Below are 144,179 nucleotides of genomic sequence, written 5' to 3' on the forward strand. Positions count from 1 at the left end.
AGGAGTAATAAGGAAACGCCTGCAGAAGACTTCATAAGACTTAAATATTTATTTAAAAGAGATAAGAGGAGCTCAAATAAGTTGACACTTTGGCGTCTTCTGCATAATTTTTTTCCTCTTTCTATATATATTTTCCTCTATCTCTCTATATACTTATTTTTGTTACAGATTTTTATGAATATATGTGTTGAAGGAGTCATAAGTGAAATGGGATGGGAGTTTTATTTTTTCAGTCTTTTTAGATGCCCACAGAGGACCATTAGTATGCTTAGTATATTATTATTAATACATTCATGCCACATGAATCTCACTTTTAAAACAAACATTTGAAGAAATCAGTAAGTATTTTTTGATATTTGTAATTTCTTAAGGAAGTGTGTGTGTGTGTTGGGGGGGATGGAGTGTGTGTCTTAATCCAGGCTGCTACATCAGATACCGTAGACTGGGTGGCAAAAACAACAAACAGTTATTTCGTGGTTCTGGAGGTTGGAAAGTCCAGGATCAAGGTGCTGGCAGATCTGATGTCTGATGAGCACCCTCCTCCTGGTTTGTCAACAGCTGACCTCTTGCTGTGTCTTTACTTGAGGGAGAGAGATTGTCTTTCTCAGTGTCTCTTACAAGGGCACCTCCCTCATGACCCTGTTAGTTACCTTCTAAAGGACTCCACCTCCGATATTATCATATCAGGAATAGAGAGCTTCAACATAGGAATTGGAAAATGCATTGTGGGGGAAGATACAAAATTCCAGTCCATAGCAATGTATGAAATAGCAAACGGTACATTTGTACATAGACATGAAAGAACTGTAGCTGCCCTTGTTCTTCTTAACTTAAATTTCCTAATATTTAAATTTCAATAGAATTAGAAAGTTAAGTTTATCTGGCATTAATTGAGTACCTGTTCCAAGAACTGTGCTAGAATTATTTGAGTGATGATATTGTTTATGCAAAATAAGGAATAATTTTACTCCTGTAAAAAAAAATCAAACCTCCTCTTCCTTTCTAAAGTTGACTTCCTGTAGTAAGTGCCCACTGTGTGATTTGAATCTTGCCGCAGTTTGGATTACCAGTGATAACTTGAAATAAATCAGTTACCTACCATGACTTAAAAAATACTTGTTAAAAAAATAACCTTTTAAAGATTATAGTGGATGTTTCACAGATTAAAGATTCAGATTAAATTGCACATTAAAAGTCTATTACAGTAGAATTGTACAATAACTGTACAGAAACAGAGATGGAATAACGAAGCATGTCTGTACTAAATAGATTAGGTCTGTAAATAGATTAATTTGTCAGTACACTATTGATGTTAAGTTCATTTTTACTTGGAAACAATTTTCAGTTGAGGGAAGCAGAGTTCATAACTGCTCTTTCCTTAAATTCATCTGTTAAGATCAATGGGACTAGTGTTTATCTCCACTCCGTGCATCAGTGATAGGTAGAGAGTCTGTTAAGCTCTGCAGAAACAGTATGAAGACTGTTTGAGGTGAATTGGCAGTTAGAACAAATTTTGGAAATAGAGAGGACGCATCCTTGCCTACAGAAAGGAATCTGTGATTTTGGGCCAGCTGGATAGATGAATCTTAACTACTTCAGTGAAGTTAGGCCCCTAGTGAATTTTTCCTTTGGGTGTGCTTTTCTGAAACTTGACTAAAAATGTCAATCATGAGGGGCTTCCCAGGTGGTGCTAGTGGTGAGGAATCCACCTGCCGATGCAGGAGACGCAAGAAATGTGGATTTGATTCCCTGGGTTGGTAGGGTCCCCTGGTGGAGGAAATGGCAACTGCAGTATTCTTAGCTGAAGAATTCCATGGATGAGAGGAGCCTGGTGGGCTACAGTCTGTGGGGGTCACAAAGAGTTAGACATGACAGCGCACACACCCATCATCTATAAAAACTGATGCTTCAAAAATAAGTCATAAGAATCCTTGAACACATTGGCAAGTAAAACTGTGTCTGAGATAGGTGACAAGATGTTTAGAATAATGACTGGTGGCAAGTCCTAAGAGTTGTAATGAACTAATCCAAACTCTGTAGATTGAAAAGATATCTTCCAGCAATTCTTAAACAATTTTAGGTCCTCTAAAGGATGTTTTCTAGCTTAGAGCCACACACTATTCTTCCATCTGGTCTAGTGAGCATCCTTCGAGGGAGTTTTGACTTCAGGCTTTTTATGGAGGTGTGTGAAGAACCTTCTGTACTCAGATGAGTTGTACTCAGAGACAGAGTTACAAAGTATGTTTTGTTAACAATATCTGGCCCAACATTGCTCACCTCACTCACTCCCCCCACCCCACTATAGCAGGAGTATGTATTTCTGTTAATGCTGTTTGGTTTTCATTGAGTCGTTGAACAAGAGTATATGCTAGAGAAGTGGGTTTAATTTCTTACAGTCGTAGTCCCTCCATCAGTACTGCCCAGTAGCACTTTGTGTGGTGATGGGAGTGTATCTCCATTGCCCAGTGTGGGAGTCCAAGTGGCTGTTGAGCATCTCTTTATTTAAAAGCTGCGTGTGGCTAGTGGTAATATGTCTATCTGTGAACAGATTAAAGTTCCAGAGCATATATTTAGTCTAATAAAACATCAGCCAATTTTGGAATCATCAGTCTACTTTGAATTCTCCCATAAACTTTGATAGATACAATCTATGTACATACAAATACTGGTGTGATTTTATTGACTAAGTTATGGTTGATGTCTTTTTCACTACTTGTATTTTTTAAAGAGATGTGTTAAGTTGCTTTGTAATTACTTCCTGAGGTGTAACTATTATCTATCCTTACATGTTAGGCCACTGTGCGTACCAAACAGTATTTGAGCTTTTAGTATTATCACCTGTGGCTTTCCGAATGAACACACTGAACTTGAAGTCTCGTGGCTGTGTGCTGAAAGAAGAGGTGTTAGGTGTGTGATACGCAAAAAAGGACATACTGAGAACTGCAGGAGCAGTGGGTAGTGGGTACCATCTAAGCCAGTGTTCCAGTGCTGGGGACTTTGGTCAGGAGCCTCCTTAGTTTGGGGGTCTCCGGAGGAAGTGCCTTCCGTGGCAGGGCTCCCGCGGTGTCCGGCAGCTCTGATCTGCACCAGCACACACTTGACATCCTGCCCGAGCAAATGTAGCTTGCAGATTGGGGCAAAAAAAAAACAAAAAAAAAACAACAGAAAACAAAGTACACCATGAGCATTATTAGCACAGCCAGTTTAAAATGATGAGGTGTTAACCACATTTGTATAAATAACAGTTTCTCTAACCCCTGAATCATTATCCTGCATCTTTAATGCAATCGGTTCATAAACAACAAAGCAGGAACACCAAATTTGTGTGGGGTCAGGACCAACTGGGGCTCTGAATGGAGAGACAGCTGAGAGTGTGTCCTTTGCGTGGGTGGCCTCGCAGCTGTTGATTCACCCCGGAGCTACTAGACAGTTGCCTCTGCGCACTCACAGAACCAGCTTCAGTCTTAGGTAAAAATGGATCCCCTCCCCTGGGATGGACATAAACAATGGGTTGACATCAGCTCTCAAAACATCAGCCAGGCAGCCAGACACAGCAGTTACCCTGAAATACTGAGTAGTACCAAGCATAACATCAGGGCTGTTTGTGCATAATATTTGTCTTTGTATTATAACACTGGGCTCTCTTAAGTGTATTGTAAATAAGCTCAAGAGTCCAGAAGGTTCAAGGTGACATTATCCTTGTTTACAAATGGTAGAAATGGTAGGAATATCTGTTGCATGACAGAACTGCCGTATTTTGGCCTTCATGAGGACTCCAAGTATACTTTTTAATGATGAATGAAGCTATATTTACATGGAATATTTTTAGAAATGCCAGTATTCATTGTTAAAAATGACAAAAGAAATCAAAACTAAGTTCAGAGTTCAGTTTGGACTCTTATTAAGCCATGTGACCTTGCAAAGATGTCAAAACTTTTTGAGGCTATTTTGTAGCTCAGGCTTCCCTGGTGGCTCAGACGGTAAAGAATCCACCTACAATGCTGGAGACCTGGGTTCAGTCCCTGGATTGAGAAGATCCCCTGGAGGAGGGGATGGCAACCCACTCTAGTAGTCTTTCCTGGAGAATCCCCATGGACAGAGGATCCGGGTGGGCTACAGTCCACGGGGTCACAAAGAGTCAGACACAACTGAGCGAATAAGCACAGCACACATGTGGCTCAGGCATAGGGATCCGTTTGTTTACATTGGAGGGATTGGAATAATGCACGCACAGCGGCTGCCTAGCACAGTGCCTGCTCCAGTAGGGAGAGTCTGAAAAAACAGTATTACGTGGTTGGAGAACTAGGTGCAGTACATGTAGATATGGTACTCATTTTTAATCTATGTAATCGTAAGTGTTCTTCTCGATAACGAGTTTCCCCCATAAAAGCTTAAAGCCTTGCAGATAGTAGATACTTGTGAACACCCAGTGATTCTACTTCTAAAAACCCTCCACAGGAAAAGATCTCAATTACAGAAAATGCTGTGTGAACAATATAATAGCATTATTTTTAACAGCAACAGATTATAGACAAGTTCAGTGAAAGGAGGACACATAAAAATGTCTATCAACTATGGTAACTTCCACGTGTGTGCTACCGTTTAACATGAAGGCTGTGAAGACTGGTGAAATCACATGTCAAGAATGCATGTAGACCAAAAATGTAAGATTACAAGCATTATGGCTAGCTTAAGTACATTTTTCAAATGCCAGAAATTCATTAGATGAATATAAGAACATAATGCATTCTCTTTTTAAGAAAATAACTTTTGACTGTCTGAAAAGACGTCTCATACTGAGTACCAAGATTCTGATGTTTAAATGAGAGCTTAGACATATTTACTGCCCACCCACTTCAGCTGTTCCAGAACCCAAACTAAATACTGTCTTAATACAACATTCTAAGGGTTGACAGTTGTTTTTGTTGCTAAGTCATGTCTGACTCTTTGCCTCCCCATGGACTAACCTGCTCCAGGCTCCTCTGTCCATGGGATTTCCCAGGCAAGAATACTGAGCGGGGTGCCATTTCCTCCTCTGGGGGATCTTCCCGATCCAGGGATCAAACCTGCGTCTCCTGCTTGGTAGGCAGATTCTTTACCACTGGAGAGATGCAACCTTTCAAATATGAGTTGGATCAGAAAAAGTGATAATAGCAAATCTTTATACAGTAATTACCATGTTCCAGATACTATGTAACATTTTCTAATACCCTTAACTCATCCGGTCTGTCTTCCTATAAACTTGTGAAGGAGGTGCTGTTGTTATCCCCAACATACAGTTAAGGAAACAGGCAGTAGCTTAAATAACTTGCCCCAGGATACAGAGCCAACTAATACAATCCGGTCCAAGTTCCAGTCATAGACGCCGTTAAACACAACAATGGTTTACTCACATTTTAGATGATATTAATGTCTTAGAGAAAATGAGATTCTAGAAATTTGTACTTTGTTCCTGGGGAAAAAAGCGTAGTACATTTTTTAGTCTCATATACTCATGACATGAACCTATGGCTAGTGGAAAATAGGGGTGGACAGCACATTTCAAAAGGCATTTTCCTGGGCGTTAAGCAGTTTAAAGATAGGCTTTATTTTGGTTGCTACAGTCAGTTTATTTACGCAACATGAAACGCTGGACTGGAAGAAACACAAGCTGGAATCAAGATTGGCTTAAAGCTCAACATTCAGAAAACGAAGATCATGGCATCCGGTCCCATCACTTCATGGGAAATAGATGGGGAAAGAGTGGAAACAGTGTCAGACTTTATTTTTCTGGGCTCCAAAATCACTACAGATGGTGACTGCAGCCATGAAATTAAAAGACGCTTACTCCTTGGGAGGAAAGTTATGACCGACCTAGATAGCATATTCAAAAGCAGAGACATTACTTTGCCAACAAAGGTCCGTCTAGTCAAGGCTATGGTTTTTCCTGTGGTCATGTATGGATGCAAGAGTTGGACTGTGAAGAAGGCTGAGCACCGAAGAATTGATGCTTTTGAACTGTGGTGTTGGAGAAGACTCTTGAGAGTCCCTTGGACTGCAAGGAGATCCAACCAGTCCATTCTGAAGGAGATCAGCCCTGGGATTTCTTTGGAAGGAATGATGCTAAAGCTGAAACTCCAGTACTTTGGCCATCTCATGCGAAGAGTTGACTCATTGGAAAAGACTCTGATGCTGGGAGGGATTGGGGGCAAGAGGAGAAGGGGACGACAGAGGATGAGATGGCTGGATGGCATCACTGACTCGATGGACGTGAGTCTGAGTGAACTCCGGGAGTTGGTGATGGACAGGGAGGCCTGGCGTGCTGTGATTCATGGGGTTGCAAAGAGTTGGATATGACTGAGCGACTGATCTGATCTGATCTGATTGGAGAATTTATTATAAGTCTTGTTTGAGTATGTCTGACAACTGAAACTTTACTATCTGATTATCTGGATGCTGCAGAAATGGAACCACCTTAACTATTGGAGTGGATTAGTTCCCTGGTCTGTAGCTCCTTTTATATTAAAATATGATATGTTGCCCATAACTCTGGTTGTTATACTTCATAATATTAGATGGCTTATGAAAGTGTAAGGGCTGACATTTTTGCTGTTAAGAATTTAGATATTCAAACTGCTTTCAGAGTAGATTTTAGGATATTATTGGCTAGGAGATAACAGGTAACTAAAACTTTATAATTTTTCCTCTAGAAAAGAAGTCAATGGAAAATATTATTGAGGTGAAGCTTAATTGCAGTTTTCTTTTTAAATTATAGCCCAATGACACTGTATGATTGTTTAATAGGCCGTGATGAAAATATCCAGGGAAATCGAGCATGTCAGTTTTCTCCACAAATAGAAAGTTGTGAGACATACCGCTTTTCTCCTCTAGGTGGCATGAGTTAGGCTCTCATTGAATTAACTGATTTTTTTTTCTTTTTTTCCCCCCAATAACAGGAGTGTTGATTCCATTTAATTGTTATAACTGGTCACATAACTAGATTGATCTTATAACAATATGTAGTTTAGTGACTGTAAGAAACTTAATTAACAAAGACTTCTTAAAAAACAAAAACTTGTTATCTCTAATAACTAGTAACTAAATCATTTTTATGTATTGCTGAAGTCTCTCTGCCTCCTAGCATGCACTCTTTTCTGGATTTATTTCTTTGGTCTTTGATAAACAGTTTGCCATTTGATAGGAACTGTAAAGATCTGCCTTTGTTCTTGGAAAGACACATAGATATAGCTGAAACAATCCAAAAAGAAACCAGAAATGTAGGTGCAGCTCCCAGGTGTCCCTGGTTTTGTTGCAGCCTTTACTGTTTACTAAACTGGAAAGATCAACATGTAAAAAGTCAGTATGACATGACCTGGAAGCGGCAAATGACACAAACATTCTGTTCTTTTTTTCTGTACACTAAAATGGGGAGAGGACACTTTATTTTTACCTTGCAGATTGTTTCTCTGTTGTTCACTTTCCAAAGTTTAAAAATGAGTTTGGCTGTACCCAGAATACAAGAAACACTTGCTAATCCCCAGTCATTTTCATCCTCATCCTCTTCTTCCTGTCCATGTGGCAAATGGGCTTTCATTGAGCTCAGAAGAATCTTGACCAGGTACCTTTCAGGGGCTTCATCTTGGGGGTGATGCACGTTTATATAAACGCTACAATCATACAATTCAGCATTTTCAAATTATAGCTCTCATAGTGATTATTAGCATCAGTAGCATAAGCAAAGAAAAAAAAGGCTTGAAAATATGCATAATACTGATATATCACTCTTGAGAAAAGGTGAAAATTTAACTGATGCATTGTTACAGGTTCAGATTTGAAGGTAGCTTCATTTTAGGGTGACAGCCTGGGACAGTCCTGGTTTCCTCCTGTTGTCCAATGTGTTGATGAAAAGCATCCTCTTCACTCTTGAAGGTTTTTGGGTTTGTGTGATGAATTATACTGTTGCCCTCGATGTAAGGACTAACCTTTTCTGAGACTTGAAACAAACATCAGGAAAAGTTTGTGGCTCTTAGTCTCCATTTTTACAAACCATTACTACCATGTGGCTTTGCTTTTTACAATATTTATTAAAATATATTTACACTGCTTTTTAAAGGACTGGTTTGATAGTCCTTTGCTAGTTCTTCCTTCTAATGTTTAAAAAAAAAACCACATCCAGGTTTTCTGTTGATGTGCAGTTGCTACTGCCTGTTGGTTCTTGTTTTATTTTCATTTTTTTAATTGCAGGATAATTGAAGCAGCAGAAAGGGAAGGCTTTGGAAACATGGTTGGTACCTTTGCTCATGGAAATTTGCCCATTCAAACTTTTCCACAATCTATGAAGCCCCCTGAAAGGATGACACATTCATTTAAAGACTGTATATGTTAAATGATAAAAATTCTACTTTATGTTGTCCTACTCATTTTAATTATGAGAATATCATTCTGTTTTTCTCTTACCCTTTGCCTTTTCTCTTCCTTCCTCATTCTTACATTTTTACTTTGTTCATACGACTCTGTCACACTTTTCCCACAGCAGCCTAATTCCAGTCTCTTGCTTTGTGAAGAGTCTGGGGACTGCTGACCTAGTGCAGTTAGTGAAGTAGGAGCGGAGATTCAGTAAAGGCAAGTGTCAAACCCTGCCCTAAAAATGAAGGAAAACTCTGCTGCTGGCTTCATTTGATCAGCATTAGGGTTTCATCAAGCACATATCCATATTTTACTATATGAGCACTGTCCCCATAACGTCCATGTATTTGTATCTATCACTCAATGCTATTCATTGATATCCGTCACCAAGTGCTATTTGAGTGGCTGAATTGCACCCGGGGTAAGAACCAGAGTAACCAGAGTCTGGCTGATTTCTGTAAGCCCTGGCATTGACAGGATACAGGCCTCTGGAGGTTTGCCCCCCTTGTTGGAAATCTCATGGAACTGAAGAAAATGTAGAGACGGAAGGGCCGCAAAGCCACCAGCAGTAATCCATCAACTAGTCACAGTTCCAGGGTGTTAAGACCAGTGTTCCCACGGTGCATCATCAAAGTGTGAGGAGTTTGTCTCTTTGAAACCTCACAACCTACTGATACGCTCTGCTTTCCCTTGTCCCTGTCTCCTGAGTTCACCCCTTTATCTTTTACCACCTCTGATCTTCTCTTTCAGCTTTTCTCCTCCCTACCAGTGTTCCTCCTTCATCCTTCCATCACTTCTTTCTTAAGATAAACCTGTAGATACAGAATGGAAATGATAATTGGATGATTTTTCATGGCGAAAAACAAAAAACTATATCATTTCATTATTTTGAGAGCAGAAACTTGGATAGACATGTATACAGAACATGAGACGAAACATGGTGTGGACCAAAAAATTGTTTTTGAATCGTGTTACCAAACATAATGGCAAACCATTCCAATATTCTTGCCTGGGAAATCCCCTGGACAGAGGACGCCTGGGAGGCTATAGTACTTGGGGTCAGTAGAGTCAGATTCTGCAGTCTGACACAACTTAGCAAGTAAACAAGACAAAACCAAAGATATAAGTTAGAACTTAAAAAGGCTTTTGGTATGTCTTCACATTAAAGAGTTATTTTTCATCTATCAAGTGTAACTATTGAGAGTATAATCAATTACATTTGCTCCATATATTTCTTTTCTGTACCTCCTGGTTTATAAGGCTTGAAACCCTTGGGGAGGCTTTCAGAATTGTTACAAATGAAGTTATTCTTCCACCAGACTTAGGAAGGACCTACTAGGTTATAAACTTTTGTCTGTGATCCTTAGGGGAAAAACTCCTCTGTAGGGGTAATTGTTTTGACATCAAGCATTTGTTTAGGATCTTGTAGGAACTGCAGGTAAGTTAAATGAATAGAGCAAAGAAGGGCTAGCAGTTGAAACAGCTGTACCCTCTACTGCTCTGATCTGGAAAACAAAGAATTCTATTTTAGGGTGTTAAATAATAAGAACTGAAACTGGGATTTGGACTTAATTGGATTTTGGTAATCACTAAGTGTTCTATTCACCATAGAAAAAGTGTATTTTCTTATCCTTTCTTCCTATAACTAGTAGGGGCAAAATATCATAACATTTAAATAACAGTGAGCTTGTGCTTATAGAAACTGCATGGAAGCATTACCACGAAGCAAATTCTTAGCAGCATCTTCCCTGGGTTTTTCATCCTATTTATATTGGGGAAAGATCTGACAAATTGAAGCTGAAAGAGGATACAAAAATGGTCGCTAACATTTAATGAACACGTATTAAGTGCCAGGTTGTGTTAGAAGCTCTCTTCGTACCGTGTGTAATTCACAATCATCTTATATTCTTGGTAGCTGTGTGTTATCCCCATTTCATAGATGAAGAAACTAACACAAGGTGTCTGAGTAACTTGTCCAGGATCATAAAGCCAGAAAGTGACAGATATTTGAATCCAAGAAAACTTGAATCTGGAACCTACCTTCTTTTTTTTTTTAACCACAATGCTCACCTGCCTCCTTGAGGGAATCAGGATGGTCTGTGGAGGTTAAATACCCATATGGCTATGGCAAAGTGGGGAGACAGCTCTTGAAGTCTTACCTGTTGCATCTTCAAGGGATTGCTCACCTGAGTGATAGAAAGGGGCTCCTCCTGCTATACTCAAGACACTGCTCAGTCACACTACAGTGACCAACCCCTCCGCTGTCCTCCCTTCTTAGGCTGTGGAAGTACTAAAAGTAGCCTCTTATGAATAGGCCAGGAGTCTAAGGAGTTGTAAAGTAAGCAATATGTGTTCAACAAACTAAATATTATGGACAAAAGTGTGTGTGTGTATGTTGGGAAGGGGGTTGTCAGAAGGATTTATGGCTTAGCTTGTTTTCCTAGCAGTGATGGAGATGGACTTCTGCTGCTTTATCCACACTGGAATCTGAATCCACTTAACCTCAGGTGTGTTTGCCTTTATATCTCAGAGGTAGTCTCCCTAATTTGAGGGGAGGCTGAACCTATGTCCTTGGCAGAGTATGGTGCCTGAGGTAACCAGCGCCTTCCAAAGCCACATCTTCACTCAGTCCCTCCTGCTTTATGTTCTGTCATTGCCCCCAGTGTAAGGATATTCAGTGTTCCTCATTTGTGTCTAGCTAGATTAGAGCAGTTCACAAACTTAACTCAAAGGGATGACAACTTGATGAAACTGCTCGCCCCACGGTAGGGCCTCTAATTTGCTTTGACTATTGGAATTGTAGCTGGTTGTCCTAACTCCTTTCAAGCTGCTTCAATTTTCAGCTGACCTAAAGAAAAGAACACACCTATGTCGATTTATACGTAATTTTCAGAATTATTCAGAGTGCGCTGGAACCATTCCTTTATGTCAGAGTTTTCCAATGTGTTTGAATAGGGAAAAATCCCATGTCCACAGGAGTTCAGAAGAGTCTCAGCCTTTAACATGGTGGGAAATATGAACCCCTGAGAGGGCAACAGTACCCAGTATCTCCTAAACTTCACTTCACCACAGAATCCTTGTTTATCAGACATGTTCTGGAACCAGTGCTTCTTAGAAATACATAGTGGGTGAGAACATGGAAATGGATTCTGTTCACAAAATCCAGCTCTGCTTCTTACTTGAAAAAGGTACTTAGCTTCTCTGTACCACAGTCTCTTCATCTGCAAAATAGAGATAATAAAAATACTTTGTGAAGATTAAATGAACATGTACATCTAAGGATCTACCGGCTTCTCTAGTGGATTAGACAGTAAAGAATCCACCTGCAATGCAGGAGACCTGTGTTCAATCCCTGGGAAGGGAAGATCCCTTGGAGAAGGGCATGACAACCCACTCCAGTATTCTTGCCTGGAGAATCCCATGGACAGAGGAGCCTGGAGGGCTGTAGTCCATGGGGTCGCAAAGAGTCGGACACGACTGAGTGACTCAGCACAGCACAGCACGTTACTAAGTGTAAAATGTGTCTGCTACTGTTACTACAGCTATTTTAACTCTCTACTTACTAATGATATAGACCCCATACACATGGAAAGTTTAAATTCCAAAAGTTAGAGAAAGTTCCTTGTGACCTTTCTGTAATAAAAGGAACATCTAAACTACAGAATGATATAGTGGCCTTGAGTCTGGGGGAAAACTCAACAGTTTGCAGTTTAAATCATCTGTCTAGTTGGTATGGCTACAGTCATGATGAAAATGTTTTTTGAGTAAAGGTAAAAGAAAAGAAAAAGGGAAAAGTGAACAGGGGCAAGCATTATTTTTATTCATCTCATTTGGACTAGGTTGAAATAGAAAATGTCAAGTTATAAGTAGTGTATAACAGCAGACATCTAACACTTAAAATCCCAGCTTCCTGGATATATGCTGTGGAAAAAAATGAAGTTGGTCACTCAGGTCTAGCTGGGGAAAAAGGTGAAGAGAAAGCCTTTGGCAGCAAATTAAGAGGATATCCATTCAAACAGCAAAATAAATGCAATTCATTCTCTGGGTGCACAAGATAAAGTTCTGTTTCAAGTGCAGAACCAGGCTGTGAACAAAAAAAACCATAATAAGCTTTAGGACAGAGGTAGCAGCGCAGGTGCTGTGGAATCTCAGAAAATGACTCCACTAAAAGACCCTGGTGCTGGGAAAGACTGAAGGCAAAAGGGGAATAAGGTGGCAGAGGATGAGAAATTAGATAGCATCACCGACTCAATGCACATGAATTTGGGCAAACTCCGGGAGATAGAGAAGGATAGGGAAGCCTGGCAGCTGCAGTCCACGGGGTCGCAGAGTGGAACATGGCTTAGTGAGTGAACAACAGCAAAGAAAGTGGAGCTTGGATGACCTATCTCAGGGGCTGGCCTGGCCCAGAGTCAACTGTTTGATGCTCATTTGCCTAAGTGTGCGGGTGTGTGTGTGTGTGTACAATATGGGAAGACTAAAGCAAGTGATCCCATCTGGGAAGCCGGGAGCAAGCCACATGAAGTAAAAATGGGAGGCTTGGTCGCCTGTCCTTCACCAGACGGGTCCAAAATGACTATATAAAGTAAATACCATAAATCACTTCTGTCAGGGCGCACACTGCACCTCCTCTCTCCCTGCCTCTCAGCCACCCTCATTTCCACACCCCCTCAACGGTTCAGGGAGAGCTCGTGGTCTAAGTAAACGAGAGGACTCCTGACTGTAATCCTAGCACGTCACTTTGTTGAAGGCAAACACGTGGTTCGGGGAGAACTTATAAATCTCTCCTCCCAGGCAGGATCGTGATGTTATCTGCTGCCAGCAGAAGGTTCGCTCTGAGGGGAGCTCCAGAAGCTCCCGAAGAGAGAGAGAGACAGAGACAGGGAGAGAGAGAGAGAGGTCAGCCAGAGAGATATAGAAGGACCGAGAGAGAGAGGCAGAAAGGAAGCGACACACCGGGAAGGGAGAGAGCGCAAGTGAAGGAGGCCCTGGGAGAGGGATGGAGAGCTAGGATAACGGTCTAGGGAGCCATTCGGGAGCAAACCGAGGGGGCTGTCCGGCTGCAGAAAGGAGAAAGCAGGAGAGGACCTTCTGCGGGCTGCCAAGTGCCTGCTGCCCTAAGCGAGAAAAGCCCACGTGGGAGAGAAACCAGGCGAGGGTGGGTCGGGGTGGGAGTCCGAGGGAACCCCTTCGCCACCCCGCTAGGAATAAAACTCCCCCGCCGGCGCGTCGCCGGGCTGCCGCTGCGGTCCGCCGGCGGCGAGAGCCACGGCGGCGGCCGCCGCTCGCCTGTTGCCGGGTTGGCGTTTGGAGCGAGAGCAGAAGGAGGAGCAGAAGGAGGGAGCTGGAGGCCGGACGCGTTCGCCAGCGGCGGCAACGTGGAGTGAGCGGGCGGGTCGGCGCGCCGGCCGGGGTGTCGGCCCCCGCGCGCAGCTCCGGGAGCAGGATCCTCGCCGCCTCCCTGCGCGGCCTCCGCGGCCCGCGCCGGACCCGGCCGAGTCCCGGGCGCCGAGCGAAGCTCTCCCGCCTCCCCGCCGCGGGCCGGGCTCGCCCCCAGCGCGCGCACCCGGGCGCGCGCGCGCCCACACTCACACCACACACACTCACACGCACACTCACACACACACTCACACACGTGTGCGCTCCTCCGCTCCGGAGCTGCTGCCGCTCCTGCTCTCAGCGCTGCAGTGGAAGGCAGGGCCGCGCCGCGCCGCTCCTTCTTGAAATATATAAATTGGAGCCGGCCGGCCTCGGCCGCCCCTCTGACAGCGCGGCCCGCGCCCCTCCCGCCGGCGCGCCCGCTGCCAGCCCCGGGACCTTTTCATCTCTTCCCTTTTGGCCGGAGGAGCCGAGTTCAGATTCGCCACTCCGCACCCGAAACTGACACACTGAACTCCGTTTCCTCCTGCTAAATTTATTTCTGCCTAATAGCCACTCGTCTCTTTTTTCCGCCCCCCCTCCCCTCCATCTCGTCGCTCCAAGAAAACTTTTGCCGACTCCCTCAAGTGCAGGTTCCCCCTGCCCGTCGTGTATTAATATTTCCACTTGGGGAACGACGTTGCCTTTTCTTTTGAAAGGAATTCAAGCAAGATACCTTTTTCTCTCGGACATTGACTCTCGATTGTTTGCAAAAGTTTCGCATTAAAAAAAAATCTACCTGATCTGTACTTTGAGAGTTGCTAGGGTTTTTTGTTTTTTTTTTTTTTTCTTACTTTTTACTTAAAAGAAAAAAAAAATTTTTTTCCACCTTTAAAAAAATGCACTACTGTGTGCTGAGCGCGTTTCTGCTCCTGCATCTGGTCACGGTCGCGCTCAGCCTGTCTACCTGCAGCACGCTCGACATGGACCAGTTCATGCGCAAGAGGATCGAGGCGATCCGCGGGCAGATCCTGAGCAAGCTGAAGCTCACCAGCCCCCCAGAAGACTACCCCGAACCCGAGGAGGTCCCCCCGGAGGTGATCTCCATCTACAACAGCACCAGGGACTTGCTCCAGGAGAAGGCGAGCCGGAGGGCGGCCGCCTGCGAGCGCGAGCGGAGCGACGAGGAATACTACGCCAAGGAGGTTTACAAAATAGACATGCCGTCCTTCTTACCCTCGGAAAGTAAGTACCGCTCTTCGCTTCCATTCCCCGGGGCTTAGCGCTGCCCGAGGCTTCCAGAACCGCAGCCACTCCAGGGATAGCCCTGCCCTCTGGGGTCCCCGGCTCGCTCCTTCCCCTTCTCCGGTCCTCCGTCCCACCCACCTCCTTGCCAGTTGTGTGCTTGAGAACATTAGGCTTTAAAACGTGGAGTTGCGACTTTATTTTCTCCATTTCTTCCTCTCCCCCACAACGCCCCCGTCCTTTATAAGGCGTTATTCTCTCTCTCTTTTTTTCCCTCTTCCCTGGAATTTTCGACTCGGCCACCGGCTAGGAGTCAGCCCTCCTCTGTCAAACTCCAGGCACTCCCCGGGGCCGAGTTAAACCGGGAAACCTCGGTGGGTTTGTTTTCTTTGCTCCGATTGGCCTGGAGCCCGCCGAACTGGGGCAGGAAGGGTTAAAAAAAAAAAAAAAAGAGTGGCTCAAAACGAGCCTCACCGGAAGGCGCCCCATTCCGTGCCGACCTATCAGCTGATTCTGCAAGCCTTCCCTATTGTCTCTAACTCCCCGAAAAATGTCAGCATCGCCAAGACGAAACCCGATCTGGCGACCCCTCCAAAAACCTACCTCCAACCCCTCAATTCGTGAATCTCTGACCTCGACGGGGTGTTTACATCCCCCCCGTCCCCGCCAAGGCGAGATCTTGTAACCACGTCCCCTTTTGATTTCACCTGGAATGGTAGAGAGGACAGCTTCGTTTCTGGCTACGTTTAAAAGAGTTTTTCCTTCATGTTTTTTTTTTTTTTTTTCCAGAATCCTCTCAAACCTGCCTTCTTAAAATCGCCGGTGTAGCAAATCCTTTTTCTTAGGCGTTTATCGTTTATCTTTCTCACTCTGGAGCCCGGTGTTCCCTGCCCTTTCATAGGCTTCCTGCAGTCACTTCGTTGCATTCCTGAATCTCAGCGTAGAAGACAGCCGATTTTTTTTTTTTTTTTTAAACTGGCTTCTCTGAGGGCAGTGTCCTCAAAACCAGCTGGCATACAGTAGCCATGGAAGTGAAATGATTTATTGTTGGAGTTCCTTGGGCGGAAGGGAAAAGGGCAGTTAGCTTAGAATGATTTCCAAGTTCTTAAAAAAAGAAAAAGCAAAGAAGCAGCATATATTGATACCTGAGAGGGTTAAATACCAGGAAGAAGAAAAAGAAAGAAAGAAAAAAAAAAGCTCCAACTTTTGCGTATTCCAAATCCCAAGAAAATACACTTTTCATTGGTTGCCCATTTCTCTCCGCCCCTTTTCATGCCCTATATACTCTCTGGCTGCCTTCACAAAGTCTCTGTGTCTTGCCTACAGAGATAATATGGCCATCTTGGTAATTTTATCGTAGAGGTTCTAATTGCAGAGAGGTGCTTTTCTTTTTGAATATTTATATTTAGTTTGACAAGTCGTAGTTCCGGGACTTGCCGTGTCTTGTATCTGATGGTCTCAGAATATCGCTGACGTATACAACCCCAGTGTTCCTGGCGACCTCTGTTTTGCTGCAGGATCATCTGTTGTCTAAGAGCAGAGCCGAGATAGGAGATCCTGGCAAGGGGGTCGAATTTATTATTGTAATTATGGCACCATTCACCACAGTGGTGATAATATACACTCCATCTTCGTGATGCGGGGCGGGGGGAGGTGGGTAAGGGGGGTGGGAAGAAGGAAAGCTTTCTATCTGGGGTGGAGCCCTGGAGATATTAGGAAAGAAAGTTCATTGTAATTTAGTCCAAAATCTTTGAGATCCAACAGGGAGTTGAGTCAGTTTGCTTTCTCTAGCACGTGCGACGTTCTACTGGAATTTGGGCAGGCAGGCAGTTATGTAGAATCAGAACAAGCCAACCCTTCAGTGTTTACCTGCAACAGCTTTAATGAACTGCTGGTATTTTCATAACACGGAGGAGGTCTGATCTTTTCCTGATATAGGTGTAGAGAGAGCAAGTTACCCAAGAGGGTTCATTCTTTCAAACCCTCTTCAATCTCAAGAATTGAGATGATCCCACTCAGGATCATAATCATCACCAAACTGGGAAAATTCTCAGATTATTAGGATTTCAGAGGTTGGCATTAAAGATGGGTGTGTGGATTCCCTTCTGTTTCCACTCCCAGCTACAAAGAAATTGAAAACCTCTGATCAGCACAGGATAAAATATACACTATCAGTTTTCCTACAAAGAATGCAGGCTTCTTAAAGTCTAAAAGAAAGTTTAGGAGCAGAAAGTCTTATTAATAGCAGATTTGATACTACTGTGCTAAGACTGTGGATAATTTTATAGAAAGTAGGTTAACTGATTTTCCAGCACTTTCTAGTTATACTGGAATATAGAGAACCCTTCCAAAAAAAAAAAAGGAAGAAAAGAAAAAAAAATCACTCCACTATATTTTTTAAAGGGCAAATTGAAAGGACAGCATTGGCTTATATACCAAGTCTCCCTCTTGAGGACTGTTCCGCCTAACTTTTAACTTGGTCCTCTCTGAAGCTGCTGTGGGGAGGGAGTGTGCCTGTCATTTCTCAAAGGAAATCCGAGGAGGGTCACGAGCCCCAGGGATGGAGGCATGGGAAAGATCACTGGTTCATTTTTTACCACCAACTTATTAGCGTTCAGGGAGTGACTTCAACTCAAATATTACAAATATGCTCTAATTATACTCAATGAGCTATATATCATTACAGATTCTTGATAGTCCTTTGCAGGACATTTTATACAGTTCAGACGAATATTTTTAGCAATGCGGAGTTTTAAAAGTAAAAATATAAGAGATATTGTATATGCCTTGAAGCATATTTTGTCTTAAATATTATCCTTGGACCAGTGTACTATATAAATACAGTAAATATGAATAGAACTGGCCAGGTGCCAATCTCCTAGGATGAATTTTAGTCAAGAAGGTATGTATGGGTTATAATACTGTGTCAACATTGGAAGAAGGGGTCTGATTAGTTTTGAATTTATTCATATTGATCTTTTCACATGCTGTTAGTTTAAGGCTCAAAGTGGAGTTATACTAAGGTTTACCCACACTTTACCCAGTGGGAATTAGCGGACTTCTCATCCTTTGACAATCCACTGGAACCTCAAGGCACATCTATTCCAAAGACACTGTACTAGGTAGGCTTTAGAAATTTAGAAAGAGTAATTCCACTTAATGGAGTAAGAATCCAAATGATTAACAATTGAAATATGTAGACACTTGGACAGTCAAAAAAGGAAAAAGGATGAGACAAAACTCTTTTTTTTTCTTTCTTTCTCCTCTCTTTCCCATGTAACAAATTTCAGGCAGGTGTCATGGTTCTTATTGTGGTGATGTTACCGCTCTTGCTATTCCCACCCTCAGGGAATGTTTGGCAATGTCTGGAGACATTTTTGGATGTCATGACTGGGGATGGAGAGGCCAGGGATTGCTGTTAACCACTCTAGAATGCACAGGACAGGTCCTCTTCCCATTCCCAACCCCCTTAAATAAAAAAAAAATTATGAAATTCCCATGTAGAGAAGCCTGGTAACCCTGGGATTTATTTGGGATTGCTAAATTCTGCAGTAGCACCACCTCCAAAGTAATAACCTAAAAACAAAACATCTTTAGGCTCAAAAGGACATTAACATGGAATAGACAAATAATCAGTAAGTTTTCTTAAGTAAGTTGGAACATGAATTTCACTCTTTTGTATGATATATAGTATATTATGATGGTCTTAAAGGGCTTCAATGAGAGGCATCAAAACTTGCCATTCATTTAGCCTGAGCAGTAGCGTCACCCCACCCATCTGTAACTTCAGTCAGCAGCAGTATGATGTTAGTCGGGACAGAGAAAAAAGAAGTGTGGGATTATCTTGGATTTTCCTTGCAAGGAAAATAAGCAGCTCATGTTCAGGAAGAGTGGAATCTCCAAGCTACGCAACGGAAGAAAGTCAATAATCATGTTGGTTTATTCTGTCATATTGAATTAGATAAATTCAACTGTACAGCTGGAGATATCATGATGAGGTTTCTTTTGTAATTGACTCACATAAATGCTAAACATTTAATACCAGGCAATCTCATTTTCTATTTCCCCTGTAAATTGCCAAGTGAAATCATGGAACATAGAATGGACACAGTAGTAGCACTATGATTTGGGGCAGGGGTGCAACTTAACACTCTATTCATGGGTATATCTTTTCTATGTATATATTGCTGGTGGTGGTGGTTTAGTCACTAAGTCGTGTCTGACTCTTGCAACCCCATGGACTGTAGCCCACCAGGCTCCTCTGTCCATGGGATTCTCCAGGCAAGAATACTGGAGTGGGTTACTATTTCCTTCTCCAATACATGGCTGGACTGTCAACCAGTGAAGGAAAACGCTAGCAATTGCTAGAATATAGTAGTATTTTTGCTGGACAGTAAGGGATTCTTTTTCTTTTATTGAACTATAGTTGATTTATAATATTGTGTTAGTTTCAGGTGTACAGCCAAGTGATAGGGATTTTGTTTTTGAAGATTCTGTGTGTGTGGATGTGTGAAAAAGAGAGACACAGAGATCAGAGACAGACTTGAACCTCTTCCCTAGACTTCCCCAATGACTGAGTTATTAATACACAGCAGACCAAGTTTTAATTCTCCCACTTGTATTGAATTGCATCATTGCTTGTACTAACTCTAGTGCCTAATTGTGGTCACATTTAACTTAGGCCACGTTCTTCTCTTCCAGGGTTTCCTCTTTTCTTTCTTTTACTTTTCACAGTCTGGGAAAAACCCTCAAAGAAATACACTGGTTATAACTGAAGCAGTTGGGCGTCTCTGTTGCCAAGGGAGGCCGCTCTCCTTTTCTGAGGAGTCCCTACCAACCGGATGGAGGCTGGGCTTTGTCAAGCTGGAGGAGTAGGTGGGGACCCGCTGACCTGGCAGAGGCTCCGGGAGCCGCCTGTGTCTCCACAGCGACCCCTGGGGTCTACTCAAGGAACTGCACTTTTTGAATGCTCTCTTCTCCCTAGTGAAAAGTTGATGTAACCCAGGCACAGCCTCTTTCATATAAAAAGATATGAAAGAATGACAGATCCTGTTTCCTAGAGGAAACTGAGATGTGAAAAAAGGGCTAATGACTCACTGTTGATCCCATATCAAATCTGGGTTAGAACAGAGGAGGTCACCGACTGCTAGGCCTTTGCCCAGAGATTACAACACACTTCAGGCTGCATTTTTCGAAGGTTAGGGAAGAAGAGTGGAGGAGACTACCCCTGAAGGAGATGTGCAAGCCGACCACCAAGGTGGGACTAGGGGATCCTTCTCCCTCCCTGGTCCCACCCACCCCTTTACAAGTTCAGTATTAAGGGGTGGGTGTGTGTGTGTGCGCGCGCGCGCTCAGTCGTGTCTGACCCTTTATAACCCCATGGATTGTAGCCCTCCAGGTTCTTCTGTCCATAGGGTTTCCCAGGCAAGAATACTGGAGTGGGTTGCCATTGCCTTCTCCAGGGGAATCTTCCGAACCCCGGAATCGAACCTTCATCTTACATGTCTCCTGCATTGGCAGGGGATTCTTGGCCACTAGCGCCCCCTGGGAAGCCCAGTATTAAGGTGAGCAGGGCGGGGAAGAGCTCTGGCTGCAGCTCCCTCAGCCCGCCTCATGGAGCACTTCCGGGACTGCTCAGCCTTCCTCATGGAGCACTTCCGATCCTGCTCAGTCCTCCTCTTGCAGCACCTCTGGTCTTGAGCGACCCTGGAGAGAGGGTGTGGGTTTCCCAAATGTGCTCATTCTCCCTGTCTGCCGAAGGGTGGGTCTACTCTGCCCATGCTGAATAGCTTGATGAAACGTGCCTCTGGCCGAGATAAACAAAAGTTTCCACTGTCATTTTGAAACCACATGGTGTGCTTTGTCTTTTACTCTTCTTTAAACAAGGATAGTTGTTGACCTAGGAATTCAGTGTCTTCCAGGTAGTTTCACTTTAATCACATGCTAGGGACTGTTTGATGGGTTTGTTTAGACTGCAGAGCTTGCTTCCATCCTGTGTTTGAGAGAAATTCGAGTCACGCTGCAACCACAAGTCGGTTTCGGTGGTTGTCACGGGTTTTGTTTCTTTTCTAACCTCCGGTAGGTTAGAACAGTTCTGTGCTGTGACCACCACCTTACTGCCAGATGGGCTTGGTGGCCTCAGCTCTTCATAAACTCTCCCCGTTGACCTTTTCCCCACAGGCTCTAGATTACCTTCCTGTTTTCTCTTCTGGAATACCTGTGTGTAGGGTGGGGAACTTCATTGACTCATGCCTCTGTTTCTTCATTTGTAAAGATGAATAAGATGCTGGCTTCCTAGGGTTGCAAAAGACTGACCATGACCTGTGTAAAGAAGTCCCAAACCCTGCCTCTGGCACTTAGTGGACCTTCCTTGCAGAGTACCTATTAATCACTGATTCCCAAAGACCGTTGATTTTAAAGTGAACCCTTTTTTTATGTGCCCTGAAGAAAGAAACATCACTGAAAATTGACTATAACATGCCACTGGTTATGAGATATAAAAAAGATATTTTAGAGGTGTTCTGATGTGATTAAAAGTAACACTCTGGGGACCACTCCCACCAGCCCAGGATGTCTCAGGACCTCCATCTCATTCATTTCTTTGTAACTTTCCCTCAGAGGATCTGTTTGCATGGCTCCCTGGGATAGGTCCTTAGGTGATTTTTGGCACCTAAGAGGGTGGGAACAGAGACTGGCAGGGCTGGTAATCTAGCAGGCCCATCATTGTCTAATCCTAATATAGGAAGGCCTTGAGAATTTTGGCTTTGTAGATAAGATCTCAGATATCTTAGATAACATCCAAGATCTTTCAGGGTCTGGTCCCTCCTCCTTGATCAGCATCCCGCCCCCAACTAAATCCTCCCATGAAAACTACACTCCAGCCAGATCACTCTCTTTGCTTTTACCCAAAGGGGCTATTTATTTTCCTGCCATTAGGCCTTTGTTTATGCTGTTTCTTCCACTTGGAGAGCCATCTTTTAACACCTTTAAGCATCCTTTGAGGTTAAATGAGTGCCATCTCCTTATGAAACCTTCTTTGATGTTCCTCGTCATATTTAATTAGCTCTTCCTCTGTATGCACTCTCACAGTACTGATACTCATCTCTATCTCAGCCTCTTTTCTTTTGCTGTAGGCAAAATCTAGCTGTGTCCTGACCTGTCTTCATCGGTTGGTGACCTACCTCAGAACAAGAACCCACTTGGACTTAGCTATGTTCTTACAGCTTATTGTTTTTGCTCAACCAATACTTAATAAATGAATGAGGGTTTCCCTTTAGAGAATAAGACTAAGTCACCAGAAGAAAGATCTATGAGTTGAAAGCATAGTTGAAAGACCAGGAGATGTGGACAGATGGAAATCTTACCTCTGTTATCAGGGAAACCATGCCTGATGGATCTTGTTCCTATGCTAAAGGCAATACCAGGCCTTTCAGAACCACCCAGTTCCTGTTTCCAATTTTGCAGATAAGAATGAAAATGCTGGTGATAATGATGATGATGAAAGCTAACCCTCAGCGGGTACACACTATGTGCCAAGCATAGTTTTAAATATTTCATATGTGTGCACATATTTCATTCTCACAAGTAACCCTGTATAGTCTGTTCAAGTATTTTCCCTGCAACATCTGAGGACATGGCTGTAACTATTTCTATCAGCGATGTCTTATTGAAAGTCAGGCTTTTAGGTATAAGTAATAGTGAGTGAAGTTGCTCAGTTGTGTCCGACTCTTTGCGACCCCATGGGCTGTAGCCTACCAGGCTCCTCTGTCCATGGGATTTTCCAGGCAATAGTCCTGGAGTGGATTGCCATTTCCTTCTCCTGGGGATCTTCCTAACACAGGGATCGAACCCAGGTCTCCTGCATTGTAGACAGACGCTTTACCATCTGAGCCACCAGGGAAGTCAGGTATAAGTAATAGAAGCCCTAAATAGAGATCAGGAAACAGAGAGCATGACTTTTCCTGCCCTCTTGAAAACTGACATAGAACATCCCTGAAAGGGTGGTGACTTTCCTCTCCTGGCAGGAATTCTATTCCTAGAAGCTCTGCATTCTTCCCCTCCAGAAGGCACTATATTTTTGAATCCTTTTCTACAGCCCTGGGTCTTTTTTCTTGTCTTTAACACATTCTGCTTTTATCTCTGCAGGTAGTTGATACAAATATTGTGATCTTTCTAGTCTCCTGGTCTTCATCTTGAACTGCCATGATTTCTTTGCAAAACTTTTCTAAATTTGATTAATAGGAGATTCATCTTGTCTCTTGAAAATGGATTGGGTAAGGCAGGATGGTGTTGTCTAATGAGCACAGGCTTGAGAGCCAGACAGACCCAATAAGTAAAAGAAAGAGAATAAGTAAAAGGGAATTGCACCAGAACAGTCTCAGAGGTGGAAAGGGAAAAGGGAGCTTCAAAGACAAGCAGCCCTACTCTAGGCCGATGGAAGTTGTTAAAACGTGGTCTTGTCTGGGTGAGCCACCTGACTGTCTCAGTGCAAGTTATTCAAACTGCCTCAGGGACATTTCAGTTGCTTCCTGCTGAGGGGTTTCCCAGGTGGCGCTATTGGTAAAGAACCTGCCCTGCCAGTGCAGGAGACATAGACTCGGGTTTGATCCCTGGGTTGGGAAGATCCCCTGGAGGAGGAAATGGCAACCTACTCCAGTATTCTTGCCTGAAGAATTCCATGGACAGAGGAGCCTGGCAGCCTGCAGTCCATGGGGGCACAAAGAGTCTGATAAAACTGAAGCGACTTAACGCACACTGCTGAATTCAGATCTTGGCTCTGCCATCCGTAGCTTGGTGGTGGGGCTACAGCCCTGGCACTTAAGTTGATCTCAGTTTGTTCACTTGTCATAATGAAGATGTGCCCTGCCCCCTAGGATTGTGGAGGATGGGTGATGATGTGCAAAGAAATTCCCAGTGTAGCTACTTCTGGCATTTAATAGGCTTGCTTTGCAGGCAGTTATTATGCATTGAATCTCAAGCACCACTGATTTCACAATGCACCATAATTTCATATGGATCCCTGGGTTGAGAAGATCCCCTGGAGTAGGAAATGGCAACCCACTCCAGTATTCTTGAAAATCCCATGGACAGAGGAGCCTGGCAGGCTACAGTCCTTGGGGTCACAGAGTCAGACACGCCTGAAGCGACAGTCTGTAATTTCATATGCCACTTAGAGCGCTCATTAATTGTAACATGCCATTGTTTCTAAGAGATCATTGGGATTTTAGAGGTATTAAAATATGAAAAATACCTAGCATCAGGGAAGTCATGTTTGTGGATTGCAAGAGTAGCAGTCCATGTGTATATAGCAGAGTGCTCTGTCCTGGAAACACATTGAAAATAAAATTAAGAGGGGGCATGATATCTGCCCTCAGGAAACGTTTCTATTTAGTAAACTTTCAGAGCCTCTGACTGGCAATAGCCACCTCTGGCACAGGAGATCTGCATCCTGGATCCCTCCCAGCTGGAGTGTCTTGCTAGGCATGCTCAGTGCATTAATATCAGGGTTTATTTATTTATTTATTTTTTGACATCTCAGGGTGTTGCAAGGGCCTGTACATTTCTAGGGAAATTTTTTTTGAAATGATTTTAACTGATCTCTCTGAATATGCGTATGAGTTACATAATACTTGCCTCTTTATCTTTCTGGGCCCTAAAGGCTGAAATCCAACAAAGGTTGGGGTTGGATGAGGGAGGATATTGTTCATAAAAGGCTAACATGCCGAGGGGCTTCTGGGCAGCTTGTCTCTGGGCCACGCTCAGCCCCTTCTCCCAGGTCCCTTGTCTCATCGCCTCCCCTGGTGAGAGGCTCTGTTGAGAAGGTAGCCAGGATGTTTGGACCTCATCTCACGTTCATGATCAGGAACCAGCCACAGCGGTTTCTTCACTGCCAGGCAATTTATTTATTTATTAATTATTATTTTCTAACATTTTTAAAGACTTTTAAAAAAAATGCAGACCATTTTTAAAGGTTTTATTGAATTGGTTACAGTATTACTTCTTCTTTTTTTTTTTTTTTCCTAAATTCTGGATTTTTGGCCACGAGGCATGTGAGATCTTAGCTCTTTGACCAGGGACCCAACCCACAACCCCTGCATTAGAAGGCGAAGTCTTAACCACTGACTGCTGGGGAAGTCCCAGGCAATTCATTTAGCAACAGACTTCAGCAACAAAATGCCATTACAGGGTAGAAGTCTCCCAGAGGAGGACGGGTGGGAAGAAGGGGAGAGGGTGGTGAGAAGTTGCTGCAAAGGGTTTGAGGAGGAAATGAAAACTGAGGAGGTGTTGTCCGAGAGGACAGGCCACACTCGGGCAGGAGCAGCTGTCATTAGAGTAAGATGCTCTCTGAGTGACGCAGCATCCTGGCTTTCCTGGAGCAACCGAGTAAAACCACTTCATTGGTGTGAGAGGGCACTGCTGTCCCAAGGGAACCAAGTTTACTGGGCTTAGGGTCTGTTAGGGGGCTTCCCTGTGACTCAGTGGTAAAGAATCTGCCTGCAATGCAGGAGACCCTGGGTTGGGAAGATCCCTGGGTCGGGAAGGTCCCTTGGAGGAGGGCATGTCAACCCACTCCAGTATTCTTGGCTGGAGAATTCCATGGACAGAGGAGCCTGGTGGGCTACATACAGTCCATGGGGTCACACAGAGGTGGACACAAGTGAAGCAACTAAGCAGAGTATCAGGAGCTGTTAGAAGGAGGGGAATGCCTTCTTGTGCCCACAAGCTCTTCTCTGTGGACCAACCCCATCCCCTCCTTCTCAGAAATGAGCCTTTGGACTTGGTTCTGCCTGATAAGCCAGAAATGTGGGGCTTAGATGTCCCCTTTAATCACAACAACTTGAGGAACTTAAAGCAAATGGAAAATGCTTTCTGGATGTTGCAAAGCCCAGACCTTCTGGAAATAGTTCGGATGCATTTCCAGCCTCCTCAGGCAGCTGTTTGCTCTCACACTGGCATGTGGCACGCATCTCTGTCCACAGAGAGAGTGTGGCTCTTCCTTCAGGCCTTCCTCGCGGCCTCCACATGGGTCATTAGGAAGCAGGACGTTCCTGAGGAAGAGACGTGGTGTTTTGGAAAGGAGGGTCACGAGGCAACCATGAGTCCGAGTAACACTCGGGCTGCTTTTTTGGAGATGTTAGTTTCAGGAAGCCCTGTAGCATCTTTCCAGTCTCAAGGAGGAAAAAGAAAAATGTTGTGACTTTGACCTTGGCTCAGTTCATTTGGCTTTCCCTATCTAACCCACACCACACTGACAGATTCCACATCTGTCTTGACAAGCGTGTTCACAAATAACTGCTCATTCATAACTTCAGGCTGTTGTCACAGCTCTTGTTTGTTACTCCAGCATGTGAATGAGAAGGCAGAGTTTGGTTTTAAGAGACACATTGATCTCAGAGGAATAACTGTCTAAACGAGGAGACAGTAGTTTTTCATGCATTTTAAGGTCACTAAAATATATTATTGCACATAAATGGGAATTTTCTAAGAACTATAACCTAAGTTTTGGAGTCATTTCTGTATTGGGAATTCAATAGTTCTTAGACCAAATTCAACTAAGGTTATTTTCTCTAGATCATATGTAGCAGTAACTTTATTATTCCTTCCATTGGTGGGGGGGTTTATTCTTAAGGGATTATTTATTTCCCTATCTGGGCTCCCCAGGTGGCTTAGTGGTAAAAAAAAATCTGCCTGCCAGTGCAGGAAACCTAGGTTCAATCCCTGGGTTGGATGATCCCTTGGAGAAGAAAATGGCAACCCACTCCAGTGTTCTTGCCTGGATAATCCCATGGACAGAGTCTTGCAGGCTACAGCCCATGGAGTTGCAAAGAGTCAGACACGACTTAGTGACTGAGCACACAGCACATTTCCCTATCTGTTGGCTTCATCTCGTTTTCACTTCGGTTTTGACAACTTAATGACTATGCCATTGAAGTGATTCTTTCTTTATAATAAACTCCTATCATTAAGTTGCTAGCTGAGAAAGGCCAAAAAAAGAAAGAAAAATAGGTGGCTGACTTAACTCTGATTTGACTTTAGAAGGAGGAAAAAAAAAAAAAAAGAAAATCACAGACTGAGGACATGTCTTTATAGAAGATGGATGATTTGGTAAAGGAATTGGCTGCTTGGAAGTCTGTCAGGGCTTTCTGGAAGAAGGGTTTCCACATCCAAGCTTGCATCTTAGCATCTGGCTCCGGAAGTTAAGGAGAGAGAAACAGAGCTTTTACCCAGAAATAGCTGGGCAGAACCAAAGGAGAATGATGGCTATCACCTAAGGTTCTCAGACAGCGGTTCTCACTCAAGCTTTAGGTTGTTAAGTGTGTTAGTAGAGTTTGCTGTTCATGTGTGTGAACTCAGTCCTGAATGGCCACTATTTCACCTACTGTGCTTTACACCTCTGTGGAATGAGGTGGCAGCCGCTGGTTTGTCTTGAAGCAAGATATATTTCAGAAGAATTCCGCTGTCAGAAAGCATCACCATCAACAATGAAACTATGTGTATAGGGTCAGGTCTAGTTTCATTAATTCTTTGGCAGCTGTACCCAGATTCTAGAAAGAGGGTCTTGAGCCAAACTGACACTGAGTCGTTAGACGCTGGGGATCAGCAGTTTGTAAGAAACCTTGGTTGGGAATCCTCTGAGAGGAGTAGAAACTCCCTGTCATCTCGTGCTGGGAGAGATAACGGTGCCCACTTCTGGAACTGTTGTCATCGTGAGAGAGATGTCTGTGTGGAGGATGTTTGTGTGGAGGCTGGGGAGGGGTTGAGGCAGGGACTAATTTGATGTGGAGTTGACTGCAGCATTTTTGCTGCTCCTGCTAAGTCACTCAGACGTGTCCGACTCTTTGTGACCCTATGAAGCCTGCCAGGCTCCTCTGCCCGTGGGATTCTCCAGGCAAGAATACTACAGTCGGTTGCCATGCCCTCTTCTAGGGGGATCTTCCTGACCCAGGGATGGAACCTGAGTCTCTTGCGTCTCTTGCAATGGCAGGCGGGTTCTTAATCACTAGCACCACTTGGGAAGCCCATTTTCAGTGACATTTAATTCTGCTTGAGAAGTCATTGCAGCAAGAATGTCTTTCTCTCTGGCTAAGAGACACTTTCACGCTACATAAAAAGACTAACTACCCAGAACAGACAACCCTTATGAGAGGATTGTGATCCACCTGATTGGGTTGTTTTGAGGACAAATGAGCTTTTTGTAAAAGGCCTTTCTAACCTCTAGGTCACAAAGGCTATACTAGTGTTTCTGGAATTCTACCAAGCAAAAGGATCGCCTGGAGTGCTGGGTCTGGATTCCTGGATTTGTCTCCTACCCTCCATCCAAATTATTATTCAATAGTTTTATTTTTTGTTTTTGTTTTTTCTTGGCCATATCTCGTGGCTTGAGGGATTTTAGTTCCCCACCAGGGATCTAACCGGGGTCCTCAGCAGTGAGAGGGCATTGTCCTCACCACTGGACCCCCTAGAGTTACCAAGATGATTATTCTTTCATTTCAAGGTGAGATCCAAGTAGGTAGCTCAGAAGCAGACTCTGGAAACCCTGTGTGTTTAGGTTTGATTGCTTTATTTCTTAGTTGTGTCATCACAGGCAAAAAGGAGTCCTAGCACTTTTATAGTTAGCTTCATTGTCTTTTAGTTATTTTGTAAATTACTCATGCAAAATTTTAATTCCAGGACTGTTTTTATCTTCTGACTTACCTGAGCCATGCTCCCCCATTATCCATGAGTATACCCAGGAACTTCTAAAAATGATTGTATCTCTAAGACTATTCATGTCTCAGATTTTCCCTAGGGTTTCACATTTTAAAAAGCATTTCACACAGACCCCAAACCTTATTAATAGAAAAAGTTTACCTGTATTTAGTGTGACTTCAAACACACAGATCTTGAAAATTGATTTTTTTTTTTTAAACTAACAGTTACTTTCTTTGGCATAAATCACCCTTATTTGCATCACTTATATCTCATCTGATTCATGGTCTTAACTTCGAGGCCCTGGATCAGCACCAGAGCACCCTGTTCTTTATGGCGGTGGTTTAGTCGCTTAGTCGTGTCCGACTCTTTGCAACCCCATAGTCTGTAGCCTGCCAGGCTCCTCTGTCCATGGGATTTTTTTCAGGCAAGTATACTAGAGTGGGTTGCCATTTCCTTTTCCAGGGGCATCTTCCCAACCCAGGGATGAAACCAGTGACTCTTGCATTGCAGGCAGATTCTTTAACAACTGAGCCACCAGTGAAGCTCACCCTGTTCTTGGGCCCTACTTAAAAACAAAACAAAATAAACAAAAAGGGGAGGGGAGGAAAGGAAGGATTTTAATGCTGTAGCTTGATAGCAGAGGGAGAGCAAACCAAAGGTGCCTACTTGAGGACAGCTTGTTGGAAATGACAGATGACAACAGTCAGCTTGCCCTGTTCTCTCATAGACTTCCTTTGACCTGGGTGATCAGGGCTGAGTTCAGTGATCTGGATTCCATTAACAGAATCAGTATCCCTCTGGAGCACCACACAGCCACTGGCCTGAAGAAGGTGCTATTTCCCAGGAAAAGGAGTGAAATCCCCCCAGAAACGCACAGGGCCCTCGTGTGAAGAGAACGTGCTGCTGACCCAGCCACGCTCTGCATGCCCTGCCTGTCTCTGGTTCTGTTCCTTGAGATTTTTATCGCAGAGAGCTTTCAGCATCTCTTTTTAGAGGTCAGATCTGAATGAGAAGACATCGTGTGCCTTGCTGATCTTGTGACACAGTTTCTACCCTGTCTGTAGCTTCCTATCTTTGCTGACGGGTGATGGGAGGGAATTTTCTCTCGGGGAGGCTCTGAAAATAAACACCGTGGTTGCTTGTGGGTGAGAACGTGTGTGAGCAGATGTCAGCTGGTAGCAGCGTATGGTGGCGACGTGAGAGCAACATGTTACCGAGGCCTGGGTGTTGGGCCTTCGCCTTCTGAGCCATCCAGGCCGGGCACCTCCCACATCTCAATTAAAGAGGGTTTTGACTGGAAGGTATAATTCCCACAAGTGTGAAAATGTGTCCCTGGGATCTCGTTAGGAGGCTGAATGTTGGAGGTGGTAAGTTATAGGGTATGGAAAAAAGTGTTCCTTATCTGCTTTAGAATTGAGAGAGAAACAAAAATCTGGCAAAAAAAAAAAAAAAGAGAGAGAGAGAGGGGAGGGGGAAGTCCGTAAGATCTGTGTGTTTTGTCCAAAGAAATCTTCAAGTCAGGTATGAATAGTGGTCATGCTACTTTCAGAAGACATGCCCTAGGTGAATGGAAGTTGCATGGATTTTAAATTGGTATAAGGAGCTGGGAAGGAAGTCTGTTCATGCAGACCTGGAAGGCCTTCGGGGATTCACCTATCAAATAAGTTAGATAACTGGTATTATTATATCCCTGAGCACCTTTTATTTGTCAGTTTCTTTTAAATATCTCATTTCAATCTTTCATAAATCCTCAGGAATAGCATAATGTCAGTTTCATTTTATAGCAACAGAAGCTTAGGTGCATCGAGGCATTTGTTCAAAGATTCCAGGAGACTGATGACAGAGCAGGGGTGTCCATCCACATCATCTCATGCAAAAATCTGACATTTAGTATGCATACAAGATCTTTAAAGAAGGCAGAGTTCAGAATTTCAGGATGTCAAAAAGTATCATGGAAGATGCGTGTAATCCATTCCAAGGAGGCCTAGGTTTTTAAATTGTCACTAAGCAGCCCTAAACCAGTATATACTTGAATTTTTGATCATTGATGTAGGAGTTTTCATGTGTTAGAAATGGTAACAGGTGGTTTTAAGAAAACTGAAATCGAGGCCAACCAAATGAAAGTGAGTTTTACTCTTAAGAGGGAGTCTGTCTTTTGTTCAAAAGGTCAGGGCCTTTCCTATTCATCTTTAATATAAGTCAAGGTATTTATGTGACTGTTTCAGTATATAAATTGTACATTGTTATTTTAACACTAGAATGTGTTAAGGGGAACGCTAAATTCAGGAGCCTGATTGCTGGTTAAGGCATGCCAAAAGATCTGGGGTGAGAATCCACAATCCCCCAGACTTGCTTACCCCGTAGTCCCCTGGCCCTGAGTAGCGGGGCCCTTCTGTTTCTGGGGGAATGATAAATACATGCATTGAGTCCCTCTTCTGCGTTGAATCTTTGTATAGCTCTGTATAGGCATCTCCTCAGTAAAATAGCTAATGACTGTGCTTTTTAAAACTCCTAGCTGTCTGCCCAGTTGTTACAACACCCTCTGGCTCAGTGGGCAGCTTGTGCTCCAGACAGTCCCAGGTTTTCTGTGGGTACCTTGGTGAGTACACTCGTCTGCTTTATATACCTCATTTGACGTAGTGGTAGCCGGTCCATCTTTAGTGTTTGTCTCCTGGGTGGGGGGGGACTTGTCAGAGGCGAAAGAGAATTCTGAAGTGCAGCCTCGTAGCTGGACAGTCACACAGGTGCCCCCAATCTTGTAGTCAGAGTGTCTATCAGAAAAACTCATGAATGCTTTGAAGTGATATGATGACTTGATTCTAATACGGGGAAGGATGGATTGTGGGTCTATGAGATGTGTGATCTAGGGCTTCCCAAGTGCCTTGATAGATTGATCTCTTGACTCCCTGGGAGGATACTCTGTTGGGGGGGGGGGGGCGGATTGTATAGTCAGAATGTCAAGGGTTCCTTTTTTTTGGTCTCTTATTTGAACCTGTGTTCTTATTTCTGACACACAGCAATGGCTCAATGAATGTTTCTGGTACTGAACTGAAAGGGAAGAAGGAGATCTTTCTCTCCTTCGAAGTTCTACAGGGAGGACAGTGGGAAATGTACGCTGATCATTGTGGCCTTCATACAGTCATTAATGGGTTGTTTGTGGCCTTCATATGGGTTGCATGAGAGAATGGGGTGATCATGGTCAAGGCTTCAGTTGGCTGAACCTGAGAGCTTGCCACTGTGCCCTGACCCTCAGGACAAGTGCAGGCCCCTCAGAGCCTAACCCTGTGTGATAGGCTGGGGTGGGGTGGGGGGGTCACCAAAGCTGGAGGGCTCACCCCTTTCTGATTTGGAACATTAATAAATCAGCCAGCTTTTATTGAGTACCATCTTTTATCATCTGCTGAGCCATGAGACCACAGCAAAGAACAGGTCTTAGGTGATTGTGACACTGAAACACTCTGGCCCAGGTGGTACCCTGATCCATGCTCAGGAAGGGAGGAAATGGACTTACTGTCCTGACATTGGTTCCCTCTACACTTTTGAGGCCCTGAGGAAGCATGAATTATATGGATTCTAAATTCAAGTGGAGATCCCAAATAAGGACAGGAGAAATGTTTTTATTTCCCCGATAGATGTCTGCACTCCCTGGGTTATCCTGCTGTGCACTTTACCACTCCTAATTGTGAAAGTGTTAGTCACTCAGTCATGCCCGATTTTTTGCGACCCCATGAACTGCAGCCCATTAAGCTCCTCTGTCCATGGGATTTCCCAGGCAAGAATACTGGAGTGGGTTGCCATTTCCTTCTCCAGAGGATCTTCCCGACCCAGGGGTCAAACCTGGATCTCCTGCACTGCAGGCAGATTCTTTACCAACTGAGCTACTAACCTTGCTCCTTAGGAATCAAGGAATCAAGAAATGAAATAGTCTATTTACAGTGACCTAATCTGGGCTTTCCTCAAAAACAAAACTGATTGCATTGAGAATATATGTTTATTTGAGTACAGAAAGCCTCAGAATGGCTAGAAGCTGCCATGTGAATAAAAAGAGTGAATGGCTTCATCCATGCTTTTTAAGTTCCTGTTTGTAAGGCAGATTGTATTTGGTTTTCCATCTCTAAATTTGTATTTTATTGTACTGTCTAAACCAAGGAGTTAATTGTCTGATTTTTGTTTGTTTGTTTGTTTGTTTCGCCAGCTTGTTGGAAAAGACAAGGGAAAGGGATGAGAGAAGGAAAACATGTGTTGAATTCCAGTCCCCCCCACCCCTCCCCCATGTCCCGGGTACTGAAGGCCTCTGGTCCTTATTCTTCCCATGTTGGTTGGTTGGCGAGGGTGGGATGAAATCCCCATTTTTCAGGGAACTCTGGCTTGGAGAGGTGAATACCTTGTCCTCAGTCATCAAACTAGCAAAGGGAGTAGAAGCAAATCCCGAAGTCAGGTCTGGCCCGCGTACCCTCCACCACACCACAGAGACCCCAAACTTCTTTTTTCTTTTTTTGCTTTTCTTGTATTTCCCCTGGGAATCCCATCCCATTAGTTTTTATAATTCTCTTACCTATCACTTTGGATTAATTTCCTTTTCATCTTTTCCTCATAGTAAACAAGTGGAGAGGTCTACCCTTCCACTTGGCCTCAGACACGCCTTCTCCCTTGGGGTTATTTTCGGTCATTTAATGGCTGCAAGCTTCCCCCTTTCTTTGATGGAAAAACATTGGAAGCCCACCCTGCCTCTCCTGAGTCTGGGAAAATCAGGAGTGTCTCAGAGGGTGAGGCTGGGGAAAGAGATCCCTGTTCAGTGGGAGGCCCTCTTGCCCCACCCAGCTTCCCGCCTGGGAGTCAAGCCTGCAGACCCTTCCAGACCTTCCATGCAAGACTGCTGAGCAGTGGGGCTCTGCAATTTTTTTTTTTTTTTTTTGGTCTCTGTTCTTAGAAACAGTAATTGAGTAAAAATGTAAGTGAGCCGATGCCAGGGGGCAGGCGTCCAGGGTCAGGGTGAATTTCTCCATGCTGACTGTGATTCTGAACACTCGTTAAGTGGAGGCTGGCTGGTGCCAAGCGGCTTGAGGGTCATCCCTGTCACCTTGTGTGAACCGCCTCTCCATTCCAAGGAGATGTTGGGAGTGGCCGCAGGGAGTCGGGGGGTGGGGGGACCCGTGGCGCCTCTGGCTTTCCTGCCTCCCTCTCTAACCTGGGTGTAGTTATCACCACGTGACCTGAACCCATGCTTGGACTGGCAGCGCTGATGCCTCCTCAGTTTTACATCAAGTCCCCTGGAGGAAGACATCGTCCTTGCTCCTCGTAGCCTGTGTGGCCGCTACATCATTTCCACTCCACCCCCTCCCGCCCTTTAAGTTCACTCTCCTCCAAAATGTAGGTTGAGGTGAGCTTAGCCTGCCTGAAGGTTTTTCTTCTAAGATAGACGAGTCCAGGAGATAAGCAGTCCAGATGGTCTCTCCAGGAAGGAATGGGTTAAGAGTCATGAAGGCAAATCCAGCTTTGTTTGTTCTTTAAGTATTTACTGAGCGTGATGCCTTTCATTAGCTTGGTTCAGATTTAAAGATGAGCTCCTCAGAGTGTGGCCTGCATTTTTTGGTACGTTCTGAAGGGTCATCAAAAGCCGATTCCCGGGCCTGTCTTGAGTCAGAGTCCCTGGGGCGGGTGGAACCCAAGGAGTCTGTACCTTTAAAAGGCAGCGCAGGTGCACCGGTCCCCATTAACCTGATGCAGTGGAGGCTCTTATTCTGCCGGTGTGTTTACTCCAAGTCCTTCAGCCTGAAGGATTCAGATCTAGCAGGGCCTCTGTTTGATCAGCTGGTCCCACAAGTGTGAGACCCCGAATCCATAGCATGACCACGTTTTCACCCTGTGCTCTCCATGTCCCTCAGTGCATACAATGATCGAGTTAGGTCCGTAGTTAATCACGCTGATCACACATCACCCCTGCTTACCATTCACCACAGAGGGGCTGTGAATGTGCAGGCAGATGACCGAGTGGCGGGGGGTGGATGCCTCGTTGGGAGGTTATGCACACTGGATTGGACAGCGCAGTTTCAAAACAAATGTATAATGTGCAAGTGATGTACAATTTATAATGCCATAGCCGATGTATAATGTTTAGTTCACTGAGGTAGTGTTTGGTCAAAGCACCGCTGACCTCTTCATGGCCTGAAATCTGTTCTGAGACATTCCACGGGGTAAGGATCTCGCCAACAATGGAATGTAAACTCTACTCACTCAGCCCAACTCAGTTCCAAGTAACTGAAGTTTTCTCTTTCCAAATAGCGTTTTTTTTTTTTTTTTTTTTTTCAACCAGAGGTATTCGAGCAGGTGAAAATCTGACCCAGATATTAAACAGAAAAAGTTAATAATAAAAGTTAATAATAAATGACTTTGGTATTTTCTCCTGTGATTTTGATGTTGTTTTAGAACCATCCAGTATTTTGAATCCAACCACACAATATGGCTATTCTATAACTACTGTAGTGTTTTTGATGATCAAGATAGAGAAATAGCCAGTTCTTCTACATGCTTTGTATCACTGAACCAAAAAAAAGCATTTTTTTTTTAAATAAACATGCCCAGGAATTGTCTTTGTGCCCCAAGTGATTTCTCTGTTATTTTTACCAGTTTGAGAGCTAAGTTCTTTGCTATGTGGTGAAGAGTAAATATAACAGTGAACTAACACCAGAGGAAGAGGCACTAACTACAGTGGTCACTTTATAACTGCCCTAGGATTATACTGGTCAGGCTTTTAATAACCACTGGAAAACAGGAAGTTTGAAGTCTTAATACCATAATAACTCTCATCACTTTGCAGATTTAAACAATGGGAATAAGCATTTTTCTATTGAAGCAGGAAAAGAATGACTAGTCGTATTCATTCTACTTCCCAGCAAGCCTTCCATTAAAAAGGTCTCTACGTGCACTACAAATATAGATCTAGTTGTAAGACAGATGTCTAATGCATGCAAAGATCATAGGAAGACGAAGGTAAACACGAGACATTCTTACAACAGTCGTTCACTGCACAGTGTTCATTGTTGCAATGCACTTAGCATCCATCTAGGCACTAGCGATGCCATCAGTGAATAAAACAGAAAACTTTGCCCTTGGGGTGCTTCACGTTTTGCAGAAAGAGTATAGACAATTAATTAAAAAGATGAGAATGGTAGAATGTGATCAATGTGATAGGACAGAAAATCAGAGCAAGGTTGGGGAGTGGGGAGGTGAGTTGCAATTTGATCAGACGTATCCTAGGAGATGAGATTAGAGAGATAATGACACATGGGTCAGGTGGGGACTTGGAGGCCATTGCCAAGTCTGTGGTTTTTCCTCTGAATCAAATGGGGAGAAGGGTGGTTTTAGCCCAGGGGTTCTGCAGCAAAATTGAGGACAGTGACCAAGGCAGGAGCCAGAAGCCCAGTGAGCTGGTCTTGGCAATGCACTGGGAAGGCACTCAGCACAAGGAAGTTCCAACAACTAGGAACTTCAACAAGACCTTCCTTGTGCTGAGTTCTTTCTTTAACAGATAATTTGATAGGCAGGTCACAAGTGGGTTCTGTATATAGAAAATATTTTTTGTTGTTGTTTGTTTTAAATGGACACTCCTGAATTACTGGCAACCCACCCCCTTGCTTTCTGGAAAGAAGCTACCTTTGCACCTTCTGTGTATGCAAATAACCTCTTGGGTCTCCCATCTTGTGCTGACAAGTGTGGAATGGCAGCTGCTGGAGGCTGCACTTACTGGACCGCTTAGTCACGGCCACCCTTGATTCATGACCAGGAACACAGGACACTACACTCATAGGTGACCACGGTTGGCCCCCAAGGATGACAAGCTGTCTCTTCCTGTAGGAAGTGGAAAGTCAGACTTGGAAGGCTCTTTGGATCTGTCCAGCTGTGCCTTGTACATTTGCCTAAACTTTGAAATGAGGTCATAAGCCAGGGAATGTGTAACACTATGTCTCTTATCAGTCAAAAAGCATTTCTGTTGGACCAGAGTTTGTGTTCCAATTTTTAAGTTTTGAGCAGCAAGACTTTACACTGGGATGTCGGTTCGATTCCTTCATCCATCTCTATAAGACATGTCAATCGAGTCTACTGCATTCAGGTGCTGTGTGAGCTCTGCCGGTGGATGGAGTAATAGAACACAGATCCTGACTTCAGGAGCCTTTGACTTAGTGAGGAGCTCAGGCCGACCAAACCAGCCCAACCAAACTGAGAAGCTAACACCATGTGGTTGATTATAAGTAAGGGTCTGAGAGGTCAGAAGAATTGATGAACTTGCTCTAGACAGGTCAAGGAAGCCTTCTCAGGGGGAGCTGGTATTTGCTGCTTCAACAGATGGCCTTTGGGAGGATAGTTTGGCAGTCAATCAGTAGCACTAGGAAGTCTTCAGCTTTCAGTAAGGGGAAGATTTGCCCTTTCATGTTTTCTCCCTCTTTGAGCTCGCATGATTACTGTCTTGATGAATCATGAAACAGCAGAAGCACTTACTGTAGTCTTTGAAAAATTGAACGTGTACCTACAGGAGACCCACTATGAAATAGTGAGGCTGGAGAACAGGGCAAGATCGTTATATGAGGTATCTGTTATTCAGAAGACATAATGGACCCATGGTGTACAAAATCCATTAGACAACTCAAAGTCATTAGAGCTTCTTTCCCCTTCTTCTTAAGGGCACATCACAAAGGTTGATCCCTCACTTATAGTCTATGGATTCTATGACATCTTTTGTTGTGGGACCCAGCTGAGGGAGCAGCGTCTAAACCCGGGCATGCTGACCTCCTGGCTGGACCACAGGAGATGTATAGTTATCCACTACGTTCCCGTGACCAAACATGACTTCAGTAGGGCAAGAAGGGGCACAAGAAAAGGATCTGTTTGGTGGTGGGTCTAGAAGAGAAGAGTTTGACCAAATGGTATAGTCTACCGTAGTGTAAGTGGTGGAGTTGGGGAAAAGAGAAGGATTTCACCCATGTTAAAAACTTTCTATGTTGTTGGTATGGCATGGTTGGATCCACACTTTTGCTTTGTCCATGGAATTATGAGGAGCTTTATAATGGATATTTGCTGAATACTTAGTCAGTTGGCTTTATAAGACAGACATCAATTTCCTTCTGCTCCACTTTTATTTTATTATTATTTTTAAAGTCTTTGTTGAATTTGTTACAGTATTGCTTCTGCTTTATGTTTTGGTTTTTTGACTATGGGGCATGTGGGATTTTAACTCCCTGACCATGGATGGAACCCATATCCCTGCACTGGAAGGCAAAGTCTTAACCACTGGACCTCCAGGGAAGTCCCCTTCATTTTTATATACAACTTATTCTTCCAACCAAAACAAGTTTGTTTGGTGTCAGAGGCACAGTTGGTAGTACTAGGTTTAGGAAGCAAGTCCTGATATGTTATGTGAAATTTATGTGTGTCAGGGAAACTCAGGCTTACCTCCAAAACATGTACTCACATCTCTTCGCCTTAGGGTCTCAGGTTGCCAGTGTGTTCCTGACATGCCCAGCAGTATCTGGTAAATGTTCTTCACAATCCAGGTTAAGTTTCTATGAGACTGTAAGTCTGAAGATGCTTAGCTGTAGCTGGAGGTACCATGACTCTCCTATTTCTTATCTCTTTTGTATGAGTTCCATGCCAATTGAATGAGTTAAACATTGAGTACCATGTGGCTGCCTCAAATTCTACCTAACCTGAGCCTTAGTCTCCTGATAGTGACTGATGAGGTCAATGGGTTAGTTTCAGGCTCCCTCCTGCTGTGTCCAGTGAGAACACTGCAGAATGACCCCACCTGGCATGGGGCATCTCCTGTGCCCCTCTCAACCCAGGGGCAGCCATCCATCTGCTCTGAATGCCCCTGAGCATGCTGGGTAACTCCCTGCTTGCAAGTTCCCCATCATCTCGGCAGCCTATTCTTAGTAGCAGCAGATGCTGAACATCTCCATCCTGCTTTTGGGGTCAGCAGTGGGAAAGAGCAGAAAAAAATGAAAGCATTGTTTTGCACATGGCTGGACATCTGTATTTCTGAATTGCCCTGTTGTGTGGATGATGCAACTGCTGGAGCTGTTTTGCTGAATGTGAACTTTGTCCACCAACTGGACTCTAAATTGGTTTTGGATCCTTGTGAAATCTAAACGGTCAGACCATATTTTTCTAATCTTCAGTTGGACTGTATCTTTGCTCTGAAGTGGAGCTGATTCGTTTCTGTTCACATCCACCGCAGGGGTTGCTTCTCTGTTTTTCTGCTCTGCGTTGCTTGTTTTCTCAAGGCTGCTACTTACCTCGTCCATTGTGTGTATTCAGGAGAGCAGGAGGGCAGCTCCCTGTGGTACTGTGGCCACTGTGGCTTCAGGGATGGTTTACTCAAGTGTTATTGTTAGGGAGAGAGCTGACTGGTTTTCAGAAACTGAACAGGGGAAGCGTCAGGACCAGCTCACCCACAGGTATGCTGGTACTATGACAAAAACTTGGACTTCAGATAGCAGAGCACTCAGATCCTTTACTGGAAGTGCTGACCCTCAGGGCTGTGGTCTCTACTTGGGTACTCTGCTACTGAGATTCTCAACTTCACTGTGTATAATATAAGAATCATAAACTCAGACTGGGGTCCACCTCCAGAAATTCTGATTTGATTGGTCTGGGCTGGGAGCTGGCATCTTTAGTTTTACAAAGCTTCCCAGGGCATTCTGATGTGCAGCCAGATTTGAGAATCTCTGTTTTGGGAGTTTATGTAACATTTGCTACTGTGATTTTTGTCTAGCTATCCATGTCCTGTTATGAGTTTCTGCATGAATTTCTGCATGAAAAAAAAAGGCAAAGATCTAGGTGGGGTGTTAATAAATGAAGAGTCTGGATCCTGGCTTTAGTAATAAGAAAATGAATAATAATGATATTGATCACTGTTAGTTATTGCATACTTACGTTGGGCACTGTGCTAATCTTTATACTAGCCCTATAGGATAAACAGGGCATCCCTGGTAGCTCATCTTATAAAGAATCCGCCTATAATGCAGGAGACCCCAGTTCAATTCCTGGTCAAGAAGTTCCCCTGGAGAAGAGATAGGTTACCCACTCCAGTATTCTTGGGCTTCCCTGGTGGCTCAGATGGTAAAAAATCTCCCTGCGATGCAGAAGACCTGGGTTCGATCCATGACTTGGGAAGATCCCTTAGAGGAGGGCATGGCAAGCCACTCCAGTATTCTTGCCTGGAGAATCCCCTGGACAGAGGAGCCTGGTGGGCTACAGTCCATGGAATCACACAGAGTTGGACACAACTGAGTGACTTAGCAAAGCACAGCACATCATAGGATAAACACTACTGTTATTTTCAGTTTTACAGATGAGGAAACTGAGGCTTGCAGACATCATATAATTTCCCCACAGTCACACAGGTAACAAGTGGCAGAGCCAGAACTTGAACTTGGTCTTTCTGGTTCCAAAGTTCATCCAACCCAATCACTCCCCTAAGACGATGAACTTAAATATGAACAAGACTATTTGGGGTAAAGGGATGAGATGTCAAGAAAGGAGAATTCACTGAGTGAAAATAATATATAACTATATTTAAGGGAGATCATTCTTTTCTGAAAAATGAAGGAAAAAAAGATATCTTTGGATGACTTTCTTATTTTCTTTTGAAGCCAGTATTTGTCTCCCCCAAACCTATGGAAATTCAGAGTGAGCAGCAGAACCCAATGACTTGCATGATGGTGTTGGAATTAGGCAGTGGCTTCTGAGTTTAGCTCATCTTTACCTCCTGTCTGAGGAACATCTTTACCTACCCCCATTTGAGGAACGACCATGGTTGCTTCTTATCCAAACTTGTTCACTGTATGGAACATCCTGAAGTGATTCTCTTGTTCACACTGGGTAATTACTGGAGTGTGCAAGGGAAAATCCTGGGGTTTTTCATTTTTTCTCCCTATATAAGAACAACTGTTGTTTTGGTTTTTTTTTTCAGGCTAGTAAATCTGAGTTCTTAAACTACTCCATTAATCCTTTAATGCCTATTAAAAGTTCAGAATGGTACCAGACCAAGGCCCTGGAAATTCCGTCTCCAGCTCTTGGCCACCCTATATATATCCATACATGTGAAAGAATGTTGCAGATTGAGGCATCCAGTAAATATTTGTCAAGTGAGGGAGTGAATGAACTTTGCAAATATGGACCATAATAGATATAGCATATTGCTAAGGATTTCTTGGGGAATGAGTGAAGTCTTAGTCCACTGGTCTGCTCCCAGGTTTTCCATGGGGCCACTTGATCAATTAGCCAACTCCTAATTCCTTCCTGGGGTAACTTTTTGTACACTAAGCACAGCAATATTAATAGGGTTAAAACAATCTTATTATCTCTGACCTCTGTTTGTGTCTCTCAGCCTGGATGAAAGGACACTGCTTTTTTCTTCAGTCTCAGTAGTATTTTTCATGTTATAAGTTGGGTAAAATTCAGAGTCCCCTGGAACATGGAGAGAGAAAGAGGCAAGTTACTTGCCAGCCCATAGGAAAGCCAAGCCCAACGCTGATGCATTCTTCTCGTGGATGGTCCCACGGGAACACCTGGATTAGCCCCTGCTCCCGCTGTGGGTTCAAAGTGCTGTCCCTGGAGTTATAGAGGGGCAGTTGGGTCCTCAGCCAGACGGCACAAGTATTTTTAGGGCTGTTCGCCTCTCAATCTAATTTCTGCTTGAAACTTTAACACATGCAGACTGCACAGAAATGACTTTTAAACTACTCTCTGGGTAGTGTAGGAGGGCTTGGATTAGTACCACAGCCTTTGAGCAATTTTTTTTTTTTTTTTTATTGCTAACTATCCAACAGGCTGAACAGAGGAAATTCAAGTCTAACCCTGGAGGGACCCCTGTTTAGTCATCTGTCTAGACAGACGAGTTCATATAATGGGCCTCTCTGTTTCTTTTGCTTTGTTATAACAGACGGTGGTCCCTTCCTTTCAACTCTATGAGGATGTCAACCTTTGGTTTTTGATCCCAGCCTACTGTTGATAAGCCAAGAAAGTGACTCACACATGAGCCAAGGATGACTCTCGTGTGTGACACAGTCTGTGATATAATAGAAAGAAAACATAGACTTTGCATAAAGGAGAATCCTGGGTAAAAATCCTGACTGTGAAATATTAGGCGAGTCACTTACCCTCTCTGAACCTCATTTTTATCTTCTCTAAAATGAAAATTAATTTTTAAAAATACTCTTCTAAATGCTACTTAAAAAGAGAGAGAGATTAGCACATAAAAATGCCTTGCATGTGGTAGGGAGTGAATATATTTTTTATTCATTCATTTATTCATTAAGGTGATCAGTAAAGACTTAACTTTTCCTGTTTTTTGGTATTCTGAGACTTCTAAGAAAACCAGAAATTCCAGCCCATATTTTTAATATCAAGTCATATGTTGAGAAAAGCAAGTGATAGATATTTTTTAAGCCTAGGAAAAAGTTGAAAATAGTTCCAATTTCTGTTAGACAAAAATAATATTGGAGATATCATTTAAATATTGGTAGAGGTAAATAAGGCAGAATGATATTTTCAGTTTTATCAGAAGGGCTCAAAATTCTCAGAACCTGCCTAAAAGAACTCGCTTTGTTAGTAACTATTTCTGCAACTAAGTGGTACATCTCTCTCCCTTGTTATTTCACTTTATTTTTAAGCATTTTGCAGGTTTCCATTATATATGCACAATATTATACATGATATACATGCACACTTATATACATGTTAACCTTTGAGATATGTTCCAGTTCACTTTTGTTTGCCAAATTAGGCTACTATGAAATGAGGAAAATATTAGAAATATCATAAACATAAAAATATTAGATATTTTGAAATATCAAATATTAGAAATATTATCAGGAGCCACATAGGCTCCTGATCATACTTTTGTTTTCAGTTTAAACAACATTTTTTTGTGTGTGTGTTATTTTACTTTAATCTCTTCCAGGACTGTCCCTAAAAGCAGTAATGTGGAAAATACCATTTGATTCAATTTAATTCAGTAAATATTCACTGAGCATGTACTGCCTCCAGGGCTTGCTGCCTGACTCACACGGGTGGATAAAAATGGGCAGAGTCGGGGTGGACTCCCCCAGAGGAGGCAGCACAGATAGGCCAGGGGAAGGCACTGCGATCACACGACACAGGTCTAAGTGGAGACACCAGATTCCTTTTGATGGAACAATGGTTGGGTGCGCTCCTTCTTTAAGCTTCAGTTTCTTAGCTCACACCAAAATGTAGTAATCATGGTGGGTACATGACAGAGGGGATGCGCCTCAGAACATGTGATATTGCTTTTGTCAGTGTTCTTCTTATTCTTTTTATTGTTATTTTTCTATTATGGCTGCCCCCAAGTAGCTTATAACGTATTGGTGAAAACAAGTTGATATACCCACCACCCTACACAAAGCAGCAGAACCATTCAAAAGTTGCTGAATGATATTTACAAGCCAAGGCCAATGGTAACACAAAGACAGAATGATTGAGTAATGAAAACAACTTTAAAAAAAAATTTGATCCGTATCGTATGCAGATTGCTATGTGTACCTGAGCGGTGAATAGCCACAACCTCCATATGGAAAGGAAAATAGGAAAATCAGTGTCTCCTTCAGCTGTTAAAGGACAGAAGCAAATGATGGCTGTGTTGATAGCAAAGCTTTTCCCATCTCAGAGTACAGTTCTTGATGTTTCCATACATTGAAATTCCATTAGAACCCACTGCTTTACGTGGCTTTGGATATGGTTTGTCTGAGTCATGTCTCTTTCAATACAACTGCAATCAATAAAAAAACCAGTAAAATGTGGTTAACCACAAGGACATCCCTCCCCAGCAGCCCCACCCCCAGTCAGCACTGTGATTCATTCAGTTTACTGCTCCTCCCCGGTCGTAGACTCTGTATCGAGAGACAGGCTTCTTCGAATACAAAGAACAGAAAGTCCCCGTCTTGTGCTGGTTTGCCCGCTCCTGTGTTGTCTCGCACGCCCCACTCCTGACTCCTGGGAAGCCCCGTCCTGTCCTGGCCTGGGGTGTCTGTGGCCTCAGCATCACAGGGACACAGGATAGATGTCTTTGGAGGATGTGGCCTGAGGTCCCAGCAAACCTTACCGAGTAAACAATCTTGCCCTCTCTCTACCAGTACAACTGGCTTCCTGTTGCATCCTTTGTCATGGGAATCTTGAGGTCCCCACTAGACCTCAGCTTCGTTTTCATTCCTTATGTGTCTTGTACTGCTTTTTCCTTCTTGTTCTTACACAGTAGGGAACTCAAGCAGCGGGAGGGGTTGTGAATGCACTGGGAGACCAGAGGGGAGGAGAGGAAGGGAAGGTGGGAGACAGGTGTGCAAAGGACCGAGGCAGCCTTCACTTGCTCGCTGCCTGGACTTGGCCATTCCTTATGGGGCAGCACCTTCCCAGGCCAGTGAAGCCAGAAGGGTGTCTGCCAGCAGCCTTAAGCTGTTATCCTGGAAATCCCAGACCTTCCATTACCCACAGGGGCTGTCAGGCTTCACGATTACCTTTAACTGTCAGAGCAGACTGAGAGAAGAGTATGCTCTATTTCCTTTATTCTTAGGACAGTGGTGTACCTTTCTTAGTTCCCACCTTGATAGTTTTTCTCAAGGTTGCCATTTGGGAGGAGTTTTTCTTTAAAAATGCTGAGGTTGGCTATTCGGAAAGTAAGATGAAGCCAATGGAAAACGGTGTCCTTTTTCTGTGCTCTTAACTGAGGGAAGTTCAGTCCTGATCAAATCAGTGAAGCCCAAGGTTTAAGTCACTGGCTGTGTTAGAATCCAATTTTACCACTTTTCTCTACTTGCTGCTAGTTAATGGAGAGAAAGGTGGACCTAAAGATGCCTAATTACACTTAACTTCTTTTATTTATGGGGGGAACCAGTCACCCTTTGCTAAGAATCTGTGTCTAGTTTCTTTTATTCACACTTAGTATTTGGTCCAAAATAAACAATAACAACAAAAAGAACAATATTTATAATAATAACATTTATTACTTATACCCATGTAGTGCTTCTACCCTAGGGACCTTCCTAAGCACTTGAGAGATACTGACTCATTTGATCCTGGCAATACTAGGTAGATATTATTATTTTCTCCATTTCACATGGGAGGAAACCAAAGCACAGAGATAGATGAAATCACTCCCCAGATCCGTAGCTAATAAAGGGAAGAAACAGGACCACCCCCCCCTCTCATATCTGCCATTATCATCATACTCTCATTAATTGACCCTTGAGCTGATCATGTGACACAGAAGTGGCAACGCTGTGTCATCATTAAGGGCACAAACTCTGAAATGAAAACTGCTCCAGAAAACTATCTGTTTGGGGAAAGGCAGTGAGATCTGAAAGCAGACTCCACCTGGCTTAAAATATAGAAATCATTTATATATGAGAAACCTATGTGGTGAATATCCACCCACGCAGTGCTCCTTTGGGATGAAACTGAAAAGAGCAGTCAACATGCCAAGTTCTCTCCAGATGACTTTTTAAAACTCACCCCTCTGATTAGCAAACAGTACAGATGTTGATAGAGTTGGAGGATTTTTAATATCTTTATTTGAATTACACAAAGCAGCCAAATGTAGTTGGCCCTGGGCTGCAGCCTATATGTGTCTGGATGCCAAGAAGCAACTGTGCTCCGCTGGGATGCCGAGCATTCCAGACCTGTTACCTTGTAAGTGTAATATTTACCAGATTTTTGCTTCATCTGGAGATGAAGAGCAGAGCTGCCCAGAGTGGGGGCGGGCCTGGCTGCTGGGAAGGGAGCTCCGTGTGCAGAGGCATCCCCGAATGAGCAGGGAGCTGGGGAGGTGAGCGCAGATCTGCCAGAAACAAGCCTTTTTCCTGGCAACCAGGAATCTAGGAAAAAATAACAGACCTTACGTGGTTGGGGTGCCCAGCAAACTCATAGGACAGAGTGCTTTTGCTTTCACAATCCTATTTTACCCTCACATCTCTAGGTGATAGATGCTGTCTTGTCCCTATTTTGTAGATAGGATTAATGCAGTTCAGGGCTTCCCTGATAGCTCAGTTGGTAAAGAATCTGCCTGCAATGCAGGAGACCCCAGTTCAATTCCTGGGTTGGGAAGATCTGCTGGAGAAGGGATAGGCTACCCATTCCAGTATTCTTGGGCTTCCCTGGTGGCTCAGCTGGTAAAGAATCTGCCGGCAATGTGGGACACCTGTGGGTTCGATCCTTGGGTTGGGAAAATCCCTTGGAGAAGGGAAAGGCTACTCACTCCAGTATTCTGGCTTGAAGAATTCCGTGGACTGTATAGTCCACGGGGTCACACAGAGTTGGACATGACTGAGCGACTTTTACTTTCAACGCAGTTTAGAGACATAAGTGGATTGCCCAAGCTCACATATTTAGTTCTCTTCCAAAGTCTGTCTTTATTTTGACTTTAGTAAAACTGATTTGGAGAAAGGAGGTGAAGGTGGCCAAGTGGGGCTGACTCATTCCCTGTAGCCTCTTTTGAGTCTCACTTCCTCTGACCTTCCCAGCCTCCCTGCCAGGTAGGTGTTCCTCGCTTTCTACAGGTGAGGAAACTGAGACCTCGAAAGGTGAAGACAGGTGCCCAAAGCCAGATTTTTTAAGTGACAAAGCCAAAGCAGAATTGGGGTCTGCTGAGTTCCAGACCTTAAATCTTGTGTTATAGCACTGTGTCTTCCTTCATCAGCTGGCAGTGCCAAGCTTACAAACAAAACCCCATCCTAAAACTCTGGACAAGCACAGCTCTCTGTGATGTTCCTCAGTTCTGAGAAGGGGCTGGAGGCCATTTCAGACAGCCTGTACTGAACCCTGTGTGTTAATAAACAGAGCTAGTAAATGAGACAATGTGATTAAGAGTGTGTGTGTGTGTGCACACACGTGTGTGTGTATGTGTGTGGTGCGCACGTGTGTCCCTGTACAAACAGTGAGGCACTCATAGGCTGGAGGAGAGGAGAATGATTTTCAAATCAAAGAGGTCAGCAGTTGCCAGAGTAGCACATGTGTAATGAACCATATTTTACTTTCATCATCACTTCATCAGATGAGTAAATAGAGACAAGATCCCCAAGGTCAGCAAAAGGAGATGGTGAAACCGGTCTCTAGTTCTTTCTGCCCTTCCTGGATGGGGGCTGCCATCAGCACCCTCACCATAGCTGGTTTTTTTTTTTTTTTTTTTCCTATTTTTTTGGCGTAGAAGTGTTTGACTGAAAATGAAGCCAGAGCATTGGCAGCAGCCCCCCGCCCCCACCAGAAGTGCTCAGGGCTGTCTTCCAATGAGGCTGGAAATATAAACAGAAGAGCTAGTTTGCCTGGGGGCCCCTTGCAAGAGCCCTTATTCGCTACTGCTCCCTTTGCTTTGGGGGTGGGGGAGGTAGGGAGAGCGATGCTTTGGTTGAATCTCACCCAAAAAGCTGTATTTTTAGCCGAAGATGGAAAATTATAAAAGCAAAGATGTGAAATGAAGCTCTTCGGTGAGTGTTGTCAGTGGAAGAAGTCACCCCCAGCATAGACGAAGTCGCTCCAAGATTCCCATCCACACTGGAGCAGGGCCCCTGACTCCCCGCAGCACCGGCTCTGGCGGGACTGATAAAGGGACTGGTCTTAAGCACTTGGTTTTGCTTGAACACTGAAGTCAGTAGACAGGTTTCTTTCTCTGTGCAAATTCAGAGTTTTTCTTTACTACCTTCACATGCCACTGTGTCCTGTACTGGACACTTGTCATAGGAACTGAATCCAAAGGATGATGTTCCATCATTTCAAAGTTTGGTGGTGGTGGTGGAGGGGGTCATACATACAACAGACCTTGGTTATGCTACTATTTTGTGGAGTGGATTTTGTTTCATGAGTGAATTTGGTCTCTACATTCCCTTTTCTGATTCGGTTTTGGCATCAAGTTTATACTGCCTGCCTGAGTGAGTTGGGATATTTCTCCAATACTTTCTTTTGGATAGTCTGCATGGTTTAGAATGATGTATTTCCTAAAAGTCTAGGGAGATTCTTCTGTACAACTTCCTGGGACTAGTATTTCTTTTGTGGGACATTTCATAGGGATATTATTTTTAAATTATTTATATGCATTATCATCCTTCTAGTTTCTTTTTTCCCCATTCTTTTTTTTTTTATTAATAGTTTTTTTTTTTTTTTTAGGTTGATTTACAATGCTTTGTTAGTCTCTGGTATACAGCAAAGTGATTCAGTTTTATATATGTATATATATTCTTTTCCATTATAGTTTATTACAGGATATTGAATATAGTTCCCTGTGCTATACAGTAGGATCTTGTTGTTGTTTATCCAGTCTACATATAATAGTTTGCATCTGCTAATCCGAAACTCCCAACTCAACTCCCCCACAACCCCAAATATGGAACGCTTTGTGAATTTGCATTCACAACGAGACCATGCAAATCTTCTCTGTGTTGTTCCCACTTTAGTATATGTGCTGCCAAAGTGAGCACTCCCCATTCTTAATGGAAGTACTATTTGCATATGGTGAAATGCACAGGTCTTACGTGTGCAGAAAGGGATGCCTTCAACAAAATCTTGAAGCAGAGGAGAGAGGAGTAACTTGCCTTTGGTGAAACAGCTAGTGTTTAGGGAAAGGAGTCAGGGTTAGGAAGAGGAGGATGAAAGACACCGACTCCTGCTCCCAACATAATGGTAAGATCATCATCATATACTGTCTCTAGTTTTCTTAGAAGTGCAGATCTTTAATGGGCTTTCCTTTTCAAGCTCTGGTGGTATATGGAGCTATGAGGTGCTTTTTCTCTTTTGATACCTCACCTCAATTATTAAAAAATATTTATTTTTATTTATTTGGCTGCGTCAGGCCTTCACTGTGGCATGTGGGATCTAAGTCCCTGACCAGGGATAGAACCTGGACCCCCTGCACTGGGAGCACAGAGTCTTAGCCACTGGGCCACCAGGGAAATCCCCTTCATCTCAGTTTTTGGAAATTAATATCTATGGAGACTAGGAGGTTGTCACGTGACACAAGTCTACTGTGTACATTATTTTCAGAGTCTTCTTGGAAATAATTGGGGTTTTGAATTAAACACTAGATGGTTAGGAAAGGTTTCAAGAAAGAATAGAAAGCAAAAGGAAAGAGAGTTCCCAGTCAGGAAATACTGACAGAGCCTTGGAAATGTGGATGCTGCCCTGGGATATTACAGAAGAGCAGTGGAGCTGGATTTATGCTCTAAACAGAGGCTCAGTGGGAAGCTTAGAAGCACAGACACACTCCCGTTTAGACAGGATAGCCCACTGCTGCTTTGTTAATTAGAATCCTCCTGGGATTTGTAAGCGATGTTTTAGGCAGGTCAAAACTGCAAGACAGCAAAGTGTGTGCCTTTAAAGAAAATGTACCATCTATTGTCAATATGAATCTACATTGAATAAAGCACAGGAACATTTGGAAATGCAGAGATGTTGCTTGTGTAACCTTCAGAGGTCCCTTTTATATTTGATGGGGAAGCAGGTGACATGGGGGAGGGAGTCACAGGCCTTCGTTGTCACACAGGCTCCTCTTGGCTGCACAGGCAGTAAGAAGTGGCAGCCCTTACATAAACTGTTTATCCCTTTGACCATAATATCTGGAAGTTTTTTGCTGAAGAATTTTAACACAGCTACATGCCAGATTTGGTGATATGTTCTATGAGTCAGGTTTCAAGGAGTTAGAAGCTGCAACAGAATTAACCACAAGCTTCTGAAGAACTTTCCATGAAACACATTTTCAAGGAAAAACTGTTGCCTTTGGATTTCCCCACCTTAAAAGGTAGAGCGTAAACACACACTGACCAGAGAGTACCACATTCTGGAGCCTCCCAGAAATTGTGAAATAACACAAGAATGCCTTCCCTCCACCCTTCATTTCTGCCTCACAGAGTTTGTCATGCGTGGCAATTTTATGGTGGTGTGACAGTTCTGTAGAGATGAGATAAAGGGAAAATTTATTTAAGATTAATTTGAATGGTATAAAGTAATTCATGGGGTGCCCCATCCCTCATCCAAAACATCTTGATTCATTTTTAAAAAATGAAAAAAGGAATTTTGTAGCAGAAGTGTTTTGAGTGCACTGGGTGTGTGTCTTATTTTTTGATGACCATGGATTGTCATTTATTATTTTGTAGGGTTAGAAGTTATAACCTTTTTCATCTAGACAATTAAAATTGCTCTGTTTGTTGGAATAGAATCAGAATAACTTGAGGTGGGGAAAGCATCAGTGGGTATGTGGTCTGTTTGCCAAGCTGAGAAATGCAGGTATGTTAAATACTCTGTGTGTTATAAACAAGATTGTATGTAAATGGATCTCTCTCACCTTATGAAATGAAGTCCTAAAAGTTGTACCACTTACTGGCTATGTTGTTGTTCGGTCACTGAGTCATGTGTGAACTGCAGCATGCCAAGCTTCCCTGTCTTTCACTATCTTCCTCAGTTTCCTCAAACTCATGTTTATTGAGTCAGTGATGTAATCAAACCATCTCATCCTCTGTCACCTTTTTCTCCTTCTCTCAGTCTTTCCGAGCATCAGGGTCTTTTCTGATGAGTCAGGTCTTCGCATCAGGTGGCCAAAGTATTGGAGCTTCAGCTTCAGCATCAGTCCTACCCTAGATAAATTATGGAATCCTCCTGAACCTTAGTGTCCTCATCTGCAAAATGGGAACAAAAAGAGTGTCTACCTTGTCGAGTTTTTGTGAAGTTTAAAGGAGAGAATGTGGGTAGGAATCTGATCTGCTGCTTTTATCATCGGTAACTTATGTATTAAAGGCAGATTTAGAGGCAGTGTACCTACTGTGCATTTGCTTCACCTCATTCATCCTTAAGCTTAGGGACTGTGACAGTCCTTCACATCCCTAGGCTAAAAAGGAACAGAAGGCAAAACTCAAATCTGTTGGTTAAAAGGCAACTTGGAGGATGACCTGAGGGGCTTCAGGGAAGCCAAGGAAACAGATCAGAGTTGGCTACAGATGCTTCGGGGCCCCGGGAGGTATCATTCTTAGGACTGATGATGCTGTGGTCTCACAGACCCCCTGAGAGGGCTTGGGTTCTGTGCATTGTAACCTGAAGGATCCTTCTCTATGGTGAGGTGGGAGTCAGGATTTGGGTTTTATAATCCACTTACCAGTGCTTTCTGGTTACCAGCTCTGAGCCTCGATTTCCTTATCTGAAGAGTGGGATATGTTCCTCAAAAGTTGTTTCTAGGGGATAGATCAGCTTGTGTAAGCAAGTGCTTGCTATCTCAGTGACCTCTGAGGAGGTGTGGTGGATACATTCTTCTTCAGTGACAGTGTCAGAAAGGCTGTCACTAAACAGAGAGCAAAAAATGAGTGTTGGGGAGGATATGGAGGAAAGGGAACTCCCATGCGCTGTCTGAGGGAATGTAAAGTGGTGCAGCTCCTGCAGAAAATAGTATGGAGATTCCTACAAAATTTCAAAACAGATTCAGCAGTTTCACTTCTGGATACTTATCTAAAGAAAGTGAAAATTCTCATTTGAAAAGATATATGTGCCCTGCATGTTCTTAGCAACATTATTCACAATAGCTAAGACAAGGAAGCTACCTAAGTGTCCATGGATAGATTAATAGATAAAGAAGGTGTAGTATACATATATATATTTACACACATGCATGTAATGGAATGGGAGAAGGCAATGGCACCCCACTCCAGTACTCTTGCCTGGAAAATCCCATGGACAGAGGAGCCTGGTAGGCTGCAGTCCATGGGGTCACGAAGAGTCAGACATGACTGAGCGACTTCACTTTCACTTTTCACTTTCCACTTTCATGCACTGGAGAAGGAAATGGCAACCCATTCCAGTGTTCTTGCCTGGAGAATCCCAGGGATGGCAGAGCCTGGTGGGCTGCTGTCTATGGGGTCACACAGAGTCGGACACAACTGAAGCGACTTATCAGCAGCATGCAATGGAATAGTCAGTTCAGTTCAGTTCAGTCGCTCAGTCATGTCCGACTCTGCAACCTCATGAATCGAATCATGCAAGGCATCCCTGTCCATCACCAACTCCCAGAGTTCATGCAACCTCACGTCCATTGAGTCGGTGATGCCATCCAGCCATCTCATCCTCTGTCATCCCCTTTTCCTCCTGCCGCCAATCCCTCCCAGCATCAGAGTCTTTTCCAATGAGTCAACTCTTCGCATGAGGTGGCCAAAGTACTGGAGTTTCAGCTTTAGCATCGTTCCTTCCAAAGAAATCCCAGGGCTGATCTCCTTCAGAATGGACTGGTTGGATCTCCTTGCAGTCCAAGGGACTCTCAAGAGTCTTCTCCAACACCACAGTTCAAAAGCATCAATTCTTCGGCATTCATTACTCAGCCATAAAAAGAAGAAAATCTTGCCATTTGTGACAACATGAATGGACCTAGAGGGTATTATGCTAAGTGAAATAAGTCAGAGAAAGACAAATACCATATGGTCTCACTTATACATGGTATCTAAAACACAAAACAAGTGAACAAATAACAAAACAGAAAATGACTCATAGATTCAGAGGACAGACAGGTGGTTGCCAGAGGAGAGGGGGTGGAAAGATAAGTAAAATAGGTGAGGGAGACCAAGAGGTAAGGACTACCAGTTATTATAAAATAAATAAGTCTTGGATATAATTTACAGCATAGGGAATAGAGTCAATTATACTATAATAACTTTGTGTGGTGACAGGTGGTAGTAAGACTTAACATGGTGATCATTTTTCAATGTGTAAAAATACTGAATCACCATTGTACACCTGAAACTAATAATATTTTAAGTCAATTACACTTCAATGTAAAAAAGCCATTAACAAAGAATAAGCATAAATACAGTCATACCACCTTGCACTTATGGATTAGTTTGCATTTAACAAAACCCTTTCACATACATCATCATATTTGAGCCTGACCAGAGCCCTGTAAAGTGGTCACGAGCTCTAAAGACACTGCTAAGTCGCTTCAGTCATGTCCGACTCTGTGCAACCCCATAGACGGCAGCCCACCAGGCTCCCCGGTCCCTGGGATTCTCCAGGCAAGAACACTGGAGTGGGTTGCCATTTCCTTCTCCAATGCATGAAAGTGAAAAGTGAAAGTGAAGTCGCTCAGTCGTGTCCGACTCTTAGCAACCCCATGGACTGCAGCCTACCAGGCTCCTCCGTCCATGGGATTTTCCAGGCAAGAGTACTGGAGTGGGGTGCCATTGCCTTCTCCATCTAAAGGCACGGAGAGATCTAAAACAACACAGTTTCAGAGGCAAATGGGAGTTCTTACTAAGAAGTTGTAGCCCTGTGTATTGAACTTCCCAATGGCTCAGATGATAAAGAATCCACCTGCCAATGCAGGAGACCGGGATTCAGTCCCTGGGTGGGGAAGATCCTCTGGAGGAGGGAATGGCAACCCACTCCAGTATTCTTCCCTGGAGAATTCCATGGATGGAGGAGCCAGGCAGGCTACAGTCCATGGGGTCAAAAAGAATCAGACACAACTGAGCGACAAACACTTTCACTGTCACATAGACCCTTCATCCCTTTAACCAGATCAGAGAGTTTTTTACTGAAGGTTTTTTAACACAACCACAAGGCAAGATGCGGAGAAGGCAATGGCACCCCACTCCAGTACTCCTGGCCTGGAAAATCCCATGGACGGAGGAGCCTGGTAGGCTGCAGTCCATGGGGTCGCTGAGGGTCAGACTCGACTGAGCGACTTCACTTTCACTTTTCACTTTCCTGCATTGGAGAAGGAAATGGCAACCCACTCCAGTGTTCTTGTCTGGAGAATCCCAGGGGTGGGGGAGCCTGGTGAGCTGCCGTCTATGGGGTCACACACAGTCAGACACGACTGAAGTGACTTAGCAGCAGCAACAAGGCAAGATGAAGACCAGTCTCCTCACTCAGTTGCAGCAACTTAGTTACAACCGACAGCATTGAATCAGGAGCTAGAAACTCTCACACACACATCATGTGCTTGGCTGGTAAGGAGCCAAGGTGAAGGGGCAATAACACAGACATATCACACCTTCAAAACCTAAATGAGGCTTTTCAGAAGTTCAACCTCTGAACCCTCAGTGTTGTGTTTCCTTCCCTGTATATACTCTTTGAGGAAAACAGAAGATTCAAGAGGCTGGAAGCCAGACCTGTCCAATGAGCCTGAGCACAGTGTCACAAGTTGTCAGGACGGTCACACTTCAAAGGGCATCTGCTTCTGTCATCTCTCCTTGTCCGGAGACTTTGGCTGTTCCCAGTCAGAAGTTTCTGACTCCTTCTGTAGATGGTTCTGACACTTAGAGATGGCTCATCATTTACTGAGCTTTGGCTGTTCTTCTGGAACTTTCCGCCTTGAAGAACTTCAGCATGAGCCCTTATTGGGAAGAAAGGGCCACGGAGCAGTAGAAAGAGTGTGGAGTTGGGGCCAGATAGACTTAGTTTGCAATTTTCAGCCACTGCTCTAACTGCATGCATGAGTGACTTGCCTGCTCTAAACCTCTCTCTTCATTTGTACAACGGGAGGTGGATTCTGGCTCATAGCAGGCACTGTTCTTATATGAGAGCATCTAAATGAAATGTCACTGAAGTAAGAAATGAGATCATATCCAAGAAAGCATGTTGTAAACTGCATGTTAATGACTTTTAATAGTAAAATCACCAGAAATCTCCTTTTACACCTGATTTTATGTGAGTTATCCAATGGGTCAGGAAATCTAATAAGTCCATTGGATTGGGTTCATAGGGTTCTGATACTAATAGTTATCCACTGAGTAGGAGAAATGGAGCCAAGGACTGTGCTTGTTTGTTTGACTCTAAAGGAAGAGAAAATACCTTCCATCCACAAGGTTTCAGATTCTCCTGTAGTTTTGACCTATGTGACTTTTTCTTTAGGAGAGTCTTCCTGACATCAGACTCAGAGACTAGATGCTGCCTTTCCTGTCTGCTCTCAGTGGTCAGTTATAATATAAAGTTAAATTTCTTGAGCAGTGGCTGTATTCATAGTCATTACGTTAGTTAATTCTTAGAGCGATTCTTACAAGCAAGAGTGAGTATTATTACACAAAAATTAATCTGAGTCCTTGCGCTCATCTATCAGGTAAAATCTAAGAGAGAACTGTCATACACAAGAGTGTTGTTGCGCCCAAAGAAGGGAGAGATTGCTTCTGCTCTGAAAGAGCTGGAAATTCCTCTAAAAAGAGGACAAATTGGGCCGGACCTTCAAGAATGAGTAGAATTTGCCAAATGTAAAGGGTTTCTAGGTGAAGGATTCATGTGGCTTGGGTGTGGTGGTGTGTCAGCATTTGGCATGTTTGGAGATCAGAAGTCAGATGGTGCATTTAGCGCTTGGGGCCGAGTCAGCTGTGGTGAGGGGGTGTGGGCAGGGGACAGGGCAGCAGAGATGACGGTGTGCCCACAAAGCTAGGAACGAAGGTTGGGGTCCTAGGGGACAAAGCAAGACGTGTCTTGGAGTTGTCTCTTCATTTGAAAATTGTCAGGGCTTTTCACTGGGTAGGGGTTAAGAGAGAGAAAAGGATGGCTGAGAAGAAAAGTGGGTTTTCCTTGTACCACGGTGTCTTGACAAGCTAGAAAAGGCAAGCCAATCCCCGTGACCTTATGGGTAGGGAGTGACTCTCCCAGCCTTAGAGCCTAGTCCCAGCCCAGTGTTCTTGTAGATACCAGGGAACTGAGCCCAGGCAATGGCACCCCACTCTAGTACTCTGGCCTGGAAAATCCCATGGATGGAGGAGCCTGGTGGGCTGCAGTCCATGGGGTCGCTAAGAGTCAGACACGACTGAGCGACTTCACTTTCACTTTTCACTTTCATGCATTGGAGAAGGAAATGGCAACCCACTCCAGTGCTCTTGCCTGGAGAATCCCAGGGACCGGGGAGCCTGGTGGGCTGCCGTCTATGGGGTTGCACAGAGTCGGACATGACTGAATCGACTTAGCAGCAGCAGCAGGAAGATCCCTAAAGAGATCTTCCTAGAGGTCACACTGCCGCGTCCTCTTCAGGCTGACATCTTCAGAGCCCCGCCCACATTGCGCTGTAAATTGCTCTGCGGTTCGAATAGCCACTGTCCAAGGCCTGCGCTGCTTGTGCATTGCACTTCCCTTCACTCACGCTAGACTTGGGAGGAAAGCTGGTCAGATGGCAGTCTGGGCAAATACGACTGAGTCCATGCTGACTGTCTCTCCATATATCAGGCTCATAAGACGCTTTTGGGATTCTAGGATTCTTCTGAGGCATAGTTTATGTTGCCATGAAGTTCGTGTGTCTGTCTGTGCACCCATTATGCGTACTGCAGCATTCCTCCCATCAGGGTTATCCTTTATGGAGGACAGCGTAGCTTAGAAGGCCCACCAAGAGCAAGATGTGTCTGTCCTATGTGAGATTAGAAGCTCTGGTTAGACTCATGAGCCTGAGCTTATTAGACATATGTGCAATTATAGTAGAGCTATGCTCAGTCACTCAGTCGTGTTGCCATACCATGGACTATAGCCCGCCAGGCTCATTTGTCCATGGGATTCTCCAGGCAAGAATACTGGAGTGGGTTGCCATGCCCTCCTCCAGGGGATCTTCCCAACTCAGGGATCGAACCTGAGCCTCTTGCCTCTTCTGCATTGGCAGATGGGTTCTTTACCACTAGTGCCACCTGGTAAGCCCCTAGTAAAGAGATAGAGAAGGCATATTTACCTCTGAGAGCTCCCTAGCTTCCTTCCTGCAATGAACAAGGAGTAATTAATATATGATAAATTGATTTCAAGAAAGCAATTAGCTGGTCTTTGTATAAGTCTGTCTGTGTTTGGGCTGCACTGATTGCCTGTTCAAGGCAGAATGACTTACGTGAGGCCATCCTGAGGGAAGAGAGGTCAGCTGATCCCCTATATTCAGAGAAAAAATTTTACAAATGCAGCAAAAGTCTGAGTAATTGTGGAATTACTTTATACACCAAAAAGTGATTTTGTCATAGTGGCTGATGGCCAAAAAGCATCACTGAGTCTTTCATTCATTTTTTAATATTGCTTTTTTAATTTTTATTTTTTGCTGTGCCATATGGCTTATGGGGCCTTAGTTCCCTGATGAGGGATAAAACCATGCCCCCTCCTGCGGTGGGAACACAGAGTCCCAATCACTGGACCTACAGGAAGTCCCTCTGAGTCTTATGCCCACTGCTTCAGGTGGCCCTAGTGGTAAATAACCGACCTGCCCATGCAAGAGACATAGAAGATGCAAGTTTGATCCCTGGGTCAGGAAGACCCCCTGGAGGAGGGAATGGTAACCCACTCCAGTATTCTTGCCTGGAGAATCCCATGGACAGAGGACTCTGGCAGGCTGCAGTCCATGGGGTTGCACAGAGTCTGACAGGACTGAAGCGACTTAGCACACATGCACACACGCAGTTGCCTGTGGTCCTGTCTCTCCCTCATCCACTGTGGAAGACAGAGATGTCCCAAAGACATCTTAATCCCCCGCTGAAACATGAGGGAAACTGCTCCCTTCTTCCCTCTGGAATTTTAGTATCATTCTCAAAGTGCTAGTTCCAGGGAAGGTCACTCACTGTACGTCATGATCCCCGAGGTAGCTGCCTGAGCATAAGTCCCGTTCTCCGTCTTGGTCCCTTCTAAGCACTGCCCCTCTCAGGCTGCTGGACACGTAGTACCCTTGGCACCAGAGCAGCCCTTCACAATAACAATGAAAACCGTTCTTACCAGAGAGGATCAGAGCCGGTGGAAGAGATGGTGTGTTTATTCTAATGTTTCCATATCTCTTCAAGGTGGAATACCATGAAGGCCTCAGAACTGGTCTCCCCAGCCTTCACTCAAGAATGCATTGTCTGAGAGGTTGTGCGGCTCCATAAACTGATTTATATCTTACAGGAGGGGGCGGGTCCTGAGCCGGGTGTCAGAGGTTAGCACCAAGGGTCCCCAGACTTATTTAAATGAGACTGTCTGGCCTCTAAACTATGGTTTCCTCAACAGTAGAATAGAGATAACACTACCTAGTTTATGGAGTTATCAGGCTCATAATGTATGTGAAAGTACATTGTAGGGCATAAAATCCTAGGAAGACGTTAGAGCTTGTGGTTTACGCTGGTCGTCATCATTGAGAAAAGGATTCATCTCCATGGTGATATTTATTGAGCACTTATTATGTACCAGGAGGCGTTGGGGAGGGAGAGGTTTCAGTCCCTGTACTCATGAGACTTACGAAGGCTCGTCCCTCCAATATAGAGGCAATGTTTCGAGGGCCCGACCTCCCGATGTCAGTCCAAGGGGCAGCTTGTCACAAAGCTCTAAAAAGGAGCTCTCCTATAGGTGAAATAGACCCTCGGGGTCTCTAGTCGAGTGCTATAGTCAAGCAGCAACATGACTGCTTTCCCCGAGGAGAATTCCTGGGGTGTCTAAGAGTCCTTGAAAGGAATTGTGAAGTGCTAGGGTTAGACCTCTTCTGGCAGCAGTTGCCCTCAGGACACTGTCACATGCTCTGTTGTGCATTGTGTGCGTTCTTTACTGGTGATCTTCCTGTCTGTGTGCAGAAAAAAGCCCAATTAATTTATTCCAGTGAGATTATGAAACTGGCTATTTTCTCAGTTTTCTGACATGTAGAAATCTTTCTTATATGTTGTCTAGGCTTTAAGAATAGTCTAATGAAGCCAATGGAATATGACAAGAAATGGAATATGGTCAGGGACATAATAGACACACCCCAACCTGGTAAAAGTTATTCCCTTGATTTTAGGGCATCCTTGAGTGAAAAGTGAAAAGTGAAGTCGCTCAGTCGTGTCCGATTCTTTGTGACCCCGTGGACTGTAGCCTACCAGGCTCCTCTGTCCATGGGATTCTCCAGGAAAGAATACTGGAGTGGGTTGCCATATGTAAACCCCATGCTGATGTTATGGAAAGGTTCCATCTCTCTCCCTGAGTTTGCTGCTTATTTTATTCTGGTTATGCATGTGTGTGTACATCACTATGGTGCCCTGGGAGTTCTATTTGCTTCCACTCTAACATATTTAAGAAGCACTGGCTTATTCAAAGGGGCTTCCCTGGTGGCTCAGGTGGTAAAGAGTCTGCCTGTGATGATAGAGATCCAGGTTCAATTCCTGGGTCAGGAAAATCCCCTGGAGAAGGGAATGGCAACCCACTCCAGTATTCTTGCCTGGAGAATTCCATGGACAGAGGAGCCTGCTGGGTTGCTGTCCATGGAGTCACAAATAGCTAGACACGACTGAGTGACTTTCAAAAAGCTTTTGAAGCTTACTCAACAAGCTCTTCTTTAAAGGATAGTTGGTAAATGCTTTTTTAAGATGTGTAGGCCAGCCCTTGGCTTAGAACTAAATAAAGGTGTTGGTCTGTGCCATCTACACATCCACCTTTGAGAAAAGAGAGTGGGGAGAGCTTCAGAAAGTGCCTGAGTTTTGACCCCTACCACCAAGACTTTGTCTTTCCTTTTTATAAGTTTATTATTTTTAAATACTATTTATTTGTTTCTGGCTGCCCTGGGTCTTTGCTGCTATGTGTGGGCTTTCTCTAGTTGCAGCGAGCAGGGGCTACTCTCTAGTCATGTGCAAGAGCTTCTCTTGTCATGGAGCATGGGCTCTAGGGTGAACCAGCTTCAGCAGTTGTGATGCTCGGGCTTAGTTGCCCTGTGGCACATGGAATCTTCCTGGATCAGGGGTCAAACCCGAGTGCCTGCATTGGCAGGTGGATTCTTAGCCACTGGACCATCAAGAAGTCCACCACTAAGGCTTCTGAAGGCTTAGAAAGATAATAGAGCTGTAAGACAGAGCTAAAGCTTTCCCAAAGAGAAGAAACTTTTTTTTTTTTCCTTAAGAATTCTCTTTCCATTTTCAAAATGGCAGTGCCCTTTTCCTTTGCTGGGGTGTAAAGTGACTTGGGACCAATTGGATTCACTCTGTGGAGGTCCCGCCTACTACTGTGTAACCAGTTTTCTTTCCCAGTGTCCCTACGAGCGTATGAAACTGTGTACATGTTATACCTCTATACATCAAAGTCATGAGATTGAAGCTAGATGGCAGGGCTTGCTGTCAGATAATTAAATAAAAATAAGACACTCAAACATTTCAAGGTACTTAGCTGTGGTCTAGTTCTGCCTTGGAGATGCTCACTTTAAAAGCTGTGTTTTCTCTTCTTGCAAATGGTGGCTCGACCTTGAACGAAAGCTGCTTAGCACCCAAATGCATAAGAATTCTTAAAACAAGCATAACACCTGCGGCTCCATTCCAGAACTCGGTCATGCCACAGTTCATCTGGATTCCTATAATTCCTGTATGTTCCCATATCTTAATTGCCCATAGCTGTGTTGCCAGTACAAACAGGATGGGGGAAGAGTCCACGCCCTTAGTGAATACATCTACCAACCCTGAGAAAGCTCCATCTTTTGAAACTCTGGTATTCTTTGTAAGGTACTGAATGACCATCTACTGAAATGCTAATAAAGATATCTGATAACTAAAAATTCCTTTCAAGCAATTCTTACTCCCTACCATCTTTCTAGTCAAGATTCAAGACTGGCATTTAGCAGAATAGTTCTGATTTTAAGACTCTGTCCTCTGCAAAATGAATACACAGGTTCACCAAATCAGATTTCACATCCATCTGAACATGTTTGAAATGAGTAGTTAAATCAAATAAATACATATTGAATAGGGGCATACTGTACAATTTGCACACAAAAAAGCCTCAGGGTATGAAACATAAGATAATGACATCTGTAAAATAGAGGTTGTGTGGAAAAGACTGAAGACTTCTAATTTATTATGCACTCAAAACACATAGGAAAAAATGAGTAGAAAGGTTAAAAGAGAGAGAAAATGAGAATAATTCACTGTTGGGATGCATTAATAAAAGCATAAGTTCTACCATAAGGAAGGTGATAATTCTACTCTATTCTGACTTGAGAATTATGTTTAAGGGTCCAGTTTTAAAATTGGAGCAGAGAGGAGACCATCCATGGAGGTAAAAGGCTGTCATAATAAAAAGAAATAGGAATGTTTGCTTAGAAAAGAACAGACATGGGGGCAAGGAGACATGAAATCTGGCCTCACAATTTCTGAGTAGGGTCAAGTGGAAAAGGAAGTGAATCATCTTTTGCGGCAGCACCAGCCCCAGTAGACAGACCTTGGAGGTAAGCAGATCTCAGTCCAGCATAGGGAAGAACTCTTTGTACAGCGGGAGCTGTCAGACTGCAGCAGGTCATCTGCCTGAGCTTTGAGGTCTCTGTCACTGAAAGAGTTCTAGAAGATACTGTCTTGTCTCGAACAAGACACTGCAGCAAGAGGGAATTAGATCCCAGGAACATGGAGAGAGCACATAATAGATGCCAGGCAAGCCCTTTATGTGTTCTCATTTCTAAGTGCAATGAAGTTTCAGGGAGAATCAACGTTAGCTGTATTTTCTTTCCTTTTCAAATGAGATAATCCAGACCATCTCTTCCTCTTCACATGTCCTCACTCCCAAGTCATGAATTTAATACATCAGCAATCATAGCCTGTCCCACTTGGTGAAGTTGGTAAATAGCTTGCAATCCTAGCAGGGTGTGCTTATTAGCTTAGCTCCAGGGCAGAGCAGCAAACCAGCACAGTGTCTCCAAGTAATTAGGTGATTGCCTGACAAAGAAGTCAGGCCACAAGCAAGAGGCTTACAGACAACACAGAGACACGAGCTCCCAGTACAAGACACGCAATGACCATTATATGCATCACCACTATAATTTTAGGAAGATTAGAGAAAGATTTGCAAGCTAATAAGAGCCACTACACCCATTAAGCATGTCAAACAGTCCACACCAATCATCACAGAGCTCCAGGGAAAGTGCAGAGTTTCTGAAAAGGGGAATGTCTGTTTGTTCTGGGTTAGGAAAGCTCTCTACAGGGATGAGCCAGAATGTCCAACAGGGTACATTTTCGTCTTTATTTTGCCAATGTTTTGTGTAATTCTGGCAAGATTTTACTCATTTCTCAATCTGCAAAAGAAGCTTAAAAATAAAAGGTGCCTCTCATCCATGAAGAGATTAAGGGTGAGATCCTACATTTCCAAGTTTACTTTGTTAGTGGAATCAATGCTTATTTTTTTACAAAATTTAAAAAAATATTTATTTATTTATTTGGCTGCGCCAGGCTTTAGTTGTGGCACGTGTGACCTTTGATTTTCGTTGCAGCATGCAGGATCTTTAGGTGTGGCATGTGGGATCTAATTCCCGGATCAGGGATTGGACCTGGGTCCCCTGCATTTGGGAGTGCAGAGGGTCTTAGCCACTGGCTGCCAATTGCCTTCTTTTTGTTAACCATGTTGTGGCCATTGCTGGGTTCTGGAATGGCTGTGTGGCTAGCTATGTCTTGAGGTCATTGGCCTCTTTAAAGGCCATTTGGTTCAGTTCAGTTGCTCAGTCGTGTCCGACTCTTTGCAACCCCATGGACTGTAGTACACCAGGCTTCTCTGTCCATCACCATCTCCTGAAGCTTGCTGGAACTCATGTCCATCGAGTCATGACTGCTTTGCCCCCCATTTTTTAGAGGAAAAAAAAAAGCACAGATTGAAGAGAAATAAGAAGAGAGAGAAAAAGTGGAGCAATGGAAGGAGAGAAGACAAGGAGGGAGAAAGAAAAAAAAAAGAGTTTTATGAATTTAAAGATGAGACAATGGCAGAGAAGAGTGACTCTGATCACTTAGTCCAACCAGGAGGAGAGCCTCCCACCGTGACGTCATCCCTAAGGAGTGTGTCCCGTTCTTGGTCCACCTGCCTGCACAAGTGGATCCAGGTGCCCTCTCCATACACAATCCTGAGCACGATGAGAAACGTAGAGAAATCAAAATGGAATAGGTGTCTCCATGTAAGTGGAGTTTTATGAAGGTGATGGAAACTTTGGAGTCGAAGCTAGGAACCCTGTCATAGTTCAGTAAAACCAACCACCCTGGGCTGGCATCATTGTGATTTTTACTTTCTTTCTTTTTTTGGCCCTGTGTAAGAAGGGGCCCAAACAGTTCTGCTGACAGTGTGCATAGTCTCAAATAGTAGCTAGATGAGGGCCAAGTCACATACACTGATGCTGATACAGTTAGACTCCAGACTTCCAGCAGCATGACAGGTCTGACACCATCTGCCTCTCCAAGACACCCAGTTTCCATCAAAAGTGCTCCAGGGCTGGGTTACACTTAATAGGAGAGATGGCCAGGGAGAAAATCAGCAACCGCTGGTGATGGGCTGTTTATTCCTCAGTCATTTTGTATTAAATTGCTGTGACTTGAGTGTCAGCAGTGCTTGGGCTGTGGTAGTGAAATCAAATACATCTCCCATGTGCCAAGACAAATTGGAGAAAACCCCCGAACACAATTGTCTTGGTTTCTTGCTGGCCGTGTCTGTGTGCACACAAACAGCAGCTCATTCTTGCCCTCTGGCCCTGTGGCGGGTTGCTTGTCTTGCTGCACCCCAGAGGATGTCTAAGGAACCCCAGACTACTTCTCTCAAAGCTGGGGACATCAGGAACAAGGAGTCCTCATCAAGCGCTGTCGAAAGTCCATGCAGATGACTGCAGAGCTTCAGGGAACGTATCGTTATTTCTGGAAAGAGGGATGAGAAGTTTGATCTGTTTACTTGAGGAGCCTGGGGATGGGAACCAGTGGATGCTTCCCAGGCTCGAGGCATCATGCATATCTTTATGGGGGTGCAAAAGATCGTGGGCCATCCTGACCTTAGCACTGTGTCTTTTATGGGGGAACTTTTGCACTGAGCATACCACAGATCGCTGTATCAGGGCCATTCTTCTAAGGACCATCAATGAAGATACTAGGCTTTGCATTCAAGTTTCTGGAGCTTTTAATAAGTCAAACAGTTGTACAGGAGTTGCTTCCTTGTGCCTGTTTTTGCTACAATACTCCAGTGAGTTTTGGTATTTCTGCCTGGGGTTGGATTCATGTCTTTGACTCATGGGACTCCTTTGTGCAGAAGGCAAGATATTGTGGTGAAAAGCCAGAGCTTTTGATTGACAGGCCAGCCTTACCTTGACCTTAGCCAGAAGTTATTTCACTCTCCTTGCTTTTGATTTCTTTATCTGTGAAATGGGGATGGAAACACCTCCTTAGCAGAAATGAAGCATGTGAAGCTATTAGAAAATGGGAGAGGGTTGTAAAATAAAATTCTGAGGCTGAGTTGAGACTGTTCTTTTCAGGGGAATGGGGAAATGGGCGTATTTTATTCATCCCTAACTAGTTCATGAGATTGAAGGGAGGGGAAGCCTAGCCAAGTTGATTATAGTCTATAATGAACTCATAAATTGTAGTCTAGGGCGTTCACGCATGTGTGCATAGTCACTAAGTTGTATCTGACTCTTTACAACCCATGGACTGTAGCCTGCCGGGCTCCTCTGTCCATGGAATTTCCCAGGCAAGAATACAAGAGCGGATTGTCATTTCCACATCCAGGGGATCTTCCTGACCCAGGGATCAAACCTGAGTCTCTTATACCATCTTCTGCATTGGCAGATGAGTTCTTTACCATTAGCACCAACTGGGAAGCCCATGGTTTGTTTCATGGTCCTCAAACTTTAGGGTACATAAGAATTGCATAGGAGTTTGTTAAAACGCAGAGCATTGAGCATTACCCCCTGCCCACTCATGAGAAACCCTGCTATAGAATAGGATCTGTACATCCACACTAAACAACAGGGCCCTAGGATGCTCTGTAAGCCTCTTACAACTTCTCCCCTACAAAGGAATCTAGCTTGTATTTAAAATTCAGTAAGGTACACCTTTGATACCATATATTAAATAGATAACTAATGAGAACCTGCTGTATTGCACAGGAAACTCTACTTAAATGATCTGGGGTGACCGAAACGGGAAGGAAATCCAAAAAAGAGGAGATACATATATATGTACACCTGATTCACTTGGCTGTACAGCAGAAACGAACACAGCATTGTTAAGCAATTATATCCCAATAAAAATTAATAAAACATAAAATGAAATTCAGGTAACTAGTGAGTGCTTTGGGGAGTAAGACAAACAGAACCTCTGGGCCTCTAACAATCCTTGATTCCCATGTTGTTGTTCAGTCGCTAAGTCGTGTCTGACTCTTTGTGACCCCATGGATTGCAGCATGCCAGGTTCCTCTGTCCTCCGCTGTCTCCTGGAGCTTGCTCAGATTCATGTCCACTGAGTCGGTGACGCCATCCAACCATCTCATCCTCTGCTGCTGCTCCTCCTTTTGCCTTGAAACTTTCGCAGTATCAGGGTCTTTCCCAATGAGTTGGCTCTTCTCGTCAGGTGGCCAAATTACTGGAGCTTCAGCTTCAGTATCAGTCCTTCCAGTGAATATTCAGGGTTGATTTCCTTTACCTGGGATAGAGGCCCCAGTCTAAGTCTTCTCCAACACCACAGCATCAGTTCTTTGGCTCTCAGCCTTCTTTATGGTCCAACTCTCATATCCATACATGACTACTGGAAAAACCATAGTTTTGACTATAGGGACTTTTGTCAGCAAAGTGATGTCTTGTTTTTTAATATGCTCTCTAGGTTTGTCGTAACTTTCTTCCAAAGAGCAAGTGTCTTTTAATTTCATGGGTGGCACTAGTGGTAAAGAACCTGCCTGCCAGTGCAGGAGACATAAAAGATGTGAGCTCAATCCCTGTGTCAGGAAGATCCCCTGGAGAAGGAAATGGCAATCCACTCCAGTGTTCTTGCCTGGAAAATCCCATGGACAGAGGAGCCTGGCAGGCTATACAGTCCATGGAGTCGCAAAGAGTCAGACATGGCTGAAGCGACTGAGTATGATGCCTGTCTTTTACCTTTCAGTGTGAACTACTGCCCTCTGACTTATCCTAGAAATCCCCCACGGACATTGAGACCAGTGCCAGTTTCCCTTGGGGGTTCTGTGAGTGCCAGCTTCAAGAGAGCAGTTGTTAGAAATTAAGGTCTCTTTCTTTTTCTTTGCCTCTGCTAATCTGCTTGCTTTGTTAAATAGCACTGGCCTCTCCAGCTAGTACCTTTTAGCACAGTGGTTCTTAAACTTTGATGGTGCATCAGGCTTTCTTGGATAATTTGCACTTATCCCAGGTTTCCAGGTGAGGCAGATGCTCTGGTCCAATACCACACTTCCAGAACCACTGCTTTAATAAATGCAACAAATACTCAGGGATACTTGACCCACAATTCCAATGTCTGTCACACACTTTTCTCCCACTAGTTCTGTGGTGTAAGCAGCTCAATGGGGAATAGACAACAGATAGAGATGATTGAAGCATTGCCCCACTAAAGGCTGAACTCTGGATGTCCTTAGGTATTTCTTTCAGGCTCCAAATCTCCTCTTTCTGCCAGAGCTCCTCACATATTGGTGACATTGTAAGACCTTTCTTTGGTTTGTGTTTTTCACTACCTTATTTGTTAAACAGTTCTAATCTGAGCATCGTAACGGGAGGTGGAGTTGTTTGATGCAGAGGGTGTTTGGTGGGAGGATAGAATTCTCTTGTCATCCTTTCTGATGGTCAGGGTTGAGCACTACAGGTAAATATTAAAGTCTGGTGGTGGGGAGCCTGTGAGTATAGTGGTGACTGTCATTCCTCTCTGCAGTGGGCAGGAACTGAAAACCCAGAGTCCTTGATAAACTGCCCCAGGACACTTTTCTCCTTCTCCTCTAATTCAGTTAGGTGGTAAGTTTTCTCTCTCTGTGGGACATTTAAGGAAGGTCCAAGGATCACTTAGCCCCTTTGTTGCAGGATGGAAAAGGGGATAGGAAGGGACCTTTTTTGAGAGGAAATTTGTTCTAAACCCAGTTCTCGAATGTTCCTTCTGCTCATTTGTGTGATCCTGACAACCTGAGTCAGTACATATGAAATAGGGGATTATTTACCTTGTTATATAGATGAAGAAATAGGTTCTGAAAAGCTAAATGCTGTCTTTGTTGCCACATAGATAAGACTTTTTTGATTTGGGGTTAAAATTCAGGTGGCCTTAAAGGACCCCCTGCATACAGATCCTGTAATTATATGGGACTGTGGCAGGACTCAGTCCCTGCTGCTACTGAGTTGTGTCTGATTGTGCTGTTGCATTGCCAGCCTTGGGTGACACAGCTGCCCCCATGCCCTATCTGAGATGCTTCGGGTATGGGTGCCTGACATCGGCTTTCTGAGGGGCAGGGGACAGCGGGCCCAGCACCAATTCTTGGGACGCTAGGAGTATGGAAGGGTGGCAGAGCTCAGGAGTAAGGCTCCATGGCCCTACTCCAGCCCCGTTGTCCCAGTAGATGTCACATTCGAAGCCTGAATTCAAAGGTGAAATGATCAGGGGTTCAAGATGGCAACCACAGACTATCAGATTCCACTGTAAGCCTTTTCTGAGCTTGGGAACTGGTACAACTGCCATGACCACATGCCCATGAAGCCATCCCTGGGTCACGGGAAACCGAATGACTCTTAAGTGAAGATTGCTGACCACGGAGTGCTAACATGGGGAGGAGACAATTTACAATGAGTTGATTAGTTATTTGGAACCGATGACAAGTCAACCTAGAATGCATGAAAGTAGCTTGTGATCAGACGCTACCACTGGGCATTCTGTACACCAGTGGTCCCCAGCCTTTTTGGCACCAGGGACTGATTTCGTGGAAGACAGTTCTTCCAAGGGCTGGAGGGTGGGGAGAGCAGGGATGGTTTGGGGTTTACTCAGACTCATTACATTTATTGTGTGCTTTATTTCTAAGGTGCTAGACTTTAGGAATCAGTAGTTAGACTTCCTCCTTTTTTTTCCCCTCTGTCTATTCCCCTAAGTGGGATTTAGCAGGGATTTGAGGTGAGGGGAACACCATTCATTGGGTGACATTCTGGAATCTCCTATGTGCAAGCCTTTTAAAGACAGGAAGGCGCATGGGATGGCGAGGGGTGAGGAGGGAGGGGAGGTACGGTAGGGGAGCAGAACCAGTTTGGTGGTCTGAAATCCACAGAGCTGGCAGAAAGTGCATTTGACAGAACCAAAAAAAAGTGGGTCAGACATCTAGAGGAGAGTGCCAACTAGGATATGCGAGGGCAAGTTGGCAAAGGTCAAACCCAAGTCACTGAATACCTCGCAATGGGGTAGAAGCTGAGTTGAAATACCAGAGGCCTTTAGAGAGAGCTCCCATTCCAAAGGGGGACACAAGTCCTTGCAGAAGGTGGAGAAAAAAGCTGCATCCCTCCCAGGCCAGATGGGTGGATCAAGCCATTAAATACGAGCATGGGAAAGGAGCCCCAGCACCAGGCTAGGTATAGAGGAGCTATGTTCAGCTCTCTGTACATTGCCTCTGAGAGCTTCTATGAGGTAAGGTCAGGATCATGAGCTGGGTCTAAGCAATTCGCTGTGACTTTTAGTTTTTCCTCCAGTGCAGACGTATTTGGGAAGTTGCTCAAGTACCTTAGCCAGGCTATGGGCTGGTCACCCATAGCAGAGGACAGCTGGGGACAGCTGGGACCGACCCTTAGAAGTGGTAGTCAGTTCTTGAAGTTACCAGTCTTTATCCAATGAGCTCCTGCTCTTGGATGCTGCAGCAGGGGTTTGGGAAAGGCTGCTGTGTCCTGCTGGCTTGGTCCCTTCGCGGAGTCATGAGTCCAAAGCCCAGGCACTGGCGGGGAGGGAAGGGGTGCCCAACTGTCATTTCACCTCCTCCGTGAACAGCTTCGACTTATAAAATGAGCACCAGATATGTGGATTTGTATTATCAGGCAGTCAAAATAGCTAACACGGTTATCATGGCCAGAGGGGAGGAGGGCTGACTGCCAGCTTATAGAAGAGAACAACGTACTTAACTCTCCAGCGACGCCCATAAATATTTGCAAACACCCCTTCAAAGCTCGAAAGCCTAGGACTGGACCATTGGATGATTTGCTTAGAAAAAGGAGAAACAAAATTGACCTCCTTGTCTGAAGCGGCCGTAAAAAGCAAGTGTGTGTACGGGCAGATGACCAGAAAGGGAAAAAAAAATGTTCAAAGTTTAATAAACACAAAAGAGAATAAAAATAAATCTCAAGAGCGCTTATTTACAAACTTGATGGAAGGATAAGATTGGGGCGGCCGGGTGTGAACGCTGCATGTCTGTGGAAGTAGCGTAGGCCCCCGGGGTGGGGGGGTGGTTTCCACTGAAAGGAAGAGGGAAACCAGCAAGATTGTTTACTCTTTCTAATGACAGGAAACCCACTGAAGCAGCCTTGCCCTTTCAGGATGCTCTTTCCAAGCATGTTTGAAGCTTCTGCTCTCTGATGGGGAGGCCATGAGAAGATAAATGGAGAAACTAGGCCTGCGGAAGGTTCTGGCCAACCTGGAGAGTGTGTGAAGCCATCCTTCCAGGCCTCTCTGCCTGGATTCCCAGCCTATTTTCAGCTGAGCTGTCAGGATGGGACCAGCCTGTTCTGGGCCGGTCCCATCCTGGGCTGGTCATGTTCCAGCAGAAAGGTTGATTTCTTCATTTTTTTTTTTTACACAGGTGGTTGGATTTTTAATGGTACTATCTGCTGCACTTCACATTTCAATCTTAAAACAACCAAAAATGTCAGTAGGCATTGCTTTTTTGCCAAAGGCAGATGCTACAGCAATGTAAATCCAAACTATAGCAAATTTGGATTTGGGGGCTGTGGCCAACATCACTGCAGATTCTAGGAAGGATCCCTCACTGGTAACTGAATGACATTTTGGTTCATCTCAGTATCTCACTCACAAATGATCTTACACGGGGCATGGACAAGTAATGTCGGCACAGCTATCTTTTCAAACTGTTGTGCTGGGGGCTCCCATGACCTTTCTGCCTGGGTGAATGTTTGTCTTCCTGAAACTGTCCAGCAAATGTTTCAGAGTAGTGATGCAGTGCATCAGCCCTGTGTCTATGCAAATGCATTCTTTTCTCTGAAACTTGAATGGTTTAGATGAGGTTTGTTTGATTGTTTCTGAGACTTTGGATCTACAAAGTTTCAGTCCACACAGTCCTTTGTGAAGCAGTCATCAAGCAGAGCATGGTTTTAAATGTATCACTTCCCCATGAGCTGCTTTTTGAGAGTCATGGGACATGGGGAAAGGATGGAGAAAAGCCTCTGTGAGGGGAAAAAGTGCAGAGCTCTTCAGATGATGAAATGCTGGTGTGTTCCTAGCATTCGGTTTTTCAGTGTAATCATCCCAGAGCAAGGATTTCCCAGGAAATCATGAAAGGTATTTATTTCTATTTTAAGATCAGCAAGATGGTACATTTATTTAATAAGAAGCTAGTCTTGCCAATAACCAGATGCTTAAGTCTTTCAAAACTGTTGATGACCGACTATGCAAACAGTGGATATTTGGTGAACTTCATGTGTGCAGACTTCTGTTCTAGTAGGTGCAGAAAAATATATGAAAAATACTGTCAGTCCTCAGGATTCTTAAAATTTCATTGGGAGAACAAAATAAGCAAGCATAATAGCAAAATAATAAAAAACATTTGTAAGTAGACTGTAGCCCTCCAGGCTCCTCTATCCATGGAATTCTCCAGGCAAGAATACTGGAATGGGTAGCCATTTCCTCCTCCAGGGGATCTTCCCGATCCAGGGATTGAACCCGGGTCTCCCCCATTGCAGGCAGATTCTTTACCATCTGGGCCACCAGGGAAGCTCCCCCCCCACCCCCGCCCCCGCCAAAAAAAAAGAAAACATTTGTAAGGGGCCATAAAAACTGAGAATGATTACGTTGTAACGACGTGACATAATTGAGGAGCGGTAGAACAACATCGAACCATCAGAGTTGGATGCTACATTCCAGAATAATGAAAGTAAGTTTGCAGGAGATTTTCAAAGAGTATTGTAGGAATATACCTATTCTACCTATACTATAGAAACATACCTGTAACAGCTAGCCTGCCCAGTGTAGATACTTAATAAATGGGTGTTGTATAGGAAGTATGGGGATAGAATTCAGACTTGGTTTGGTTTTGTTTTAACCCTGAGTTATATATCCAAAGGCAAAGACAGGTTACCTCAAAATAACAGCAAAATTCTAGCAGCCCATGAACTTGAAATTGTTGTGGGCTGTCTGCAAATCTGTGTTTTTCATGGCTCAGAACAGAAGGCATTGAGGTTGATTCTTTCTCTTCATTCGCTAGGGTTCCCTCCCACCAGTGAACCTTTATGCCGAATAAAGAATTTTAAGACTGGGCCTGGTATCACCACCATGGGTGTATTTTCATTCAACAGTCCTTACCCTAACTTCACTAGAGGGTGTATTTGGTCCTATGTGTGTCAAAGACCAAATTATAGAAGCCAGAAAAGATGCAGTCCATGAACCTGGAGAGAGTAGAGTGTTTGGGTGCCAAAATTTCAAGGGAAAAAATACATGGGCAAACTGCTTGCCATTAGGAGCTATTTTCTTGGCACATTTGATTAAAGTGTATGCAAGCCTGACAGCTTTCTCCAGGCATCAACTGTCATGAACTTGTTCCAGTTCATAACCATTTAGGATTTTCCACCACTCCGTCAACTTTCAAAGAAGAGGGTTAACTTCGTGCCCTCAAATAGAATTGGAAGTGGTTTGTTAATCCCTTTTAATCGGCTACTCCTCTAACCAAATGCACAAGCTTATTTTTTTTTTCCTAGTTCAATTGTTAATGATATTAAATTGGCCATTGGAAACGAAATCATTCTATAGATATTTCCCATATGATTTCTTAAGGCTGTCTCATGCTGCAGGGTCGTTTGTGAGAGAACAATGGATTTTTATCATTTTCAATGATTGCCCTAACTTTTTACAGATGCCATCCCGCCCACTTTCTACAGACCGTACTTTAGAATTGTCCGATTTGACGTCTCCTCGATGGAGAAGAATGCTTCCAATTTGGTGAAGGCCGAGTTCAGAGTCTTTCGTTTACAGAACCCAAAAGCCAGAGTGCCTGAACAACGGATCGAGCTGTATCAGGTAATTTTGTTTGGGTTATTTGAATGGACAATGAGTTTTAAGTCTTAGGGTAAAGGACTTACTACAGACTGAATTTTTTCTGAGCTGATACGTCATTTTCTACACTCACAATCATGGGACAGGCCCTCATTTGTTATTCCTCTCACAGTGATAGCTCATTCCTGAGTTGCTCAGGAAAGCAGAACCTTTAATGTGAAGGGGGGAAGCTCTGAGCGTAAATGGCTGGAATGACCATCCTCTGGAAGGCTCCAGTCCTGAAATTCACCCCCTACCCTGGAAAATCAGATGGTGCAAGACCAATCCCGCCCCAAGGAGAGAAGTCAGCTACCTTTCTTTTCTCATCTGATGGCCATCTTTTTCTCCTTTTCTTCCCTTCCTGTTGTCTCCTCTCCACCCCTTTTACTCTCTTTTCTTCCTGTCTTTGCTACCTCCTTTCTCTTCACTAACCTCATCCAGCCTCCTCTTCCTTTCTGATTCTACTCAGGCTTTCCAGTCCATCCGCCACCAAATGCACATCCTCTGTTCACCTCTGCCCTCCATTATTTCCGGCAGCCCTGGCATCTCATCTCCCTGGGTACAGGTGCTGGGCAGCAGTGTCAAAAGATGATGATGATAATGGTGGTGGTGATGATGGTGATGATGGTGGTGGTGATGATGGTGATGAATGATGATGGTGATGATGGTGATGAATGATGATGGTGATGATGATGGTGTTGGTGATGATGATGATGGTGATGATGATGGTGGTGATGATGATGATGGTGATGATGATGGTGGTGATGATGATGATGGTGATGATAGCAGTGATGATGATGGTGATGATGGCAGTGATGATGATGGTGATGGTAGTGATGATGATGGTGATGATGGTGATGAATGATGGTGATAATGATGATGGTGATGATGGTAGTGGTGATGATGGTGATGAATGGTGGTGATGATGATGGTTATGAATGATGGTGATGATGGTGGTGGTGGTGATGATGGTGGTGGTGATGATGGTGATGAATGATGATGATGATGATGGTGATGATGATGATGGTGATGATGATGATGGTGATGATGGCAGTGATGATGATGGTGATGGTAGTGATGATGGTGATGATGGTTATGAGTGATGGTGATGATGGTGGTGGTGATGATGGTGATGAATGGTGGTGATGATGGTGATGAATGATGATGATGATGGTGGTGATGATGGTGGTGATGATGATGATGGTGATGGTAGTGAAGATGATGGTGATGATGGTTATGAGTGATGGTGATGATGATGATGGTGATGAATGGTGGTGATGATGGTGATGAATGATGATGATGATGGTGGTGGTGATGATGGCAGTGATGATGATGGTGATGATGGCAGTGATGATGATGGTGATGATGGTAGTGATGATGATGATGATGCCAAGTTACTAAGAGGTGAGAGATGTTCTTAACAGCTTATTACTCATGTGGCATCAGCATACCCAAGATCTTTAGGGGACTCTGATGCACATGAAAGCACTGCTGTAAAAGCCCTGAGTCTAGTAGGGCAGGCAGACATGGTCGTAGTGAATATGTCATAGTGTCATATAAACACGATATGTAGGGGGCAGAGTTGGAAAGATTTCACTATGGACTTGATGTTTGTGTGGGGCCTCAAGAAGCATCTGTTAGAGCAGGATGAGGGATGGTCATTCTTGACAGAAGGAGTCACCTGTGCAAAAACAGGGTCTCCTTTGAAGGGGCCTGTAGAAGATACTGTAGAGATGGTGCCCAATGCTAGGGGGTGAGGAAAGACTCAGGGAGAGGGTTGCCCTCCAGGGAAGGTATGTAAAGGGAGATAAACAAGATCAAGAACTGACCCAAGAAACCTAATGTTATGGAGGAAACATGTGAGACAATATGACTGAGAAGCGGGCATATCTGAGGGAATGAGAGGAATTGACATCTGTAGGTGGAAACCTGTAATTGTCCTGGATTGTAAATGTTTGGACATTTGGTGAAGACTTTTCTTTGCATTTATTAGGAAAATGGAAAAATTATCATACAAATAAATGTTGGTTATGAAATCTCAGAGAATGAAGTTAAAGCTGTTAAGAGTTTTCAAATACTAGTTACATGTGTGTTCATGAAAAGTGATTCTTACTTATTATAATGGATCCTCAGGTACCTACCTTGGAGACCTTCGAATTTTAAGGCATGTTCTAAAAGCATCAGACAGAGTCACCTTTCTGTGTACCAGACCCTCTGCTAAGCCCTTTATTAATATTATCTCTGTTCTTACAGCTGTGCTATGAAGTTTGCATGATGAGGCATCTTTTTCCCCCATTTATTGACATATAATAGCCACATAACATTGTATTAGTTCAAGCTGTACAATATAAGGATTTACTATATGTATATATTGCAAAATGATCACCACAGTAAGTTCAGTTAACACCCATTGCTTCATACACTCATACGTCTGTTTTTCTTTGTGGTGAGAACTGCTAAAATTTACTCTAGTAGCAACTTTCAAATATTCCGTATAGTATTGCTGGCTATGGTCACTATGTCATACATTACATCCCTAGAATTTACTTATCTTATAACTGGAAGTTTGTGCCTTTGGACCACCTTCACCCTTTTAAAATATTCTTTCTACTCCTGCATTCTTTCTTATTTTTACAGAAGAAGGTGCTGAGTCACAGAGAAATTAAGTCCCTTGGCCAGAGTCACAGAGCTAGGAGGGGGCAGGGCTGGGATACAAGTCTAACTCTGACTCCCAAGTGCTCACTCCTCACCACATTTGCTGTTTGTAGCAAATCCTTTCCTACCTCTTTGCCTCAAAATCAGCCAGAATAGAAGAAAAATAAGAGAAACTAGGCCGGCCAGAGGGTGGAGTGATATTTGGAGGGAAAGCAAAGACTGAGTTCTCTGAAAAAGCAGCTTGATCAAAGTTAGTCAGAGATACTATAAGATGATTTGAAAATTAAAAACATGATTCCCTGTCCTCCTTTTTCTTCTTTTTTCAATTAAGACACTCTTACATGCCTCCCTGTATAGATGGATTGTGCTCTCTGGCCCTGTTTTAATTATGTGACATGTGACTTCAGTTAATTGAAGGCAAGGTTTGTTAGGTTTTGTTGCCTGTAACGTAAGCTGCTAAATCACTATTATTCTTCGGCTCCTGACTTTTTGCCCTGAGGTGTGACCTCTGATAGTGGAATACTGATGGTTTGTCTTCCTCACAGAGGCCATCTCATCTCCAGGAGGGGATCTGTACTTGGAGGCTGGAATTTAGAGGACTTTAATGAGTCCTCAAGGGATGTGTACATTCCCAGAGGTTACTGCAGCACTGGCTGCCCCATGACATGAGCAGCAAGCTCTGTTCCAGTTAAAGTCCCCAAATTGGAAAAGATGGGGCTTCCCTGGTGGCTCAGCAGTAAAGAATCTGCCTGCCAAGCAGAAGACATGGGTTCAATCCCTGAGTTGGGAAGATCCCTTGGAGAAGGTAATAGCAACCCACTCTAGTATTCTTGCCTAGACAGAGGAGTCTGGCAAGCTATAGTCCCTGAGGTCTCAAAGAGACAACTTAGTGACTGAACAACAATTGGAAAAGATACAGGTCAAGATGGAAGCCCATTGAATGGAGACTGTGACCTTGGGTTTGTTCAATGTCACTGAACACAGGAATCTGGGAAGGAGGTACTTTTAAGGAAAATAAGGAAGCCTAACATCTCCTTATCTATCTGGAGCTCAGCTATGCTGCAATCTAACCTCCTGAAACACAGCCAAGGTCCAGAAGTAAGTCAGAGAGATCCCTGAACACCTTCACAGAAGACACAGCACACATGCAGCTGAATCACTGGAAAGGCAGCCGTTGGTCCTCTCTGGGACTAAGAAATTTGAAACACTGGATAGGAAGGAGCTCTGGAGGAAGACACTCTGACAGGAGGAGGTGAAGCTTTAGACTTGAGGTGTTTGCCAGTGCACCCCAGTGATGCCACTTCAGATCAAGTCACAGAATGCGATGTCTCTTATGGATAATTTTCCTAAATCTTATCCTGTTTGTAGTCAACCCAGTCTTTGTCTCTGTGGCACCCTGCCTGCCTTCTGATACCTGCTGTGGCCTCATTGGAAATCCCATTTTGGCTTGTTTTTCTCCAACTTTCCACTTGCCTTCAGCGCATTTGGAAGTCTTTGCAGCCTTCAGTGGTAAAGCTCCCTGGTATAAAACTCCCTTCTGTCGGGGGACAGAAATGGATACTTATGATAACAGCCTTGAATTACGTAGGTGAGGCTAAATTATATTCAGGTAATAACTTGAATGCATGCCATAAAATGCTAGAGAGTTTTATATCCAAAATTGCTTAAAGGTTCTTTTGAAAAATAAAAGACTTAAATGGACAGATCTTTAGCTGTTTGGAGAGCTCAACTATTCAGAAGGACAAAGCCTCTGAAATTTCTAGGTGCCCTTTGATTACTGTATTACTTAACACATAGCTGACAGCCTACTTCCTAGAGGAAAAAGATAGGATCACTAGGAAGAGGTTTTCAGTGTGTTTAGATGGTTGTATGGATGATTTATTAGGATTATTCAGGACATTGATTTTAAGCAGGGGAAGAGTATGTGGGTGTGTGCTCACATGTGGGTGTAGGAGATACTCCCCTACCTATAAAAGCCCTGGGGGAGCTTCTACAAGCCCTGCCCATGGCCTCTTTCCTGGAGATTCTGATTGTCCCTGGAAAGGAAAAGATTTCCCTGTGGACAGATGTGGTTTCCAAGAGCTCTCCTTGTGATTCAGATGCGGTCATTTGCCATGGGCATCACAGATTTAAAACATATCCCAAGGTTGGGGGTCATTCTGTCCCATATTGTAGATGGTTACTCTTTCTAGAGTCAGAATCCCAGGCGGGAAAGACCTAAGATAGCATTTCTGGGAGCAAGCTCAGAGTTAGTTTCATCTGGGGTTCTGCGTCTGTTGATTTCTCCCTGCCCGGGGGAGTCAAGACACCCGAGCTTCTGTGGAAATCATGTTTAGTTTGGCAAGGCGACTCTCTCCTTCCCCTCTCTACAGAATAGTCTGTCAGAGCCGTGATGAATGGTGGTAACATAAAACCGTCCTGTCTTCCTCCTACCCCTGACTTCTGTTATGTTCACGGACTCCAAAGAGCATATACTGGTGTGATCATGTTATGACTCCAGATGGACAGCAGTATCACACGGAATAGGAAAGGGATAAAGCCTTCTGATATGAAGGGAAAGAGGAAAACGGAAATTTTTTTCCAAATAGCAGTGACCCTTACTGTATTTTTAGAGATCTATGCCAAAGGGAGCCTTTATTGAAATGTGTTCCGATAAAGCTCCAGTGCTCTGGGAATGTTTTTGAACCTACTAATATTTAGTAGAGCTCTCAGCCTTTTTGGAAAATTGAATACATCTTTATTTGATTAAATCACACTTGTATTTATGATTAAAATCATGCCCAGAGTTATGAGAAGGGGAAAAAGTAGGAAAGAGGAATCTTCTTCAATTTGGATATCGCCAGCATGAGCAAGTGAATCTGCCACCATGGAGGAAGCTAAGTCCTCAAATTTACAAGCAAAGAAATGAGTCACCAAGAAATTAATAAGTTAGTTAAGGGTATCTATGACCTTGTGGCCACAGGAAACCACCAAGGAATACTTGTGTTTAGGGATGATGACCTCCAAAGACCTTGGACCTTCCAGCTATTTATAGCTTCCTCTCACCAACTTATACCCTTTTCACACTTATTGCCCTTTTTTTTTTTTTAAATTGAAGTCAAGTTGATTTATAATGTTGTGTTAGTTTCCGTTGTATAGCAAAGTGATTCAGTTATATATATATATATATATATATACACACATATATATGTATATATATTCTTTGTCGAGTTCTCTTCCCTTATAGATTATTACAAAATATTGAGTATACTTCCCTGTGGTATACAGTAGATCCTCAAACTCTTAATTTACGCCTATCCCCCTCCCTTTTCCCTTCGGTAATCATAAGTTTGTTTTTTCTGTCTGTGGCTCTGTTTACTGCTCATTTCAAACTTTATCACCTCTAGGATAATAAGATTTGTACCTTTATAACTTTTTCGGTTAGTCACTGTTTAACTGACTCCCCCAAATTTTATGACCTCAGATACCAATTTTTTATCGATTTTTAGGAGTCAGAAACTTGGACAGGACTTGACTGGGCTGTTCTTCTGCTCCATGTGGCTCTGACCTGGGTCGCTTGATGGTGCTCAGGTGGGAGCTGGGCTGCACTGGACGATCTATGATGAATTTGCTTCTAAGCTTGGAGCTGGAATGGGATGACTGAGCCCCTACTCCTCTCTAAGTAGTTTCAGGATGTACCCATGTGGTCTTCCCAGAAGAAGAGTCAGGATTTTTTACCTGAGGCTCAGGGGCCCAAGTGTCCAAGGCAGAAGCTGCCGGTCCACTTAAAGACAAGGTTCAAACCTAGCAGAACTTCCCTTTCACCTTATTCTATTGATCAAATGTGCTACAACCCAGGTGAAATTCAAAGGGAAAGGAAATAGACCCCATCTCTTGATAGAAAGAGTGTCAAAGAAGTTGCACCCATCTTTAATCTGCCACACCAACACACTGTACAGGGTCATAGACAGAAAACTCTGAGTGAGTGCCTCCTGGCATTGGTAGCAGAATTGATGCCAGTCATCTAGCAATATGGAAGAAGAGCTATGACAAACCTAGACAGCATATTAAAGAGCAGAGACATCACTTTGCTGACAAAGGTCCAGATAGTCAAAGCTATGGTTTTTACGGTAGTCATGTATGGATGTGAGAGTTAGACCATAAAGAAGGCTGAATACCAAAGAATTGTACTTTTGAACTGTGGTGCTGGAGAAGACTCTTCAGAGTCCCTTGGGCTGCAGGGAGATCAAACCAGTCAATTCTAAAGGAAATCAACCCTGAATATTCATTGAAAGGACTGATGCTGAAGCTGAAGCTCCAATACTCTGGCTACCTGATGTAGAAGAGCCGACTCATTGGAAAAGACCCTGATGCTGGGAAAGATTGAGAGCAGAAGAAGGGGATGACAGAGGGTGTGATGGTTGGATGGCATCACTGACTCTATAGACATGAGTTTAGGCAAATTTTAGAGGTAATGAAGGAGAAGGAAGCCTGGTGTGCTGCAGTCCACACTCTGCAAAGAGTCAGAGTTCAAAGTTAGTGACTGAACAACATAAATAATCTAGCCATATATATCAGACTCAGCTTGTGCCTTGTAGTTGCTCAGGGTCTGGTGGAGGAACAGATGTGTAAATGGTGTTTCAATAGTACCGTCTTTCTGCTAATTGAAATATACCCAAGAGACTTCTAGTGCAAAATCTGGAGAATCCAAAGGAATGCCTCAGAACTCATTCCTTCCAGAAGGGAATTGTGAGAATTTGGCAACATCCTACCATCTTGGTTTGATTCCTTTCGGGGACAGGCAGATAATTCCAAGATAATACACCATCTGCCTGAATCAAGATATTTCTTTGAGCCCAGCAATACTTATAGCAGAAATATCTGAATGCATCAGCTTGAGATAGAAGTAGGTTTGGTGAATTACTATGCACAGTATTTTTTTTTCATTGACTAGTTCACTAGTCACCCTTAATGAGACAACATGGTGTAGTGTTTAGTGGTGTGAGTATTGCGATCTAAACTTTCTTAATAATTCCAGTTCACTTGCTGTTTATTGTAAGGGTGAAATAAAACCATGTATATAATTGCTGGATGGAGAGTGGGCAGTCGATCTATGTTAGTTCCCTTCCTTCCTTGTCATCTCTTAGATTTTGACTTCTAAGTCTTTACTTCCTCCAAGAGGAAGAGCCTTTTACAAAATTACCTATCAAAGTCAGTTGCCAGATTATTTTTAGGTTAATTTATTAGCTTGAGGCCACTAAAAGAAAAACAAAAGAACTCCTTGATGCAGTGTGATGTACTGGGTTGATACATCATGAAACATCAGGAGAGATGTCATCTTCTCACATGGGGCTGGCATGAGACCACAGAGGTTGCTGTCAGATAGCTTTCTAGAATACAGTCTGCTGGTGGTTCTCTGTTAATCAGTGGAAGATAAATGTGTTGGGGTGAAATGAGCTCAGTGGATTTCCAAGGAAACGTATTTCCTGACCTTGGTCATAAGAAGGGCAGTAGTAGTGTTTATTTTTGTAGAGATGGAGCATTCAGCTTCAGTTGAAGTTACCTTTGCCTTAATAAGAGACTCCCACCCCACCTCTACTGGATACTCCATCACAACTTTGATGAACAGAAGTAAAATACAATCTGTCCTTCTGCTTTTCCTCATCCCTTTCTTTAATCCTTTGGATTTTATTTTATTTATTTTATTTTTTTGGACTATGCTGTATGGGTGGGATCTTAGTTCCCCAACCAGGGATTGAACCCTTGCCCCCTGAAGTGGAGGCACAGAATCCTAACCACTGGAGCTCCAGGGAATTCCCAATCCTTGGATTTTAATGCCTAGTAGGATTTGTGTTTAGACAGGCTTGCAAATGTGATGATTTCTTATCTTTAGAGATCTTTTGCAAGGCTATACAATACAAAAACAGTGGCTAAATCTAAGTCACATCCATTTATCTCTGGCTTCAAACTGTACAATACACATGAAATGACTTTTCAGAGTTGCAGGTGAAAGCGTGACTTGATGGTTATGGAGCAAAATAAATAAATGAAGATTTTAGTGGGAAGGAGTGAATCACCCACCACTTTAAATAAACATCATATCTCTTCTCTGAGAAAGATTTTAAACTATGCACACCCCTAAGGCTTTACAGTGAAAATTCAAAGTAGATGGCCTCCACTTGCTTTTTAAGGGATTCTAAAGCTGCAATTCAGCCCTGAGTATTCACTTGCAGGACTGATGCTAAACTGAAGCTACAATAATTTGACCACCTGATGTGAAGAAGAGTTGACTCATTGGAAAAGACCCTGATGCTGGGAAAGATTGAAGGCAAAAGAAGAGGGCAGCAGAGGATGAGATGGTTAGATGGTATCACCAACTAATTGGACATGAACTTGAGCAAACTCGGGGAGGTAGTGGAGAACAGGGAAGCCTGGCGCACTACAGTCCATTGGGTCACAAAGAGTCAGACACAACTTGACTGACTGAACAACAACAAAACTGCAGAGTGAAGGATGAGGTTCTTGTCATTGCAAGGACCAGAGTACTCAGTGGGGTTAATGAAAACTGCACCCTTTTCCTGATCCCAGACCCATGCATGTGCACATGCGCATATGTGCCATCGTGCTGCACACACACACACGCTCACATACACACACACACACACACACACAGTTCAGCTTTCAGTTCTCATATTGCCCAAGGGTTTATAAAATATAAAGAGGTCAGCCAAGAAAACTGACTGTCTGTTAAATTAGACTTGCAAAAAGTGCCACTGAAAAAAAAAGTTATACTATGCTCCTGTTGTCCAGAATTTTACAGCATACAATCCCCTTAATACTGATCCTAACTCTGGCGCCACATTGGAGACACACGCGGTATAGTAACCCACTTAAAAAAAAAAGCCATGAGGTATAATAAACACTTTGTTTGCACAAGGCTATTAATACCTCAGGTTTTTGCAAACTGATCGAATGACATGCTCGCCTCGTAAGGAAATTGGATCGTTATCATTTGCATTAAGTTATGACGTTACCCAGAGTCTAGGAACCCTGTGAGCAGACAGGACCCCAAAAGTGGTGCAAACAGCCGCCCTTCCCCACTGTATAATCATGCAATTGTAACTAATAATTCTCTGTTCTTTTGCATAATGCGGCTCAGTAACCATGTTGATAATTATCACTGACATATGCATTACTAACCATGTGCAGGGATTATTTTAAGTGCTTTATAATGATTGATTCATTTAATCACTATAATAATCCTATTATTACCTTAATTTTACAAATGAGGAAACGGAGGCACAGAGAAGTTGAGCAACTTGTCCAGGCCACACAACTTGGAAGAGACAGGGCCAGGATTTGAACCCAGATGGCCTAGCTCCAGATGCTGTGCTGTTGCTCACTTTATCCTACTGGTAGGAGGATCACAGGCTTCAGCGTTGGGCCAGTGTGGGTTCCAAGTGTGACTTTGGGGAATCTGAGAAAGGCACAGCACCGAAATGATTCCTCTATCTGTTAAAAGTAAATAAAAACACCTCGTTGGCCAGGATTTTGTAAGGCATGAGCAAATGCATGGAAATTCCTAGCACAATGAGTCTACTCAATGGTTAGTATTATTGTTACTCCCAAAGCACTGATTTTGAACTTTTATGAGAAACCATCTCTTACATTTGCAATCTTTTCAAAATCTCTTAGTAATGAGAACACTCACCTTAGACCCTAGCTCTCCAAGTCCTGGGTGTGCAGTGGCTGTCCCACGAGTTTGCTTCAGGACTTCCTTAAATAATATTTTCAACTCACTCTGCAGGTGGTGGTCTCATTCAATTGCTGGTGAGTAGCTCTGGGTGGGAAAGAAAAGGAACATTGCAGCCAGTCAGCCCTGGTTTCATCATTTACCTTTTTTTGTTTATTAATATTAGTTTTCTGCTCTTACAAATCACTTATCTCTCTGAGCCTCAGTTTTTCATCATCCAATGGAGATACAGTTCTTGTCTAATGAGTTGGTGTGAAGAGAACGCCACTATAGAGTGTCTGGCACATTGGCTGTGTCAGGAGTGGATTATTTTCATCAGGGTTTTGCTTGTCATCTAGAACTTGTTTATATTTCCCCTAGAGTGGGTTTGTGATCGTAAAACTACTCCTCGATGATGTCAGTCATCTCTGGTTGGATGATGTCATTCATCTCTGGTTGGACAAGGTCTCCTCTGACCCATTTCCGGGGATCAGCAGAGCAGAGCAGGATTATGGGAACAGCCGAGGTGTTAGCGTTCTGGATATTTGCTTTATCAGGACTCTGACACAGCTCTGATGAGTTGACTCTGTAATGTGTCTGGCTTTTCTTTTTGAAGAAACCATTACAGAATGACCAACCCCAGTGAGGATATCTTTGTACCTCTGCCTCACCACCGCACAAATAGGCTTGATACCTGCTTCCTGTGTTGACTTCAGTAGTTTTATTTTCATCTTATAATTGTATGCCAGTTTTTCTATAACTCCACCAGGGCAAAAATTGTTCCAAAGAAGGATATATGTTTATTTCCTGGTAGCAACAATAATCAGAATATTGGGAGGAACTTTTGCTTTAGAACTGTGTTTAGAACCTACAAATACTGAACCGTAAATTCTTTCAATGGGGACGAATCTATATTTTTGAAAATCCTGTTGATTCTTGAAAATGGCCAAAAACGGCCAGGTTTTTTTTTTATTTTTGAGAAATTTGTTTTGTTTCAGTATTTCCACACTTTCTGTTTTTGGCTGTGCTGGGTCTTCACTGCGACCTCCAGGCTTCTCTGGTTGCAGGGCATGGGATCTGGAGCACGTGGGGCTCAGTAGCTGCAGTCCATAGGCTCTGTGGTTGTAGCGCATGGACTGAGTTGCTCTGCAGCATGTGGACTCTTAGTTCCCTGACCAGGGATCAAACCTGCATTCCCTGCGCTGGAAGGCAGGTTTTTTTTTTTTTTTTTTTTTAACCACTGGACCACCAGGGAGGTCCCAGCCAACAAAGTTTAAGTCGAAAATAAAAATAGCTAAGTTGATTTTCCTATGTGATTTAAAGTGTTTAAAGGATGGATCCCAAATCCAACCACTTCTAACTTCTCTGCCTCTACTACACTGGTCCCAGGACTTGGACTTTTGTAATGGCCTCATCTCGCTGTTTGCACCCTAGCCCTGTTCAAGGCCATTTGCAACACAGCAGTGGGGCTGATTTCTCCCAAGAGGTTGCTTAGATCCAAATCTCCTGCCCAGAGCCCTGTCACGGCTTCTCACCTCACTCTGTGTAAGAGCCAACAGCCTTCTTGTGCCTCATGAGGCCGTCCCTTACCCATTGCTCACTCGTCCCCCAGCCATGACTGGTTCCACTCAGGGGGTTCTTCGTCCTTCCCTCTTTGCTGCTTCTCACCCTGGGCTCACCTCCTCCTCACGTCTGCAGCTGCTGTTCCTTCCACCCACAATGCTCTTTACTGCTTCCCAGAAGCCTCTCTCTCATCGTTCCTTCAGATTTTTCTTCAAATGTCACTCACTCAGAGACCTCCCTGGCCACCCTGTGTGATGTCTAAGGTCCCTCTTCCTAACATGTACCATCCCCTTTCTTCACTGTTTGTTTCTCCTCCATACCCATGCCCTGTGGTACACTTGATCTTCTCTTCTTCATCTTATTTATGATCTTGTCTGTACCTCTGGGGGTAAACTCCCAGATCAGCACCTAGTGCATATGTATGCTCGACAAACGTCTTTGAATACACTGAAGGAACATTTCAAAATAAGATTTAAGTACAAGGAACACTGTGGAAATAAGATGTTACTGCTTGTAACATCATCAGGGGACTCTTGAGAAACATCATTTATTTGGATTTGGAAATTCTGCTAGATTTGTTCTAACCATAGCCGTGTAGCTGTTTATGAAGAAAGAAACATGGATAGCTACCCATTTTCTGTTACTTATTCAGAGCTACTTCTGGTAAGTGAATAAAAACCATGTAGATAAAATACATACATATGCATATAATAAATTAGTGAAACTGATACTCTTGGGTAACCCATCAACACAGTAGAAAAGACAGGCTCTTTGTTTTTTTTAGACTCCTTACTTTAGAGTCACACCCCCTAAATTAAAGGGCTCAGCTGAATGTGAGCTGGGACTTGAATTATAGTACAGGTCACATGGGTTGTTGGGAGCCAGGAAGAAGGAGAAGGGGGTTGGAAGTGTGTTCCCCAAGTATGTGTGTGTTCGTGTGGAGTTGCAGCAGGATTGGAAGGGGAAATTGAATGAGGAAATGAAGATATGGCCTGAGAGAGCTTGAAGTTTTGTTGGCAGGACTCATTCACCCCATGGTAGGAAGCAACCTGGTCATTATCAGCACCCTCGGTACTGAGCTCTGTGGTTTGGCCCCAGGGACCAAGTAGAACTATGGTCTTGACTTTGTTGCCCTTCAGATTCCATCACTGATGGGTGGAAGGCACGTGCCTCTTTCCTTGCCTGTGAGGATGTGACTTGTGACTGCTTGAATCGTTTTCTCTGTTGTGTGATTTACATCCAATGGTCTTGTGAATGCTGTTGAGCTGCAGAGCATCAGAGACTTTCCATTTCCACAAAGGACTCCTTCATCCCCCAGACCTATAGAGATTCATTTGCTTGTTTATACAGATGTGCAGTCAGCACAAAGGCCTGTGTATGGAGACTGAAAAAAAGTGAAGGAAACAATAGGGAATTATGAGGTGTTTCCATCAGAAAGGAGAGGCTTCCCTCTGTGTGTGTGTGTATTTATATGTATGTGTGTGTATGGGCTTCCCTGGTAACTCAACTGGTAAAGAATCTGCCTGCAATGCAGGAGACCCTGGTTCGATTCCTGGGTCTGGAAGATTCCCTGGAAAAGGGATAGGCTACCCACTCCAGTATTTTTGGGCTTCCCTGGTGGCTCAGATGGTAAAGAATCGGCCTGCAATACAGGAGACCTGAGTTCATTCCCTGGGTTGGGAAGATCCTCAGGAGAAAGAAATGGCAACTCACTCCAGTATTCTTGCTTGGAGACTCCCCATGGACAGAGGATTCTGGCGAGCTACAGTCCATGGGGTTGCAAAGAGTCAGACACAAATGAACAACTAAGCACGTATCTGTGTATATATTAATATATTGTGTACGTGTATGTATGTGTGTGTATATATGTGTGGATGTACATTTGTGTGGTGTGTGTGTATGTGTGTAGCTTGCAAGTATCATTTCCATAAAGGTCATTGAAGCCCTCTGTATGCCATACGTTATTACTTGCACTTGGATCTGTATAACATAGTAGCCTATCAATGTGCATTCAGTTCAGTTCAGTTCAGTCGCTCAGTCGTGTCCGACTCTTTGTGACCCCATGAATCGCAGCACGCCAGGCCTCCCTGTCCTTCACCAACTCCCAGAATTCACTCAGACTCACGTCCATCAAGTCAGTGATGCCATCCAGCCATCTCATCCTCTGTCGTCCCCTTCTCCTCTTGCCCCCAATCCCTCCCAGCATCAGAGTCTTTTCCAATGAGTCAACTCTTCGCATGACGTGGCCAAAGTACTGGAGTTTCAGCTTTAGCATCATTCCTTCCAAAGTAATCCCAGGGCTGAACTCCTTCAGAATGGACTGGTTGGATCTCCTTGCAGTCCAAGGGACTCTCAAGAGTCTTCTCCAACACCACAGTTCAAAAGCATCAATTCTTTGGCGCTCAGCCTTCTTCACAGTCCAACTCTCACATCCATACATGACCACAGGAAAAAACATAGCCTTGACTAGACGAACCTTTGTTGGCAAAGTAATGTCTCTGCTTTTGAATGCTATCTAGGTTGGTCATAACTTTCCTTCCAAGGAGTAAGTGTCTTTTAATTTCATTACTTTGGTCAGTAAAGAGAAAGAGTTAATGTTAGACATAATAATGTAGATTTCTCAGCTCCAAAGAGACTGTGTTGTCAGGTGAGTCTTCCTTTCAAAGTTGATGTGCATTCTGTAGGCTTCTACTATACAGGATCTCATGAAGCTCTTACGAAGAACAAATTCCTTACAACCCCCTAGAGGGATACAGTCACTGGAGAGCCATGGCAATTACAGGATGTGGTGATGAGAGAAGGAGGCAAAGAACTGGGTCTGTTAGGCCACTTTTCAAAAGATTCATGCAGTATGTAAGCTTGTTAGATACCCACAAGGTGACCCAGCGTTGCTCAAGGAGGCTGCAGTTAAACGGGGCTGGGGGGTTATGTTTATGCCTCATGGAAGAGAAGTCTTTATCCAATTCTGCTCTAAGACTCCACTTTCTATTACATGGAAATTCAGCTCTCTTGCTTTTTGTCATCATTTTCATTCCTACAATGAAATATATTAAGTAAGGTAAAATGCAGTATAAAATTATTTACATTGTCTGGTGATTCTTTGTCATCATAGTTAGATAGAGATAAAGATATATAGATACAGATGTCTATCTATGAAGTCTCTGTGAAGTGTGTGTCATATGTATGTATGAAATTCTGAGAAGTAGTTTCTATCACTTCTAAAAGATTGATTGTTCAGGGGCTTATATGTCACTTGATCATATATGTCTTTCTAATGAAGTCTGTTAGTCAATAAGAATTTACTGAAGTTGGACCATGTAAACTGCAGTGGAAAATACTCTTTGGAAGAATAAGAAAGTGCTTTTTGCTTTGAAGAACTTCCTAATCAGACTGAGCACCCGAAAATAGCCAACCCTGTGTAATGTATGAGCATCTACTGTTATAAGTTGAATTATATCCCTTCAAAATAGATACATAGGCATCCTGACCCTCAGCACTTCAGAACGTGACCTTATTTGGAAATAGGTGCATTGCAGATGTAATTAGTTAACATGAGGTTATACCGGAATAGGGTAGGCTTCTAATTTTATATGGGCAGTATCCTTCTAAGAGGACAGCCGTGTGCACGTGAAAAGATGTGCAACATCCCCAATTATTATTAATAGAGAAATGCAAGTCAGAACTACAGTGAGGCATCACTTAACACTGATGGCCATTAGAATGGCCATCATGAAAAAATTTACTAATAACAAATGCTAGACAGAGTGTGGAGAGAAAGGAATCCTCCTACACTGTTGGGAATGTAAATTGGCACAGCAGCTATAGAGAACAGTATGGAGGCTCCTTAAAAAACTAAAAATAGAGCTATCATATGATCCTACAATCCCACTCTTGGGTATATATACAGAGAAAATTCTAATTGGAAAAGATACGTGCATCTCAGTGTTCATAGTGGCACTATTTACAATAGCTAAGACATGGAAGAACCTAAGTTAACATTGATACATGAATGGATAAAGAAGATGTGGTACAATGATATATACAATAATATACACAAGATATGTACAGTGGAATATTACTCAGCCAGAAAAGAGTGAAATAGTGCCATTTGCAGCAACATGGGCGGACCTAGAGTTCATCATACTCAGCAAGTGATGGTTTATGTTTGCCTGGCTTCAAAGCCTAGTGTATGAACCTTTTCCCTACACTAATGATTTCCAAAGGCACTTGGCAAACTCCATGGGTTTTTCAAAGAAACCTAAGGAACTACAGAGGGTATGGAATGTCTTCATCAACCCGATGAATATATTGGATGCATAGTGACTGGTACTGTGGCAAGGATAGTTGAGATGCTGAATAGCAGAGTTAAGGTTCAGAGAAATTCTAAAGTGCTAAAAACCCAGGTCAAAAAAGAGCTGCAAAGTTACTGGAGACATATGTCTAATTTGCATTTAGATTCAAAAATGAACTGTGTCAGTTACCCCACTCCGGTACTTTTGCCTAGAAAATCCCATGGATGGAGGAGCCTGGTGGAGCTGGGAGATAGGGGCAAATAGCTTAATCTCTCTCTAAACCTCTCTCTCTAAACCTGCAGTCCATGGGGTCGCTAGAGTCGGACACGACTGAGCGACTTCACTTTCACTTTTCACTGTCATGCATTGGAGAAGGAAATGGCAACCCACTCCAGTGTTCTTGCCTGGAGAATCCCAGGGACAGGTTAGCCTGGTGGGCTGCCGTCTATGGGGTCGCAAAGAGTCGGACACGACTGAAACGACTTAGCAGCAGCAGCAGCAGCAGCAGCAGTATATACTAGAACGGTAGTTTTCTGAGTAGTCCCGAGACCAGCAGCTGGTGCATCACCAAGGAAGATGTTAGAAATACAAGTTCTTGTGCCCCTCTTATCCCTATTAAATCAGAAGCTCTAGAGATGTTTTAATAAGCCCTCTAGTTGTGTCAATGCAGGCTGAAGTTGAAGAACCACTGGCTAGAAAAACCAACCTTCTTCTCTGCCTTCTTTCATTTCTTTGTCTTTATTCAATGTCATTCCAGAAAGGACTTGGGGTGGAAAATCTGACTTAATGGTTTGTGTAAGAACAAAGGTTTTATTTTACGAAAAGTTTAGATTCAGTGGTGTGATGTGGCTGCTGCCAAAAATAAAGAGTTGGCATTGGAAATAGTGACCAGAACAAGGGAAGCAAGAGGCAGCCCCCTCCCCATTTGGCATATTCTCTATATTTGCCATATTGCACTAGACTGTACCTGGAGTTTGTTGAGGAACTGATTTTCAGAGGGATATTGAAAAGGGGTTTGACAAGGATGGCAGAGCTCCACAAACCTTGTCTCGAAGGAAGAAGTTGAGGAAAGCCCCCTCCTATGATGGGGGGCTGACAGAGAGAAGAAAGAGAACTTGACATCTTGTTCCAGAGGGCAGAAAACATACAGTGTTGGAAAGCCCCCTCCACTGGTATGAACAGGGCAAGATGTTTCCAGGCTTTTTCTGCAAGGTGTTGGCAATCCAGGTAAGTCCCTCAGGCTTTTTCTCCTCCAGCTGTAGTACTTAGATGATAAGGGCTAGAATGTCCACTTCACAGGTGTCTGTGAAGACTGAGAAATGTGACAATGTTTCAATATTTGAAAAACTAGCATAATTGTATGATGATGAACCAATGGTACTGTTATTAACTAAGACGAGTTGATGGAAATTTTAAGTTCAAGATGAAGAAAAATTTCAACCTACCAGTTGGCCAAAAGAGGGATGATCTTCCTCAACAAGTAGCAAGTTCACTGTCATGAGAGGTCTTCAGATCAAGACAGAGATGTTAGAGTATGAATTGTTTTGGTTTGGAGAGATGGCCTCTGAGTGCCTCTCTGACGCTTGTATTTCATGACACAGAGATTAGTGACTCAAGGTGAGGTAGATCTAAGAGATTGGTGCTTGGAGCCAGCAGAATGAAGGTTTAATTTGGCATTGCCTCGTCACTCTGTGCATGCCAATACGTGCCACAGCAAACGTTTTAAACACTGAAATGCGTTTAAACCTTAAGTACATTAAATATCAGGCTTCCCAGGTGGCACTAGTGGTAAAGAACCTGCCTACCAATGCAGGAGACATGAGCTGCAGGTTTGATCCCTGAGTTGGGAAGATCCCTTGGAGGAGGGCATGGCAAGCCACTCCAGTATTCTTGCCTGGAGAATCCCGTGGACAGGTTGCACAGAGTCGGACGTGACTGAAGCAACTTAGCACGCATGCACATTAAAAACATTTAAAAAGTCCATCCATGTCTCTACAAATGAACCAATTTTGTTCCTTTTTATGGCTGAGTAATATTTCTTTGTATGTATGTACCACATCTTCTTTATCCATTCCTCTGTCAATGGACATGTGGTACATGTGTATTTTTAAATTATGTTTTTCTCTGCGTATATGCCCAGTAGTGGGATTGCTGGGTCATATGGTAGTTCTATTTTTAAAGGAACCTTCATATTGTTCTTCATACTAAGGAGGGAAGGAGAGTGGAATGGATTGGGAAATTGGGATTGAAATATATACAATACTATGTTTAAAATAGATAAGTAATGAGAACCCACTGTATAGCTTATAGAAACCCACTCAGTGCTCTGTGGTGACCAAAATGGGAAGGCAATCCAAAAAATAACCACACACACATATAGCTGATTCATTTTATTATGTGGTAGAAACTAACACAACATTGAAAGCAATTATACTCCTATAAAAATTAATTAAAAAAAGAAAGAAACATAAAAAAAATTAAAAAGGAACAAGATGGGCCCATACTAGATAACCTCATTTTTGTTTTTCTCTCCTATGATTAAATCTCTCTTTCCATTAAAAGTCTGATTGAATGGGCCCCTAGGTTTTTCTATAGATCTATTGATGTCTGAATATGGAAAGTAAAGTAGAATTCCCAGTGCTTTCTTATAACTCTTTGCAATGTTTCATAGGAATGGAAGAGGTGTCTTCTTCGGGTTCTAAGCCAAATCCTGAATTGATTTACATCATTTTTCCTTTAAGACTAAGATTTCCTCTGGCTATAATTCTGCATCTAGAGTTCTATTTCTTCTTTTTTTCCTTGCTCCTAAACTATTGGGTAACATTGGTGACTTTTGCCTCTCTCCACTCCCTGATTGGCTGGTTTCCAGTGTCAGAGGGATGAATGGATCCTTTTGTGCAAGGAGTTTTATAATTTAGGGAAGAACTGAGAGCTTTGCCAAAGATAGTACGTGGGCATTTTACACATATTACAGATAATGTGTATATATCAATAACATAATGAAGGTACCATTCAGGCATCGCTGTGGGTGGTAGCTAAGTAAGAGACAGCTATATCTCATTTTTAATATATTAGAGACTCTCTTCTAATTTAGTCAACAACAGTTGTTGGTCTGTTATTTAAAGAAAAAAGTCAGTTAAAGCAAAAACTTTAGAAAAAAAATTGTAAAAACAAAATTGGGAAGGCAGGAGGTAAACTTTTATTTTAACTTAAAATGTATATATGTGTGTGTATATATATGTTTCACACACACACACCCTAACACAATGTAAATGCTGAGTTTTCTGTAAAAGACCAACGCCTCTTCTTTGACTATGGCTCTGTCTGTTGCCAATCCAGGGCTTCCAGGTGGCTTAGTATTAAAGAATCTGCCTGCCAGTGCAGGAGACATGAGAGACATAAGATCCCTGGGTCAGGAATATCCTCTGGAGAAGGAAATGGCAACCCATTCCGATATTCCTCCCTGGAGAACCCCATGAACGAGGAGCCTGGCGGGCTACAGTCCATAGGGTCACAAAGAGTTGGACATGATTTAGCAACTGAACAATGACAACAAATTGCCAATCCATGTCTACTATTTTGCCTAAACCACATCCATAGCACATTGTCAATGATTTTTAGTTTTTAGTTTCTTTGAGGGAGAGACTCATTTCAGGACATCTGCTAAGTGAACAGAGTGCAAGATCCTTCTAAATTTTTAACACATTGTTTTTTTTTAAAATTTGATAGCTGTCGCTCCCACATCTAAAATTAGAAAAAAATTATCACAGTAAAATACACCTAACATAGAATTTAACTTTTAATCATTTTTTAGAGTATACAATTCAGTGGCATCAAATAAATTCACAGTGTTGTCCAACCATCACCGCTATCCATTTATAGAAAAATTTTTATCATCCTAAATGGAAACTGTGCCATAAAAAATAACTTCCCATTCCTGCTACCCCCAGCCCCTGGTCACCTCTGTCCTACTTTATATCTTCATAAATTTGCCTATTCTAGGTATCTTGTGTAAGTGAAATTGTATAATATTTGTCCTTTTGTGTCTGGCTTATTTGACTTAGCATAATTTTCAAGATTCATCCATGTTTTAATATGTCATCATTTCATTACTTTTCACGGCTGAGTAGTATTCTATTGTATGTGTAGACTGCATTTTCTTTATCTGTATATCTGTTGATAGACACTTGGGTTGTTTTTATCATTTTGCTATTGTGAATAATGCTGCTATGAACATTGGTATACAAGTATTTATTTGAGTCCCTATTTTGAATTCTTTTGGGTATGGATCTAGGAGTAGTAGAATTCCTAGATCATATGGTAATTGCATGTTTACCTTTTTGAGGACTCACCAAACTATTTTTCAAAAAAATTTTTTTTAAAAGAAACTTGTTTTGGGAAGACTTTCTAAGGCATTCAGGTCTGTTCTCACAGAAGCATAGCTTTCTTTACATTTGGTCCTGTATTTCATCAGTTTCTAGAACATCTAAAGAACTTGGATAATTACAATATCATGTTCAACTTGATATTGAACAGGCTTAGAAAGATATACGATTGATACTCTCTAAGCACTCAACTGGTAAGACCAGAAGTCCTTGGAACATACTAGAGAGTATCTTTCCAGTAATGAATCCCAGTGTGCTGTGGGCATCAGCCAATACCTATTACAGAAAAAATGGAGAACACTGGTTAATCTGGACAGTAAAACAGCAGCCAGTTAAGAGAGTTTTTACCATTCAACTAAATTATCTTTGTTATGATAAAATGTATAAAGGAATTTAGAAACGATTGTGATTCTAGGAAAAAAAAGCCATCCAGGACTGTTAATATCAATACACTTGTTGGGACACTAGCAGAAGAAAGGCTGACAGAAAAGGCTAAATAGAATGGGAAGTTGACCGAGGTGCTCATTTTTGTATCAACTCTTGAATTTAAGAAAATTCTACTTGATAAAAGCAGTGGGTTGATTTTCTTTCCTTACAGCTTAATTTAGCGTGGGTGATAAATGGAGGATAAACAGGGAACAGGGAGAGTGTGCCTATTCTTAGAAAATACCTTTCAAGTTAAGATTCGAGACTTTGGGATGTGATTAGAAGGTTTTCTAGCCAGTTCTGAAATTAAACCCCTAAGCTGTAGGAGGAGTACTTTTATACAGCATCATCCATCCTTATTGGTGACCCAAGTGATTAAAGGTTTGGGAAACTGGCCCTCAAAATATGGTCTAAAGGAATTGGGTTTATTTAGCTTAGAGAGGGAGACTGAGCATGCTGAGGGGGACTTAATAATAGTCTCCAAGAATATGAGGGATATTCTATGAGTGATGGAAAGCAGCTGTTTCCTGTTTCCACTAAGGACTGGATAAGAAAGAATGGAGTTAAATTGCAACAAGTGGGTTTAAGAACTCCTTGGCCATAAAGTTCAAGACAACAAACCCACAAGACTGAAGTCACTTTTCTGTTTCAGAATTTGGTAGCTCAATAGCTGTCTTTCTTGGTGGTTTGAATTGGCCTGTTCTTGAACTAGTAAAAAGATATGGAGGACCTTTCACCCGTGTGAGAGTATGAGGTTGTCCGATGTCAGAACGTACCAGTGTTCTGTGGCTGAGGAAGCACTTATCTTCTAATGAGATTTAAAAAGAAAAAAAATTCAGAATCTCTTTGCTCCTCCTTGATTTGATTTTAAAGCCAGATAATCTAGATTTACCTTCTCTATAAGATAAGTTTAATTAGATTTGCTAGTGTGCATTTTTTCTGCCCATGTTGTCAATGTGGTCATGATTTTTTTTAATATTCTGTATTTTTAGTGAGATTGTGTGTATTTGTATATATACACATATGTGAAAAGTGAAAGTGTTAGTTGCTCAGTCCTGTCCAACTGTTTGTGGCCAATGGACTGTAGCCTGCAAGGCTCCTCTGTCCATGGAATTCTCCAGGCAAGAATACTGCAGTGGATGGCCATTCCCTTCTCTGTGGGATCTTCCCAACCCAGGGATCCAACCTGGGTCTTTTGCATTGCAGGTAGATTCTTTACCATCTGAGCTACCAGGGTAGGCCCACATATACATACACACACACATATATGTATACAGACATATATGATATCTTAAGTTATGAGATATATACATATATCTCACAGATACATATTGAAGATATTTGATATATGATAGATATATCTTTATCAGATGTAATTAATTCAACAATGAAAGCAATGTGTTTTGTTCTAGACAGTACATCTAAGTGTTAGGGATATGAAGATGAATAAGATATACACTATGCTAATTAGAGCTTCCCAGGTGGCACTGGGAAAAAGCTGGCTTAACACTCAACCTTCAGAAAACTAAGATCATGGCATCTGGTCCCATCACTTCATGGCAAATAGATGGGGAAACAATGGAAACAGTGACAGACTTTATTTTCTTGGGCTCCAAAATCACTGCAAACGATGACTGCAGCCATGAAATTAAAAGACGTTTGCTTCTTCGAAGAAATGCTATGACCAACCTAGACAGCGTATTAAAAAGCAGAGACATTACTCTGCCAGCAAAGGTTCATATAGTCAAAGCTATGGTTTTCTGAGTAGTCATGTACAGAAGAGAGAGTTGGACAATAAAGAAGGCTGAGAGTCAAAGAACTGATGCTTTTGAGCTGTGGTGTTTGAGAAGACTCTTGAGAATCCTTTGGTCTGCAAGGAAATCAAACCAGTCAATCCTGAAGGAAATCAGTCCTGAATATTCATTAGAAGGACTGATGCTGAAGCTGAAGCTGAAACTCCAGTACTTTGGCCACTGGATGCAAAGAGCTGACTCATTAGAAAAGACCCTGATGCTGGGAAAGGTTGAAGACAGGAGGAGACAGGGAAAACAGAGGATGGGATGGTTGGATGGCATAACCGACTCAATAGACATGAGTTTGAGCAAGCTCCAGGAGATGGTGAAGGACAGGGAAGCCTGGAGTGCTGCAGTCCGTGGGGTTGCAAAGAGTCAGACACGACTGAGTGACTGAATAAGAACGGCAAGGTAACAGTAGTGGTAAGGAATCTGCCTGCAGTGCAGGAGACATAAGAGACACGGGTTTAGTCCCTGGGTCAGAAAGACCCCCTGCAGGAGGGCACGACAACCCACTGCAGTATTCTTGCCTGGAAAATGCCATGGACAGAGGAGCCTGGTGGGCTACAACCCATAGGGTCACAAAGAGTCAGACATGATTGAACTGACTTAGCATGCACATGTTAATTAGGAACAAAGCAAGTACACAAAGCATTATGAAATAACACATCATGATAGAAAGTCAGCTAGAGGAAGAAATGTAAAGTTGGAAAGGTGAGCTTTGGGAATGTTACCGTTTTTAGTCAGAGATGGATGGAAATGCCTGAAAACGTCTTCTCAACTATTACGTGAATTGTACTGATTTTCCTGAATTGGATAGATAGTGTCTTATTTCCCCAACTGGGAGTATTTCCAAGGCAGGAAATCAAATCAAGGTTTGATTTCCAGAGGATATAACTGTTAAGTTGCATCTTGAAAGTTATAGATAAGTCAGCATTAACTAACTACATATATGTCCCATGTGGTATATTTTCATCTTCTACCAACATTTACTATAATCTTATTAGAAATATTTGCCTCTGTCATTGACTATTTTCTGTCATCTGGAAAGGGTTAAGGGTGAGTCATGATCCAAGGGGGCTCTCACAACTCTTTTGGCCTTCAAGAATCCAGCATCAGAGTTGGAAAAATAACTTGGAATTGCTTTGAATCATTTGTTCACTGTGAGGCTTTGGGCAACTTATTCAACCTCTCTGAGTTTTGGTTTCCTTCATCTACCTGACAGGAATGTTTTCAGAATTAAATTAAATGAAATAATGTGTGCCAAACTCAGGGCTCATGTACTCAGCCCTTAAATCATGTTTCTTTTCTTCCTTTGGTTCACAAAGGGCATCTCTTGTGTATGGTAGGATCACGATTACCTCTAGATTCTCTGCGCATAGTGGGGTTTGTTGCACTTGAGAGGCAGGCTTGTAGAGTAAGGTTAGTCTAAAGATTCATGAGGACATCTGAAGTCCAATTATATGATTTTCTCCCTATTTTGTACTTCCTTAATCCAGAAGAAGCTCTAATACTTTGCCACCTGATGCGAAGAGCCAACTCATTAGAAAAGACCCTGATGCTGGGAAAGGTTAAAGGCAAAAGGAGAAGGAGGCAACAGAAGATGAGATAGTTAGATAGCATCACTGACTCAATGTACATGAACTTGAGCACATGCTGGGACATAGTGAAGGACAGGGAAGCCTGACATGGTGCAGTCCTAGGCGCTGCAGGGAGTTGGACACAACTTAGTGACTGAACAACAATCCAGGAAAAAAAAAAGTCTACTATAATGCCAAATTTCCTAGGAAGTGTCTGTTGTTGGACTGCTTGAAACCAGTGATGTGCACACATGGAAGGAAAATGCATTGTAAAATCTGTAGGAACACTATGTGTTTTTGTTTTACAAGGTTTAAAGGAGGATAAATCAATCTTCTAGATATGCAGGCAGTCCTATTAATAGACATTGATTAAGTCAAGTGCTGTGCTTTGAAATGATATCAAATTGATGACCTGATCCCAGCCCTGGCAAGGTTTATGAACTTGTTGCAGAGACCAAACATGTATACATGAAGTAACCACATCACGGTTAGACTCAGTCTCATGAAATAAATATAAAGAACAGGGCTTGAGCCTGTAAGTACTGAGGAAAGGCAGGATATGGGTTTGGGTAGGGATTTAATATAGTTCTTGGAGACTTAGAGTCGTGGTTTGACTGGTTCATAAAACACTATCATTTAAAGACAGACAGAAAGTTTTTTAAAAAAGCAACCTAAAATGCTCACTTCCTATAGAAACCCAAGAACAGACTGCAGTTGCTCTTAACTTATTTGAAATAAATGCATCTTTCTAAATTGTTAGTGTTCAGGCTGATTTCCTTTCAGACTCTCCCTCCACACCGTGCCAGACTGCTCCTGCCCAAATTCGTTCTTTGTCTGCGGGATGTGGAATATCCTTATAAATCATAACAAGTCACAGGGAGAGTAAAAATCCCAGCTAGAGACTTACCTCCAAAGTTGAGGCATGTCCCATATTTTATTAAAATGGTGGTGGATTTAGGAACCAAGATTAGGGCCTTTGTCTCTTTATTTGAAGAAGATTTATATTCAGAGCCTTCCAAGGGTGAGCCCAGATCCTCTGACCTGGACCAGTCCTCTGGTCCCTCCCCACATCCCAGCTCCCCATACGAAATATAGTCGGGAAGCAGAACAACAAAACCATTAACTTAATAGCATAGAATTTATGGCCGAAATCTTGCAAAGCTTGTGTCAGCAGAGGAAAATAATTACTGTCACTTTCTTTGAGACACTTGGCTTTATGGTTTCTGTCACCTTTATCAAAACACATGGCTGATTTAGTAGCTCTATTTTTCATGGCATATGGCCTGGTGTTACTTTTTTATGCATGTGGCCATGCCCATGAGATGACAGTACTTGGGTAGACTGGAGCGGGACTCACCTCAGACAGTGAATTGGGATACTGTTAATAGTTTGGGTTTAGTCCTGCTGTCAGTATGCCAGCTGAGCTTTTCTCTTGCCCTTTCCTCCTTTAGATTCTCAAATCCAAAGATTTAACATCTCCAACCCAGCGCTACATTGACAGCAAAGTCGTGAAAACCAGAGCAGAGGGTGAATGGCTCTCCTTCGACGTCACTGATGCTGTTCACGAATGGCTCCACCATAAAGGTGACCACTGCTTTCTGTTTTCCTCCTTCGATGTTCACTGATCCTAAATTATTTGCAAAGCACTGGCAGATGGAGGGGTATTCGATGCACAGAAAAATAACCTCCTTGACTTCATGTTTTCCAGACAGGAACCTGGGATTTAAAATAAGTTTACACTGTCCCTGCTGCACCTTTGTACCATCGAATAATTACATCATCCCCAATAAAAGTGAAGAACTAGAAGCACGCTTTGCAGGTAAATGAAACTTGGGCAAAGGAGGTGGGGGAGGGAAGGCCTCTGTCGATAATCTGGGGGAATGAGGTCAGTTTGTGTGTGAAAATGAGATTTGTTTGGTCAAAGCTATGGCTGGGGTAAGATACATGAAGGCAGAAAGGGATTGGTTTCCAGTTTACATTGCTCGAAGCTGGGTGATGACTTGGCAATACTAATTGACAGACTTACCAGCCTTCCAGACTCTTAAAGAACCTGTTAAGCTCTTCATTCTTCATTTAAGCAGATCAGCATTCCCTCAATGCTGCTGCTGCTGCTGCTAAGTCACTTCAGTCGTGTCCAACTCTGTGCGACCCCATAGACGGCAGCCTACCAGGCCCCGCCGTCTCTGGGATTCTCCAGGCAAGAACACTGGAGTGGGTTGCCATTTCCTCCTCCAATGCTAATGTTATAGAAGAAAAGATAACATGCATTCAAGGACATCCATTGATAATGCTCCCAAACCCAACATCAGGAATCCACCACTGGATTTCACAGAAGGATGTCCCCTCCTGCCATAGCCTCTGTAACTAACCTGATCTGTGTCAGAACACACCCCCTTTTCTGGCTGATGTCCAATATTCCAAGTGGCTTCCTTATCACACTTTCATAATTAGTTTGTAAACATGGAACAGAGTGTTAGTTGTTCCCCCAGTCTTGCTCACCTTTTAGTAAATTAGCCAAAAGTCAAAGGGGATGAGGTGATGCTAAGGGTTCAAGTCATGTCCTCCACTAGACAACAAGTCATTGGATGATGAGAGATGAGCAGAGAGTCTGGACCAACTGCGGGTGTAGCACTTACTCCATACCACCAGGTTAGGGAACTGATCGCCCTTCCCTAACTAACCCCACCGGGGACCTCCATCCCTTGGCCGAAGCCTCCAGTGGCCCTTGCTCATGGAAAAATCCTCCCAGAAGTCTAGAGATTTATTTCAGTCTCTAACCTAGTCATGATTCTTGAGAAGTACAGAGATTAAATGCTTAAGCTGGCAGTCTCTTGAGCATGCTCTGGGAAGCTCAGGTTTCTCCATCTCAGATGGAATCAGGAAAGTGTTGAGGATGCCATAAAAATCAATGAAAAAGCCCTTTCTTCACAGCTTCCCCAAACAGCATTAGGTAAGGGTGACTTCTGTTTCACTTGAACCTCATTCACTGCAGTTTAGTGTAAGGCTCAGTTTAGGTTCATGAGGAAAGTCTTTGAGTTGACCAGTCCTAGGAAGAGAGGAACCCAGCGGGTGACAAGGCATGTTCTATAGCCGTGTCATCAGTTGTTGAAGGCTTGAGCACAGCCTACGCTGAGGACTGACTGAACTACTGAGAAAGAGTGCCCTTGGACTAGAGGTCAAAGACTCCTTCTGTAGTGACTTTCATAAGCAACTCGCCCTGCCTTGGACACTGAACTGCCTTCTGACAAGAGCCCCATTTAGCCGTGTTCCTTGTCACCGGTACTCGTCCTGTCCGTTGCTGTGGGGAGTGAGCCAACTGCTGCTGCTGCTGTGTGGTCATCACTGCTGTTTGTGACAATAGACAAAGGGGGGAAAAAAGGTATGGCTGATTCTACTTGATGAAGGTAAAGCTAAATGTTTATTACCCGAATGCATTTTTTCAAGGTATTGATGGCACCTCTACCTATACCAGTGGTGATCAGAAAACAATAAAGTCCACTAGGAAAAAAAACAGTGGGAAGAGCCCACATCTCCTGCTAATGTTGTTGCCCTCCTACAGACTTGAGTCCCAACAGTCCAACCGGCGGAAGAAGCGCGCTCTGGATGCAGCCTATTGCTTTAGGTAAAGGAAATAAAAAGAAAACAAAAAAGGAATTGTGTTTCTGTTTAACTCCTGTACTGCCTTTGCCTTTGTTTTACTGAAAATGGACTTGAACTGTAACTCGTTGCTTAAAGCCGGGGATAGAAAAATAGAGCCATCGTATTTTGTAACACCAGAGGTTTAAAGTTATTTCTATGCTGTCTTCATCAGTTCTTTAGCAACGAACCCACTATGAAGGGAGAAAACTAGCCCCTTGAGTTCCACCCCTCGCCCCAAGTCTCTGTGAAGCACTTTGAGGCTGAAGGAGAAAAGGAACTCTCGACTCCCCAGAGCAAAGATAGGTTTATTTGAGGAGCATGATGGTGGCTCCCTAACTGGGAGACTCGCCATCTGTAGGAGCCTTTCCTCTCCCTGAAGGGTATGCGGGCATGCGTGTATGCTAAATTGCCTCAGTAGTGTCCGATTCTGTGCGATCTTATGGACTGTAGCCCACCAGGCTCCTCTGTCCATGGGATTCTCCAGGCAAGGATTCTGCAGTGGGTTGCCGTGCCCTCCTCCAGGGGATCTTCCCGACTAGGGACTGAACCTTCATCTCTTACATCTTCTGCATTGGCAGGCGGGTTCTTTATCATCCACTCCACCTGGCAGGGTACCCATGGTCAGATCTCCTTCACAGACAGTAACAGTGGTGAGAGAGATAGAAGAAAAGTACTATTTGTTGTGTCTTTTGCTACAGAATACGGGAGAAGGGGGAGTAGCATAAATTTATCTCCTATTCCTACATGAGTTCATGGAGGGAAAGTGTGAATGTCCTTCTGTGGTTTCTTAGTGAGCCTGGTAGGAGAAAGGCTCTTTCTTTATGTTGTGAGCTATGGGGTGGTGAGAGGTTGTCACTGATAAAGTGCAAGGAAAAGGGTGTTTTTTGTTTGCGAGAGCCAGTGGTTGCACTAATAAGCAAGACTCCGTGTTTCTTGATCTCTGGTTTATCCCTAGATCCAGGGCCAGGAAATGAAATAAAGGATTTTTTTCTCAAAGGAAAATGCCTGAGATGGTTCTCTGTAAATAGCTGTTGTACTTCATCCATTTGCATTTGAAAAGGCAATAGAGGCTGGATGGCAAAACTGTGCTTTGTAGGTTGGAAGGGGCTTGGTCTCAGTCTGCCACCTTTCTGCTATGTCTCATCTTTCAAGGGAAGGGTTTGGTTTTTGAGGACACAGATAAGAGGGTCAGAGTATAGAACTCACAAGGGAAAGCAGTCCGGCAAATCACCATCACACCCCATTTTGAAAGTCTGTCGAGATTGCTGTACAACCATTAAAACCTTGTCTGGGATATATGCTCATATACGTATGTATGAAAATCACTCAGTTGTGTCTGACTGTTTGTGACTCCATGGACTGTAGCCTGCCAGGCTCTTCTGTTCATGGAATTCTCCAGGCTAGAATACTAGAGTGGTAGCTGTTCCCTTCTCCAGGGGATCTTCTCAAACCAGGAATCAAACCCAGGTCTCTCCCATTGCCTGGGGATTCTTTACCAGCTGAGCCACCAGGGAGCCCCAATGCTCATATTTATTTGTTGAATATACAAATGAGTCATTTCTCTGGTTTGGAATAAGGGACCTGGAGTGGGACAGAAATCAGCTTTAAAATCTCCATTGCTCTTTCTTTTATCAGAAATGTGCAGGATAATTGTTGCCTACGCCCACTTTACATTGATTTCAAGAGGGATCTTGGGTGGAAATGGATTCATGAGCCTAAAGGGTACAATGCCAACTTCTGTGCTGGAGCATGCCCATATCTGTGGAGCTCAGACACTCAGCACAGTAGGGTAAGTACAGGCTTCACTTGTCTCTTCGTTCTTGGGCTGCTAATTGTAACTGCTGATAGTTTTACTGCATGGATTCTCAATAGCCTCGTGCCCTTTTGTCACCACACATAAATGGATGCTGGAGAAACCCTTTTGAATGATGAGAAAAAATTCGGGCTGTAGGTGAACTCAGAAAGCAATACTGATGAGTTTAGACAAGTAGGTCTGGCCTTTCCAATTAGCCTGTAAGCAACTTGAGGACAATTTTGTTTAATTTTCTCTTTGTTTTATGTTCTTAACATCTGTAAGAATAAATAGGTGGAATCAAAATCTTACTAAGTGTCGGATATTGTTAAAATGTGCAGGGACCCAGTTCTCCAGCTGATAAAAGGATGTGTTATCACCCCTATCAGGGTCTATCATACTAGAAAGAACACTGAGGACTTCTGTAGATGCTTTGGTGGAGTGATTCAGTGTTGTCGTTGTTGAGTCACTAAGTCATGTCTGACTCTTTGAGACCCCATGGACTGTAGCCGGTCAGGCTGTCTGTCCATGGGATTTCCCAGGCAAGAATACTGGAGTGGGGCGCCATTCCCTTCTCCAGGGGATTTTCCTGGATCAGAGATCGAACCCACATCTCCTGCATTGGCAGGCGGGTTCTTTGTCACTGAGCCACCAGGGAAGCCTGAGTGATTCACTTGCTTGCTTGCTAAGTCGCTTCAGTCATGTCTGACTCTGTGCGACCCTATGGACTGTAGCCCTCTAGGCTCCTCTGTCCATAGAATTCTCCAGGCAAGAATACTGGAGTGGGTTGCCATGCCCTCCTCCAGGGGATCTTCCTGACCCAGGGATCAAACCCATGGTTCATAAGTCTCATCTCCTGCATTGGCAGGTGGGTTCTTTACCATTAGTGCCATCTGATTCACTACTGTATGACAATTATAAAATCATTTAATTTCTTTGAACCTCAGTTTCTTACCAGTAAAAAGAATAAAAATTATTTTTTGAAATAATAATGTCCAACTCAAGAGTAGATGTGAAGAACATAAGAGGATATATGTGACAGTGATTTGAAAATCAGTATCTCTAAGTCTTTTTGAATATCACCTAGAGTAAATGAGAATCTCAAAATTTTATTAAGTTACTTTGATGAGGAATGAAGTCTCATTCAGAAGTCAGGTCCCAGAGTAGATGCCATGAGTTCCCAGCCCAGATTAGCCAAGACTTTTTCTATGTAATAATGATATTTCTCAAATGCTTCTTTGCTGGTGCCTTGTCGTGTAGAATTTTAGAGATGGAAAGGACTTGATAAATTATCTTGTCCACCCTGTAGTACTATCCATAAAATAGATAAATAACAAAGACCTACCGTACAGCACAGAGAAGTGTGCTCAGTATTTTGTAATGGCATATAAGGGAAAAGAATCGGAAAAAGAATGTCTATCTATCTATATATATATAGGGTTGAGCAAAAAGTTCGTTCAGATTTTTCCATAACATCTTAACCCCAGTGATTTTTTTGGCCAGCTCAATACATATATATGTATAACTGAATCACTTTTATGTACACCTGAAACTAACACAGCATTTTAAATCAACTATATTCAATAAAAAACAAAATAATCATAATATAAAATACAAAAAATGGGTTATATTGTCCAAATCCTTTATTTTTCTAGAAAAATTAGAGTCCATATCGTGTAGATGACTTATCCAGGATCAAACAGTTGGTGACAAACCAAAGCTTAGGACTCAAGACTCCCGGTTTTATAACCAGGCCTTCATTTGCTCTGTCTTGGCTACACATTGGGGTTATGCCTCTGTAAATCTTCTTATTAAAGGAGCATTAGAAAAATTGCCTTTCACTGCAGGGTAGGAAAATGAATGCGCTGCCAAAAAAAGATCGCATAATGTGTTCAGCTGAATTCGAGAGTTTGGGGGATATCCATTATTTTGGACAATCTGTCTTAGAAAATGCCTCTTGTGTTCAGTGGAAGAATCACGTGTTGGTGGAGGATAAAGTCTATTTATTGATAAATGCTTACATCCACAAAACTTTCAGTTGACAAACATGGCCCCCCTTCCTTCAGCTGTTTTGCTGACTCCCTTGGAGATTTTTGGCTCTCAGGACTGACCACGTGCTTGGCCATGTGAGGGAAGCTTGCTCCTGCCTGTCCCTTTGTCTGAGCTCTCAGGCCAGGCTGCTTCAGCAGGGCTGTGGCAACAGTAGCCGTAATGTGGGAAGGCCCAGTTGCCAAGTAGAAACATAATTCTCCTTCTTGATACACAGAGGGAGTGTGTGAAGGCTGAGACCATGCTTGTTTTTCAAGGAGAGAGGAAGAATCACTGTCATGATCACAAATATGTGGTTTGGACAGTTACCCAAAAAGCCAGAGGTAGCTTAATAAAGTAGTCAGTGTTGGTGTGCTGAACAGATTTTCTGTCTTAGGCTGAAAATGTTGCCGTGGATCTCGAGGAAAAGGTCACTTGCTGTTTGACTAACACATTAATGGCATCCTTGGAAAGGTCTCTTTATCATCACTGGGGATGTGCCACACTTCTGCTGGTAGAAGTCACGTGCTCCTTTGATAGAGGACAGGGTTAAAGGTATAGCGCAAACTGTAGAACTTCCTTTTCATTCTGTACTTGCTGCTGCTGCTGCTGCTGCTAAATTGCTTCAGTTGTGTCCGACTCTGTGCAACCCCATAGACGGCAGCCCACCAGGCTCCCCCGTCCCTGGGATTCTCCAGGCAAGAATACTGGAGTGGGTTGCCATTTCCTTCTCCAATGCATGAAAGTGAAAAGTGAATGTGAAGTTGCTCAGTCGTGTCCAACTCCTAGCGATCCCATGGCCTGCAGCCTACCAGGCTCCTCCATCCATGGGATTTTCCAGGCAAGAGTACTGGAGTGGGGTGCCATACTTAGCCACTACTATTTACCACATGAAAAGTTAAATGGAGGGTTGATTATTATTATTATATTTTTATTATTATCATCATTGTTATAAGCAAAATGTGACCAACTGGATAATTAAGAACATAGGTTGCTTATTTTTTCACATGATTGTATTTATGAAGCAATGACAAGTGAAAAGAATTTGAACTTTTTCTTTTAAATGAAAATTTTAGATGACATTAAATTGGCCTGAGAAGACGCTTAGCATAGAAATATTTCACACTGCAGACAGGTGTCTTTTGCTCTACCTAAGGATAGATTAACATTCTGCTAAGAATTTTAATAAAGAAAAAGTTATTCTCTTACTTATTTGTGTATTCGTTTCTTCACCTAGCACATGAGTCTCATCTTGTCCAGAGAAGTCTTACTAGGGCTATAAGGTTTAAAAAAAAAGAAAAATGAAGAGTGTAGAGTCCCCGACCTCAAGGGAACTCTTCATCTGGGTGGGAATTGAAAATATCTATTCATGAAACAACTTCGGTTATGAAGAAGTCTAGTGCTGTGCTTGTGTAGTCACTCAGTTGTGTCCGTCTCTTTGTGACCCCATGGACTGTAGCATGCTAGGCTCCTTTGTCCATGGGGATTCTTCAGGCAAGAATACTGGAGTGGGTTGCCATTCTCTCCTCCATGGGATCTTCCCAATCCAGGGACTGAAGCCAAGTCTCCCAGCATTGCAGATGGATTCATAGCTCAATTGGTAAAGAATCCACCTGCAGTGCAGGAGACCCCAGTTTGATTACTGGGTTGGGAAGATCCACTGGAGAAAGGAAAGGCTACCCACTCAGATTCTGGCCTGGAGAATTCCATGAACTGTATAGAGTTGCAAAGAGTCAGACATGACTGAGCCACTTTCACTTCACTTCACTTTTTACCATCTGGGCCCCCAGGGAAGCCTGAGAATACTGGAATGGGTAGCCTGTCCCTTCTTCAGGGGATCTTCCCAATCCAGAAATCGAACTGCATTGCAGGCAGATTTACAAGACCAAATGCCAAGTTTGGACCTAGTTTTCTGAGGGCCTGTGAAGTGCAGACAGCAAAGCTATGATCAAAGTTAAGACTCATTGGAAAAACTGGAAAATCTGTTGAATGAGCAATTTTGTCCAATGTGTGAGAAAAGGATTCTGTAGGAAAATGATAAACTCAGGGATTCTTGGGGACGCCTCCCCATTTGACTATAATTGGAGGATAAGTAAAGTGTAAGCCCCAAATCATTTAAACTGCCTACTCAGTACTGGAACTGATAACATTGTGGGATGGTTCTATTTAAAAATAACTGCCCTAGTTTTTTAAGGAATCTCCACACTGTTCTCCATAGTGGTCAGGATGTAGGGGACACATGTTTACCTGTGGCCAATGCATATTGATAATTCATATTCATATCGTATGGCAAAAACCATCACAATAATGTAAAGTAATTATCCTCCAATTAAATAAATAAATTAAAAAAATAATTGCCCTTCATTTTGTTTGGGCTTTTCCTATGTTTTCTTTCTTCTCCTGCGTTCTTTCAGGTTCTCAGCTTATATAATACCATAAATCCAGAAGCGTCTGCTTCCCCTTGCTGCGTGTCCCAAGATTTAGAGCCGCTCACCATTCTCTACTACATTGGCAAAACACCCAAGATCGAACAGCTTTCTAATATGATTGTCAAGTCTTGCAAATGCAGCTAAGATTCTCGGAAAAGTGACAAGATGATAATCGCACGATGATGATGGTGATGATGGTGACAAAGGCAATGTTTGTAACAAGAAAACACAAGAGAGCCTTGCTTCATCAGTGTTAAAAAAAAAAATTGAAAAAAGCGGTACTAGTTCAAACACTTCGGAAGTTTGTGTTCTGTTTGTTAAAACTGGCATCTGAAACGAAAAAAAAGTTGAAGGCTTTATATTTTACCTACTCTGTAAGTGAGAGAGACAAGAAGCAAAACCTTTTTTTTCTTAAGAAAAAAATAAACACTGGAAGTATTTGTTAGTGTTAATTATGTGAAAGAAAAAAAAACAAACAGGAAAATCCCGTTCAGTGGAGTTGCTGTACATATGTTCTTATCCCATGCCTCACTTGATTTTTCTGTATTGCTATGCAATAGGTATCTTTCCCATTCTTACTCTTAGAGTTAACAGTGAGTTATTTATTGTGTGTTACTATATAATGAACATTTCATTGCCCTTGGAAAATAAAACAGGTGTAAAAAAAGTGGAGACCAAATACTTTGCCAGAAACCCATGGATGGCTTAAGGAACTTGAACTCAAACGGGCCAGCAAAAGAGGTCATATTAACAAGATGAAAAATGCGAGTGAGATCTATTATATGACCGAGTGAGTCTGCATAAAGAGAGAGACCCTGCAAATACATGCTTTGTACCAACTGCCCAAGGAAGCTTCTTGTAAGGTTCAAAACTGAAAAGCCTGTTAATAAAGGAAACTTTCAGTCAGATTAAGTCTGTAAGATTTTTTTGTTCTCTTTAATTGTAAATGGTTCTTTGTCAGTTTAGTCAACCAGTGAGATGTTGAGATGTTTAGATACGTACTGGTCAAACTTCAGACCTTAAAGTATTGCTGTGCAGCTGCGCTCTAGATTTTTCTTTCATTTCGGTGTATGTAACCATACCTATATTATTACAATAGATGGGTATAGAAGCCAGTATAATTGGAAACACAACTGCAGATCTCTTTTGCAAATGATGAAATCAAAACATTAACTACTTTATGTGTAATGTGTAAATTTTTACCATATTTTTTAATGTTCTATAGTAATGCCAACTCTGATTTAGATTGGACTTAAATTTGGGCTCTTTCTAATGATCGCTGGGAATTGTGTGTTTCCTTTAGCTGGCCAGAACTTTTGAATAAAGCCCCTGTATTTCGACTTGCACTACAAATACATGTTTGATAGTATTTGTTCCACTCGTGCTTTTTCATTGTCCATTATTATGACATAAACTACCTGAGTCCACTTGTCCTTTTTTTTCTTTTATAAAAAGACATAGTTTTTCTTCATTTTCTAAGCATCATTACTAATCAATTCAGACATTAACAAGCTTCTATTTTAGGAAAATTCGGGATTATAGATACATAGATAATTGAGGTGAAATGTTTAGATTTAGCAAGGGCTTAAGGATCTGACTGGAACTCAGAGTCTTAGTGACTGGTTTAAGAAAGGTGTCTCTAACTTGGTTTAATCAGTATTTTCACAGAATTCTGCTATTAAAAAAAAAAGAGCAGACAGATCACAGGAAACAACTTTTTCTTTAATTGAGTTTTTAGTGTTCAGGGAAAAATGGAAAGATTAACATTTCAGTTGACTTTTTTAAGGAAGAAAAAATAAACCCATGTCAGCATAAGTCATTTAGTGTATTTAACTGAAATTAAGGTTTTATAGATGTTCTTTGAAGGTTGCAAAGGCACAAGGCAAATTCTCCCATGATCAAAAAGTCCTTTCTTTCCTCTGAATGAAACTTACCAAATCAGAGGCTAGAATTTACCTTGCCGAAATACACGATTTGCTACATTTTTGCAGAGGAGGTAACCTTATGTCAGGGTTTGTAGGATATGTCAGTTTGTCAGTTGTCTCTTATTTAGCTTTAGAATAATCATTAATAGTAAGACAATGGAATATTTGCAGTTTTACCTAAAGAGCAGCACAGTGAGGTGTGAATCCAGAGTGAAGTTGTTTGATATAGTATACTTCCTTTTCTTGGAATTTCCTGGCCATTATTAAAATGACAAATTGGATTTGTCTGAAAACTGGAAAAGCAAGAGATAGGATGCCACAATACCAAACAACCTTTGGATTGGGTGAAATCCAATCCCAGATTGGAGTGTGTTGATTTTTTTTTCTTTTCCACTTTTCTATTCATTCTATGTAAATCACTTTTATTTCTGCAGGTATTTTCTTCTCAGATAGAATGACATTTTTGTTTTGTATTATTTTGTCTTTCCTCATGAATGCACTGATAATATTTTAAATGCTCTATTTTAAGATATCTTGAATCTTTTTTTTTTTTTTTTTTTTTAGTTTGGGGGGTTCTATAAGGCCTTTATTTCCCATAAGTAAATATTGCCATGAGACGGGAGGGAGGTGGGAGGGAATGGGGAAAATGTTAGTATGTGGGTGGGATGGGGCTACAGTTTTTCTGTGTTAAACAGCAATGCAGTTTTATGGTTGGCATGATTTTTTTTTTAAATGGAACATAAGAATAGCTGTTTTGTATTTTGATGACTGATTACGCTGTATTTTAAGTGTATGTCTGTTTTTGTGGTGCTCTAGTGGTAAATAAATTATTTCAATGATACGTCGATGTGTTTTTCCTGTCCATTGTGGAGATCAGAGAATGCTTCTAATGCAGAGAGCATCAGCTCAAGCTAGAAAAGTCATACCAGCTTTAATATCATGCTTTTTTTTTTTTCCTCAAAGAGATTCAGTCCAGAGATGTCATACTTTATAGTTCAAGAGCCAGGATGTATCTATCAAAGCCTGAAGAAAGCCCTGTGCAGTCTTTTTATTCCCTTGTTTATTGCTATTTGGTAATTGTTGGAGATTTAGTTTCCATCCAGCTTGACTGTCTACCAGAAAAAAATGCAGAGAGATGTTTGGACCATGCCTTGGCTTTCTGATCCTATGTTCTGCCAACCCCAGGGCCAAAAGAACTGGTCTAGACAGTATCCCCTGCAGCCCCATAACTTGGATAATTGCTGAGCCAGCCAGATATAACAAGAGCCATGTGCTCTTCGGGATTGATCGTTGAGAGCAGCTACTCCTCTCTCTATTTCTCCCCTACCGCTGTACCAAAAACCCCTTATTCCCGCAAGCTTCCTTGGCTGCTCCCTACAAGACCAGACTTTGCAAGCGAGTTGCCAGTCTCTTAATAAATAGAACTAATTAAAAAAAAAAAAAAGCCACTGTGGCTCCGATTGCCCACTTTATCTCGTGAGAGAACTAGTTTGTGCCTGTTGTCTAAAAACATCACCTAGAAACAAACCATCCATTCAGACGAATAGGTAGAACAGAAAATGTTTCCTTTTCTGCCATTTGTGTTTCATCTTTTATATCCCACTCATAGAGGAAGGGTTTCACTTTGAAATAATTTGTGTGTGCTTCTCTGCAGGGGGCCAGTAGCAGGCCAGTACCACCCCACATCACCTTTATCTGACATGTGAGAATAAGAGGGTATCATAGGGTTCTGAAGAGTCACCTAAGAGCTATATCAACTTGGACAAACTTGTCAGCCACTCTGAGCCTCTGTTTCCTTATCTTTAAAATGAGGATGAGATGACCTGCTCTACAGGGCTTTGCATGTTTGTTTCTATGCCCTTACTATTGTTAAGTAAATGGACGCACAAAAAGTACTTTGGTGTTTGGCCTGTAGTTGATGGTCAGTAAATCATAGTCTTAACAACATTTCCCAAACTGAGCTGGTTTGGGCTCCGCAATCCTGTTGTAATGAACTTTTTAACGTCTGTTCAGACTTTAAGCTGGGGTCGTATTTCTTCCTCTTGTTACTAAATGTGTAACCTCGAGACCCTAATCTCATGAATGAATCAGGCCATCAGTTATTTCAGAGAATGTTCTGTCACTCTGTTTCTTAACTGTTTGGCTACATGACTGACCAGAAATTGTTTCAGATGGTGGGGAAATGTTCAAGTGAGACTTTGCTTCCAGTCCACCAACTGAATTCACAATAACAGAGTCAAGGTGGTTAGTTGCAGGACCTGTTTTCTAAGATGATGGTTGCGAGAACTCCAGTTTGTTGAGCACCCACCAGCTGTGTTCTCTATTATCTTACTTAATCTCACATATCACCCTAGGATGTAGGGTTTTTTGGATAGAATTCCATTTTATAGAGAAGTAAGCAGACTCAGAATGGTTAAATGACATGTCCAAGGTCACCCAGTTTGCAAGAGGATGGTCGAGAACTTCATTGTTCAATACACTAGCTACTAGCCATGTGTGACTTTCAAGCTATTGAAATGTGGTGAATCTGAACTGAGATATTCCAAGGTATAATATACAAACCATTCTTTGAAGACTTAGTACAAAAAAGAAAGAATGTAAAATGTCTCATTACTTTTTTATATTGATTACATGTCTAAATAATACTATTTTGAATATATGGGATTAAATAAAGTATATTATTGAAATTATTTCACCTGTTTGTTTTTACTTTTTTAATACAATTACTAGAAATTTTAAACTTACATATGGGACTTGTACTCATACCCTATGTTCTATCTCTCTAGAATTTCTTTTTGATTCTTAGAATTTCCCCATCTCTCTGCTTTCTCTGCCCATCTCTTCTTGCATGCCATCTACTTTATCCATTAGTGCCCTTTGCATAGTGTTGTTTGTCAGTCGCTGAGTTTTGCCTGACTCTTCACCCTCATGGACTGCAGCATGCCAGCCTTCCCTGGCATATTAATCATAATTGTCTTAAATTACAAATCTGATAATTCCAACATCCCTGCCATATCTGGTACCATCTATCTCTCCCCATCCTTGGAGGGAGGGAGGTTGCCTGGTTTCCTCTTCTCTCTTTTGGATCCAAGAAGATTTGCTGATTTTTTTCAGTCTGTTCAGCTTTTTATTAGTTGTTAGGACAGAGTGGTGATTCCTAAGCTCTTTACACGTGGAGCCAGAAGTTCTTTCTACCTCTGTTAGACAGCTCTCTATTAGAATAGAGAATAGAATGGTGTAGAGCTTGATAACAGCTCTGTTCAAAGACTAAGCTATTCCCATAAACTGTATGACCAGCTCTTGTTTTTGTAATTAACCTATGATTAAACAATACTGAGTCAAACACTATGGAGACTGTTTTTGTAGGTTGTGATTTGTTGAATGTCGTCAGTTCTTTAGGGTTCAACCTAATAGTTGGAACTGATTGACAGATGTATTAATGAAAATACAAATAGGTCTACTGGCAAAGTTCTAGGTAAAATTAATGGTTACATATCAGCAAAGCACTACTGAGACAGTACAACCGATTTCTAGGGTAGATAGACTATTGTAGCAGATATTTTCAGTTCATAGAAATCTTCATTAATGTACCTGTAATGACATTTTCTACTGTGTTGAAGTCGGCTGGGAAAGCCAAATACTGTGCTCCTTCAAGTCACTGAGAAGACATTGCTTTCCTATCTGTGAATAAGCTGTACCACCTTTACTAACAGGTCTTGGAAGGGTGGATCCAGACTTTGTGTTCCAGAAGCTTATATAAGGGAGGATTTTGTTTTACCAAAAATAAAAATCACAAATACAAAATTAGAGTCAGAGCCTTTGAAAAGGCCCATATAAGTGAGAACCTAGAACATTTTGAGCTGTGAGAGCTTCACTGAAACTGGCCTTGGGGCTTCGAGCTAGCACATGCCTTAGTTCCTATCAGATGGTCACCTTGTAATTCCATCAAAAACTAGATCCCATCTCTTTTTCAGTCATCTGTTAAACCACATCTGTGTGCTAAACAAAGGAGAAGAAGACCATGGTTTTTCTGACATCCTGGATCAGAGGAATAGAAGCAATGTTATTTTTATACCTCTTTTGAAATACCCCATGAGATTGGAGATGCAGTTCATATAAATATCAGGTAGTTGTATCATGGATACGAATAACTTCTCCTGAAATTGCAAATTTCAATTAACTTTGTTTGAAAGGAAAGAATTGCTCTGATCCCCTCCCCTCCCCCATTGGGATGATTGTACTTGTGTCCTTATTTCTCTGAAACACTTTGTAGTTGGTTTCTCTATTTCAGCAAGTAATGGCTGTTTGGAGAAGAGATGAGTGTGTTCCTGTAATTGGGCAGAGACCTAGTAAAAGGAACAGAATGTACTGAGGGAGACTGTGTGATCAAAACTGGGAAAATCATTCAGCCCAAGAGAACAGACATAATTAAACAGCAAAGCTTGACATTAGTGGGCAAGAAAAAGGCCCAATACCATTTCTGAGGCTTTTCCCCCAAGGTGGGATTTTTCTCTCCTATAGATTCCAACCCAACTAGAAGAACACAGATGGGTGACTCAGGTGGCATTGTAAAGGGCTAGCCAGCCCTAGAGATGGAAACCCTCTCTCTCCTCAGGCTCAAATCTCCATTCTGATTCATATAGAAAATAATGACTCTCAGGATGTTGGGAGCAAACAAGTTAAGATATTACATAATCCCATCCAGCTCTGAAGTTGATGTGAAGTCATGTAGTTTGGCTTGTCCTCAAGCATGGGTGTAACACTAATTTCTTCATTTGAAGCAAAATTAAGTGAAACAGTACGGAAAATGGAGAAGCGCTTTCAATCAAGCAGTCGTTGTCCATTTCATGAAGTAATACATTTTGCATCACCAAGCATGTACATCTTCCACTTGTTCACACCCTGGTGTCCTCCAAAGCCACTGGCTACATTCAGAGTCCTACAACGGAAAAATACAGAGAGAAGGTGGCATAGCAGATCTGGAGAAGGCCCAGGGAGGTCTGGCAAACCCTTGACAGCCGGCTCTTACAGTCAGCCATGAGGAATTATTCCTATAGAATTTTCCTCAAGGAGATTAGCTAGGTAGGTAGGTAGATTTTTTTAACATTAATTTTGGTATCCTTAGGGGTGTAGTGCAGGAAATAATTCCAACCAGAGGTGCTAGGGAAACAGGAGGGAGGCGGGCACGGCACACTCTGAAAGAATGACACAGCCCAAAGACACAACGTGAACTAGGTCAACGTAAAAATAGGTCAAGATGGTGAATGAGTCAAATTCCACTAGATCTTGAGCCTGAGTATATGCTCATTGTAATACATTAGCATGCTAAATGATGCACCCGTTAGGCCATAACAGTTCCGAGGCTAAACTTAAAAGACTGAGTGATGTCCAAATTCCTAGAAATCTCTGCCTCCTCCCCCAAATAATTGGAATAATCGTCCCACTCATTAGTCTATGAAATTACCCAGCCCATAAAAACTAGCCATGTCATATTTCTAAACTCTCTCACTCTCTCCCTTCTTCTGAGATGGCCCATAGTCTGTCTGTGGTGTGTGTTTCTCCTTAAATAAATCCGCTTCTTACCTATAACTTCATTTCTGAATTCTTTTGCAACTAAGTGAGAACCTTTAATTCACTGGGAATACTAGGGTCGATTCTGATTTTTTTCTCTTGATCTGGGATCTGGAATAGTGACACCAGTGAACACTTAGGGCACAATGGAAGGGGACAGGAAAGGGAGTGGGTTACATGATCACCAGACTTGATGTGCATCGCACATTGAGTCAAGAGATTGGTGTCTGTATATAACACCAAAGTAGCTAAACAAATGTGGTGAGAAATACAGAACAAGTTAGTCAACTGGGCTCAAGCAAAAGATTCAAAGGGGGAGTTCTAATGTGCCACTGTTTTTTAATAGGTGTCTTGAGAAGTAAAGAAGCTAGTTGCATATATGATGTGACTGGAACAAGTAATTCTTTTTGCTTAGTCTCTGCCCAGCTGTGCCAGGTGTTAGGAATGGTCCCATCTCATGCCCAGGAGTCTCCCTCAGAACCCTGAGCCATCCCAATCCTAAATTTCCTATTCTGGACTCATCCTCATTTATCTTAATCCTCAGCATCTACTATACAACTTGTGGCTGTGGCTTAATTGCTAAGTCATGTCCAAAGCTTTTGCGATCCCATGGACTGTAGCCCACCAGGCTCCTCTTTCCATGGGATTCTCCAGGCAAGAATACTGATGTGGTTTGCCATTTTCTTTACAGGGGATCTTCCTGATCCAGGGATTGAAACTGTATCTCTTGCAAGGCAGGCAGATTCTTTACCAACTGACCCACCAAGGAAGCCCCCTATACAACTTAGCTTATGGCATAAATCGAAGAAAACCATGAGATGGGATTATACCCCCCACCCAACCACTGACACACTATCTGGGATGCAGAGATATCACTTTCAGTGTCTTTTTCAATTAAAAAAAAAGGGGGGGGGGTTAGATTAGATGATCTACAAAGTCCTTTGTAAATTCCTTTTTCCCCCTCCTGTTTGGTAGGATGCTCTGTGTGTTTTTCTATGATTGCACCAGTGAGCATGAAACAACTCTTCACTACAATTCATTCAACAAATAATTACTGAGCATATCATATATACTAGATTTTTTTCTAGGTTTTAGGTTCTAGGTTCACACAAGTGAAGAAAACAGGCCCTTCTGAGCCTTCAGTAGGTGATGCTGTGGGTAGAGGGGGGTGAATTTCACTTCAGTGAAACTCTAAAGAGAGTGCTGTAATCTGCCCTCCTGCTGTATTTTCCTTGCTGCAGGCGCTGAGGCTTGGTTGACCATCTCTGGTGGAAGCAGAATCGGCAGCCACTTCTTTGGCTGATTTTAGAGGAAATGGAGAAGGAAGAAGCCCTTCTTCCCCAATACTTTCTCCAGTAGAGCCAAGCCTCTCGTTTGCCGATCCAAAATGTGACTGGGCTATAACCCAGCATGAAAGAATTGATAAACTGCTCTTCATGAGGAAGGAAGACTGGAAGCATGTTGCTGCTACAAGTGGAGACTCAGCAAAGAGGGCTTCAGATGCTCATTCCACCACAGTGAACAGTAATTAGTTCTGCACCCCAGGAGCTCACAGTTTAGAGTGAAAGAAACAATGAGCCCAATTATACTTACCATTGATTCTGTTGCCAACAATATCATCATCAACAAAATCATCACTGCAACTTACTAAGTGTGTGTATCTTGATTTATCTCCCATGGCTAACTTGTTCCATCTAAACCAATTATTCCGAACTGGGAGCTGTTTTCCCTCCTCCCCTTTCCCCCATGGGACATCTGACAAAGTCTGGAGACATTTCTGTTTGTCACAACTCAGAAAGTGCTATTGGCATAGAGGAGGTAGAGGCCAGGCATGCAGCTAAGCATCCCACAGTGAACAGGACAGTCTCCTTCGATAAAGAATTTTCTAGCCAAAAAAATGTCAGTATTGCAGAGACTGAAAAACTCTGATCTAGATCAAAACTTCAGCAACATTTGGTAGTTATCAAGTATTTCACAAGACAGTAAATGTTGATGAACATATTTGCAGAAATGTAGTGTGAGTAACTGGAGAAGGCAATGGCACCCTACTCCAGTACTCTTGCCTGGAAAATCCCATGGGCGGAGGAGCCTGGTAAGCTGCAGTCCATGTGGTCGCGACGAGTCGGACATGACTGAGCGACTTCACTTTTACTTTTCAATTTCATGCATTGGAGAAGGAAATGGCAACCCACTCCAGTGTTCTTGCCTGGAGAATCCCAGGGACAGGGGAGCCTGGTGGGCTGCCATCTATGGGGTCGCACAGAGTCGGACACGACTGAAGTGACTTAGCAGTAGCAGCAGCAGTGTGAGTAACTATAAGGAGTTTCCGAAATCAGTCTAGTCACACAGCAACAGAAGTGAGAGTATCTCTGAAAGCTTTCACCTCAACCCGAGTCTCTAAAAGCAAGTTACTCATTAATCTGTGTCTATTACAGAGCTCCAGTTATGACTGCATGTACTGGAATGTCATTTCAACTCCAGTGTGTTCAGAAGTCTTAAGTCTCCGGAAAATGCAAGCATCAGGAAACATCTTTATTAATAGTGAAGTGGAGTAGGACCCTCTGGGACCCTCCTGGGTACCAATCCTTTCTGTGTCCCCCACTTGTTTGTAGGAAATAAGCTTCCTTACCTTCCCTGAGCTCCAAAAGGCAGATTTGAGGAGTTGCTAAACAGGGAAAGGAAGGAATGTAGAAACTAAGGAGGAACAGTTAAGAAACAGTAATGCATCAATAAAGCAGGATCCGGCTTCCTCCTCCGAGGATATATGTAACAGGAACCTAGTTCTTCTGCAGGAACAAAGGCCCCTACCTGGGGGGAGGATGGGAGTTTTGGGCTGAGCACAGGATTCCTGGAGCACCGCCCTGTTGCCTCGTTACCACCCAATCTGGAAGAAGTCTGCACACGGTGGAAGAAAACGAAGACTCTGAACCCCTCCCCAAATGATTCACCCTTTAAAAACTTTCATGGCTGTGCATAATCTTCAGAGTTCGATTTTGGACATGAGTCTGCCTTCTCCCCAGGTTGCCAGCCTCCTGAATAAAGCATCCTTTCCTTTCCAATTAACACTTTCAAGTGAATAGCAGCCAAACTCGAATTCGGTGACAATAGAAAATTCTATTAGAGGGTGTACGAAGTTGTCGACAAAAGGCAATAATCAAAATGATTGTTGCCCTTTTAAGCCACCAATTTGGGGTGATTGGTTATACAGTGATGGTAACTGAAACAGTGACTATTTTTTTGCTTTTGTAATTAAGAAGTTAGATGCCTGACTTTTATCCCTTAAACTAAAAGCCTGTGTAAAATAGGAACTTTAATTAGATGATCTGCATGGACTCTTTTCTCTCAAAAAATAACTTTGTGAATTCAGTCTCTCAGCAACTTTTTAAAAATACGTATTTATTTGGCTGCACAGGGTCTTAGCTGTGGCGCACGTGAACTTCGATCTTTGTCATGGCATTCCGGATCTTAAGTTGCAGCATATGAATTCTTAGTTGTGCTGTGTGGGATCTATTTCAGTGACCAGGGATTAAACTTGGCTTCCCTCATTGGGAGTGTGGAGTCTTAGCCTCTCGACTACCAGGGAAGTCCCAGAAACTTTAAATATTAGCAGGATCTGTATAAATTGCTGGAGATTCAGAGATAAAAAAAGTCCACAATCTCTGGCCATGAAGTTTTCAGTTTTCTGAAAGAACTAGGTATATAAATATTAATATATAAAGTACAATATGGAAGTCAAAAGCAGTTAATTTATCCAATTTTTGTTGAGTACCTGTGATGTAGTATGCACTCTGCGGGTACTGGGAATACAGCAGTTTTGAGATGACAGATGCATGGAAATGATACTAGTGGGTGATAATAATACGTTGTGAAATGCATTAGAAATGTATTAAGGTTCTGAGTAACAAACAACAGAAAACAAGTCTAGTAAAATTATTAGATCAGACCATATAAAACTGGTTTATTGTAGGTCCCATGTAGCACTAGCAGTAAAGAACCTGCCTGCCAATGCCGGAGACTTAAGAGATAAGGGCTTGATCCCTGAGTCAGGAAGATCCCCAGGCGTAGTAAATGGCAACCCACTCCAGTATTCTTGCCTTGGAAATCTCACGGACAGAAGAGCCTGGTGGGCTACAGTCCATGGGGTCACAAAGAGTAGGTAGGACATGATTGAAGGGACTGAGCACACACACACACACACACACACACACACACACATACACATATCTGCTAATGGCTAGATATTTGTGCCAAAAATAGAGAACAATTTGGGCCAATTAGACCAAACTCTGTTACCCCGTTTCCTTCATAAGACATTTTGAAAAGTAGGGGAGTGGAAAAAAGTTCACGATTCCTTAGGATGGGTGCTCTGTCTATGCTCAATGGTCCTACACCAGGGTACAAACAGAGTCACATGGAGGAATTTAAAAACCAGAGATTCCTATGAACATCCCAGCCTACTAAATCAGGTTATTTTTGAGATAGAGAGGGAATTGTACAGTAAAAAAAAGAAAATCTTTCAAGGAAATCTTATGTGGTCCCATGCTAGCATTTAATCACAGTTGAGCGTTGAACAACAGGATTTATACATGGATTTTTTTCACTATTAAATACCATTGTGTTATTCAGTCTGCAGTTGGCTGAATTCTTGGGTGTGGGAGGGTTGAATGTAAAGTCTTGTTTGTTTGTTTTATTGAGGTATAGTTGATTTAAAATGTTGTGTTCGTTTCAAGTGTATAGCAAAGTGATTCAGATATACATATACATGCTGCTGCTGCTGCTGCTAAGTCGCTTCAGTCGTGTCCGACTCTGTGCGATCCCATAGACGGCAGCCCACCAGGCTCCCCCGTCCCTGGGATTCTCCAGGCAAGAACACTGGAGTGGGTTGCCATTTCCTTCTCCAATGCATGAAAGTGAAAAGTGAAAGTGAAGTTGCTGAATTGTGTCTGACTCTTAGCGACCCCATGGACTGCACCCTACCAGGCTCCTCCGTCCATGGGATTTTCCAGGCAAAATTACTGGAGTGGGGTGCCATTGCCTTCTCTGACATATACATACACATGTATACAAATATATATATTCTTTTTCAGATTCTTTTCCTTTATATGCTATTACAAAATACTAAATATAGTTCCCTGTGCTACACAGTAGGTCCTTGTTGGTTATTTATTTTATTAATATATATCAACTGTTTATATTATATGTGGGTTTTCGGTTTGGGGAGTATTGACACCCCTAACTCCTGCATGGTTCACTGGTTTACTGTATTGTCTAACAAATGGGTATAAACTTATGAGAAAATGTTCATAAAAATGGGACCATTTCAATGAGAGAGGTTCCACATACTGTAAATATTTGAAAAGCTGTCAGTCAGAAGATGAGTATTGATAATGTTGTGTGCTCATAGACTCCCACTCACGTGTCCAGGGATCTGATTGTCACAGCTCTATTCTCTGCTAAGTCATGCTTGCGGTTGTGTCTCGCTCTCCAAAAGCAGTATTGCCTGTCTCTAAAAAAAGAAGCATCTTTATCTCCAGTCCATTGCGTGGTGAGGTTGGGTCTCATGGGAAAATGTCAAATATCAAACATGAAATGTTTAGAAGACCAGTTTGTCATTTCCCAAAAAAAGATGTATCCCAGGACAAAAAGGAGAATTGTTTCTTCACATGATGGTGGCTGCCGGAGCTTGAAATGGAAGCTTGGCAAATGGGGTGGTCTGTGATCCATCATCTCAACTAGACATTTCCTGTGGGCCTGAGTTTTTCTATGGGAACTTTCTTGAGAGTTTCTCTGGTAGAGAGTCCTTTTCTGATGGCAGGCCTTGATTGCGTGTCCCCAGATGATGCCGAATTCTGTTTTGCTGTTGGTCTACAATCAACTCAATCTCTCATGATAAAAAGAGCAATTCAAAACTTATTCATTGTTCCAAAATTCAAATCAGTCTACTAATTGATTCATCATAAGTACCGAATGTAACTAGTTTTTTTGTTTAGTTTCCCAACAGGGGTTTGGTGTCCGTGGTTTGGTGTCTGCCTACGTGCCTTTATTTTATTTTTGGCTGTGCTGGATCTTCACTGCTTTGTGCGGGCTTTCTCTAGCTGTGTGGAATGGGGGCTACTCTTTATTGTGCAGCATGGGCTTCTCTTCTTGCAGAGCACAGGCTCTAAGCATGGGGGGTTCAGCAGTTGCAGCACACAGGCTCAGTAGATGTGGCACAAGGGCTTACTTCAGTGACATGTGGAATCTTCCCTGACTAGGGGTTGAACCTGTGTCTGCTGCACTGGCAGGCAGATTCTTATCCATTTTTCCATCAGGGAAGTCCCTGCCTATGTGGCTTCAAGGAGGATTGTGTCTGGACTGGATTGTTATCTGAGGCAAGAGGAATATTATCTGGACTTGTGGCACATGCAATGAATGTTTTCCCAACTATGTTATAGTATTGGTTCAAGCTTCAGTTTTCCGCCCCTAGCACCTGCCTGTCAGGGGCAGAGGAAAATGGAGTGAATAAGCAAAGAACTGATTTGTCTGTGTGGCCCAACATTTACTACTCAGCTGGCTCGCAGGAATCAGGTTGCCGCAATTTATTTCTAAAGAAAACAGACCCTTCAGGAGGATGTGAGTGCTTGATTGATCTTTAGAGTCCCGTGATAAAAATGATAAAAATGCCAACTCACAGGACCTGGCACATAGAGGTGCTCAAAATTTCAGCGTCCTTTCTTTGTCTCTGTAATTGTGTATGTCCTTAACTCATGGCATCTTTCTTCATAGCAAACCTCGCCTCTGAAGACTGTCCTTGCTTTCCTCAAACCTGTTGTAGTGAGGCTGGCTTGATAGCTGTTACCACAGCAGGCAACACTTGTGCAAAGAGCTCATCGGTTCGGAGATCCACTCGCAAAGTGAGCCCAGGTCTGTAGATCCCTCATCTGTCTTCACAGCTCTCCAGTTACCCATTTCTCTTGGAAACCTGCCCTGGTACCAGTGCTAGGTAACCTCCAGAGTGCAGTCGGCCATTGTCTGTGTCCTTGGCAGGAAGACAAAATCTGATTTTAGGGGCCAGGGGAGGTAGCGATGTCCTGACACGTGTTGAACCACTTCAGCATCCTGGGAATTGGCTCAGCTGGTTCTCTGAAAGTCATCCACCCCCTAGCCATAGCAGAACACAATTGCTTTTAAGGAATGTTTGGATAAAACATTTTCCAGGCCACATTTATCCCTTTGGAGGACTATGTTATATGTGACAACATTCCAATTTTGAGGCATGACTTGTGCCAATCCACACAGGCAATTAGAGCTGACACATTCCACGGGCTATTGGTCAAGCCCTCAGTAGACCAGAAAGAAAACCCACAAAGAAAAACTTTACCAATAAAGGGAACCAATTGGAGTCAGCCATGGAGCCTCAGAGCAGAAATTTCTTCCTCAATTTGTATTCTGGACTTTTCTTCTATTTCACCATTTCTCCTGCCTAAATATCCCCAAGGTTAGGTGTGTGGGATGCTAACGTGGTAGGTGATACCTGGACATTTCCCATCTGAGACACACAAAGCTCGGTGACTGTTTCAGAAGAGTAGAGTCATTTAAAACTTTGTCACTTTCAATTTCATCAGTCATCCTGAAAGTGGCCCTCACGCCCACAGAAGTACGCTGCAGGTGGTATAAAAAGAATCTCCCTGCTCCCCGCTCCAGGACCACTGATCAGCATCAGAAAAACTGGAATGTACACAAATGATGAAGCAAACCAATGTCACCCTTGGTAAAGTTGTGATGTCATTTCCCAAATATGAATCTTGTCAACACTTACTTAACTCTTTCTTTCACATGAAGAAAATGTTATCTTGAGGTTTCTGTGATCTTTTGCAAAATAAACTAGCCATTCAAAAAGGAAGCCTGTTCCATGGATGCGTTTGGAGATATTCACAGCTCTAGGGGACTGGTTCTGATCACTGACTTATTTTTATCCTTTGTCTTTAATTATAGGAATGTATTAATTAATAGAAAATGTGTGCTGTGTGCTTAGTCACTCAGTCACGTCTGACTCTTTGCAACCTCATGGACTGTAGCCTGCCAGACTCCTCTGTCCACAGCAATTCTCCAGGCAAGAATACTGGAGTGGGTTGTCATGTCCTTCTCCAGGGGATCTTCCTGGGATCGAACCCATATCTCCTACATTATAGGTGGATTCTTTACCCCTGAGCCACCAGAAAAGCCCGATTAGCATATATTGGCACTAATTTTTAATTCATATTTTCTTCTCAAGGGGAATGAATTCATGTATTTTCTATGTTGGGCTCAAAATGGAATCTTTCCTGCAGCAAACCAAAAGTTAACTAAGCTTCTATACTCAGCTCTCCCAGTAAAGGGAAGTGTAAGTTATCATTGTTTGCTTGCTTAGCACTTACCAGACAAGGCACCAAGATTTCCCTTTACTCAATATGAGGAAAGAAACCTTGCAATAGCCAATCTGCTTTTTCCCAGAATAACTTCCTTGTTCCTGCTCACTTTGGTTATAAAACCCTCTCAAATTGTACTACTCTTTGCAACTTCTATCTGTTGCCCAACTGGCTGATGCCTGATTTATGAATCACTGACTAAGGCCAATTAAGATTTTTGACTACTCGACTGAATTTTGTTCTTTCACATCTGTATCAAAAAAGAGTATAAGTAGGAATTATCCATAGCTGTAAAATGAAATGCCACATTAAACCACACAGACTTAAGATAAAGCAAATAGAAGCTACCAAATCAAGAGCAATCTGTTATGTGTGGGGTGATTTATGTTTGTATTTTCAAATATTATCGAGTTTTAAAAGCAAATGATTATGTACATGGAGAGCCTCCAGAGAAGATGAGAGACAGTTACCTGAGGAATATCTATGTTTTGGGTAAATATTTAAAATCCAGCCCCTAATATGTTCTTTATGGTCCCATATAGGAAAGACCATACAATAGTTCCTCTTGGAGTCAGCTGTTACTAGAATATGTCTTTCTTGATGTAACATGAAACTTTCTTTAATGAGATTGTGAGAAAATACAGTGCATCAATTATTTATTTTTATTTTGGCTGCCACTGAACTCAGAGCTAAATTTTATAATCAAGCATAGGAGTTTCCTTAGCTTAAATGGCAGGTAGAATTTCCCCGCTCCTTCTGCTCCTCTGGTCTTTACTGCTGAGCTCCTCTCTGTTATCTTTCTTTTGGCTGTGACACATCCTTCCTGGAGATTAGTTTGTAGAAGGGTCTTGGAGATCAGTTTTATTATAGTCCCCATTTTTCAGATAAAGAGAGTTGGTTGATGTGAGGTTGAATAGACTGGCCAAAGTCACATAGGTTGCTATATGACCCAGCAATTCCAAACCTGGGTATATATTTGAAAAAAAACGAAAACGCTAATTCAAGATACACGCATCCCAATGTTCACAGCAGTGTTATTTGTAATTGCCAATATATGGAAGCAACCTTAGTGTCCATCCACAGATAAATGGATAAAGAAGGTGTGGTATGTATATACAGTGGAATACTTGTGCTGAGTGGCTTCAGTTGTGTCCGACTCTTTGTGACCCTATGGACTGTATAGCCCGCCAGGCTCCTCTGTCCATGGGGTTCACCAGGCAAGAGTACTAGAGTGGATTGCCATGCCCTTCTCCAGGGACAATGGAATACTACTGAGCCATAAAAATGAACAAAATTTTGCCATTTGCAGCAACATGGATGAACTTAGAAAGAATTATTCCAAGTGAACTAAGTCAGACAGAGAAAGACAAACACTGTTCAATATCACTTGTGTGTGGGATCGTAAAGAATACAAAAACTAGTGAATATAACCAATAAGGCAGACTTACAGATACAGAAAACAGGCTACTGTTTACCAGTGGGGAGATGCAAGGGGGTGGGACAATATAGGGGTAGGGATCAATAGGTACAAATTTTTATGTACAAAATAAGCTACAAGGATGTATTTTACAACAAGGGGAATATAGTCAATATTTTATAACTATAAATAGAGTATAACCTTTAAAAATTGTGAATCACTATATTTTATACCAGTAATTATATAATATTGTATAACAACTAAACTTCAATAAAAACAAAAGGAGTCACACAGGTCTCAAGTGGAAGAGCTAACATAAAAGCAGTCAGCTGTCTCCATCTATTCCCTTAGTTCAGTCACTCAGTTGTGTCTGACGCTTTGCGACCCCATGGAATGCAGCACACCAGGCTTCCCTGTTCATCATCAACTCCTGGAGCGTGCTCAAACTCACATGCATTGAATCAGTGATGCCATCCAACCATCTCATCCTCTGTCGTCCCCTTCTCCTCCCGCCTTCAATCTTTTGCATCAGGGTCTTTTCCAATGAGACAGTTCTTAGCATCAGGTGGCCAGAGTATTGGAACTTCAGCATCAGTCCTTCCAATGAATATTCAAGACTGATTTCTTTTCGGATTGACTGGTTTGATCTCCTTGTTGTCCAAGGGACTCTCAAGAGTCTTCTCCAACACCACAGTTCAAAAGCATCAATTCTTCAGCACTCAGCTTTCTTTAATGGTCCAACTCGTATATCCATGTGTGACTACTGGAAAAACCATAGCTCTGACTATATGGACATTTGTCAGTAAAATAATGTTTCTGCTTTTTAATATGCTGTCTAGGTTTGTCATAGCTTTTCTTCCAAGGAGATAGCATCTTTTAATTTCATGGCTGCACTCACCATCTGCAGTGATTTTGGAGCCCAAGAAAACAAAGTTTGTCACTGTTTCCATTGTTTCCCCATCTATTTTCCATGACGTGATGGAACTGGATGCAAAGATCTTCGTTTTTTGAATGTTGAGTTTTAAGCCCACTTTTCCACTCTCTTCTTTCACTTTCATCAAGAGTCTGTTCATTTCCTCTTCCTTTTCTGTGTGGTGTTCTCTGCATATCTGAGGTTATTGATATTTCTCCCGGAAATCTTGATTCTAGCTTGTGTTTCATCCAGTCTGGCATTTTGCATGTTGTACTATGCATAGAAGTTAAATAAGCAGGGTGACAACATACAGCCTTGATGTAATCCTTTCCCAATTTGGAACCAGTTTGTTATTCCATGTCTGGTTCTAACTGTTGCTTCTTGACCTGCATACAGATTTCTTAGGAGGCAGGTAAGGTGGGCTGGTATTTCCATCTCTTGAAGAATTTTCCACAATTTGTTGTGGTCCACACAGTCAAAGGTTTTAGTGTAGTCAATGAAGCAGAAGTAGATGTTTTTCTGGAACTCTCTTGCTTTTTCTATGATCCAGTGGATGTTGGCAATTTGATCTCTGGTTCCTCTGCCTTTTCTAAAACCAGTTTAACATCTGGAAGTTCTCAGTTCACATATTGTTGAAGCCTAGCTTGGAGAATTTTGAGCATTACTTTGTTAGTGTGTGAGATGAGTGCAATTGTGCGGTAGTTTGAACATTCTTTTCCATTGCCTTTCTTTGGGAGTGGAATGAAAACTGACCTTTTCCAGTCCTGTGGCTACTGCTGAGGTTTTCAAATTTGCTGGCATGTTGAGTGCAGCACTTTCACAGCATCATCTTTTAGGATTTGAAATAGCTCAACTGGATTTCCATCAGCTCCACTAGCTTTGTTCATAGTGATGATTCCTAAGGCCCACTTGACTTCACACTCCAAGATGTCTGGCTCTAGGTGAGTGATCACACCATCATGGTTATCTGGGTCATTAAGGTCTTTTTCGTATAGTTCTTCTGTGTATCGTTGACACCTCTTCTTAATATCTTCTGCTTCTGTTTGGCCCATACCATTTCTGTCCTTTATTATGTCCATCTTTGCATGAAACGTTCCCTTGGTACCTCTAATTTTCTTGAAGAGATCTCTAGTCTTTCCAATTCTATTGTTTTCCTCTATTTCTTTGCACTGATTACTGAGGAAAGCTTTCTTTTCTCTCCTTGCTATTCTTTGGAACTCTGCATTCAGGTGGATATATCTTTCCTTTTCTCCATTTGTCTTTCACTTCTCTTCTTTTTTCAATTATTTGTAATCCTCCTCAGACAACCATTTTGCCTTTTTGCATTTCTTCTTCTTGGGGATGGTTTTGATCACTGCTTCCTGTAGTGTCAGGAACCCCAGTAGTTTTTCTGTCTATCTCTGTGTATCAGATCTAATCCCTTGAATCTATTTGTTATTTCCACTGTGTAATCATAAGGGATTTGATTTAGGTCATACCTGAATAGTCTAGTGGTTTTCCCTACTTTTTTCAGTTCAACTCTGAATTTTGCAATAAGGAGTTCATGATCTGAGCCACAGTCAACTCCTAGTCTTGTTTTTGCTGACTGTGTAGAGCTTCTCCATCTTTGGCTGCAAAGAATAAAATTAATCTGATTTTCAGTGTTGACCATCTGGTGATGTCCACGTGTAGAGTCATCTCTTGTGTTGTTGAAAGAGGATATTTGCTATAATCAGTGTGTTCTCTTGGCAAAACTCTGTTAGCCTTTGCCCTGCTTCATTTTGTACTCCAGGGCCAAACTTGCCTGTTATTACAGGTATCTCTTGACTTTCCACTTTTGCATTCCAGATCCCTATGATGAAAAACATATCTACTCCCTTAAGTTCCATGCAATTCAGCAGAGAAATATATTCAAATGCTAACAGTTCTTATGTCTAAGGGTTGGATCCCAGTTCTTATTTCTGTGGTTTATTATTTTGCCTTGTAATCTTCAAGTAGTAAACATACATTACTATCATACAAATAATTTTTACTCAAAAGGCAAAATCATTAAATAATATTAATAAGCTAAAACTAGTAAGTACTGCCTACTTCATAGATTTTGGTGAGGGTGAACCAGAAGACGGAGAAGGCAATGGCACCCCGCTCCAGTACTCTTGCCTGGAAAATCCCACGGATGGAGGAGCCCAATAGGCTGCAGTCCATGGGGTCGCTAAGAGTCGGACACGACTGAGCAACTTCACTTTCACTTTTCCCTTTCATGCGTTGGAGAAGGAAATGGCAACCCACTCCAGTGTTCTTGCCTGGAGAATCCCAGGGACGGGGGAGCCTGGTGTGCTGCTGTCTATGGGGTCGCACAGAGTCGGACACGACTGAAGCGACTTAGCAGCAGCAGCAGCAGAACCAGAAGATCAGGCCGTCACTTGGTAAAGTAATGCAATAATTTTGCTAGGATTGTTATCTGATGTGTATCTTGGTTTTGACTTGCTGACTTTCTGGAGAGCCGTGAGATGGAGGGGATGAGCCCTGAAAGGACACCTGTGGGGATTTCCTTAGACAGGTTGCCCAGATGCAGTTTGGCCAGCCCTGCAGCCTCGACCCCAGGGGATCCAGGAGATTTGGTGCAGTCATCCCCATCCCTGCTTTGAGCCTTCAGTCTATTTCCCTTTTGTCTACTTTCTGTCATCTGCAAAGGGTCTTCTTCTAAAAACATTTCACTTATTAAAATTAGCCCCACCTTGTCTTTTAAAAGTGGATCCACATCATGCAAGTCCCTTCTCCTGGAAGCCCCCCAGGGCAAGACAGGAATAAGTGCGGTTGGTGAGATCTTGGCAGCCAAGTTGACCTCGCCTGTATGTAGCTCAGATGCTTCCTCGCCACAGAAATGGGATTCCAAACCAGACCCAGTAAAAGCCAGTTGCAAAGGTTCATGGAATCTGAGCAGGGTGTTCAGCCTCACACATAGTTTTGAGATGACTCACAACCCAGCGCTTCCTAAAAGAGACTCATTAAGTTACGGTAACATTTGAAAATGGTATTTATAGTGCCAATAGAAAAGAGGAGGGGCAAGTTATTTGGATTTTGCCTCTTGCTGTGTACCACCATGCTGGCTATTTCTCTTTTTCAGTTTTCTTTGTCCCCTGACCAAAAGCAAAGCCTGCAAGAGACTGCTTTCTGATGCCCCATGCCCCAGGGGCCCTGCCCCTGACCCCTCAGAGCCTCTCAAGAACTCAAGTGTTTCTAGTATATCTCCCCCTATCAAACCCTCACCCCAGACCCTCAAGCTGGACCCTCCAATCTGCTCCGTTCCTTCCAACAATTCTGTTCTCTGTTTATTAACAATTCAGATGGACTGTCCTGAAATGAGTGGAAATGCCAGAGGTTATTTGTTCTGGTTTCCTTCCACTGTGTATGCTCCGTTTCCGTGGCTGTCTGTTGGTTACCTAGGATATGGCCAGGAGAGGCAATGGGCTGGCTGGGAGCTTGGATGGATTCCCTGAGAGGCTGTGGAGCAGGGCTTAGTGGTCAATAGGATGTCCTATTCGAGTGCCTGATTAACCACTCCATGACCCCCCTGACTGAGTTCACAGTGTCCTGTCCAGGATTCCAGAGTTCCACATATATGCCCCTGTTTTGGCTTTTCCCCAACTGGTGGTATAAATTTATATCTCTGCCTACCACTAAGCTACAGAATCCTCTAAAGCAATGACCATATATTATTCTGTGCTGTGTCCAGCACAGTTCAAATCACACAGAATCACACACATCTGCTTATTTAGGCAGATACATGCCTAAAAGAGTCTTGTTTTGTTTCTTTGGTATTTGAAATAAACTCAGCATTTGATATTCCATCAGTGGTTTTGTTGAGAAATAAAAATGACATGTATTGTTCACCTATAGGGTCAGGACCCTTTTGGATATATTAACTTTTTTGACCCACATAACAGTTCTGATAAACTAGGTACTATTGCTTCCAGTTTTAAATGTAAAATTACAGAGTTCAGGGAGATGAAGACATTTTCCCTGAAATCAGGATTTGGGAACTTGGATGTCTTATTGTTTGCATTGCTTTAGAATGCCCTCCCTAACCCCCCTGCAACTAGGCTGCCAACTGTATGCTTTAACTGTGTGAATTAAACTGGGAAGTTGTGCTTTTTTTGAAGGAGTCACTCAAAGAGTTCAGACGGAAAATAAATGAATGACTGCATAGAACTTTAAAAAGCTTTTTATTATGGAAAATTTCAAACACACACAAAAGCAGCAAGAACAGTAGAATAAACCTCCTGTACCCTTTATTCAGCTCTAAGTGTTTTATCTACATCTCTATTCACTTTCTTCTTCATCCCACTGGATTATTTTGAAATAAATCCCAGATATTGTATCAGTTGACTAAGAAGTTTTTACAAATTTAACAAATCATTAGTGTAATGATATTCCTCAGGAATATAAACAAACTCAGACAATCTGGTTAAAACCAACTAGAGAAATTGATTCCCTCCAGGTGCCAGAACCATACGGCTGCTGCTTTTTCCAAGAGGATAGAGCAAATCGTTCCATTACTCTCGGATCCCATTAGTCCTTTAAAGATGCCATGTGTTCTAGATTAGCGGAAAACCAAAGCTTCATTAAAGCGTACTCCATATTTTAGATAGATTCACAGCTTTGGAATAAGCACATGGGTCTGCACGCCCCTTGGGGAACCCCAAAAGACTGCTCTAGATCAGTCCAAATAGGGTCAATGTTCACATGTTATTACTTTCTTTTCCGCTGCAGATTTTTGATACCACATCACGCAAGGAAGTTTTTCCCATTCTTTTCCGTGGGCTCCCTGTCCATGTTTTTCCCCCAAACTTTTTTTAAGTGAAGGATAAGTGCTTCACAATATTGTATTGGCCTCTGCCATCCATGAACATGAGTCAGCCGTAGGTATACATGTGTGCCCTCTCTCTTGAACCTCCCTCCCACCTGCCACCCCATCCCACTCCTCCAGGTTGTTACAGAGCTCCGGTTTGCGTTCCCTGAGTCATACGAATTCCCACTGGTTATCATTTTACACATGGTAGTGTATACGCATCCATGTTACTCTCTCCATTTGTTCCACCCTCTCCTTGTTCTCCCTCCCCCCGCACCTGTCTCTGTAAGTCTGTTCTCTGTGAAAGCATCTGGGAATAGAACTACCATATGACCCAGCAATGCCACTCTCTGTCCATTTTTAAAGACTAGTGGTTAGTAGTCACTGCAGGAAGGGTAATATCCACACCATTTTTGCATGACAGCCTCAGAGTTCGTGAGTGGTTTTGGAGAAATCACTAACATTCAAATGCTCTGGACAAATTTGCCAAAACCCAGGCATTTTTAATTACAGTTTTACGGGGGAAGGGCTTCCCTGTGGCTCAGTGGTAAAGAATCCTCCTGCCAGTGCAGGAGATGCAGGTTTGATCCCTGGGTCAGGAAGATCCCCTGGAGAAGGAAATGGCAACCCACTCCAGTATTCTTGCCTGGGAAATTCCACGGACGGAGGAGTCTGGCAGGCTGCAGTCCACAGGTTCACAAAAGAGTTGGACACAATTCAGTGACTATGGGGAAAGTCTTAGCAATGTCTTTTATCTGCAGGACACAGTTAAATATTTCTACTCCTCATCACGGTTTGGATTATGATCACAACTAGGGGTTGTGGCAGTCGGATTTTATGAAGGGGTCTGAGGTGTGTGCATGTGTGTTCACATATGTGTGCATGTGAACAGATGCGACAGAGCCAGGGGACTGCGGTCTGTGGTGTTGGGAGGGGCATGCCCACCAGACTGAGAACCATTTTGGTATCTGTAACTTTATATACACTTTAGAATCTCAGATCTAAAAATAAACCCGTGTGGAACTGTTGTTGTTTATCTGTATCTTGGGTTTTCCCATTCTTAAAAATACCCTGACATGCCTATGGAGACTGTGTTCCAAAGGTTAATGCTCCTTAATCCTGAAGGGAGTGGTGAATTCCTTATATATCAATCTAAGAATAGGACTTGCAGCTATTCTAGTATATGTCATAATGTGAGTGGTTTCTTCTTTTTTTTAAAAGGAAGCAAATAGTAATGGCTGGGCAAGGAGAGGATTCAAAGGAAGAGATGAATAAAAGCGTTTGGACAAAATAAAAATTATCCTTAACATTTGCCCATAGCTTTAAAGGATTACTGCCTCGAAATGGTTTTATCTGAGAGAGTGGAAAGGAAAGAGGAATTGTGTTAGAATAATACCACCACAGGGCTTCCCATGTGGCTCAGTGATAAAGAATCTGCCTGCCAATGTAGGAGATGAGGGTTCAGTCCTTGGGTTGGGAAGATCCCCTGGAGAAGGAAATGGCAACCCACTCCAGTGTTCTTGCCTGGAGAATCCCATGGACAGAGGAGCCTGGCGGGCTATAGTCCATGACTTTGCAGAGTCAGACAGGACTGAGCAATTGAGCACACACACAGTCGCACCCACAGTGGCATTTCCAACTGAAGCCTAACCAGAAAACTCTGGAAATCAGAGGAGAGTCAGCACTTAAAAAAAAAAAACTTTTTTTTAAAGGCTGCTTTCCACTCCGATATTTTTGATTCAAAAGATTCTGACAGTTTCTCCTGCGTGCAAGGATAACAGGCCTTGCCATGTGTAGCTTGCCCTCCCCACACAGAATCCTTTCTGTTTCTGGCAACCAGCCTTTCTGAATCAGCGTTGTTTCTGCACTGCTGCTCCCGACACGTTGGAGTCCAGGCAAAGAGCGAATAAAAAGATCTGAAACAAAGTCAGGGGGGCTGGTAAAGGTTTCAGATAGATTGCCCTCCTCCACGCTCCTGTGTGCTCCTGCCCACCACCTTCTAGGCTGATGGATCCCCTCTGCCCAAGACCCAGCTGTACTTCCCCACCATACCTGCTTTTTGGTGAATTAAAAACAAGCAAAAATTTAAACGGTGTACATCTGAACAAGTTGGAAAGGTCAACTAGGTTTTGTTTTTGTTTTCTTTCTTTCTTTCTTTTTTTTTTGAAGGATGTATTTCTGCATGAGTCACTGGGCCTTCTTACTTCCTGCTAGAATGATTACAAAATGAATCCAGGAGACAACAGGCCTGCTGAACACTCCACAGAATATTAACAGGCCTACTCTAGTATCAGATGCCTCTTTGCCAGTGAGTCTTTCCTTGGTTCCCTTCCAAGAAAGAAAGAAAGAAAGTGTTGCTCCGTCATGTCTGACTCTGTGGCCCCATTGACTGTAGCCTGCCAGGTTCCTCTGTCGGAATTCTCCAGGTAAGAATACTGGAGTAGGGTGTCATTTCCTTCTCCAGGGGATCTTCCCAATCCAGGGATTAAACTCTTGTCTCCTGCATTGGCAGGCAGACTCTTTATGGTCTGAGCCACCATGGAAGCCCTGTCCCCCTCCATGGTCCCCAGCAAAGTCACAAGTTGGGCACAGATATCAATTTCTTCCTCCAAGCTGGCTTGTGACATTAGGCGTTTTGATGGTAAAGAATCTGCTTGCAATTCAGGAAACCCAGATTTGATCCCTGGATCAGGAAGATCCCCTGGAGAAGGTGATGGCATTCCACTCCAGTATTCTTGCCTGGAGAATCCCATGGACAGAGGAGCCTGGTGGGCTACAGTCCATGGGATCGCAAAGAGTCAGATATGACTGAGTTACTAACACACACACACACACACACACACACACACACACACACACACACACATACAGTGGCTATTGATGCTGCTGAAGACTTCTGCTCATGTGCAGCCCTGGCAAAAAACTCCCTGAAAAGGGATTATATGATGGATTGTGGTGACATTATTTATGTGGAGTGTCATTTTGAAATGTGTTCTGTCATAATTATATATTTCAGCACTCAAAATAGTATGTCGTAAGAAGGGAGCTCTCTGCCTTGAAAACTGTCTGGTTCTGGTGTCAGGCCTGTAATCATATTTGTTCCTATAAGTTATTTAGATGTCTTCTGAGATAATTAGTCATAGGTAGCCAACCTCTCCCTTTACTTGGAGTGTTTTCAAAGGAGAATCATATATCAAAAAACTCACCAGTTCAGAGTAAAGGCAGGAATGTTTTAGGAGTTTTCAAAACAACAATTTAATTTCAAAAAATACATTTCCTAACTACTGTTATGTCTTATGTTATATCCAGTCTCGGGCCCTTGAAAAAAGGGCTTTCTTGGTAGCTCAGATGGTGAAGAATCTCCCTGCAGTGTGACCTATTCTCTTTGATTGTCATTGTTCTTCCTAAGTCCCCAATATTTTAGTCACACAGTTGTGAGGCTAACTCTCCATTCTGAATTTTGACCCCGACTTCTCTCCTGGGCACTAGTGGTTCCCCATCTTTAAAGATCAGTTGAATAATTTACTTGGATGACAGGCTACCTTTGCTGCATGGGTTCTAACAGTGGTCATTTTGCAGGCCTCAGGGGATATATGACAATATCTGGAGATTCTTTTGGTTGTCACACTTGTTTAGTCACTAAGTCATGTCTGACTCTTTGACCCTATGGACTGTAACCCTCCAGGATCCTCTGTCCTTGGAACTTCTTAGTCAAGAATACTCGAGTGGATTGACATTTCCTCCTCCAGGGGATCTTCCTGACCCAGGATCAAAACTGCATCTCCTGCATTGGCAGGCAAGTTCTTTACCACTGAGCGAGTGATATTACCAGCATGTTGGATAGAGGCCCAAGATGTGGGCATCCTACAATACATGGAAAAGGCCCCCACAACAAAATCAGTGCTTAAAGCAAGAAAGCCCACCTTAACCCAACCCAGAATTTATACAGTTTTCCTCCTAAATTCTATTTCTTCCATTAAACTTTCTCTGGACAATCCTATTTTCTTCCTTCTTTGAACACTGCTATGTGTCTGGCACCAAGCCATGTTTTGCACAGCATTGTTCTTCTGAATGGATCTACAGTTTATCTCCCTACCTGGACTTGAGGTTTCCTGACAGCAGAGTTCATCTCCCTTTCTTTTTGTGCTTTTGATTGTACCCAACCTAACTCTCTGGAGAAGACGATGGCAACCCACTCCAGTACTCTTGCCTGGAAAATCCCTTGGGCAGAGGAGCCTGGTAGGCTGCCATCTATGGGGTCGCTAAGAGGTGGACACGACTGAAGCGACTTCACTTTCACTTTTCACTTTCAATCATTGGAAAAGGAAATGGCAACCCACTCCAGTGTTCTTGCCTGGAGAATCCCAGGGATGGGGGAGCCTGGTGGGCTGCCGTCTATGGGGTCTCACAGAGTCGGACACGACTGAAGCGACTTAGCAACAGCAGCAACAGCAACCTAACTCTTGGTTTGGTGGTGATTTAGTACCTAACTTGTGTCTGACTCTTGCAACCCCACGGACTGTAGGCTGCCAGCAGCCTCCTCTGTCCATGGGACTTCCTAGGCAAGAATACTGGAATGGGTTGTCATTTCCTTCTCCAGGGAATCTTCCAGACCCAAGGGTCCAACTCATGTCTCCTTTGCGGGTGGGTTCTTTACCAACGGAGCCACCTGGGTAAAGGTGGCTTTATATATATAAGAAGCCCTTATATTCAATACACTCCTGATATTAAAAATATCAGGAAAGTTATGACCAACCTAGACAGCATATTAAAAAGCCGAGACATTACCTTGTCAACAAAGGTCCAATTAGTCAAGACTATGGTTTTTCCAGTAGTCATGTATGGATGTGAGTTGGACTATAAAGAAAGCTGAGTGCGGAAGAATTGATGCTTTTGAACTATAGTGTTGGAGAAGACTCTTGAGGGTCCCTTGGACTGCAAGGAGATCCAACCAGTCCATCCTAAAGGAAATCAGTCCTAGGTGTTCATTGGAAGGACTGATGTTGAAGCTGAAACTCCAATATTTTGGCCACCTGATGTGAAGAGCTGACTCATTTGAAGGGACCCTGATGTTAGGAAAGATTGAAGGCAGGAGGAAAAGGGGACAATAGAGGATAAGATGGTTGGATGGTATCACCAAATCAATGGACATGAATTTGGGTAAACTCTGGGAGTTGGTGATGGACAGGGAGGCCTGCTGTGCTGCAGTTGATGGGGTTGCAAAAAGTCGGACACAACTGAGCGACTGAACTGAACTCAACTGATTAAACATATATCTTCAGTGAACAATTGAATCCTAAATTTTGAAGATGATACACTGGAGTGAAACAAGGGTTCCCCAAGAAACTTAGTATAAAAAAGAATGGTCTTAAAAATTCAAAGATGGCATCCACAGAAATAGCCATTCAATAATTGGTTAACAACCTTAACAACTTTAAATAAAGATGTGCAGCACAGAGGAAAAGAGGTAAAAGAATTAATGATTTATGTTAAGTCTTATTGAGTAGACTGAGTGACTAAATTTGGGAGACAGAGATCTCTGTAGAGTGTTGTTCCTGTGAAATGATGGGAATTTCATTGAACCTTATCTTGGCTTAGATAACATGATCCTCAAACATTCCCCACCCATGGGTTTCAGTTCCATGCCAGCCAAGCAGCATTTAGATGAATAACCCAGCTTCCTGTCTACTCAGTACATGGAAAGGGATGTCTTAGATGGGAGGGGCAAGCATTCAGCACCCCGACCTAGACACCCTCCATAAGAAATTAGTAAATTGACCTTTGGATTCACTCATACCCTTCTGTGAACTTAATGTGTGAATCTCTCCTCAAGATTCTGACTACATCGGAGAGTCTAGATAAGATCCAATTAAGGACTTCGAAGGCAAGGGGCCAGACTCTGGTCTGTGACTCATTCACCACAGCAATGCCATGTTGGAAACTGCTTGACCCGTAGCTAACCAGCCCTCCCCTGCGACTCCCTGTTTTATCTGAAGCCTTTCTATTCAGCTTAAACATATCTTACCATGGTCCGGTTTCACATCCCATCCCAGGTCCTGCAATTATCCCTTTTTACTTCCAAAGTCCCTTGAGAATTCCATTCATAATTTATTTAGAAATATTCTTATTGGAAAAAAAACAACAACAAGCAAAACCCCACATGTAGCTTCTTTTTAATAAAGGAAACGAAATGGGAAGGTCAAATTGCTCTTAGAACTTTTTATAGGCCTGGCAGCACTGGAAATATTTCATCATTAAAGAACTTGTGACAAGTCACTGGGACCATTTACTGAGGGTTTCTCAGGGACAGACCAAGAATAGTAAAAGGGAACTTTTCTAAAAGACTCCATGATTTGTCCCGATTTTCCTGAGAACAGCTAGGACTAATTAGATACAACTTACAGCTTGTATTAGTTACATCTGAGTATTTGTTAACAAGCTCTTTGTATGCAAAACAAAGATTGATTTCAACTTGATTCATCCCTTGAGTTCTCTTTCCATGTTCTGTTCCCATCTTTTCATTTAAATGCAAGAGTTTCTGGTTTAATGACATTAATTAACAGAGGAAGCTAGGTTGAAAATATCTTGAATCCTCTGCCTAATTATAGTCCCAGTCGTGAATGCTGGAGAAAATGTGGCTTCTTAATAAAAAGAAAACAGTCTAGAACAATATTATGCAGTTTATAAATTCCACTGAACCACTGTACAAATAAACAATGCTACCGAATCACACAACAAATCATCTCACAATTAGGCCACACAAGACCAGCTGCCTCACGAAGGAGCCCATGAGCCAAAGAGGAAAACTTTGAAGATAAATATTGCCATATGTGAAAAGAAAAAAAAAAAGTTCCCAACAAACCTTAATTGCATGGAGCATCATTTTCAGATGCTGTTTGCCGTGGGAATAAAGGAGCTTGTGTTGTGACCCATGACTGTTGTAAGCATCTTCTTCAGTATGGGGGATAGAATTACGGGTCTGATTGGAGTCACCGTGGGCTCGCCAACGTGTGAATTATGCTTCCTTCTTGCCCCATCTCTTCTTCCCTTTTCTTACCACACTGGCATTTCTCATCACCTGACATTTAAAATCAATTCTCCATTTATCTGGGTGGATTGCCCACGTTGGAGCTCAACTGAAAAAAAATGTTAAGTGTAGGCTGGCCTCCCAGAAACTAGGAGTTGGTGGTTATCCCCAGGGCATAGACTCATTTTAGTATTTGTTAGAGTTCAACAAGAAGGCTCCCTCAATTTCATGATCCATTCCAAAGCCAAGCATTAAAGCTCTTTGGCTTAACCGCAATTCTTAGATTATCCTTACATTTGACAGTAACTGCAGTTCTTGGATTAGCCTTGTCACCACTCCATCCCCTCCCCCCACCTTTTTTTGAAGCTTTGACAGTGACTACATTTGCAACTTCATTTCTTATTTATATCAAAGAGTAGCCAGGATGGGAAAATCAGCCCAGGAAGAACTAGAGAATTTCCAGGGTGCCAAATGCAAGGTAGCTGTGCTCAGAGTTGCAGAGCTTTCATTCTGAAGCCCGGAGAGTCAAAGTCAAACAAAGACGAGAAGGAAAGTCCTTGCTCAAATTTCTAAGGGTGTCTCACTCGTCCTTTAATATTGTAATCTTTGTAGATGCAATATTTGAAGAGCTCTTTGGAAGAAGAAGTCACTCCATCTTATTATCACTTGTGAAATGTTGACATCTCTTTATTCATAGGTGCACCATCTTATGTGGACTCTTCCTTTGATACATGATGGATGGAGTAATAGCATTAAAATCAAAACTGTGTTCTTACAATGTCCTATTTACAGTCTGTTTCCTAAGACAAGTTCTTTTTCCCCTCGTGCTTTGCAAAAGAAATGCTTCTCTTTTTAATTTTTTTACTTTCTCCTTCTTCAGAGATTGAGCAATCAAATTTGCCTGAAATCAAAGTAGAATCTCCTAAAAGGGCAATCAAACATACCAGAGAGTTACAGTTTATTTGTCAAAATATGATGCAGGCTGTTTGAAGGTTGATTATGAAATAATGTTATATTTTTGAGCAATTACCATAGCATGTATACTGTTGTATTTTAGAAAGCTTGAGAAGAAAGTGAAAGAGTTAAGAAAAGATTGGCTACTCTGCTCTTTTGCCATGGGAATGCATCATTAACAGAAAAAGTTTTAGAAACACCTATTTACTTTAAAAGATATTTAGGATTTAAATTATATATAATTTCAAAGGTCTTTTCTCCTGTGTAGTTACTGGTCACAGATAATTATCTCCAAGAGTGTAAGTCAGGCACCTTCCATTATCATTTTTTCAGGAGTTGCTTGGGCTTAGCTCTTCCATTATATCTGCTTTATATTTGAAATCAGCAGTGTTAACATAATGGACGTCTGTGGTAATGTTGTAAAGAATGGTGGTTACTTGATGTTTCTTTCTGTACCACATATAATGGTTCTTGTTTGTTATGAACTCCAACAGAGGTGCAGCATGGTAGTTAAGATCACAGGTTATGGAAACCCACATATTTGGGTCATAAAATTGTTTGTGCATAGAAGCATTCCATGCCTAAATGGAAGCACTGTGAACAAGATCAGGTTAGAGCAGGTCCTGAAGGTTAATGTAAGTTGTATATGCAAAGGCAATGATGTTCATGGGACAGCCTTCAGAGATACGGCTTCTTCCTTCTCAAACATATGGCCCTGTGGCTGTTCCCCGTTATCAGCTAAGGAAGGATCATTTAGGTCTAATTTATGGATGGTTTTTGGCAATATGCTGGCACTATCCCAAAATAGACAATTACAGTCCTGGGCTTCCTAGGTAAAGAATCAGCAATGCAGGAAATGCAGGAGATGCAATTTCCATCCCTGGGTCGGGAAGATGCCCTTGGGGAGGTAATGGAAACTCACTCCAGTATTGTTGCCTGGGAAATCCCATGGACAGAGGAGCCTGCTGGACTATAGTCAATGGGGTGGCAAAGAGTTGGACACAACTTAGTGACTGAGCATGAGCCATACTCTGGGGTGACCCTAAAGACAGTGGTAAGGGAAGGAACTTCAAGCAGTGTACTTGGTTGTTAATTTTTCTTAGAAGGAGAGAGCAAGAGATGTGTATAGACAATAATTCGTGGGTTGTGGTCTGGCTATTGGTTTGCCTAGATGGTCAGGAACTTGGAAGGAGCTCAGTGGGAAAATTAGTGACAAAGAAGTCTTGGGAAGTTACTGGTCATAGGTCTTTCCTCCAAGAGTGTCAATCAGGCATCCTCTGATTGTGCGTGGACCTCTGTGAACATACATCAAAGAGCAACCTAAACAGAGAAGGAGCTTAATCAGGTGTACAAGATAGCCTAATGGATACCAGTCAGTTTCTCTTCCCAGCAACCCTTACCCTTGCCCAATTGGCTTTATGAACAAAGTGGGCAGAGAAATAGGGGTGGAGGTTATACATGGGCTCAGCAATATAGACTCCTCACTAAGACTGATTTCACTTCAGTGACTGCTGAAGATATGTCCTGCAACAGCAGAGAATGACAATGAACTCCCAGTAGGGCACCAATCCCTGAAGAATTTAAACAGATACTTGATGGCAGGTTGATTCAGTTGGGCCAGTTCTACCATGTAAGGGACAGCACTGGCACTTTGCTCTCATTGGAATAGATGTAGATTTGCATTAACTTCTTTCAGTGCATCTGCCAATACTACATTTATAGACTTACAGATGCCATGATCACCGTACAACATTGCTTTCAACTGAGGACCTCATTCACAAGAAATTAAATACAGCAATGGGCTCATACTCTTGTAATTCACTGGTCTTACTGGGTTCCACACCAGTATGAAGCAGGTGGCCTGATGGAAGAGTAGAATGACCTTTTGAGACTAGTTACAGTGCTAACTGGATGTGAATAGGTTGGAAGATAGAAGAAGAACCCATGGAATTCTCCAGGCAAGAATATTGGAGTGGGTAGCCATTCCTGTCTCCAGGGGATTTTCCTGACCCAGGAATTGAACCCAGGTCTCCTGCATTTCAGGCAGATTCCTTACCATCTGAGCCACTAGGGAAGCTGAAATAGCATCCAGAATCATTATCTGCTCTAAACCAGTGAGTTATATATGGTACTCTCTCTCCCATAGATAGGATTTACATTCTAGGAATTCAGTTCAGTTCAGTTCAGCCATTCAGTCATGTCCAACTCTTTGCAACCCCATGGACTGCAGCACACCAGGCTTTCCTGTCCATCACCAACCCCTGGAGCTTGCTCAAGCTCATGTCCATCGAGTTGGCGATGCCATCCAACCATCTCATCCTCTGTTGTCCCCTTCACCTCCTGCCTTCAATCTTTCCCAGCATCAGGGTCTTTTCCAATGAGTCACTTCTTCACATCAGGTGGCCAAAGTATTGGAGTTTCAGCTTTAACATCAGTCCTTCCAATGAATATTCGGGACTGATTTCCTTTAGGATTCACTGGTTTGATCTCCTTTCAGTCCAAGGGACTCTCAAGAGTTTTCTCCAATGCCATAGTTCAAAATCATCAATTCTTCAGTGCTCAGCTTTCTTTATGGTCCAAATCTCACATCCATACATGACTAATGGAAAAAGCATAGCTTTGACTAGATGGACCTTTGTTGGCAAAGTAATGTCTCTGCTTTTTAATATACTGTCCAAGTTTGTCATAGCTTTTCTTCCAAGGAGCAAGCATGTTTTAATTTCATGGCTGCAGTCACCATCTGCAGTGATTTTGGAGCCCAAGAAAATAAAGTCTGTCACTGTTTCCATTGTTTCCCCATCTATTTTCCATGATGGGACCAGATGCCATGATAGTTTTCTGAATGTTGAGTTTAAGTCAACTTTTTCACTCTCTTTTGCTTTCATCAAGGGGTTCTTTAGTTCTTCACTTTCTGCCTTAAGGGTGGTGTCATCTGTGTATCTGAGGTTATTGATATTTCTCCCAGGAATCTTGATTCCAGCTTGTGCTTCATCCAGTCTGGCATTTTACATGATGTACTCTGCATATAAGTTAAATAAACAGGGTGACAATATACAGCCTTGATGCACTCCTTTCCTGATTTGAAACCACTCTGTTGTTCCATGTTCAGTTCTAACTGTTGCTTCTTGACCTGTACACAGATTTCTTAGGAGGCAGGTCAGTTGGTCTGGTATTCCCATCTCTTTCAGAATTTTCAACAGTTTGTTGTGAACCACACAGTCAAAGGCTTTGGCGTAGTAAAAAAAAGCAGAAATAGATGTTTTTCTGGAACTCCTTTGCTTTATCAACGATCCAACGGATGTTAGCAATTTGATCTCTGGTTCCTCTGTCTTTTCTAAATCCAGCTTGAACATCTGGAAGTTCACAGTTCATGTACTGTTGAAACCTGGCTTGGAGAATTTTGAGCATTACTTCACTAGTGTGGGAGATGAAAGCAATTGTGTGGTAGTTTTGAACATTCTTTGGCATTGCCTTTTTTGGGGATTGGAATGAAAGTTGATTTTTTCCAGTCCTGTGGCCACTGCTGAGCTTTCCAAATTTGCTGGCATATTGAGTGCATCATTTTAACAGCATTATCTTTTAGGGTTTGAAATAGCTCAACTGGAATTCCATCACCTCCACTAGCTTTGTTCATAGTGATGCTTCGTAAGGCCCATTTGACTTCACATTCCAGGATGTCTGGATCTAGTCCAGTGATCATACCGTTGTGGTTACCTGGATCATTAAGATCTTTTTTGTATTGTTCTTCTGTGTATTCTTGCCACCTCTTCTTAACATCTTCTGTTTCTGTTAGGTCCATACCATATCTGTCCTTTATTGTGCTCATCTTTGCATGAAATGTTCCCTTGGTATCTCTAATTTTCTTGAAGAGATTTCTAGTCTTTCCCATTCTATTGTTTTCCTCTATTTCTTTGCATTCATCACTAAGGAAGCCTTTGTTATCACTCCTTGCTATTCTATGACAGTCTGCATTCAAATGGGTCTGTCTTTCCTTTTCTCCTTTGTCTTTGCTTTGCTTATTTTCTCAGGTATTTGTAAGTCCTCCTCAGACAACCATTTTGCCTTTTTGCATTTCTTTTTCTTAAAATGGTCTTGATCACTGCCTCCTGTGCAATGTCATGAACCTTCAGCCCAAATAGCCTCCAGAATGCATTATCTGCTCTAAACCAGTGCATAATATATGGTACTCTCTCTCCTATAGATAGGATTTACATTCTAGGAATTAAGAGGTGGAAATGCAAATGGTGTCTCTTATTATCATCCCTAGGGATAAGCTAGTGGAATTTTCCCTACCTGTACCTGCTCTGTTGGTCTAGAGGGCTTAGTCCTCAAGACAGTGGATATAGTAATGGTTTAATTAAATTGGAAGTTGAGAATCTGATGGGTTTTCATACAGTTTTCTGGCAAAATGCACCAGCTCTTGTGCAGAGAAGTCAGAGGCTTGGAGGCATTGGGATAACATTGGCTCCAGTTCATCCTCAAAGATTCTAGCTGATTTTTATGGATGTAGCTTGTCCTTGCTCTCCCTTCCTTCAAGTCCATCTTTCCTTTCCTAAAGCCTGCCTTTCTGACTTCAGGCCCAGCTGTATGTAAACCATTCAGTTATATCCTATAATTGTGTAAGGGCAAATATAGGGTTGGCTAAAAATTTGTTCAGGTTTTTCTGTAACATTCTATGGAAAAACCTGAGCAAACTTTTTGGCCAATTCATATATATCAATCCTGGTGATTTTGCTTTTTTGATTGAGCCCCAAGTAACTGATTAGATTAGAATCCAATATCTTCCTTGAGCTATAAACACAATAGTAGGCAAATCTCTCTAAGCAAATGTCTTCATCTATAAAATGGGGATAATACTAATTACCATAGAGGAGTGTTATGAGGATTATGAGAGCTGAGAACTCTGCAAGGCCTATGGAAAGTAATTAATGCTTACCAACAAAACTTGAATTTGACTCTATATAATTTTCCACAGTATTATGGGGTTTTGAGGACTCTCAGAGCTTTTGAGATGTTATTTGAACCAGTTGTTGTTGTTCAGCCACTAAATCATGTTCAACTCTTTGTGACCCTATGGTTGTAGCATATTAAGCTCCTCTGTCCTCCACTGTCTCCCAGAGTCTGCTGAAAATCATGTCCGTTGAGTTGGTGACACTATCAAACCATCTCATCCTCTGTCATCCCCTTTTCCTCCTGCCCTCAATCTCTCCCAGCATCAGGGTCTTTGTCAATGAGTTGGCTCTTCGCATCAGGTGACCAAAGCATTGGAGCCGCAGCTTCAGCATCAGTCCTTCCAATGAATATTCAGGGTTGATTTCCTTTAGAATTAACTGGTTTGATCTGAACCAGTAACTTACCCTAAAAAGACCAAAATTCCCAGTGATGTTAGGGTAGATATCTTATTCTTGCTGGCTTAATGTCACTAAACTGCAATATCCTGTTTTGTTTATAAGATGTATACTAGAGGGAAATTAATTCCATGGTTATTACTACTGACAGAGGTTCGAAAGCCAAATATGAAATTTTATAAATGCTATTCTTCAAATAAATCTTTCTGAGTCTGCTTCCTTCTTCATCTTTTATAAATAAGAAAAAAAAAAAACTATCACAGCAGTCCCTTCTAATTCTAATATTGTATAAAGATTAATCAACTAGGAGCCTATTCATTTTTCCAGTGAAGATTCCTTTGCTTTCTGCAGACAGGGGTAGGTGTTTCTACTTGTCTATTCCCTTCAGAATTGGCTTTGAAGGTCAATCCAGAGAAAAGGTCTTATTACATTATAGCCAAGCCTTGTTTGCATCTCAAATGCAGGTTATGTGTTGATGAGAGTTGGCCTCAAATGTTTTGGAGCTTTTTGCAAAAATCAAATATACTGTTTAAGGAAAGAGATGTACCACTGTTGAAGATAATCTGATAGATGCTTCAAACATGGGAGGGCAAAAGTTTGGGGTTAGGATCAGTATAATCTTGGGACATTATTAGTCTGACTATTTTCCTTGGCAAATCAGAGGAAGCACAGTTTGGTATATGCCCTAAATTGGAGTGGGTGAGAGGTTAGGGAGTACAAGTTTAAGTTTTGGTTCCGGCATGTACCAGCTGTATTCCCTCAAGAAGCTTCTTCTTCTTCTTCTTCTTCTTTTTTTTTGTGGAAGTTTAGGGAACTTCAACCATAGTATAGGGGTATTGTACCAAACTGGACTTCTCATGTAATTATGAAGCACAAATGAGACAGTAGATGTCAGGGTGCTTTGCTTGTTTGAAAGCTTCTAAGACTACAAGCTAAGATTGGCAAACTATAGGTCAGATTGAGTCTGTTGCCTGTTTGTGTACAAACAGCCAATCAGAAGAGCATGGTGCCAATGGATATGTGTATCAGGACTTCCCTAGCTGTCTAGTGGTTAAGACTTTGCCTTCCAGCGCAGGAGGTGCACTTAGCAGAAGAGCTAAGATCCCACCTGCCTCCTGGCCAAAACACCAAAATAGAAACAATATTGTAACAAAATTCAGTAAATACTTTAAAAAAATGTGTGCGTGCTGGCATGCTAAGTCACTTCAGTCATGTCTGACTCTTTGAGACTCCTTGGACTGTAGCCTATCATGCTCCTCTGTCCATAGAAGTTATCAGGAAGAATACTGAAGTGGGTTGCCAATTCCTTCTCTGGGGATCTTCCTGACCCAGGGATCGAACCAGGTGGATTCTTCACCACTGAGCCACCTGGAAAGTCCATGAAAAATGTTACCACTCCCTTTATCCAAGAATTCTTTCTTTTCCTTGTAGGTCTATATGACAATAGAATTGGACTCAGTTATTATTACTACATTTTGAATTTTATCAATAAGGATTTTATGATATTCATCTTCTCTTTGGTTATATAAATACCACCATAATATCCTCTTCTTTGCCTCTTGGCCCCAAAAGGCCTAAAATATTTACTATCTGAATCAGTGCTATAAAGTATTGTATGAGAGATTTCTGTTATTGATAACAAGGATACTCCTTGCTCTCAAGCAACGGTTGCTGTAAACTATTTGCTTTTCTTCCCAGTTATAGTAAATCTTTGTTTACACTTTTAATTTATGTAACACAACACCCTTTCTTACAGATGGCAAAAAGAGACAGAATTACATTGCCTGGATGAATTATAACCTGAATTTTATAATCTGAATTGCAAAATTCAAAATTTATGAAAATTTGAAGGAAAAAAAGAAAATGAAATAATAAAAGAGGATTTGAAGAATCAAACCAGGAGTAGAGATGCTAGCTTG

The 144,179-nt window shown here is 42.7% G+C and overlaps 1 protein-coding gene across 5 annotated transcripts; it reads left to right on the forward strand.

The window, feature by feature from the left end:
* Window positions 1-14,038: 14,038 nt before the first annotated feature.
* Window positions 14,039-109,256, forward strand: TGFB2 (transforming growth factor beta 2). Of its 5 annotated transcripts, XM_019976512.2 has the most exons (9): window positions 14,048-14,988; window positions 31,196-31,279; window positions 71,416-71,579; window positions 97,451-97,583; window positions 97,708-97,818; window positions 99,444-99,621; window positions 101,274-101,427; window positions 103,856-104,013; window positions 105,873-105,970. In XM_019976512.2, the coding sequence occupies exons 1-8, from the start codon at window positions 14,643-14,645 to the stop codon at window positions 104,009-104,011; spliced, it is 1,326 nt and encodes a 441-aa protein (XP_019832071.1). In that variant the 5' UTR covers window positions 14,048-14,642; the 3' UTR covers window positions 104,012-104,013; window positions 105,873-105,970. The 5 variants fall into 5 exon arrangements, with proteins under 5 accessions (XP_019832073.1, XP_019832071.1, XP_019832074.1 ...); XM_019976514.2 differs by lacking the exon at window positions 105,873-105,970 and having other exon boundaries at window positions 14,039-14,988; window positions 99,559-99,621; window positions 103,856-104,002; XM_019976515.2 differs by lacking the exon at window positions 103,856-104,013 and having other exon boundaries at window positions 14,053-14,988; window positions 99,559-99,621; window positions 105,873-109,256.
* The last annotated feature ends 34,923 nt before the right edge of the window (window positions 109,257-144,179 follow it).

The sequence above is a fragment of the Bos indicus genome, chromosome 16 (assembly GCF_029378745.1).
Source record: "Bos indicus isolate NIAB-ARS_2022 breed Sahiwal x Tharparkar chromosome 16, NIAB-ARS_B.indTharparkar_mat_pri_1.0, whole genome shotgun sequence".
Lineage (NCBI taxonomy): Eukaryota > Metazoa > Chordata > Mammalia > Artiodactyla > Bovidae > Bos > Bos indicus.

What these genes read in the sequence shown, in the direction of transcription:
- TGFB2 (XM_019976511.2), top strand. Translation starts at nt 14,643, where the DNA reads ATGCACTACTGTGTGCTGAGCGCGTTTCTGCTCCTGCATCTGGTCACG. An exon ending in GATGCAGCCTATTGCTTTAG is followed by an intron (nt 99,622 to 101,273) that starts GTAAAGGAAATA and finishes TTCTTTTATCAG; the next exon opens with AAATGTGCAGGATAATTGTT. An exon ending in CAGACACTCAGCACAGTAGG is followed by an intron (nt 101,428 to 105,872) that starts GTAAGTACAGGC and finishes GCGTTCTTTCAG; the next exon opens with GTTCTCAGCTTATATAATAC.